A 144,179-nucleotide genomic window follows, 5' to 3' on the forward strand; every position below is an offset into this window, starting at 1 on the left:
GGTCGTCCATTGAGCATGCTCAGAAGAAGAAAAGCAGGACTTAGTCTCAGGAGCGCCTGCTCGCCGCTGATCAGTTCTGGTTACAATGACTGAGTCTGGAAGGGCAGCAGTAACCAAACACACAGTATCTGCCTGAGCCAGGCACTGGGACCGATGTCTCTGCTGCACAGGCTCCACTGCGGCTGGAGGAGAATGGGAGACCACAGCGGAGGTGGTATGAGATTCCCCTTGTGCAGTGGTGGGAACTCGACACCTAACATTACTCCCCCTCCTAGGGGCCCCCTTGGACCTCGCTATGTTCGAAGACAGCAATGAGCTGCAGAGCTCAAATGTGCTCAGCAGGCTCCCAGGGCCTGTCCTCTGGGCCATAACCCTTCCAATCCATCAGATAGAATTTAATGCCACATACCACCTTACATCCCATGATAGCGTTCACCTCGTAAACGTCTGTGGATGAATCCGATGTCCCGGCAGATGACTCGGGAAACCGGGACATGTAAACGGGCTTTAGGAGGGACACATGAAAGGTGTCGGTGATACCTAGGAGTGGCTGAAGAGCCAGATTGTAGACACAGGGTTAACCTGTTCCAGGACCTTGAAGGGGCCTAAGTGGAAAGGCGCAAACTTAGTGGACTCAACTAACAGCCTGATATTATGGGCGGAGAGCCACACTAAATCGCCAGGAGCAAAGGTTGGAGTGGGGTGCCAATGTACATCGGCCGAGACCCTCATTCTCTCCTTGGAGGCCCGGATTGCATCCTGTGTGTAGTCACAAATGTCATGTGCCTCCACAGCCCAATCTGCCACCCTGGAGTCGGCTGAAGACATGGGCATGGGCACAGGAACCCGCAAGATGCTGGCCGTAGTTAAGGAGGAATGGCGTCTGCCCAGTGGAGTTGGCTATGGTGTTGTTTAGCGCAAACTCCGCCCACGGTAGCAAGGTTGCCCAGTCATCCTGCAAGGCTGAAACAAATTGTCGCAGGTATGTGACCAAGGTCTGGTTGGCCCTCTCTACCAACCCATTCGTCTCGGGATGGTATGCTGAAGAGAGATTCATCTCGATGCTGAGTGGATGACAAAGCTCTCTCCAGAACTGAGATGCAAGCTGGGGACTATGGTCACTGACAATTTTGCCTGGCATACCGTGTAGGCAGAAAACATGCTTAATAAACAACGCCGCCAAGGCCCTTAGAAGGTAGCACCAAGTGCACCATTTTGGATTAATGGTCGGTGACTACCCAAATAATGGTGCAGCTACGGGACTTGGGTAAGCCCACCATGAAGTCCATCCCGACCATTTCCCAGGGCCTGTCTGCCATGGGCAGGGGATAAATTAACCCAGAAGGTCGCTGTCGAGGAGACTTATTCTTGGCGCTGGAGACACACGCCTGAATATAGTCTCTGATGTCATGGGCCATATGCAGCCACCAGTACGTCCTCGCCAGAAGCTCAGATGTCCTCTTGGTCCCAAAATGTCCACCCACCCTGCACGAGTGAGCCAAAGAGAGAACCTACGGTGGCAAATTAGTTGGCACAAAAGTCTTGCCCGGGGGCCACAGACTCTAGTGAAAATGGGGCCACGGTCCTCAGGCTCTCCGAATGGACAATTAGCCGAGGCTCCTCCTCTACTGATTACACTACGGAGTGGGAGAGAACGACGGCACAGATGTTCTTCTCCCCGGAAAGATAATGGAGGGTGAAGTGGAAACGGGAGAAGAGCAAGGACCATCTAGCCGCTGGGCAGTCTGCAAATAAACCAAATGTTTGTGGTCGATATATACTTGGAAGGGAAAACGAGCCCCCTCCAAAAGGTGTCTCCACACCGAGAAGGCCAGCTTCAAAGCTAGCAACTTCCTGTCCCCGATGGAGTAATTCCTCTCCTCTGGTGTGAAGTTCTTGGAGAAAAAGAAGCAAGGATGATTCCGACCTTGAGCATCCTTTTGAAAGAGGATTGCTCCAGCACCAACGGATGAAGCAACCACCTCCATAATAAATGGCTTATCTACATCGGGGCGATGTAGGATGGGAGCGCTAGCGAAGTGTGACTTAATCAAGAGAAAGGCCTTGGAGACCTCGCCTGACCACAATTTGGGATTTGCTCCCTTCTTGGTGAAGGCTACCAAGGGAGCTACCAGAGTTAAGAAGTGAGGAATTAACTGGCAATAATAGTTAATGAACCCCATAAAGTGCTGCACCGCTTTAAGAGAATGGGGTTCCTGCCAGTCCATCACAGCCTGTAGTTTGGCAGGATCCATAGCCAATCCCTGGGCAGAGATGATATAGCCCGGGAAAGATACGAACTCCTGCTCAAACACACACTTCTTCAACTTGGCATAGAGGGAGTTTGCCCATAAGAGGTCGAAGACTTCGCAAACATCTCTCCGATGGGAGTCAATATCTGGAGAGTAGATGAGAATATCATCCAGATAGACTACGACCAAGGTGGTGAGCATATCCCGGAAGATGTCGTTCACAAAGTCTTGGAAAATGGCTGGGGCATTACAGAGCCCAAAGGGCATCACCAGGTATTCATAGTGCCCATCCCTGGTGTTAAAAGCCGTCTTCCATTCGTCCCCCTCACGGATGCGAAACACGTTGTAAGCTCCCCGCAGATCTAGTTTAGTAAATACCCTTGCTCCCTGTAGCCTATCGAAGAGCTCAGATATCAGGGGCAGAGGGTACTTATTCTTAACGGTGATGGTGTTAAGACCCCTGCAGTCTATGCATAGATGTAGTTCTCCATTCTTCTTCTGCACAAAGAAGAACCCCGCCCCTGCAAGTGACACTGACTTCCTAATGAACCCCCTTGCCAAATTCTCCTGAATGTATTGAGTCATTCCCTCCATCTCTGGGAGAGACAGGGGGTAGACCCGACCCCGGGAAAGCTCTGCCCCAGGCAAGAGATCAATAGATCAGTCATAGGGGCTGTGAGGTGGAAGGGTCTCCGCAGTCCTCTTGGAGAACACGTCCCAATAGTGCTTGGGGAGAGAGTAAAGATCTGTTGGTGTGATAGAAATATATATATCATGTAGATCTCACTTGCATGTATACTGCTCTATAATCATATATACTCATATACTCACAGCTAATATATACATTATAATCAATGGCTTCAAATGGCTGATATAAACTGATATAAGCCAGACAGATTGTATGAGGTTTTCCATATCAAAAGCGGAACAACGCCAGATGTATTAAGTGCTGATCAGATGTCTCAACTTTGTCCTAGATGCAGAGCTACATTTTAGTTGCTTAATCAGCATCCATATGTGCATTAATCATAATATTCCATATATGTTTAGATAACCAATGACAGAGGAGCTAGACAAAATGGTAATTAATAGTGTTGAGCATTCCGATACCGCAAGTATCGGGTATCGGCCGATACTTGCGGTATCGGAATTCCGATACCGGGATTCGGATACTTGCCGCATATTGGATACCGGAATCGGAAGTTCCCAGATTCAAACTGCACAAATTCAGCCAATGAGAATGATTCCAAGTGTGGGCACATCCTGTTCAGCATGGAGGGCATGAAACTACTGGCATGGCTGTGATTGGCTGCTAAAATGATGTCATGATGCAGTTTAAAAGTCGCTGGCGCCATTTTGCGCTCACTCTGCTGTGAATTCAGTTAGTGATAGGACGCTGTTTGCTGACTGAGGGCCAGTTTAGAGATAGCGATTTGCTTCTTTGTGCTTTTCAAAGGCTAATTTAGCAAACGATGTGTTCACCTACTATTCACCTTGCTTTTGCCTTGTAGCGCTGTTTTCACAGCGATCTGCAAGGTCTGTGTGTGTGTGTGAGTGCAGCCCACTCTCTAGTTTGAGTGCAGCCATAGGCCATCCATAGCTGGTTGTATTCAGTTCAGGGAGGGTGGTTCATTGCCTCATACTGTTTTTTTTTTTTTTTTTTTTCAAGTAGTGTAGTCTGCTGCTCATTTTTTTAAAAAATTCCTATTAGTGTCTTTCCACCCGTCTCCAGCTAACTTGTGGAAAAACACTACATAGGATAACGTAGAGGAGGGTTTTTGGGCCTTGCAGCGCCGTTTACGGCTGTCTGCACGGTCTCCGTGTGACTGCAGCTCTCTCTGTTGTCAGTTCAGTCCCCAAAAAATAAATAAATAATAAAGTTCACCAAACACACCAGTGACACCACTTAACATTTGTGTAGGCCACATTAGCTCATATTAAAGTCTAGTCCACACTTTAGAAAATTAGTGTTTCTTATACCTGTTAGGAGTTGTTCAGGAATAAGCACACAAAGCCTTTAGTACTTTTCTGCTTATCTTTATCAGTCAACCAAGATGAAGAAGGCAGTGAGTAAGGCACGTGGGCGTGGGCGCGGAGCAGGGAGAGGACGTGGGGATTCTGTGCCTGCTGCGGGCACCGGTGACTCATCAGCACCCACTTTCACCAGGGAACAGTCCTTCATGCGCAGCTTTGTCGCAGAGCGCCGTACACCGCTGCTGCGTGAAGAACAAATTGAAGCCGTTGTCGGATGGATGGCAGCTAATGCATCAACTTCAATTAGTGCCACATCCTCTCAGACACAGAGCACTGGAGAGCAGCCATCTGTCTCTTCACCACCTGCCAAATTGCCCAGGACAGGAGCCGTCTCTACTTCTGTTCTCTGAATCTCTTGGCTTGGAAACAGGGGGCCAGCCAAGCAGCATTGGAGAAATGGAAGAAGAGGCAGGGTGCAGTGATGCCCAACAGCTTTTTCTCTCTTCCTCTGAAGAGGCGGGTGGGCCAGTGCTGCCGGTCACCACATCGCAGGCCGCATCCGCTGATGATGACACTCAGGTGCCACTTTCTGGTGCGTGCTCTGCTGCTGAGACTACCCAGGAGGAGCAGTTGGGGGCAGAGGGTAGTGTAGATGATGAGGTCCTTGACCCATCTTGGCGTGAGGGACAGGAAGGTGGTGGGAGCAGCTCTGAGGAAGAGATTCCCCGTACGGCCCAAAGAGGGAGAGGGAGGGGGAAGACTGCAGATCCTGCAGCCTCCGCTTTGGCACCCGTTAGGAGCATGTCTCTTCCAAAAGCCAAAAAGGGCGCTCCCAAGACTTGCAGTGCCTGGTCCTTTTTTGACACAGTTGCAGATGACATTTGCTATGTCAAATGCAAGGTGTGTCATCACAAAGTAAAAAGAGGTCGAAATGTCAGCAACCTCAATACCTCCAACATGTGGAAACATGTGCGCAACAGGCACGCGGCGGAGTTACAAAAACACACTGAAGAGCTAGGCCAAACAACAGCGGCAGCTACCACCTCTTCAGCTCGTGTTGCCTCTTCCTCCAGCTCACACGCAGCTGGTTCGGCTTCCTCCCAGGATCGCCATGGAAGAACCTCTGGTCCTGTTGTCCAGAGACCCGCTGTAATTCCACCCGCAGCACCACGTTCCCAGTCATCCACACACTCCCAGCCCAGTGTACAGCCATCGGTAGTACAGGCATGGGAGAAAAGGCGGCCTTTCTCGTCAAACCACCCATGAGCACAGGCTCTGACTGCAGGCATTGCCAAACTTCTGTCACTGGAAATGCTGTCATTCAGGCTGGTGGAGACTGACAGCTTCCGTGACTTGATGTCATTGGCAGTCCCACAGTACAATGTGCCCAGCCGCTTTTACTTCAGCAGGCAAGCCGTCTCTGCCATGCACAAGCATGTGGAGGGACACATAAAACACGCGCTACTGAATGCCGTCAGTAGCAAGGTCCACCTCACCACCGATGCATGGACCAGTCAACATGGACAGGGGCGATACCTTTCCATCACTGCCCATTGGGTTAATGTTGTTGAGCCGGGTACAGATCGTGCGAGTGGCGCAGGACGTGTCCTGCCCACTCCAAGGATTGCAGGAATCCATTCTCTACGCATTGACTCCTCCACTTACACCAGTTCCTCAGAATCATCGCTGCAGGAGCCGTCACAGTCCACCTCCACATGGACCCGTGATGAACGTTTACCTGTTACGACCGACATGAGCACAGCCGTGGCCAAACGTCAACAGGCCGTCTTGAAATTAATTTCTTTGGGGAATCGAAGCCACACAGCGCAGGAGCTCTGGAATGCCATCAAGCAGGAGAGCGATGTGTGGTTTGTGCCAGCGAATCTCCAGCCAGGCATGGTAGTGTGTGATAATGGCCGAAATCTGGTGGCAGCTCTGGGCCTCGGCAACCTCACTCACATCCCATGTCTGGCACATGTGCTCAATTTGGTCGTGCAGAGTTTTTTGAGGGACTATCCGGATCTTGATGCACTGCTGCACAAGGTCCGCCTAGAGTGTGCTCACTTGCGGCGTTCCAGCACGGCAAAAGCGCACATTGCGGCTCTGCAGCGCTGACACCACCTGCCGGAACATCGCATCATATGTGACCTACCTACCAGGTGGAATTCCACGTTACATATGTTGGAGTGGTTGTGTGAGCAGCAGCAAGCTGTAATGGAGTACCAGCTGCATCAGGCGCAAAGAAGTCGCACTCTGCGCCGTTCAGACTTCACAATCACAGAGTGGGCCACTATGAATGACGTCTGTCAGGTTTTGCGTCCCTTCGATTATTCCACGCGGATGGCGAGTGCAGATGATGCACTAGTCAGCATGACTGTCCCCCTTATCTGCCTGCTTGAAAAATCACTGCAAGCGCTAAGGGATGATGTTGTGGAAGAGGTGGAGGATGAGGATTCAACATTTCCATCATCTTCTGGACAGTCAGCGCCACGTGGTTCCTCACAAACGCGTAGGCAGGGGACAGTTTGTGAGGAGGATGAGGAGGAGTCAATGGAGGAGGAAGACATCCGTCCAGAGGAGGGAGTTACACAATTGTCCAGTACTCAGTGTGTACAGCGAGGGTGGGGTGATGATGAGCGGGCAGAGATCACGCCTCCAGCAGGGGACAGCATTTCTTGGGCAGTTGGCAGTCTGCAGCACATGGTGGATTACATGCTGCAGTGCCTGAGAAACGACCGCCGCATCGCCCACATTCTCAACATGTCTAAATATTGGGTGTTCACCCTCCTCGATCCTCGCTACCGGGACAACGTAGAAAGCCTCATCACACCGTTGAACCGGGAGCTAAAAATGCGGGAGTACCAAGACACACTGGTGAATTCCATCATCTTCTCCATTCCAACTGAGAGAAGTGCTGCTAGTGCATTACAAAGCAGCTCAGTGCGTCCAGGCAGTGGTGGAGGCTCTGCACAAAGAGGGAGCAGAAGCAGTGCCTCTGCCCAAGGCAAGAGCAGTATGGCCCAACTGTGGCACAGTTTTCTGTGCCCGCCACAAAAGTCAACACCATCACAGACGGCTCCAGTCAGCAGGAGGCAACGGTTCCGTCAGATGGTGACAGACTACATGTCTTGCCCTCTTGCTGTACTCCCAGACGGCTCTTCACCTTTCAAGTTTTGGGTCTCAAAGCTGGATACATGGCCAGAGCTAAGCCAGTATGCATTGGAGGTGCTGGCTTGCCCTGCGGCTAGTGTATTATCGGAACGCGTCTTTAGTGCTGCAGGTGGTGTACTAACTGAACGTCGCATGCGACTATCCTCCGATAACGTTGACCGGCTTACTTTCCTGAAAATGAACAAGGCCTGGATCTTGCCGGAATTTGCCACTCCTCTTCCTGATTAAATAATTAGGTGACTGTCTACGTTATCCAGGTCTCCTGTTGTGTTCATCTTTCTACCACCTGAACTAAAATTCCTGGGCTCCAACACCACCAGTTGAGGCTCAGAAGTGCCGTCTGCACAGTCAAAACATACGACCCATGTTATTGGGTTTCAGTAACGTCAGCTGATCCCCAGCTGTGTAGCCGGCAATGTGTCCTGCGACCGCCACGCTGACACAACAACTGAAATGTAAGGGAACCTGTCCCCCGCCCCAAGGCGTTTGTTACTGAAGGAGCCACCTTGTGCAGCAGTAATGCTGCACAAGGAAAAGGTAGCTATTTTTGTTTAGCTCCTTGCACACGCAGAACTTAACACTTATAAAATGTGTCCACTGATACCGTAAAACCGTCCCGGAGGTGGGACTTTCCTTCGTAATGTGACGCAGCACAGCCGTCATTCTTACCCCCCGGCGCGGTGCGCCGGCTGCTCAGCGTTGTTTGATTCCGTCCCAGAGCCTGCGCTGTTATGTTATCCCTTGGCCAGGCACACTTAGCGCTGTCCATCTTCTGACATCATTTGTGTCAGGCTGGCTGCGCCTGTGTGGCCGCGCTGGCCGAGAGCCCGCCTCGCAGTGTCTTCTGATTTAATCCCACTGGGGGCCTGAGATCCATGAACATGCGCAGTGCATATCTGAACCTCCACCTCTCACTCATCTTCCTATGGCTTCTTCAGACTGTGCGGTGTCAGCTGGTCCCTAATAGCATGCCACGGCCGTGACACCGCACAGTCTGAAGAAGCCGTAGGGAGGGGAGTGAGAGGCGATGATATGCACTGCGCATGTCCATGGATCCCAGGCCCGCGGTGGGATTACATTAGACGACACTGCGAGGCGGGCTCTCGGCCAGCACGTCCGCACAGGCGCAGCCAGCCTGACACCAAATGATGCCAGAAGATGGGCAGCGCTAAGTGTGCCTGGCCAAGGGATAACATAACAGCGCAGGCTCCGGGAAGGAATCAAACAACGCTGAGGAGCCGGGGCACGGCGCCAAGGGGGTAGGAATGACGGCTGTGCTGCGTCATATTACGAAGGAAAGTCCCACCTCCGGGACGGTCTCACGGTATCAGGGGACACATTTTATAAGTGTTCAGTTCTGTGTTTGCAAGGAGCATAATGAAAAGAGCCACCTTTTCCTTTTGCATCCTTTGTGCTGCACAAGCTGGCTCTTTCAGCTACAAACGCCTTGGGGGGGGGTTAAAGGTTCCCTTTAGACTTTCTCCAATCAGGCTTCGGCCTACACTGTGTTCCTCTCCTCCTCCTCCTGTCCCTGGGCTCCAACACCGTTAGTTGTTGCCTGGTAGTGCTGTACGCACAGTCAACAGTCGCTCCTCTGTTATTGGGGTTCAGTAACGTCAGCTGTTCCCCTGCTGTGTGTGTGGCAATCCCTCCTATCTCCTCCACCTCCTCCTCCTCCACCTGTCCCTGGGCTCCAACACCGCTAGTTGTTGCCTGGTAGTGCTGTACGCACAGTCAACAGTCGCTCCTCTGTTATTGGGGTTCAGTAACGTCAGCTGTTCCCCAGCTGTGTGTGTGGCAATCCCTCCAATCTCCTCCACCTCCTCCTCCTCCAGGCCCTGGGCTCCAACACCGCTAGTTGCCGTCCAGAAGTGCTGCCCGCACAGTCCCAACAGTCCCTCCTCTGTTATTGGGGTTCAGTAACGTCAGCTGTGCCCCAGCTGTGTGTGTGGCAATCCCTCCTATCTCCTCCACCTCCTCCTCCTCCTCCTGTAACTGGGCTCCAACAATGCTAGTTGTTGCCTGGTAGTGCTGTACGCACAGTCCCAACAGTCCCTCCTCTGTTATTGGGGTTCAGTAACGTCAGCTGTTCCCCTGCTGTGTGTGTGGCAATCCCTACTATCTCCTCCACCTCCTCCTCCTCCTCCTGTCCCTGGGCTCCAACACCGCTAGTTGTTGCCTGGTAGTGCTGTACGCACAGTCCCAACAGTCCCTCCTCTGTTATTGGGGTTCAGTAACGTCAGCTGTTCCCCTGCTGTGTGTGTGGCAATCCCTCCTATCTCCTCCACCTCCTCCTCCTCCTCCTGTCCCTGGGCTCCAACACAGCTAGTTGTTGCCTGGTAGTGCTGTACGCACAGTCCCAACAGTCCCTCCTCTGTTATTGGGGTTCAGTAACGTCAGCTGTTCCCCAGCTGTGTGTGTGGCAATCCCTCCAATCTCCTCCACCTCCTCCTCCTCCAGGCCCTGGGCTCCAACACCGCTAGTTGCCGTCCAGAAGTGCTGCCCGCACAGTCCCAACAGTCCCTCCTCTGTTATTGGGGTTCAGTAACGTCAGCTGTGCCCCAGCTGTGTGTGTGGCAATCCCTCCAATCTCCTCCACCTCCTCCTCCTCCAGGCCCTGGGCTCCAACACCGCTAGTTGCTGTCCAGAAGTGCTGCCCGCACAGTCCCAACAGTCCCTCCTCTGTTATTGGGGTTCAGTAACGTCAGCTGTGCCCCAGCTGTGTGTGTGGCAATCCCTCCTATCTCCTCCACCTCCTCCTCCTCCTCCTGTAACTGGGCTCCAACAACGCTAGTTGTTGCCTGGTAGTGCTGTACGCACAGTCCCAACAGTCCCTCCTCTGTTATTGGGGTTCAGTAACGTCAGCTGTTCCCCTGCTGTGTGTGTGGCAATCCCTCCTATCTCCTCCACCTCCTCCTCCTCCTCCTGTCCCTGGGCTCCAACACCGCTAGTTGTTGCCTGGTAGTGCTGTACGCACAGTCCCAACAGTCCCACCTCTGTTATTGGGGTTCAGTAACGTCAGCTGTTCCCCAGCTGTGTGTGTGGCAATCCCTCCTATCTCCTCCACCTCCTCCTCCTCCTCCTGTCCCTGGGCTCCAACACAGCTAGTTGTTGCCTGGTAGTGCTGTACGCACAGTCCCAACAGTCCCTCCTCTGTTATTGGGGTTCAGTAACGTCAGCTGTTCCCCAGCTGTGTGTGTGGCAATCCCTCCAATCTCCTCCACCTCCTCCTCCTCCAGGCCCTGGGCTCCAACACCGCTAGTTGCCGTCCAGAAGTGCTGCCCGCACAGTCCCAACAGTCCCTCCTCTGTTATTGGGGTTCAGTAACGTCAGCTGTGCCCCAGCTGTGTGTGTGGCAATCCCTCCTATCTCCTCCACCACCTCCTCCTCCTCCTGTCCCTGGGCTCCAACACCGCTAGTTGTTGCCTGGTAGTGCTGTACGCACAGTCCCAACAGTCCCTCCTCTGTTATTGGGGTTCAGTAACGTCAGCTGTTCCCCAGCTGTGTGTGTGGCAATCCCTCCTATCTCCTCCACCACCTCCTCCTCCTCCTCCTGTCCCTGGGCTCCAACACCGCTAGTTGTTGCCTAGTAGTGCTGTATGCACAGTCCCAACTGTCCCTCCTCTGTTATTGGGGTTCAGTAACGTCAGCTGTTCCCCTGCTGTGTGTGTGGCAATCCCTCCTATCTCCTCCACCACCTCCTCCTCCTCCTCCTGTCCCTGGGCTCCAACACAGCTAGTTGTTGCCTGGTAGTGCTGTACGCACAGTCAACAGTCCCTCCTCTGTTATTGGGGTTCAGTAACGTCAGCTGTTCCCCTGCTGTGTGTGTGGCAATCCCTCCAATCTCCTCCACCTCCTCCTCCTCCAGGCCCTGGGCTCCAACACCGCTAGTTGCCGTCCAGAAGTGCTGCCCGCACAGTCCCAACAGTCCCTCCTCTGTTATTGGGGTTCAGTAACGTCAGCTGTGCCCCAGTTGTGTGTGTGGCAATCCCTCCTATCTCCTCCACCTCCTCCTCCTCCTCTTGTCCCTGGGCTCCAACACCGCTAGTTGCTGTCCAGAAGTGCTGTCCGCACAGAGCCAAACACCTCGCCAATGTGTTAGTGGGGTTCAGCACCGCCAGCTGTTCCCCTGCTGTGTATACGGCAACGTGTACTGCGACCGCCACGCAGGCACAACAAGTTAAATTTAAGGGAACCTGTCCCCCCCCCCCAGGCGTTAATGATGCAAAGGGAAAAAGTGCCTCTTTTCGTGGTGCTCCTTGCACATGCTGAACCTAACACTTATGAAGTGTGTCCCCTCCTACCGTGATACCGTCCGGTAGGTGGAACTTTCCTTTGTGATGTGACGCAGCACAGCCGTCATTCTTACCCCCTTGGCGCCGTGCGCCGCCTCCTCAGCGTTGTTTGAATCAGTCCCGGAGCCTGCGCTGTTAGGTTAGCCCTTGGCCATGCACACATTTTGCGCTGCCCGTCTTCTGACATCATTTGGTGTCAGGCTGGCTGCGCCTGTGCGGCCGCGCTGGACGAGATCCCGCCTCGTAGTGTCTTCTGATTTAATCCCACTGGGGGCCTGAGATCCATGGACATGCGCAGTGCATATCTGAACCTCCACCTCTCACTCATCTCCCTCCCTACGGCTTCTTCAGACTGTGCGGTGTCAGCTGATCCCTAATAGCATGCCACGGCCGTGACACCGCACAGTCTGAAGAAGCCGTAGGGAGGGGAGTGAGAGGTGAGGATATGCACTGCGCATGGCCACGGATCCCAGGCCCGCGGTGGGATTACATTAGACGACACTGCGAGGCGGGATCTCGGCCAGCGCAGCCGCACAGGCGCAGCCAGTCTGACACCAAATGATGTCAGAAGACGGGCAGCGCAAAATGTGTGCATGGCCAAGGGCTAACCTAACAGCGCAGGCTCCGGGACTGATTCAAACAACGCTGAGGAGGCGGCGCACGGCGCCAAGGGGGTAAGAATGACGGCTGTGCTGCGTCACATCACAAAGGAAAGTTCCACCAACCGGACGGTATCACGGTAGGAGGGGACACTTTTCATAAGTGTTAGGTTCAGCATGTGCAAGGACCATAATTAAAAGAGCTAAGTTTACCTTTTCCAGCATTAGTGCTGTACACGATGGCTCTTTCAGCTACAAACGCCTGGGGGGGGGTTAAAGTTTCCCTTTCAACTTGCTCCAGTGCAGGCTTCGGCCTACACTCTGCTCCCTCTCCTCCTCCTGCTGACCCTGGGCTCTAACACCACCAGTTGGGGCCCAGATGTGCTAGCTGCACAGAGCCAAACACCAGCCAATGTGTCAGTGGGGTTCAGCACCGCCAGCTGTTCCCCTGCTGTGTAGCCGGCAACGTGTCCTGCAACAGCCACGCAGACACAAGAACTGAAATTGAAGGAAACCTGTCCCCCCTCCTCCAGGCGTTTCTACGTTTTACAGCCACCTTGTACGACAGTAATGCTGCATGTGTGCAAGGTGGCTCAGAAACTTATTCTCCTTGCCCATGTTGAACTGAACACGTCTAAAATGAGTCCTCTGCGACCATTAAAACGTCCCTCAGGTGTGATTTTCCTTTGTATTGACACGCAACAAGCTCCTTGGTAGCGCTGCCCGTCTTCTGGCATCATTGTTTGGCTGCCTGCGCCTCTGCGGCCGCCTTGCCCCACACAACGCCCCTCGGTGTCTTATTTATTTGGAGTGCGAGGGTGTGATTGATGGGCATGAACGGTGCATTTCTTCGCCTGTCCCTCATCTCCTTCCGCCTTCTTCGGACTGTGCGTCTTCATGGCCGTGGCATGCGATAAGGGATCAGCTGACGCCGCATAGTCTGAAGCGGGTGTAAGAACCCAAGCGAGAGGCGAACATATTTACTGCGCCAGGCCATGAATCCCAGCCCCGCAGTGTTTTAACAATGTTAAGACACTGCGGGGCTGGGATTCATGGTCATCGCAAACCGCAACGGCCGACATTACATGATGTCAGAGGATGGGCAGCGCTAACAGCGCAAGGCCAAGGGATTACACGAAAGCGCAGACTCCTGTGCAACAAATAACGATGCTCAGGAGGCCGCGCAAAGCACCAAGGTGGCATTTTTGCCAGCTGTACTGCGTCTCTTTACGAAGGGAACTCACGCCTCAAAATCAGTTTGACTGTGTAAGGGCCTAAATGTTATACGTGTTCCTTTCAGCGTGTGCAAGGAGCAAAATTAAAAGAGCAACCTTTGACTTGTGCAGCATTACTGCTGCATAAGCTGTGGCTATTCTAGTTTGTAACACCTGAGGGAGGGTTAAAGGTTACCTTTGAAATTGGTTCAATTAGGCTTCGGCCTACACTCCGATCCCTCTCCTCCTCCTGCTGATCCTGGGCTCTAACACCGCCAGTTGGTGCCCGGTACTGCTAGCTGCACAGAGCAAAACACCAGTCAATGTGTCAGTGGGGTTCAGCACCGCCAGCTGTTCCCCTGCTGTGTAGCCGGCATCGTGTCCTGCAACAGCCACGCAGACACAAAGCTGCCACCAGTGCAGGCTTCGGCCTACACTCTGCTCCCTCTCCTCCTCCTGCTGACCCTGGGCTCTAACACCGCCAGTTGGAGCCCGGTACTGCTAGCTGCACAGAGAAAAACACCAGCAAATGTGTCAGTGGGGTTCAGCACCGCCAGCTGTTCCCCTGCTGTGCAGCCGGCAACGTGTCCTGCAACAGCCACGCAGACACAAGAACTGAAATTGAAGGGAACCTGTCCCCCCTCCCCCAGGCGTTTGTATGTTTTACAGCCACCTTGTACAGCGGTAATGCTGCATGTGTGCAAGGTGGCTTATAAACTTATTCTCCTTGCACACGCCGAACGTAACACATCTACAATGTGTCCCCTGAGACCATTAAACCGTCCCTGAGGTGTGACTTTCCTTTGCAATGACACGCTGCAACCCCCTTGGTAGCGCTGCCCGTCTTCTGACATCATTGTTTGGCTGGCTGCGCCTCTGCGGCCGCCCTGCCCGACACAACGCCACTCGGTGTCTTATTTATTTTGACTGCGAGGGTGTGATTTACGGGCATGAGCAGTGCATATCTTCGCCTGTTGTCACTCATCTCCATCCGTCTTCTTCAGACTGTGCGGCTTCATGGCCATGGCATGCGATAAGGGATCAGCTGACGCCGCACAGTCTGTAGCAGGTGTAAGGACCCGAGCGAGAGGCGAACATATGTACTGCGCCAGGCCATGAATCCCAGCCCCGCAGTGTGAAACACTGTAAAGGCACTGCGGGGCTGGGATTCATGGTCATCGCGAACCGCACCGGCCGACATTAAATGATGTCAGGAGATGGGCAGCGCTAACAGCGCAAGGCCAAGGGATAACACGACAGCGCAGACTCCTGTACAGCAAATATCAACGCTCAGGAGGCTGCACCCAGCAACAAGGTGGGATTTTTGACATCTGTGCTGCGTCTCATAACGAAGGGAACTCTCGCCTCCAACACAGTTTGACTGTATAAAGGGCTAAATGTTATACGTGTTTCATTCTGCGTGTGCAAGGAGAAAAATTAAAAGAGCAACCTTTGACTTGTGCAGCACTACTGCTGCATAAGGTGTGGCTCTTCTAGTTTGTAACCCCTGAGGGGGGGTTAAAGGTTACCTTTAAAATTGGTTCAATTAGGCTTCGGCCTACACTCTGCTCACCCTGCAGAGCCTGGGCTCTAACACCGCCAGTTGGGGCCCGGTACTGCTAGCTGCACAGACAAAAACACCAGCCAATGAGTCAGTGGGGTTCAGCACCGCCAGCTGTTCCCCTGCTGTGTAGCCGGCATCGAGTCCTGCAACAGCCACGCAGACACAAAGCTGCCACCAGTGCAGGCTTCGGCCTACACTCTGCTCCCTCTCCTCCTCCTGCTGACCCTGGGCTCTAACACCGCCAGTTGGTGCCCGGTACTGCTAGCTGCACAGAGAAAAACACCAGCCAATGTGTCAGTGGGGTTCAGCACCGCCAGCTGTTCCCCTGCTGTGTAGCCGGCATCGTGTCCTGCAAAAGCCACGCAGACACAAGAACTGAAATTGAAGGGATCCTGTCGCCCCACCCCCAGGTGTTTGTATGTTTTACAGCCACCTTGTACAGCGGTAATGCTGCATGTGTGCAAGGTGGCTCATAAACTTATTCTCCTTGCACATGTGGAACTGAACACGTCAAAAATGTGTCCTCTGTGACCATTTAACCGTCCCGGAGGTGTGACTTTCCTTTGTAATGACACGCTGCAACCCCCTTGGTAGCGCTGCCCATCTTCTGGCATCATTGTTTGGCTGGCTGCGCCTCTGCGGCCGCCCTGACCCACACAACGCCCCTTGGTGTCTTATTTATTTTGACTGCGAGGGTGTGATTGATGGGCATGAGCAGTGCATATGTTCGCCTGTCCCTCATCTCCTTCCGCCTTCTTCAGACTGTGCGGGTTCATGGCCGTGGCATGCGATAAGGGATCAGCTGACGCCGCACAGTCTGTAGCAGGTGTAAGGACACGAGCGAGAGGCGAACCTATGTACTGCGCCAGGCCATGAATCCCAGCCCCGCAGTGTTTTAACTATGTAAAGACACTGCGGGGCTGGCATTCATGGGCATCGCGAACCACACCAGCCGACATGAAATGATGTCAGAAGATGGGCAGCGCATGGCCAAGGGATAACGCAACAACGCAGACTCCTGTACAGCAAAATGCGATGCTCAGGAGGCCGTACCACGCACCAAGGTGGTGTTTTTGCCAGCTGTGCTGCGTCTCATTATGAAGGGAACTCCCGCCTCCAAGACAGATTGACTGTATAAGGGCCAAAATGTTGTACGTGTTTCATTCAGCTTGTGCAAGGAACAAAATTAAAAGAGCAACCTTTGACTTGTGCAGCACTACTGCTGCATAAGGCGTGGCTCTTCTACTTTGTAACACCTGAGGGGGGGTTAAAGGTTACCTTTAAAATTGGTTCAATTAGGCTTCGGCTTACACTCTGCTCCCCCTGCAGATCCTGGGCTCTAACACCGCCAGTTGGTGCCCCGAAGTGCTGGCTGCACAGAGCAAAACACCAGCCAATATGTCAGTGGGGTTCAGCACCGCCAGCTGTTCCCCTGCTGTGTAGCCGGCATCGTGTCCTGCAACAGCCACGCAGACACAAAGCTGCCACCAGTGCAGGCTTCGGCCTACACTCTGCTCCCTTTCCTCCTCCTGCTGACCCTGGGCTCTAACACCGCCAGTTGGTGCCCGGTACTGCTAGCTGCACAGAGAAAAACACCAGCCAATGTGTCAGTGGGGTTCAGCACCGCCAGCTGTTCCCCTGCTGTGCAGCCGGCAACGTGTCCTGCAACAGCCACGCAGACACAAGAACTGAAATTGAAGGGAACCTGTCCCCCCTCCCCCAGGCGTTTGTATGTTTTACAGCCACCTTGTAAAACGGTAATGCTGCATGTGTGCAAGGTGGCTCATAAACTTATTCTCCTTGCACACGTGGAACAGAACATGTCTACAATGTGTCCCCTGAGACCATTAAAACGTCCCTGAGGTGTTACTTTACTTTGTAATGACACGCACCAACCCCCTTGGTAGCACAGCCCTTATTCTGACATCATTGTTTGGCTGGCTGCGCCTCTGCGGCCGCCCTGCCCGACACAACGCCCCTCGGTGTCTTATTTATTTTGACTGCGAGGGTGTGATTGATGGGCATGAGCAGTGCATATCTTCGCCAGGCTGTCACTCATCTCCTTCCGCCTTCTTCAGACGGTGCGGCTTCATGGCCGCGGCATGCGATAAGGGATCAGCTGACGCCGCACAGTCTGTAGCAGGTGTAAGGACACGAGCGAGAGGCGAACATATGTACTGCGCCAGGCCATGAATCCCAGCCCCGCAGTGTGAAACACTGTAAAGACACTGCGGGGCTGGGATTCATGGGCATCGCGAACAGCACCACCCGACATGAAATGATGTCAGAAGACGGGCAGCGCATGGCCAAGGGATAACGCAACAACACAGACTCCTGTACAGCAAAATGCGATGCTCAGGAGGCCGCGCCAAGCACCAAGGTGGGATTTTTGACATCTGTGCTGCATCTCATTACGAAGGGAACTCTCGCCTCCAACACAGTTTGACTGTATAAAGGGCTAAATGTTATACGTGTTTCATTCAGCGTGTGCAAGGAGAAAAATTAAAAGAGCAACCTTTGACTTGTGCAGCACTACTGCTGCATAAGGTGTGGCTCTTCTAGTTTGTAACCCCTGAGGGGGGGTTAAAGGTTACCTTTAAAATTGGTTCAATTAGGCTTCGGCCTACACTCTGCTCACCCTGCAGAGCCTGGGCTCTAACACCGCCAGTTGGGGCCCGGTACTGCTAGCTGCACAGAGAAAAACACCAGCCAATGTGTCAGTGGGGTTCAGCACCGCCAGCTGTTCCCCTGCTGTGTAGCCGGCAACGTGTCCTGCAACAGCCACGCAGACACAAAGCTGCCGCCAGTGCAGGCTTCGGCCTACACTCTGCTCCCTCTCCTCCTCCTGCTGACCCTGGGCTCTAACACCGCCAGTTGGGGCCCGCTACTGCTAGCTGCACAGAGATAAACACCAGCCAATGTGTCAGTGGGGTTCAGCACCGCCAGCTGTTCCCCTGCTGTGTAGCCGGCAACGTGTCCTGCAACAGCCACGCAGACACAACAGACCTACAAATGCCTCCAGTGCAGGCTTCGGCCTACACTCTTCTCCCCCTGCTGACCCTTTGCTCCAACACCGCTAGTTGGGGCTCTAGGAAGACAAGCTTGAATAGGTCCCCATCCTGGTTCCAGCACCATCAGCTGGTTCCGGGCAGAGCCTTTGGCTTAGGTGCCTCCCTCTGGGTATCCGAGTTCCACCAACGTCAGGTGGTCCTTGGTAGTGCTTTCAGGCACGGGTACCTCCTGCTTAGTAACCGGGTTCCAGTAACGTCAGCTGGTCCTCGGTAGTTCCATTGGCTCTTGGACCTTCGGCTACCCATCCGGGTTCCAGTATCGTCAGCTAGTTCTCGGCAGTGTCTTTTGCTCTTGTACCTTCTGCTCCCCATCCTGGTTCCAGTACCATCAGCTGGTTCCGGGCAGAGCCTTTGGCTTAGGTGCCTCCCTCTGGGTATCTGAGTTCCACCAACGTCAGGTGGTCCTTGGTAGTGCTTTCAGGCACGGGTACCTCCTGCTTAGTAACCGGGTTCCAGTAACGTCAGCTGGTCCTCGGTAGTTCCATTGGCTCTTGGACCTTCGGCTACCCATCCGGGTTCCAGTACCGTCAGCTGGTTCTCGGCAGTGTCTTTTGCTCTTGTACCTTCTGCTCCCCATCCTGGTTCCAGTACCGTCAGCTGGTTCCGGGCAGAGCCTTTGGCTTAGGTGCCTCCCTCTGGGTATCCCAGTTCCACCAATGTCAGGTGGTCCTTGGTAGTGCTTTCAGGCACGGGTACCTCCTGCTTAGTAACCGGGTTCCAGTAACGTCAGCTGGTCCTCGGTAGTTCCATTGGCTCTTGGACCTTCGGGTAGCCATCCGAGTTCCAGTTCCATCAGCTGTTTCTCGGCATTTTCTCAGCCTTCTTGTACCTTCTGCTACATTTCCAAGTTCAAGACCCTAAAGACGACGACCCTGAAGACCACCCCTAAGATGACGACGACACCAGAGACGACGACCATTGAGATGACGACGACCCTGGAGGCGATGACCCTGAAGACCACCCCGATGACGACGACCCCCGAGACGACGACCCTGGAGACGACGACGACATGGGAGACCGAGAAGCAGAAGAACAAGAGGCTGCAGAACAAAGAGCAGAAGAACATTAAGCATAAGACTAAATATCAGAGCAAAAGATATTATCTAAATTATAAGCAGAAGAAGACTAAGCAGTGTATGGGGGTGAGTCCGTTCCTCCTCGTGGTGCCCCTGGATAAAGCCTGATGCTGCAGGCCAAACTGAACGCGGACAAATGTAACTCTTTTGTGACAGGCAGAACGGAAGGTGTAATCTTCAAACTTTTATAGATAACAACTACGGGAATGCCTGTCACAAATAAGAATATGATGAAGAAGTTGAATATGAAAAAGATAATAGTTAAATAAAAAGAATATGAACAATGTAAAAAAAAAAAATATAGGTAGCAGAAGAAGAAGATGAATAAGGTGAAGATAGTTGATGTCAAAGAAGCTGATGATGAGGATAATGAAGAAGAAAGTGTGGGAGAAGTAAAAAAGAAGGTGAAGGACGTGGAAGTAGTGAAACATCAATATCTGAAAAAAAAAAAAATAACATAGTCAAAATCTTTCTAACGCCGAACTTCATAAAAAAAAACAAAAAAACCTGCTATTCTATTTGTTTGGGCTAAACCTCTGTGCCTTTAATGTCTCCGCCACCTCCCCCAATACATCCTACATTATTCTTAGTTGTTTTCCTTCATGTAGAATGAACCTACAAGGAAAGAAAGGGTTTATTTTAATTCCGATATTTTCGTCCCATTGACTTGCATTGGGATCGGGTAGCGGTATCGGATTAGATCCGATACTTTGACGGTATCGGCCGATACTTTCCGAAACCGATACTTTCCGATATCGGAAGGTATCGCTCAACACTAGTAATTAACTATCCACCCCTAACAACCCCTAACCACTCCTTTCTATATGCAATTATAAAACTATGTATGTACAATAAAATATCAGTATTGATGGTATGCTTTTCTGACACAATGGTGTGCAGTCTCATTCCTTGAGCGCTCAAAATACTCAGTCTTATTGGGAATGGCCACAGCACACACAGGGATAGATTTATCCAATCCAAATTTCCATATCAAATGGTGCTCAGCGAGGCATGGATGAAACACACGGGACCCTGCTGACCGGAGAGACGGAGGTGTTGGTCACGTCCTTGGTTCACGGGACGGAGACTGCACAGCTCCATAAGTAAGGTAAGAAAATGTTATCATCTTACCTGAAAGTCCCCTGTGCCCAGTCCGGGTCTATACCTCTTGCCGGTCAGGTGTGGTCACTAGGGTTGAGCGACTTTCATTTTTTTAAGATCGAGTAGGGTTTTGGGAAACCCGATTTTGTCCAGAGTCGAGTCGAGTGCAGTCGGCCGATTATCGCTAAAAGTCGGGGATCGACCGAAACACGAAACCCAATGCAAGTCAATGGGGAAGCATAGTCGGCAGTGAGTGGAGGCCAGGAAAACACCTACAGTGCCCATTTTAATGCCAAAAACATCCATTCTTGTTTCTGAAGCTTGCCAATCTTAATTAACTGTATAATAATAGTTGGGCATAGGGAATTGGGGGAAAGTTGTGGGGGGAGTAGGGCTGGCTCAAGTTTTTCGTGGGCCCAGGAAATGCGGACTACGTCACGGCGGTGTTGCAGGGAAAGGTAAGTATTTAAAAGTTGCAAGTGCTGTGATCCTGAGCAAGCAGGGGGGGGGGCCCACTCGTTCGCATTGCCCCTCAAAGTACGGCGGTGTGTTTGCATGGCGGGGGCGCCTCCCACCAGCAGCGACACTTTTGCGTACTCTGAGGGGCCCTGTGCCAGTGACGTCGCCAACGAGTATGCCCCCCCACCTGATGAAGGAACCTGCACTTTCATCTGCACCTTCCTCTTTGTCCCTGTGTAAGGTGGTATAACATGCGGGAAGGGGAACCTTACTTTCAGCAGGGACAGATTCTGGCTGTGTAGAGTACAAGGGGAATGTAGTGGTCTAGGTCAATGTACCAGCAGACTCATTTAGCAGTGGCTGGGCAATGGGCAGGATGAGGAGGAAACAGATATAGGGCCAAAGAATAAAGTAGGCTACATGCAGTTCAAAATTGGTAACAGGACTAAACAGGCGGCATTGCTTTGTTCAGTGGAGTAGCAAACCCAAGAGCAGCAGACACTGTTTCAAGGGCCTAACCACACTAGTAGGCCAAATGCAGTTTAATATCTGATAGTATAGGGCGAAAGCCAGAATGTGGAAGCTCAGCTTTGTTCAGTTGAGGACAACACCAGGGAGGGGCAGACACCTTTAGTAGGCCGGAAAAGCCTATTGCATTTTTTAAAATGGTAATTTGGAGCAGAAGGTTGAAGCTCAGCTTTATTTAGTTGAGGGCAACACCAGGCAGGGGCACACAGACAGACACCTTTAGTAGGCCGGAAAAGCCTATTGCATTTTTCAAAATGGTAATTTGGAGCAGAAGGTTGAAGCTCAGCTTTATTTAGTTGAGGGCAACACCAGGGAGGGGCAGAAGCCGTTAGTAGGCCCTAACCACCCTTTTTTTTTTTAAAACCACTTAATGAGAGCCGGAAGGTTGAAGCTCAGCTTTATTTAGTTGAGGACAACACCAGGGAGGGGCAGAAGCCGTTAGTAGGCCCTAACCACCATTTTTTTTTTTAAAACCACTTAATGAGAGCCGGAAGGTTGAAGCTCAGCTTTATTTAGTTGAGGACAACACCAGGGAGGGGCAGAAGCCGTTAGTAGGCCCTAACCACCATTTTTTTTTTTAAAACCACTTAATGAGAGCCGGAAGGTTGAAGCTCAGCTTTATTTAGTTGAGGACAACACCAGGGAGGGGCACACAGACAGACACCTTTAGTAGGCCGGAAAAGCCTATTGCATTTTTCAAAATGGTAATTTGGAGCAGAAGGTTGAAGCTCAGCTTTATTTAGTTGAGGGCAACACCAGGGAGGGGCAGAAGCCGTTAGTAGGCCCTAACCACCATTTTTTTTTTTAAAACCACTTAATGAGAGCCGGAAGGTTGAAGCTCAGCTTTATTTAGTTGAGGACAACACCAGGGAGGGGCAGAAGCCGTTAGTAGGCCCTAACCACCATTTTTTTTTTTAAAACCACATAATGAGAGCCGGAAGGTTGAAGCTCAGCTTTATTTAGTTGAGGACAACACCAGGGAGGGGCAGAAGCCGTTAGTAGGCCCTAACCACCATTTTTTTTTTTTTAAAACCACTTAATGAGAGCCGGAAGGTTGAAGCTCAGCTTTATTTAGTTGAGGACAACACCAGGGAGGGGCAGAAGCCGTTAGTAGGCCCTAACCACCATTTTTTTTTTAAAACCACATAATGAGAGCCGGAAGGTTGAAGCTCAGCTTTATTTAGTTGAGGACAACACCAGGGAGGGGCACACAGACAGACACCTTTAGTAGGCCGGAAAAGCCTATTGCATTTTTCAAAATGGTAATTTGGAGCAGAAGGTTGAAGCTCAGCTTTATTTAGTTGAGGGCAACACCAGGGAGGGGCAGAAGCCGTTAGTAGGCCCTAACCACCATTTTTTTTTTTTAAAACCACTTAATGAGAGCCGGAAGGTTGAAGCTCAGCTTTATTTAGTTGAGGACAACACCAGGCAGGGGCACACAGACAGACACCTTTAGTAGGCCGGAAAAGCCTATTGCATTTTTCAAAATGGTAATTTGGAGCAGAAGGTTGAAGCTCAGCTTTATTTAGTTGAGGGCAACACCAGGGAGGGGCAGAAGCCGTTAGTAGGCCCTAACCAAAGTTGAAGGCCAAATGCAGTTTAATTTCTGATACTATAGGCCGAAAGCCAGAAGGTGGAAGTTCCGATTTAGACAGTGGAGGACAATTTGAATTAGGGACTGCAGACAGACTTAGTAGGCTGTCCCCTGTGGACCATGCATCCACCACATTAACCCATTGCGCCGTAATGGACACGTAATCTTCCGTGGCCATGCCTACAGGTCCATGCGTCTGTTGTCAGGTGCACCTTTGTACTCACAGATTGCCAGAGTGCATGGACAATGCGGTCTTCTACATGCTGGTGGAGGGTTGGGATGGCTTTTCTCGCAAAAGAAGTGTCGACTGGTTAGCTTGTAGCGTGGTACAGCGTAGTCCATCATGGCCTTATTAATAGTAAATAAAATATATAACTAGGCTCTATGAACTTTTAAATAGGTTCCAGGGGTACACGGGCAGCATTGGTGTGGTCAGTGGAGGAGTATTGCAAGTAGGGGCTGCAGACAGGCTATCAAAGGCCTAAAATAACAAACAGTAGGCAGTCATGGCAGTTTTACATCGGTTACATGGATACACAGGCAGGCACTCCAGGCAGCATTGTGGTCAGTGGAGGAGTATTGCAAGTAGGGGCCGCAGACAGGCTATCAAAGGCCTAAAATAACAAACAATAGGCTCATGGCAGTTTTACAGCGGTTACATGGATACACGGGCAGGCAACTTGGTGGTGGTGAGTGGAGGAGTATTTAAAGTAGGGACCGCAGACAGGCTATCAAAGGCCTAAAATAACAAACAATAGGCTTATGGCAGTTTTACAGCGGTTACATGGATACACGGGCAGGCAGCTTGGTGGTGGTGAGTGGAGGAGTATTTAAAGTAGGGACCGCAGACAGGCTATCAAAGGCCTAAAATAACAAACAATAGGCTTATGGCAGTTTTACAGCGGTTACATGGATACACGGGCAGGCAGCTTGGTGGTGGTGAGTGGAGGAGTATTTAAAGTAGGGACCGCAGACAGGCTTCAAAGGCCTAACATAAGAAAATGGGCTGGCTGTAGGCACTTTATAATTGGTTCCAGGGGTACACGGGCAGCAGTGGTCTGGTCAGTGGAGGAGTATTTAAAGTAGGGACTGCAGACAGGCTATCAAAGGCCTAAAATAACAAACAATAGGCTCATGGCAGCTTTACAGCGGTTACATGGATACACAGGCAGCTTGGTGGTGAGTGGAGGAGTATTTAAAGTAGGGACCGCAGACAGGCTATCAAAGGCCTAAAATAACAAACAATAGGCTCATGGCAGCTTTACAGCGGTTACATGGATACACAGGCAGCTTGGTGGTGAGTGGAGGAGTATTTAAAGTAGGGACCGCAGACAGGCTATCAAAGGCCTAAAATAACAAACAATAGGCTTATGGCAGTTTTACAGCGGTTACATGGATACACGGGCAGGCAGCTTGGTGGTGGTGAGTGGAGGAGTATTTAAAGTAGGGACCGCAGACAGGCTATCAAAGGCCTAAAATAACAAACAATAGGCTTATGGCAGTTTTACAGCGGTTACATGGATACACGGGCAGGCAGCTTGGTGGTGGTGAGTGGAGGAGTATTTAAAGTAGGGACCGCAGACAGGCTTCAAAGGCCTAACATAAGAAAATGGGCTGGCTGTAGGCACTTTATAATTGGTTCCAGGGGTACACGGGCAGCAGTGGTCTGGTCAGTGGAGGAGTATTTAAAGTAGGGACTGCAGACAGGCTATCAAAGGCCTAAAATAACAAACAATAGGCTCATGGCAGCTTTACAGCGGTTACATGGATACACAGGCAGCTTGGTGGTGAGTGGAGGAGTATTTAAAGTAGGGACCGCAGACAGGCTATCAAAGGCCTAAAATAACAAACAATAGGCTCATGGCAGCTTTACAGCGGTTACATGGATACACAGGCAGCTTGGTGGTGAGTGGAGGAGTATTTAAAGTAGGGACCGCAGACAGGCTATCAAAGGCCTAAAATAACAAACAATAGGCTTATGGCAGTTTTACAGCGGTTACATGGATACACGGGCAGGCAGCTTGGTGGTCAGTGGAGGAGTATTTAAAGTAGGGACCGCAGACAGGCTATCAAAGGCCTAACATAACAAACAATAGGCTTATGGCAGTTTTACAGCGGTTACATGGATACACGGGCAGGCAGCTTGGTGGTGGTGAGTGGAGGAGTATTTAAAGTAGGGACCGCAGACAGGCTATCAAAGGCCTAAAATAACAAACAATAGGCTTATGGCAGTTTTACAGCGGTTACATGGATACACGGGCAGGCAGCTTGGTGGTGGTGAGTGGAGGAGTATTTAAAGTAGGGACCGCAGACAGGCTATCAAAGGCCTAAAATAACAAACAATAGGCTTATGGCAGTTTTACAGCGGTTACATGGATACACGGGCAGGCAGCTTGGTGGTGGTGAGTGGAGGAGTATTTAAAGTAGGGACCGCAGACAGGCTTCAAAGGCCTAACATAAGAAAATGGGCTGGCTGTAGGCACTTTATAATTGGTTCCAGGGGTACACGGGCAGCAGTGGTCTGGTCAGTGGAGGAGTATTTAAAGTAGGGACCGCAGACAGGCTATCAAAGGCCTAAAATAACAAACAATAGGCTCATGGCAGCTTTACAGCGGTTACATGGATACACAGGCAGCTTGGTGGTGAGTGGAGGAGTATTTAAAGTAGGGACCGCAGACAGGCTATCAAAGGCCTAAAATAACAAACAATAGGCTCATGGCAGCTTTACAGCGGTTACATGGATACACAGGCAGCTTGGTGGTGAGTGGAGGAGTATTTAAAGTAGGGACCGCAGACAGGCTATCAAAGGCCTAAAATAACAAACAATAGGCTCATGGCAGCTTTACAGCGGTTACATGGATACACAGGCAGCTTGGTGGTGAGTGGAGGAGTATTTAAAGTAGGGACCGCAGACAGGCTATCAAAGGCCTAAAATAACAAACAATAGGCTTATGGCAGTTTTACAGCGGTTACATGGATACACGGGCAGGCAGCTTGGTGGTGGTGAGTGGAGGAGTATTTAAAGTAGGGACCGCAGACAGGCTTCAAAGGCCTAACATAAGAAAATGGGCTGGCTGTAGGCACTTTATAATTGGTTCCAGGGGTACACGGGCAGCAGTGGTCTGGTCAGTGGAGGAGTATTTAAAGTAGGGACCGCAGACAGGCTATCAAAGGCCTAAAATAACAAACAATAGGCTCATGGCAGCTTTACAGCGGTTACATGGATACACAGGCAGCTTGGTGGTGAGTGGAGGAGTATTTAAAGTAGGGACCGCAGACAGGCTATCAAAGGCCTAAAATAACAAACAATAGGCTCATGGCAGCTTTACAGCGGTTACATGGATACACAGGCAGCTTGGTGGTGAGTGGAGGAGTATTTAAAGTAGGGACCGCAGACAGGCTATCAAAGGCCTAAAATAACAAACAATAGGCTCATGGCAGCTTTACAGCGGTTACATGGATACACAGGCAGCTTGGTGGTGAGTGGAGGAGTATTTAAAGTAGGGACCGCAGACAGGCTATCAAAGGCCTAAAATAACAAACAATAGGCTCATGGCAGCTTTACAGCGGTTACATGGATACACAGGCAGCTTGGTGGTGAGTGGAGGAGTAGTGCAAGGAGTGTCTGTCCCAGTACTCCCAAAATATAAATAGATGTTAATGTCTCGCAAAACAACCAAAACAAAAAAAAAGGTGGCATACTTAGGTACAGGGGTGGGCTCATCTACTGAGTTTCTGACATAGTAATTTGGCAGTAACTATTTAATGGTGTCAATATAGGACACAGACACAGACTACTTTAAGTTGCATCATAGATGTCTACAAATTTGTATTGTCAGTGCCAGACATTGAATGATGTCAGCGAATAGACTAAAGATTGGTGGAGCTGTGCGACATAATTTTGCACGTGGTAGAGCACATTTTGAGCTGGGGTAGGGGGAACTCTCTTGAGGCCGGCGGGACCGCCCCAGGGCCCCTCATGTTACAACGGTGTGTCTGACGTTGGGTGCGCACCACCACCGCCAGAGACACTACATTGTACTATGAGGGACCCAGTAGCAATGCCGTCAACCAAAAGCGAGCACACCCACCTCTTCAGACAAACAGCAGTCTCACGGGTGCTTGCGCCAATTCGCGATACCACGGCCCCGTGTGGGGAGTTTTGCCATTTAGGGAGGTGTAAACATGTCGTATGCTGTACAATCAGCTGCAGCAAATTAGACATTAGAAAAGTAATTCACAGGCAAGAGCTTTTCATAGGAAAGCTAGGTGTCGGCCGGGCAAGGTGGGGCAAAAGATTTCGAAATCCAGTTGTGGTTCATTTTAATGAATGTTAGATCGTCAACATTTTGGGTAGCCAGACGAGTCCTTTTTTCGGTTAATATTGAACCTGCAGCACTGAATACTCTTTCTGATAGGACACTTGCTGCCGGGCAAGCAAGCTCCTGCAATGCATATTCTGCCAATTCTGGCCAGGTGTCTAAATTGGAGGCCCAGTAATCAAATGGGAATGACGGTTGAGGGAGAACATCGATAAGGGATGAAAAATAGTTAGTAACCATACTGGACAAATGTTGTCTCCTGTCACTTTCAATTGATGCAGAAGTACCTGTCCTGTCTGCGGTCATAGCAAAATCACTCCACAACCTGGTCAGAAAACCCCTCTGTCCAACGCCACTTCTGATGTGTGCACCCCTAACACTCCTAGTCTGCTGCCCCCTGGAGCTCGTGTGAGAACGATCACGTGCGCTGTGTGCTGGGAATGCCTGAAGCAAACGGTCAACAAGAGTTGATTGTTTGGTTGCTAATATTAGTTCCAAGTTCTCATGTGGCATAATATTTTGCAATTTGCCTTTATAGCGTGGATCAAGGAGGCAGGCCAACCAGTAATCGTCATCGTTCATCATTTTCGTAATGCGTGTGTCCCTTTTTAGGATACGTAAGGCATAATCCGCCATGTGGGCCAAAGTTCCAGTTGTCAAATCTCCGGTTGTGATTGGTTGAGGGGCAGTTGCAGGCAAATCTACGTCACTTGTGTCCCTCAAAAAACCAGAACCCGGCCGTGACACGCAACCAATTTCCTGTGCCCCCGGGAAAGGTTCGGCATTAAAAATATACTCATCCCCATCATCCTCCTCGTCCTCCACCTCCTCTTCGCCCGCTACCTCGTCCTGTACACTGCCCTGACCAGACAATGGCTGACTGTCATCAAGGCTTTCCTCTTCCTCTGGTGCAGACGCCTGCTCCTTTATGTGCGTCAAACTTTGCATCAGCAGACGCATTAGGGGGATGCTCATGCTTATTACGGCGTTGTCTGCACTAACCAGCCGTGTGCATTCCTCAAAACACTGAAGGACTTGACACATGTCTTGTATCTTAGACCACTGCACACCTGACAACTCCATGTCTGCCATCCTACTGCCTGCCCGTGTATCCTCCCACAAATAAATAACAGCACGCCTCTGTTCGCACAGTCTCTGAAGCATGTGCAGTGTTGAGTTCCACCTTGTTGCAACGTCTATGATTAGGCGATGCTGGGGAAGGTTCAAAGACCGCTGATAGGTCTGCATACGGCTGGCGTGTACAGGCGAACGTCGGATATGTGAGCAAAGTGCACGCACTTTGAGGAGCAGGTCGGAGAACCCAGGATAAGTTTTCAATAAGCACTGCACCACCAGGTTTAAGGTGTGAGCCAGGCAAGGAATGTGTTTCAGTTGGGAAAGGGAGATGGCAGCCATGAAATTCCTTCCGTTATCACTCACTACCTTGCCTGCCTCAAGATCTACTGTGCCCAGCCACGACTGCGTTTCTTGTTGCAAGAACTCGGACAGAACTTCCGCGGTGTGTCTGTTGTCGCCCAAGCACTTCATAGCCAATACAGCCTGCTGACGCTTGGCAGTAGCTGGCCCATAATGGGACAACTGGTGTGCAACAGTGTCATCTGCCGATGGAGTGGTTGGCAGACTGCGTTCTGTGGAAGAGCTGTAGCTTCTGCAGGAGGACGAGGAGGAGGAGGAGGAGGGGGTGCGAACGCCTACAGCCAACTGTTTCCTAGACCGTGGGCTAGGCACAACTGTCCCTAAATTGATGTCGCCTGTGGACCCTGCATCCACCACATTCACCCAGTGTGCCGTGATGGACACATAACGTCCCTGGCCATGCCTACTGGTCCATGCATCTGTAGTCAGGTGCACCTTTGTACTCACAGATTGCCTGAGTGCATGGACGATGCGCTGTTTAACATGCTGGTGCAGGGCTGGGATGGCTTTTCTGGAAAAAAAGTGTCGACTGGGTAGCTCGTATCGTGGTTCAGCGTACTCCATCAGGGCTTTGAAAGCTTCGCTTTCAACTAACCGGTAGGGCATCATCTCTAACGAGATTAGTCTAGCTATGTGGGCGTTAAAACCCTGTGTACGCGGATGCGAGGATAAGTACTTCCTTTTTCTAACCAGAGTCTCATGTAGGGTGAGCTGGACTGGAGAGCTGGAGATCGTGGAACTTTCGGGTGTGCCGGTGTACATGGCAGACTGAGAGACGGTTGGAGACGGTATTGTTTCCGCCGGTGCCCTAGATGCAATATTTCCTCCTACAAAACTGGTGATTCCCTGACCCTGACTGCTTTTGGCTGGCAAAGAAACCTGCACAGATACTGCCGGTGGTGCGGAAAATGGTGGCCTTACAGTGACGGAAGGGATGTTGCGTTGCTGACTAGCTTCATTGGCCGAGGGTGCTACAACCTTGAGGGACGTTTGGTAGTTAGTCCAGGCTTGAAAATGCATGGTGGTTAAGCGTCTATGCATGCAACTAGTATTTAGACTTTTCAGATTCTGACCTCTGCTTAAGCTAGTTGAACATTTTTGACAGATGACTTTGCGCTGATCAGTTGGATGTTGTTTAAAAAAATGCCAGACTGCACTCTTCCTAGACTCGGATCCCTTTTCAGGGATTGCAGACTGAGCTTTAACCGGATGGCAACGCTGTGCTCCAACAGGTTTTGGCTTTGACACGCGTTTTGGGCCAGATACGGGCCCGGCAGATGGAACCTGTTGCGATGTTGATGCCTGCTGCGGCCCCTCCTCCACCTCCGCTTCTGAACTACTGCCGCCTGCACCCTGTTCCCCCAATGGCTGCCAATCGGGGTCAATAACTGGGTCATCTATTACCTCCTCTTCGAGCTCGTGTGCAACTTCGTCTGTGTCACTGTGTCGGTCGGTGGTATAGCGTTCGTGGCGGGGCAACATAGTCTCATCAGGGTCTGATTGTGGATCTGTACCCTGAGAGGGCAATGTGGTGGTCTGAGTCAAAGGAGCAGCATAGTACTCTGGCTGTGGCTGTGCATCAGTGCACTCCATGTCAGAATATACTTGTAATGGGCATGGCCTGTTAAATGTTTCACTTTCTAAGCCAGGGACGGTATGTGTAAAGAGCTCCATGGAGTGACCCGTTGTGTCGCCTGCTGCATCCTTCTCTCTTGTTGTAGTTTTTGCTGAGGAGGACAAGGAAGCGACTTGTCCCTGACTGTGAACATCCACAAGCGACGCGCTGCTTTTACATTTACCAGTTTCGGAAGAGGAGGCAAAAGAGCTAGAGGCTGAGTCTGCAATGTAAGCCAAAACTTGCTGTTGCTGCTCCGCCTTTAAAAGCGGTTTTCCTACTCCCAGAAAAGAGAGCGTTCGAGGCCTTGTGTAGCCTGACGACGAAACTGGCTCCACAGCTCCAGACTTAGGTGGAATATTTTTATCCCCACGACCACCTGATGCTCCACTACCACTACCATCATTACCAGCTGACAATGAACGCCCACGACGACCTCTTGCACCAGACTTCCTCATTGTTTTAAAATCTTAACCAAAGTAACTTTATTTGTTGCTGTCAAACAACTTACACGGTGAGCTATAACTTCAGTATGATTTCAATATCCCTTAACAGGTTGGTGAGACCACAAGGAAAATCAGGCACAATGTTACACACTCTGTTTTCTGTGGCACAAAATCACAGAGATGACACACACGCAGGACTGTCACTCAAGCACTAATGTCAATATTAATCTCCCACCTAATTTATGTTTTTTTTTTTTTCAGGGAGACTTTAGAAACCAAATAATATTAAAAAAAAAAAAAAAAAAAAAAAAAAAGGCTTTCTATGGCCCACAATTAGAGAGAGAGAGGTGGCACACCCAGGAGTCAAGACTGGCACACAAGCTGAAAGGGCAATATTACTCTCCCACTGTTTTTTTATGTATTTTTTGTTTTTTAAGGGAGACTTTAGAAACCCAATAATATTTAAAAATAAAAATAAATAGGCTTTCTATGGCCCACTGAATGAGAGGGAGAGAGGTGGCACACCCAGGAGTCAAGACTGGCACACAAGCTGAAAGGGCAATATTACTCTCCCACTGTTTTTTTAGGTTTTTTTTTTTTTTAAGGGAGACTTTAGAAACCCAATAATATTTAAAAAAATAAATAAATAGGCTTTCTATGGCCCACTGAATGAGAGGGAGAGAGGTGGCACACCCAGGAGTCAAGACTGGCACACAAGCTGAAAGGGCAATATTACTCTCCCACTGTTTTTTTAGGTTTTTTTTTTTTTTTCAGGGAGACTTTAGAAACCAAATAATATTAAAAAAAAAAAAAAAAAAAAATAGGCTTGCTATAGCCCACTGAATGAGAGATAGCACACACAGCAGTGGCACACAAGCCCTGACTGAGGCCAATATTTTTCTCCCACTGATTGATGTAGTGTTTTTGTGTTGAGGTAGAATTTAGAACACAAATCACGGAAAAAATAAATAGGCTTTCTATGGCCCACTGAATGAAAGGGAGAGAGGTGGCACACCCAGGAGTCAAGACTGGCACACAAGCTGAAAGGGCAATATTACTCTCCCACTGTTTTTTTATGTATTTTTTGTTTTTTCAGGGAGACTTTAGAAACCCAATAATATTTAAAAAAAAAAATAAATAGGCTTTCTATGGCCCACTGAATGAGAGGGAGAGAGGTGGCACACCCAGGAGTCAAGACTGGCACACAAGCTGAAAGGGCAATATTACTCTCCCACTGTTTTTTTAGGTTTTTTTTTTTTTTTCAGGGAGACTTTAGAAACCAAATAATATTAAAAAAAAAAATAAAAAAATAGGCTTGCTATAGCCCACTGAATGAGAGATAGCACACACAGCAGTGGCACACAAGCCCTGACTGAGGCCAATATTTTTCTCCCACTGATTGATGTAGTGTTTTTGTGTTGAGGTAGAATTTAGAACACAAATCACGGAAAAAATAAATAGGCTTTCTATGGCCCACTGAATGAAAGGGAGAGAGGTGGCACACCCAGGAGTCAAGACTGGCACACAAGCTGAAAGGGCAATATTACTCTCCCACTGTTTTTTTATGTATTTTTTGTTTTTTCAGGGAGACTTTAGAAACCCAATAATATTTAAAAAAAAAAATAAATAGGCTTTCTATGGCCCACTGAATGAGAGGGAGAGAGGTGGCACACCCAGGAGTCAAGACTGGCACACAAGCTGAAAGGGCAATATTACTCTCCCACTGTTTTTTTAGGTTTTTTTTTTTTTTCAGGGAGACTTTAGAAACCAAATAATATTAAAAAAAAAAATAAAAAAATAGGCTTGCTATAGCCCACTGAATGAGAGATAGCACACACAGCAGTGGCACACAAGCCCTGACTGAGGCCAATATTTTTCTCCCACTGATTGATGTAGTGTTTTTGTGTTGAGGTAGAATTTAGAACACAAATCACGGAAAAAATAAATAGGCTTTCTATGGCCCACTGAATGAAAGGGAGAGAGGTGGCACACCCAGGAGTCAAGACTGGCACACAAGCTGAAAGGGCAATATTACTCTCCCACTGTTTTTTTATGTATTTTTTGTTTTTTCAGGGAGACTTTAGAAACCCAATAATATTTAAAAAAATAAATAAATAGGCTTTCTATGGCCCACTGAATGAGAGGGAGAGAGGTGGCACACCCAGGAGTCAAGACTGGCACACAAGCTGAAAGGGCAATATTACTCTCCCACTGTTTTTTTAGGTTTTTTTTTTTTTTTCAGGGAGACTTTAGAAACCAAATAATATTAAAAAAAAAAATAAAAAAATAGGCTTGCTATAGCCCACTGAATGAGAGATAGCACACACAGCAGTGGCACACAAGCCCTGACTGAGGCCAATATTTTTCTCCCACTGATTGATGTAGTGTTTTTGTGTTGAGGTAGAATTTAGAACACAAATCACGGAAAAAATAAATAGGCTTTCTATGGCCCACTGAATGAAAGGGAGAGAGGTGGCACACCCAGGAGTCAAGACTGGCACACAAGCTGAAAGGGCAATATTACTCTCCCACTGTTTTTTTATGTATTTTTTGTTTTTTCAGGGAGACTTTAGAAACCCAATAATATTTTAAAAAAAAATAAATAGGCTTTCTATGGCCCACTGAATGAGAGGGAGAGAGGTGGCACACCCAGGAGTCAAGACTGGCACACAAGCTGAAAGGGCAATATTACTCTCCCACTGTTTTTTTAGTTTTTTTTTTTTTTTTCAGGGAGACTTTAGAAACCAAATAATATTAAAAAAAAAAAAAAAAAAAATAGGCTTGCTATAGCCCACTGAATGAGAGATAGCACACACAGCAGTGGCACACAAGCCCTGACTGAGGCCAATATTTTTCTCCCACTGATTGATGTAGTGTTTTTGTGTTGAGGTAGAATTTAGAACACAAATCACGGAAAAAATAAATAGGCTTTCTATGGCCCACTGAATGAAAGGGAGAGAGGTGGCACACCCAGGAGTCAAGACTGGCACACAAGCTGAAAGGGCAATATTACTCTCCCACTGTTTTTTTATGTATTTTTTGTTTTTTCAGGGAGACTTTAGAAACCCAATAATATTTAAAAAAATAAATAAATAGGCTTTCTATGGCCCACTGAATGAGAGGGAGAGAGGTGGCACACCCAGGAGTCAAGACTGGCACACAAGCTGAAAGGGCAATATTACTCTCCCACTGTTTTTTTAGGTTTTTTTTTTTTTTCAGGGAGACTTTAGAAACCAAATAATATAAAAAAAAAAAAAAAAAAAAAAAAAATAGGCTTGCTATAGCCCACTGAATGAGAGATAGCACACACAGCAGTGGCACACAAGCCCTGACTGAGGCCAATATTTTTCTCCCACTGATTGATGTAGTGTTTTTGTGTTGAGGTAGATTTTAGAACACAAATCACGGAAAAAATAAATAGGCTTTCTATGGCCCACTGAATGAAAGGGAGAGAGGTGGCACACCCAGGAGTCAAGACTGGCACACAAGCTGAAAGGGCAATATTACTCTCCCACTGTTTTTTTATGTATTTTTTGTTTTTTCAGGGAGACTTTAGAAACCCAATAATATTTAAAAAAATAAATAAATAGGCTTTCTATGGCCCACTGAATGAGAGGGAGAGAGGTGGCACACCCAGGAGTCAAGACTGGCACACAAGCTGAAAGGGCAATATTACTCTCCCACTGTTTTTTTAGGTTTTTTTTTTTTTTTCAGGGAGACTTTAGAAACCAAATAATATTAAAAAAAAAAATAAAAAAATAGGCTTGCTATAGCCCACTGAATGAGAGATAGCACACACAGCAGTGGCACACAAGCCCTGACTGAGGCCAATATTTTTCTCCCACTGATTGATGTAGTGTTTTTGTGTTGAGGTAGAATTTAGAACACAAATCACGGAAAAAATAAATAGGCTTTCTATGGCCCACTGAATGAAAGGGAGAGAGGTGGCACACCCAGGAGTCAAGACTGGCACACAAGCTGAAAGGGCAATATTACTCTCCCACTGTTTTTTTATGTATTTTTTGTTTTTTCAGGGAGACTTTAGAAACCCAATAATATTTTTAAAAAAAATAAATAGGCTTTCTATGGCCCACTGAATGAGAGGGAGAGAGGTGGCACACCCAGGAGTCAAGACTGGCACACAAGCTGAAAGGGCAATATTACTCTCCCACTGTTTTTTTAGGTTTTTTTTTTTTTTTCAGGGAGACTTTAGAAACCAAATAATATTAAAAAAAAAATAAAAAAATAGGCTTGCTATAGCCCACTGAATGAGAGATAGCACACACAGCAGTGGCACACAAGCCCTGACTGAGGCCAATATTTTTCTCCCACTGATTGATGTAGTGTTTTTGTGTTGAGGTAGAATTTAGAACACAAATCACGGAAAAAATAAATAGGCTTTCTATGGCCCACTGAATGAAAGGGAGAGAGGTGGCACACCCAGGAGTCAAGACTGGCACACAAGCTGAAAGGGCAATATTACTCTCCCACTGTTTTTTTATGTATTTTTTGTTTTTTTCAGGGAGACTTTAGAAACCCAATAATATTTAAAAAAAAAATAAATAGGCTTTCTATGGCCCACTGAATGAGAGGGAGAGAGGTGGCACACCCAGGAGTCAAGACTGGCACACAAGCTGAAAGGGCAATATTACTCTCCCACTGTTTTTTTAGGTTTTTTTTTTTTTTTTCAGGGAGACTTTAGAAACCAAATAATATTAAAAAAAAAAAAAAAAAAAATAGGCTTGCTATAGCCCACTGAATGAGAGATAGCACACACAGCAGTGGCACACAAGCCCTGACTGAGGCCAATATTTTTCTCCCACTGATTGATGTAGTGTTTTTGTGTTGAGGTAGAATTTAGAACACAAATCACGGAAAAAATAAATAGGCTTTCTATGGCCCACTGAATGAAAGGGAGAGAGGTGGCACACCCAGGAGTCAAGACTGGCACACAAGCTGAAAGGGCAATATTACTCTCCCACTGTTTTTTTATGTATTTTTTGTTTTTTCAGGGAGACTTTAGAAACCCAATAATATTTAAAAAAATAAATAAATAGGCTTTCTATGGCCCACTGAATGAGAGGGAGAGAGGTGGCACACCCAGGAGTCAAGACTGGCACACAAGCTGAAAGGGCAATATTACTCTCCCACTGTTTTTTTAGGTTTTTTTTTTTTTTCAGGGAGACTTTAGAAACCAAATAATATAAAAAAAAAAAAAAAAAAAATAGGCTTGCTATAGCCCACTGAATGAGAGATAGCACACACAGCAGTGGCACACAAGCCCTGACTGAGGCCAATATTTTTCTCCCACTGATTGATGTAGTGTTTTTGTGTTGAGGTAGATTTTAGAACACAAATCACGGAAAAAATAAATAGGCTTTCTATGGCCCACTCAGTGAGAGATGGCACACACAGGGATGGCACTGTAGCAGAAATGCCAATCTTAACCCCTTCACCCCCAAGGGTGGTTTGCACGTTAATGACCGGGCCAATTTTTACAATTCTGACCACTGTCCCTTTATGAGGCTATAACTCTGGAACGCTTTGACGGATCTTGGCGATTCTGACATTGTTTTCTCGTGACATATTGTACTTCATGTTAGTGGTAAAATTTATTCGATATAACTTGCATTTATTTGTGAAAAAAACGAATATTTGGCGAAAATTTTGAAAATTTCGCAATTTTCCAACTTTGAATTTTTATGCCCTTAAATCACAGACATATGTCACGCAAATACTTAATAAGTAACATTTCCCACATGTCTACTTTACATCAGTACAATTTTGGAACCAAAATTTTTTTTTGTGACGGAGTTATAAGGGTTAAAAGTTAACCAGCAATTTCTCATTTTTACAACACCATTTTTTTTTAGGGACCACATCTCATTTGAAGTCATTTTGAGGGGTCTATATGATAGAAAATACTCAAGTGTGACACCATTCTAAAAACTGCACCCCTCAAGGTGCTCAAAACCACATTCAAGAAGTTTATTAACCCTTCAGGTGTTTCACAGGAATTTTTTGAATGTTTAAATAAAAATGAGCATTTAACTTTTTTTCACACACAATTTATTTCAGCTCCAATTTGTTTTATTTTACCAAGGGTAACAGAAGAAAATGGACCCCCAAAGTTGTTGTACAATTTGTCCTGAGTACGCTGATACCCCATATGTGAGGGTAAACCACTGTTTGGGCGTATGGCAGAGCTCGGAAGGAAAGGAGCGCCATTTGACTTTTCAATGCAAAATTGACTGGAATTGAGATGGGACGCCATGTTGCGTTTGGAGAGCCCCTGATGTGCCTAAACACTGAAACCCCCTACAAGTGACACCATTTTGGAAAGTAGACCCCCTAAGGAACTTATCTTGATGTGTGGTGAGCACTTTGACCCACCAAGTGCTTCACAGAAGTTTATAATGCAGAGCCGTAAAAATAAAAAATCATATTTTTTCACAAAAATGATCTTTTTGCCCCCAATTTTTTATTTTCCCAAGGGTAAGAGAAGAAATTGGACCCCAAAAAATGTTGTGCAATTTGTCCTGAGTACGATGATACCCCATATGTGGGTGTAAACCATTGTTTGGGCGCATGGCAGAGCTTGGAAGGGAAGGAGCGCCATTTGACTTTTCAATGCAAAATTGACTGGAATTGAGATGGGACGCCATGTTGCGTTTGGAGAGCCCCTGATGTGCCTAAACATTGAAACTCCCTACAAGTGACACCATTTTGGAAAGTAGACCCCCTAAGGAACTTATCTAGATGTGTGGTGAGCACTTTGACCCACCAAGTGCTTCACAGAAGTTTATAATGCAGAGCCGTAAAAATAAAAAATCATATTTTTTCACAAAAATGATCTTTTTGCCCCCAATTTTTTATTTTCCCAAGGGTAAGAGAAGAAATTGGACCCCAAAAAATGTTGTGCAATTTGTCCTGAGTACGCTGATACCCCATATGTGGGTGTAAACCATTGTTTGGGCGCATGGCAGAGCTTGGAAGGGAAGGAGCGCCATTTGACTTTTCAATGCAAAATTGACTGGAATTGAGATGGGACGCCATGTTGCGTTTGGAGAGCCCCTGATGTGCCTAAACACTGAAACCCCCTACAAGTGACACCATTTTGGAAAGTAGACCCCCTAAGGAACTTATCTTGATGTGTGGTGAGCACTTTGACCCACCAAGTGCTTCACAGAAGTTTATAATGCAGAGCCGTAAAAATAAAAAATCATATTTTTTCACAAAAATGATCTTTTCGCCCCCAATTTTTTATTTTCCCAAGGGTAAGAGAAGAAATTGGACCCCAAAAAATGTTGTGCAATTTGTCCTGAGTACGCTGATACCCCATATGTGGGTGTAAACCATTGTTTGGGCGCATGGCAGAGCTTGGAAGGGAAGGAGCGCCATTTGACTTTTCAATGCAAAATTGACTGGAATTGAGATGGGACGCCATGTTGCGTTTGGAGAGCCCCTGATGTGCCTAAACATTGAAACTCCCTACAAGTGACACCATTTTGGAAAGTAGACCCCCTAAGGAACTTATCTAGATGTGTGGTGAGCACTTTGACCCACCAAGTGCTTCACAGAAGTTTATAATGCAGAGCCGTAAAAATAAAAAATCATATTTTTTCACAAAAATGATCTTTTTGCCCCCAATTTTTTATTTTCCCAAGGGTAAGAGAAGAAATTGGACCCCAAAAAATGTTGTGCAATTTGTCCTGAGTACGCTGATACCCCATATGTGGGTGTAAACCATTGTTTGGGCGCATGGCAGAGCTTGGAAGGGAAGGAGCGCCATTTGACTTTTCAATGCAAAATTGACTGGAATTGAGATGGGACGCCATGTTGCGTTTGGAGAGCCCCTGATGTGCCTAAACACTGAAACCCCCTACAAGTGACACCATTTTGGAAAGTAGACCCCCTAAGGAACTTATCTTGATGTGTGGTGAGCACTTTGACCCACCAAGTGCTTCACAGAAGTTTATAATGCAGAGCCGTAAAAATAAAAAATCATATTTTTTCACAAAAATGATCTTTTCGCCCCCAATTTTTTATTTTCCCAAGGGTAAGAGAAGAAATTGGACCCCAAAAAATGTTGTGCAATTTGTCCTGAGTACGCTGATACCCCATATGTGGGTGTAAACCATTGTTTGGGCGCATGGCAGAGCTTGGAAGGGAAGGAGCGCCATTTGACTTTTCAATGCAAAATTGACTGGAATTGAGATGGGACGCCATGTTGCGTTTGGAGAGCCCCTGATGTGCCTAAACATTGAAACTCCCTACAAGTGACACCATTTTGGAAAGTAGACCCCCTAAGGAACTTATCTAGATGTGTTTTGAGAGCTTTGAACCCCCAAGTGTTTCACTACAGATTATAACGCAGAGCCGTGAAAATAATTTTTATTTTTTTTCTCAAAAATGATTTTTTAGCACCCAGCTTTGTATTTTTACAAGGGTAACAGAATAAATTGGACCCCAAAATTTGTTTTCCAATTTGTCCTGAGTACGCTGATACCCCATATGTGGGGGGGAACCACTGTTTGGGCGCATGACAGAGCTCGGAAGGGAAGGAGCGCCATTTGGAATGCAGACTTAAATGGATTGGTCAGCAGCCGTCACGTTGCATTTGCAGAGCCCCTGATGTACCCAAACAGTACAAACCCCCCACAAGTGACCCCATATTGGAAACTAGACCTCCCAAAGAACTTATCTAGATGTGTTTTGAGAACTTTGAACCCCCAAGTGTTTCACTAAAGTTTATAGCGCAAAGCCGTGAAAATAAAAATTCTTTTTTTTTTTCACAAAAATGATTTTTTAGCCCCCAGTTTTGTATTTTCACAAGGGTAACAGGATAAATTAGACCCCAAAAGTTGTTGTCCAATTTGTCCTGAGTACGCTGATACCCCATATGTGGGGGGGAACCACTGTTTGGGTGCATGACAGAGCTCGGAAGGGAAGGAGCGCCATTTGGAATGCAGCCTTAAATGGATTGGTCTGCAGGCGTCACGTTGCATTTGCAGAGCCCCTGATGTACCCAAACAGTACAAACCCCCCACAAGTGACCCCATATTGGAAACTAGACCTCCCAAGGAACTTATCTAGATGTGTTGTGAGAACTTTGAACCCCCAAGTGTTTCACTACAGTTTATAACGCAGAGCCGTGAAAATAAAACATCTTTTTTTTCCCACAAAAATGATTTTTAGCCCCCCAAATTTTTATTTTCCTAAGGATAACAAGAGAACTTGGACCCCAGAAGTTGTTGTTCAATTTGTCCCGAGTACGCTGATAACACATATGTTGGGGTAAACCCCTTTTTGGGCGCACGGGAGAGCTCGGAAGGGAAGGAGCACTGTTTTACTTTTTCAACGCAGAATTGGCTGGAATTGAGATTGGACGCCATGTCGCGCTTGTAGAGCCCCTGATGTGCCTGGACAGTGGAAACTCCCCAATTCTACCTGAAACCCTAACCCAAACACACCCCTAACCCTAATCCCAACGGTAACCCTAACCACACCCCTAGCCCTGACACACCCATAATTCTAATCCCAACCCTAATCCAAACGTAAATGTAATCCAAACCCTAACCCTAACTTTAGCCCCAACCCTAACTTTAGCCCCAACCCTAACTTTACCTCCAACCCTAGCCCTAACCCTAACCCTACCCCTAACCCTAACCCTAAACGTGACTGAAATACGTGGCACTGAAATACGTGGCACTGAAATACGTGGCACTGAAATACGTGGCACTGAAATACGTGGCACTGAAATACGTGATACGTGGCACTTAAATACGTGGCACTGAAACACGTGGCACTGAAATACGTGATACGTGGCACTGAAATACGTGGCACTGAAATACGTGGCACTGAAATACGTGGCACTGAAATACGTGGCACTGAAATACGTGGCACTGAAATACGTGGCACTGAAATATGTGATACGTGGCACTGAAATACGTGGCACTGAAATACGTGGCACTGAAATACGTGGCACTGAAATACGTGGCACTGAAATACGTGGCACTGAAATACGTGGCACTGAAATACGTGGCACTGAAATACGTGATACGTGGCACTGAAATACGTGGCACTGAAATACGTGGCACTGAAATACGTGATACGTGGCACTTAAATACGTGGCACTGAAACACGTGGCACTGAAATACGTGATACGTGGCACTGAAATACGTGGCACTGAAATACGTGGCACTGAAATACGTGGCACTGAAATACGTGGCACTGAAATACGTGATACGTGGCACTGAAATACGTGGCACTGAAATACGTGATACGTGGCACTGAAATACGTGGCACTGAAATACGTGATACGTGGCACTGAAATACGTGGCACTGAAATACGTGGCACTGAAATACGTGGCACTGAAATACGTGGCACTGAAATACGTGGTACTAAAATATGTGGCACTGAAATACGTGATACGTGGCACTGAAATACGTGATACGTGGCACTGAAATATGTGATACGTGGCACTGAAATACGTGGCACTGAAACACGTGGCACTGAAATACGTGGCACTGAAATACGTGGCACTGAAATATGTGGCACTATGACTGTCAGAAAATGTTCATTAAACGGTTAGGGGTGAGGTTAGGGGTAGAGTTAGGGTTAGGGTTTGGATCCCTTTATCACCTTGATGGTGGTGGGTGGCTTTTCAGTGTGTTTAAATGCATGCGTTTTTAAAGCAAACAAACGCATGTGCTTAAAAACGCAAGAAAATACTGCAGGTTGTATTTCTGAAAATGAACGCATGCAGAAAAAAAACGCATGCGTTTGAAAACGCGACCAAACGCGTACAAAAAAACCGCATGCGTTTTCAATGTTAAATATAGGGAAAAAACGCATGCGTTTTTTTGTGCAAAAAACGCTGCAGACAAAAACGCAAGTGTGAAACCAGCGACGCTTTTTATAGCAAAAAAGTTTTTGCGTCTCCACATTTTGAGACCTATAATTTTTCCACATTTTGCTCCACAGAGTCATGTGAGGTCTTGTTTTTTGCGGGACGAGTTGACGTTTTTATTGGTAACATTTTCGGACACGTGACCGTTTTTGATCGCTTTTTATTCCGATTTTTGTGAGGCAGAATGACCAAAAACCAGCTATTCATGAATTTCTTTTGGGGGAGGCGTTTATACCGTTCCGCGTTTGGTTAAATTGATAAAGCAGTTTTATTCTTCGGGTCAGTACGATTACAGCGATATCTCATTTATATCATTTTTTTATGTTTTGGCGCTTTTATACGATAAAAACTAAAATATAGAAAAAATAATTATTTTCGTATCGCTTTATTCTCAGGACTATAACTTTTTTATTTTTTTGCTAATAATGTTGTATGGCGGCTTGTTTTTTGCGGGACAAGATGACGTTTTCAGCGGTACCATGGATATTTATATCAGTCTTTTTGATCGCGTGTTATTCCACTTTTTGTTCGGCGGTATGGTAATAAAGCGTTGTTTTTTGCCTCGTTTTTTTTTTTTTTTTCTTACGGTGTTTACTGAAGGGGTTAACTAGTGGGGCAGTTTTATAGGTTGGGTCGTTACGGACGCGGCGATACTAAATATGTGTACTTTTATAGTTTTGTTTTTTTTATTTAGATAAAGAAATGTATTTATGGGAATAATATATTTTTTTTTATTATTATTTATTTAGGATTTTTTTTTTTTTTTTTTTTACACATGTGGAAAATTTTTTTTTTAACTTTTTTACTTTGTCCCAGGGGGGGACATCACAGATCATTGATCTGGCAGTGTGCACAGCACTCTGCCAGATCGACGATCTGCTGTGCAGGGCTGCAGGCTTACCAAGTGTCTGCTCTGAGCAGACACTCGGTAAGCCACCTCCTTCCCTGCAGGACCCGGATGCCGCGGCCATCTTGGATCCGGGACCTGCAGCCAGGAAGGAGGTAGGAGACCCTCGCAGCAACGCGATCACATCGCGTTGCTCCGGGGGTCTCAGGGAAGCCCGCAGGGAGCCCCCTCCCTGCGCGATGCTTCCCTATACCGCCGGTACACTGCGATCATGTTTGATCGCGGTGTGCCGGGGGTTAATGTGCCGGGGGCGGTCCGTGACCGCTCCTGGCACATAGTGCCGGATGTCAGCTGCGATATGCAGCTGACACCCGGCCGCGATCGGCCGCGCTCCCCCCGTGAGCGCCGCTGATCGGTGATGACGTACTATCCCGTCGGCGGTCATACGGGCCCACCCCACCTCGACGGGATAGTACGTCAAATGTCGGGAAGGGGTTAATCTCCCACAAAAAAAAAAAAAAAAAAAAAAAAACTGTCCTACAATTACTATCTCCCTGCAGTAATGTAAGCCAGGTATGGCAGGCAGCAATAGGAGTGGACTGATGCACAAATTAAATAAAAAGTGTGGACAAACAAAAAAGATAGCTGTGCAGAAAGGAAGGAACAAGAGGATATGTGCTTTGAAAAAAGCAGTTGGTTTCCACAGTGGCGTACACACAGCAATACAGCTATCACGGAGCCTTCTAGGGCAGCCCAATGAGCTACAGCGCTGAGGGGAAAAAAAAAAAAAAATAGCTTCCACAGTCCCTGCACACCGAAGGTGGTGTTGGACAGTGGAAATCGCTGCAGCACAAGCGGTTTGGTGGTTAGTGGACCCTGCCTAACGCTCTCCCTGCTTCTGACGAAGCGGCAGCAACCTGTCCCTAAGCTCAGATCAGCAGCAGTAAGATGGCGGTCGGCGGGAACGCCCCTTTATAGCCCCTGTGACGCCGCAGACAGCAAGCCAATCACTGCAATGCCCTTCTCTAAGATGGTGGGGACCAGGATCTATGTCATCACGCTGCCCACACTCTGCGTTCACCTTCATTGGCTGAGAAATGGCGCTTTTCGCGTCATTGAAACGCGACTTTGGCGCGAAAGTCGCGTACCGCATGGCCGACAAGCACAGGGGTCGGATCGGGTTTCATGAGACGCCGACTTAGCCAAAAGTCGGCGACTTTTGAAAATGATCGACCCGTTTCGCTCAACCCTAGTGGTCACCAGCGCATTCCCAGGTAGTGTAAAAAGTCCAAAGCCTGTATCCAACAATCCCTGGGATATAATTCAAGGTGTCTGCTGTGTGACGTGTATGTGTTCTGTGTTTGTGTAAGATCTGGGTGAAGAAAGGAACAGTGACTGTTTTGTGGTGACTGGGTAACCGACCGCAGGAGGTTAACTCGCTCGATAAGTTATTGCAGGATTCCCGTGCATAGGAGGGACAGGTAGAGTCCCGGGGCAGGTAGTCCCAGGCTCCAGGCACTGGTAGTGATAACTTAGAGGGCTACTGCAGATTTCTGTAGTGCCGGAGATCCAGTTAGGATGAACGGACCCGGGTGGTAGATTTCCCACTTGTTGTGCTTCTCACTCAGGCGGTCCGGGCACAGGTGTGCCCAGTGCGATTGGCAGTAGTCTGTTCCCAGTGCAACCTGCACGTGTCACAGAATAATTAAAGGGGCATCTCCCGGACGTCTATCTGTATCTGTTTCTGTTTGGTTCGATTCATGTATCGCTGCTTTAAAAGCATACAATTGTAAAAGAAAGTTTTTGTTTTTTTTTTTCTCTCTCCTGAACTTCCTCTTTTCCACGCTGCAAGCAGAGATATATGCTGCGACATACGTGTTTTCAGATACGTGATTTTAGTGACATTGGATAAAATAGCATAAGAAAAGGGGAAGTGTGTGTCTCTGATTGCGTTGAGCGCAAAGAGTTTTGAAAAAACTTTTGTTTTCTATTTTGGTTTTTGCCATGGGGTATAAGGTGGCCCAGCAACAGGAGGGTCTTTTAGTTCCTGATGAGAAAACAGCCCCCCAGATACTGGCAGAACACGAAGGTGTTAAGTATGTGAAGAATTTTGGAAGGTATAAAGTATGTGAAATTCATAAGAATGGCAGACTTCAAGCTGCGGAATGGCATGACGTAGAAAGGAAAATAAGGGAAGTTAGCTGATGTTAGATTGCTGAATGCTAATACATGGTATGAATTGGCAGCAGAGCTTACATTGTTTAGGTGGTACAGAAAGATATGTGAGCAAACCAGGAAGTGATTTTTTGTGTGTATAAGACGGGAGATATTGGATCTGCGCAGTCTGCTCTCAGCATGGTATAGGGAGGTTTTTTTTGCACAGCTTGTGGTGCGCCCCATCTCTCCCTACAGTGAGAAGGCATCATTGCTCCTCTCTATTGTTCTTGTTCTTCTCTATCCTACTTTTTCTCTGTCACTCTTTCTCTCCTCATTCTTCTCTCTCACTCTCCTTTCCTCTCCTCTTTCTCCACACTTTTCTCTTCTCTCTCTCCCTCTCTCTATCTCTCTCCTCCACACCTTCCATCTTCTCCTCCCTCTTCTCCTCACTCTCTCTCTCCTCCTTCTCCACTCCCCCACCACACCTATCTCCTCCTTCTCTTCCTTCTCCACACCCATCTCTCCTCCCTCTTCTCCTCACTCTCTCTCTCCACCTCCTTCTGCACACCCTGATTCTCCCCGTTTCTCTTTGCCACACCTTTCTATCTCTCTCTATCTCCTCATTCTCCTTCTCCACACCTCTTTCCTCCTTCTTCAATCAATCCCTCCTTCTTCTTGTTCCTCTTTCTTCCTCTTCATTGCCGGCTGGGCCAATGCCCAATTCAAACAATGTCCCTGGCACAATCCAGCCATTGCCAGTTGTGATATTGGGGAAAGAAGGTGAAAATCCCCCTACACACAATGCAGTGAGCAGCCCCCAGACATAGCAGACAGCTCAGCCCTGGGTGCAGAGGGGGGAGTACTGACATCATCATCTACATCTGCTGATAATATACAATTTCAGCACCAGTCAGAGATGCCTACATTCACACCAACATAGAATTATAAGCCTAATCCATCACAGCTTCAGCAAGGGGGAGACATCCTCACACAAAAAAAGGGCAACTTCTAAGTCCAATATCAGCCAGTGTATGACCCCAGTACATGCAATCACAACTATTCCTCTGATGAAGATGAAGAGGGAACATCAAACATGCTGCCCAGTACTAGGAAAAGAAACCCACAGGCACCAAGAATGCAGGGGCAGATAGAGGCCTAATTCCTAGAATTAGGAATTTAGGACCTGAGAATGACGTCGCGGCTTGTGATTGGTCGCGTGGCGGTCACATGAGCGGCACGCGACCAATCAGAAGCCGTGACGTCATGGAAGGCCCTAAACGCGCTCATTTTAAGCAAAGAAGGCTGCCGGTTAACAGCGGTACGGTGCAGGGGCCTCCGGAGAGGTGAGTATATCAATATTTTTTATTTTAATTCTTTATTTTACACATTAATATGGATCCCAGGGCCTGAAGGAGAGTTTCCTCTCCTTCAGACCCTGGGAACCATCAGGATACCTTCCGATACTTGGTGTCCCATTGACTTGTATTGGTATCGGGTATCGGTATCGGCGATATCCGATACTTTTCGGGTATCGGCCGATACTCTCCGATACCGATACTTTCAAGTATCGGACGGTATCGCTCAACACTAGTCAAGGACCTTCCACTCAACCTGCTGGGAGCGAACCTACTGCAGAAGCTGAAGGCAACCAAAGTGATCCAGGAAGATGGGACAGTGACACTTTCTTCATCCCTGACCCAAGAAGAGTCATGCTGGCGGCCCTACAAGAACATTAAACAACCGATGAGGCCTACCCAAGGAGGTACTGGATGTAGTACCAGAAAGTCTATGGTCTAAGGGACCCCAGGACGTGAGTAAACCTCAAGTTGCCCCAGTACGGGTGTCACTCAAGCCAGGTACCCCGTACCCTCGTAAGGCCCAGGCCAGGCCTAGGGTCAAGCTGCCTCTTACCAACTGAAGGTCTACTTGGAAATAGGAATCATTGTTCCTTGCACATCGCCTTGCAATACCCCGCTTTTCCTGGTCAAGAAAAAAAATGTAAAAGGAGAGCCAGCCAAGTTCAGAATGGTACATGACCTGAGAGCTGTGAATGACGTCACGGTGTTTGAAACTCCAATTGTGCCGAATCCGCACACTCTGCTCTCAAATGTGCCTGGCACAGCAAAAGTGTTCACAGTGACCGACCTGGCTAATGTTTTCTCCAGTGTTCCCCTTCATCCGGAAGACCAGTTCCTGTTTGACTTAATGCACCAGGGGGGACACCACACATGGACAGTGATGCCACAGTGGGCCCAGAACAGCCTTCCACAGTTCACCAAAGCAATGTCCACAGTCCTCACCAACTGGGTCACAGAACATGCAGAAGTAAACCTGCTACAATACATGGACAATCTACTCCTTTGTGCAATTGACTTTGACACGTGTAAAGCCCATTCCTTGTATCTCCTACTCTACCTGGCGGAGCAGCATTGCAAAGTCTCAAAGAACAAAGTCCAGTGGTGTCTGAAGCAAGTTACATTCCAGAGACACTGTATTGCTCACCAGGCGAAACGCCTGACAGATGACCAGAAGACCACAGTGGAGAAGATGTGTTGTGAATTAGACTTTTTTGGCTCCCTCTTGTGGTCACTAGTGATATGACTCTGGGATTGTCTTTCCTCAGTTTGGCACCCACCTGGGTCGTTAGTCCAGGGGTGTTGCTATATTAACTTCCTGGTTTCTCAGTCCAGTGCCTGGCATCGTTGTAATCAGTTCCTTTCTGTTTGCTCCTGTCTGCTGGTCTTGGATCTTGCACAATTAAGCTAAGTCCTGCTTCCTTGTTTTTTGGTTATTTGCTTTGCTCTTATTTTTTGTCCAGCTTGTACTAAATGTGATTCCTGATTTTGCTGGAAGCTCTAGGGGGCTGGTGTTCTCCCCCCGGGCCGTTAGACAGTTCGGGGGTTCTTGAATATCCAGCGTGGAAATTTTGATAGGGTTTTTGCTGACCATATAAGTCATCTTACTATATTCTGCTATTAGTCAGTGGGCCTCTCTTTGCTAAATATCTAGTTCATTCTTACGTTTGTCTTTTCTCCTTACCTCACCGTTATTATTTGTTGGGGGCTTGTATCCAACTTTTGGGGTCTTTTCTCTGGAGGCAAGAAAGGTCTATCTTTTCCCTTCTAGGGTTAGTTAGTTCTCCGGCTGGCGCGAGACGTCTAGAACCAACGTAGGCACGTTCCCCGGCTGCTGCTATTTGTGGTGCTAGGATTAGATATATGGTCAGCCCAGTTACCACTGCCCTATGAGCTGGTTTTTTGTGTTTGCAGACTTGGTATGTACTTTTGAGACCCTCTGCCATTGGGGTCATAACAGTATGCCAGGCCAAGGTTGAATGTTTAATGCATTGCAGAAGTGGGATTACAAGAAAGGAAAGTCTGAGTTTTGTTTTTTTTCTTTCCTCTCTTTTTTCCTCCCCTTTACCTCTGAGTGGCTTGTGCTTGCTGCAGACATGAATGTCCAGACTTTGATTACAAGTGTGGATCAGCTTGCTGCTCGTGTGCAGGGCATACAAGATTTTGTTACCAGTAGTCCAATGTCTGAACCTAAAATACCTATTCCTGAACTGTTCTCTGGAGACCGATTTAAGTTTAGGAATTTCAGGAATAATTGTAAATTGTTTCTATCTCTGAGACCCCGTTCATCTGGAGACTCAGCTCAGCAAGTAAAAATTGTTATCTCTTTCTTACGGGGCGACCCTCAGGATTGGGCCTTCTCGCTAGCGCCAGGAGATCCGGCATTGGCTAATATTGATGCGTTTTTTCTGGCGCTCGGATTGCTTTACGAGGAACCCAATCTTGAAATTCAGGCAGAAAAAGCCTTGCTGGCTATTTCTCAGGGTCAGGATGAAGCTGAAGTGTATTGCCAAAAATTTCGGAAATGGTCCGTGCTTACTCAGTGGAATGAGTGTGCTCTGGCCGCAAATTTCAGAAATGGCCTTTCTGAAGCCGTTAAGAATGTGATGGTGGGTTTCTCCATTCCTACAGGTCTGAATGATTCCATGGCGCTGGCTATTCAAATTGACCGGCGTTTGCGGGAGCGCAAAGCTGCGAATCCTCTGGTGGTGTTGTCTGAACAAACACCTGATTTAATGCAATGTGGTAGAATTCAGACTAGAAATGAACGGAAAAATCATAGACGTCAGAATGGGTTGTGTTTTTACTGTGGTGATTCTACACGTTATATCAGCATGCTCTAAACGCCTAACTAGGGTTGTTAGTCCTGTCGCCATTGGTAATTTGCAACCTAAATTTATTTTGTCTGTGACTTTAATTTGCTCATTGTCCTCCTACCCTGTTATGGCGTTTGTGGATTCAGGTGCTGCCCTGAGTCTTATGGATCTGTCGTTTGCCAAGCGCTGTGGTTTTGTTCTTGAGCCGTTGGTAAATCCTATCCCTCTTAGAGGTATTGATGCTACGCCATTGGCGGAAAATAAACCACAGTTTTGGACACAGGTAACCATGTGCATGACTCCTGAACATCGGGAGGTGATTCGTTTTCTTGAGTACAATACTAAGAAGAAAAAAATGCAATAGCACTCACCAATGAGGTGCGATAACGGTCCTTTATTGAAGAGATGGGTACACAAACGACATCTTCACGGCCGTGAAGATGTCGTTTGTGTACCCGTCTCTTCAATAAAGGACCGTTATCGCACCTCATTGGTGAGTGCTATTGCATTTTTTTCTTCTTAGTATTGTACTCTCGTGGACTTTTTTTCATTGCAAGCACCTCCAATGCAACGAGGCAAAAGACTTTTATGAATACAACATACATATCAACCGTTCTTTCTAATATGAGCGGCAGTGCGGATTTATTTTTTCTTTGATTTTTGATTCGTTTTCTTGTTCTGCATAAAATGCATGATTTGGTCATTTTGGGTCTGCCATGGTTACAGACCCATAATCCAGTCTTGGATTGGAAGGCAATGTCTGTGTCAAGTTGGGGCTGTCAGGGAATTCATGGTGATTCCCCGCCGGTGTCTATTGCTTCCTCTACTCCTTCGGAAGTTCCTGAGTATTTGTCTGATTACCAGGATGTATTCAGCGAGTCCAGGTCCAGTGCTCTTCCTCCTCATAGGGACTGTGACTGCGCTATAGATTTGATTCCAGGTAGTAAATTTCCTAAGGGAAGATTATTTAATCTGTCTGTACCTGAGCATACCGCAATGCGTTCGTATATCAAGGAATCTCTGGAGAAGGGGCATATCCGTCCATCCTCTTCCCCTCTTGGTGCGGGATTCTTTTTTGTGGCCAAGAAGGACGGATCTTTGAGACCTTGTATTGACTATCGGCTTCTGAATAAAATCACTGTTAAATTTCAGTATCCTTTGCCTTTGTTGTTGGACTTGTTTGCCCGGATTAAAGGTGCCAAGTGGTTCACCAAGATAGATCTTCGTGGTGCGTACAACCTTGTGCGCATTAAGCAAGGAGATGAATGGAAAACTGCATTTAATACGCCCGAAGGTCATTTTGAGTACTTGGTGATGCCTTTCGGGCTCTCAAATGCTCCTTCAGTGTTTCAGTCCTTTATGCATGATATTTTCCGGAAGTATCTGGATAAATTTATGATTGTTTATCTGGATGATATTCTGGTTTTTTCTGATGATTGGGACTCGCATGTAGAGCAGGTCAGGATGGTGTTTCAGGTTTTGCGTGAGAATGCTTTGTTTGTTAAGGGCTCAAAGTGTCTCTTTGGAGTACAGAAGGTTCCCTTTTTGGGTTTTATTTTTTCCCCTTCTGCGGTGGAGATGGACCCAGTCAAGGTCCGAGCTATTCATGATTGGACTCAACCCACGTCAGTTAAGAGTCTTCAGAAGTTCTTTAGTTTTGCTAACTTCTACCGTCGTTTTATCGCTAATTTTTCTAGCGTTGTTAAACCTTTGACGGATATGACCAAGAAAGGTTCTGATGTTGCTAACTGGGCTCCTGCAGCCGTGGAAGCCTTTCAAGAGTTGAAGCGCCGGTTTACTTCGGCGCCTGTTTTGTGCCAGCCTGATGTCTCACTTCCCTTTCAGGTTGAAGTGGATGCTTCTGAGATTGGGGCAGGGGCCGTTTTGTCGCAGAGAGGCCATGGTTGCTCTGTAATGAGACCATGTGCTTTTTTCTCTAGGAAGTTTTCGCCTGCTGAGCGGAATTATGATGTTGGCAATCGGGAGTTGTTAGCCATGAAGTGGGCATTTGAGGAGTGGCGTCATTGGCTCGAGGGTGCTAAGCATCGTGTGGTGGTCTTGACTGATCACAAAAATCTGATGTATCTCGAGTCTGCTAAACGCCTGAATCCTAGACAGGCCCGCTGGTCATTGTTTTTCTCCCGTTTTGACTTTGTGGTCTCGTATTTACCAGGTTCAAAGAATGTGAAGGCTGATGCTCTTTCAAGGAGCTTTGTGCCTGACTCTCCTGGAGTCGCAGAACCAGTTGGTATTCTCAAAGAGGGAGTTATCCTGTCAGCCATTTCTCCAGATTTGCGACGTGTGTTGCAGAGATTTCAGGCTGGTAGACCTGACTCTTGTCCACCTGACAGACTGTTTGTTCCTGATAAGTGGACCAGCAGAGTCATTTCCGAGGTTCATTCCTCGGTGTTGGCAGGGCATCCGGGAATTTTTGGCACCAGAGATCTGGTGGTTAGGTCCTTTTGGTGGCCTTCCTTGTCACGGGATGTGCGGTCATTTGTGCAGTCCTGTGGGACTTGTGCTCGAGCTAAGCCTTGCTGTTCTCGTGCCAGCGGGTTGCTCTTGCCCTTGCCTGTCCCGAAGAGGCCTTGGACACACATTTCCATGGATTTCATTTCAGATCTTCCGGTGTCTCAGGGCATGTCTGTCATCTGGGTGGTATGTGATCGCTTTTCCAAGATGGTCCATTTGGTATCTTTGCCTAAGCTGCCTTCCTCTTCCGATCTGGTTCCTTTGTTCTTTCAGAATGTGGTTCGTTTACACGACATTCCTGAGAATATTGTGTCTGACAGAGGATCCCAGTTTGTTTCCAGGTTCTGGCGATCCTTTTGTGCTAAGATGGGCATTGATTTGTCATTTTCGTCTGCCTTTCATCCTCAGACTAATGGACAAACGGAGCGAACTAATCAGACTCTGGAGGCTTATTTGAGGTGTTTTGTTTCTGCAGATCAGGATGATTGGGTGACCTTCTTGCCGTTGGCTGAGTTTGCCCTTAATAATCGGGCTAGTTCCGCTACTTTGGTTTCGCCATTTTTTTGCAACTCTGGTTTCCATCCTCGTTTTTCCTCGGGACATGTGGAGCCTTCTGACTGTCCTGGGGTAGATTCCGTGGTGGATAGGTTGCAGTGGATCTGGAATCATGTGGTGGACAACTTGAAGTTGTCACAGGAGAAGGCTCAGTGTTTTGCCAACCGCCGCCGCGGTGTGGGTCCCCGACTTCGTGTTGGGGATTTGGTATGGCTGTCTTCTCGATTTGTTCCTATGAAGGTCTCCTCTCCTAAATATAAGCCTCGCTTCATCGGTCCTTACAAGATATTGGAAATCCTTAATCCTGTGTCCTTTCGCTTGGATCTTCCGGTGTCGTTTGCCATTCACAACGTGTTCCATAGGTCTTTGTTGCGGCGGTACGTTGTACCTGTGGTTCCTTCTGTTGAGCCTCCTGCTCCGGTGTTGGTTGAGGGCGAGTTGGAGTACGTGGTGGAGAAGATCTTGGATTCTCGTCTCTCCAGGCGGAGGCTTCAGTATCTGGTCAAGTGGAAGGGCTATGGTCAGGAGGATAATTCCTGGGTGGTTGCCTCTGATGTGCATGCGGCCGATTTAGTTTGTGCCTTTCACGCTGCTCATCCTGATCGCCCTGGTGGTCTTGGTGAGGGTTCGGTGACCCCTCCTTAAAGGGGGGGTACTGTTGTGAATTAGACTTTTTTGGCTCCCTCTTGTGGTCACTAGTGATATGACTCTGGGATTGTCTTTCCTCAGTTTGGCACCCACCTGGGTCGTTAGTCCAGGGGTGTTGCTATATAAACTTCCTGGTTTCTCAGTCCAGTGCCTGGCATCGTTGTAATCAGTTCCTTTCTGTTTGCTCCTGTCTGCTGGTCTTGGATCTTGCAAAATTAAGCTAAGTCCTGCTTCCTTGTTTTTTGGTTATTTGCTTTGCTCTTATTTTTTGTCCAGCTTGTACTAAATGTGATTCCTGATTTTGCTGGAAGCTCTAGGGGGCTGGTGTTCTCCCCCCGGGCCGTTAGACGGTTCGGGGTTTCTTGAATATCCAGCGTGGAAATTTTGATAGGGTTTTTGCTGACCATATAAGTCATCTTACTATATTCTGCTATTAGTCAGTGGGCCTCTCTTTGCTAAATATCTAGTTCATTCTTACGTTTGTCTTTTCTCCTTACCTCACCGTTATTATTTGTTGGGGGCTTGTATCCAACTTTTGGGGTCTTTTCTCTGGAGGCAAGAAAGGTCTATCTTTTCCCTTCTAGGGTTAGTTAGTTCTCCGGCTGGCGCGAGACGTCTAGAACCAACGTAGGCACGTTCCCCGGCTGCTGCTATTTGTGGTGCTAGGATTAGATATATAGTCAGCCCAGTTACCACTGCCCTATGAGCTGGTTTTTTGTGTTTGCAGACTTGGTATGTACTTTTGAGACCCTCTGCCATTGGGGTCATAACAAAGATGGTTCCTCCAACAACTCCAAAGGTGCTACAGGCCTTCTTTGGTCTAGTTTCGTATTGCAGAGCCTGGATCCCTGATGCCTGAGTCCTAATGCAGCCTCGGTGTGATTACGTCAGTGTGACCCCGTTCCTCCTGACAGATGAAGCTTTCAGCTCCTTCAAGAAGTTAAAAGGCTCTGTAGTCTCAGCGCCAGCACTAGGCCTACCTGACTACGAGAAGTCATTCCGTCTCTACTTGATGAGAAAAGAAGGCCTTGCTACTGGAGTCCTGACGCAGCTTCAGGGGGGAAAGCAGAGACTTTTGGACTACTTTTCAGCTCGCCTGGATCCAGTTACAAGGGGAGCCTCTTCCTCCCGCATGAGAGCAGCAGTTGCAGCACACGCCCTCCTGGACAAGACTGCTGACATCATTCTTAGATATCCATTGAAAATCCTGGCTCCGCATGACATCTCAGCAATCTTCAACCCATCCACTCTACTCCCACTCCCAAGGGGGGATACAGATATGGACCCTCAGATAAAAATTCTGATCAAAATCTGCATGATACCTTTCGGACAGGAAACAGCAGTACCCAAGGTGGCAGAAGAGCCACTGACCAACCCAGAGTTGGTCAGTGGCTCCAGATGGCTCCAGATTTGCAGATGATGAAGGAAGATTCCACACGGGATGTGCAGTGACCAGCAATCAAGAGATCCTGTGGTCCAGAAGTCTGCTGCCTAGTCTGTCAGCCCAGGAAGCAGAACTGATAGCGCTGACGAAGGCCTACCAGATGGCAGAAGACAAGACTGCGAAAATGTATACCGATTCGAGGTACTCGCATGGCATAGCATGACTTTGGGCCCATCTGGGCTGCAAGGGACTTCATCACAGCAAGCGGAACAACCGTGAAGCATCATGGAGCCATTAAGAACCTGCTGAACGCACTTCAACTTCCAAAAGTGGTGGCCGTACTAAAAGTCAAAGCGCATGGAAAACTAAACACAGTAGAGGCACGAGGCAACAACATGGTGGATATGGCAGCCAATGAAGCAGTCAAAGGAAGACAATATGGAAAAGTGGAAGAGGTCGTAGAGCCGGACGGCTACTACAGGACGGCTGAAGACAGGAAACCTGACAAGATAACATCCTGGGATCTGCTCAAAAAAGCTGCAAGAGCAAGCCCCAAAGGACAAGAAGGAATGCTGGATGCAGAAGTGAGCAACACATGAAGAAGGAAGGGTATACTCAATGGACTACAAACCCTGTTTACCCCGAAGCATGTACCCTATGGTGGTCCAGTGGGCACATGGGCCCACACACAGATTAAAGACACAGATGAATGATCCGATTGGTGCTTACTGGTTCGCTCTAGGGATCCCCACCCTAACAGCCAAGTTCACTAGCAGCTGTTTGACCTGCGCCAAATGCAACCCTGGAAGAATGGAGAAAGTTCCCACCCATCATCTTGCCAGACCACTGTACCCCTTTCAGAGGATCCAGATAGACCACATCCAAATGCCGCCAAGTGGAGGATTCGAATATGCCCTTGTGGTCATGGACGTGTTCTCAGGATGGCAAGAAGCTTTCCCAGTGAGTGAGGAACCAGTCAGCAGAGACTACTGCAAAGAAGCTACTCTCACAGACGAGATATGCATCTATGGGGTCCCATAAGTGATAGAGAGTGACCAGGGACCCGCATTCACAGCAAATCTCACACGGGAGATCTGGTCAGCAGTAGAGTCAGACTTAGGCCTAGACACTCCCAATCACACTACTTAGTGTAAGGCATACTTCCAGAGGCCCAGAAAAGCTGTCACCATATGAAATTTTGTTTGGGTCTAGTCCCAGGTTAGGAGTATCCTTTACCTCAGCAGCTGACTATGTAATATGATACTTTGTCTGCTTATGTAATTGAACTCACCAAGAAACTTGCTAACATCCATTCTCAAGTTTTTTTCTTCATTGCCAGATCCAGATTCAGTGTCCGGTACACACTCCTTGAAGCCAGGAGACTGGGTGTTGGTGAAAAAGTTTGTAAGGAGAACACCACTCGATCCCAGATTTGATGGTCCTGTTCAAGTGCTGCTGATGACACCAACCTCTGTGAAACTGGAGGGAAGACCCACTCGGATCCACTCATCGCATTGCAAGAAAGCTCCCCTACTCTGGTGACACCAGATGACACCCAAGCCAGAATGATGTTGTGGATGCCCTGCCTGACCGAATAGATGACCTACCTGATAAAGAATACACTACACATGCTATTGACTAAGAGACTGATAGCAACGAACACCCGTTAGGGACAGATCTCCTGACCGCCCATTTGCGAAAAGTCTGTACGGAGTGGGGCTCAGGCATTAGGTTTGTGTCAGTTCACCGGCAGCACAAAAGAGTTGCAGCGCTTTGGGACAGGAGGCTAGGAATAGGGCAAGTGATATCTAAGGGGGCTTGTGATAGAAATATATATATATATATATATATATATATATATATATATATATATATATATATATATCATGTAGATCTCACTTGCATGTATACTGCTCTATAATCATATATACTCATATACCCACAGCTAATATATACATTATAATCAATGGCTTAAATGGCTGACATAAACTGATATAAGCCAGACAGATTGTATGGGGTTTTCCATCTCAAAAGCGGAACAACGCCAGATGTATTAAGTGCTGATCAGATGTCTCAACTTTGTCCTAGATGCAGAGGTACATTTTAGTTGCTTAATCAGCATCCATATGTGCATTAATCATAATATTCCATATATGTTTAGATAACCAATGACTGAGGAGCTAGACAATATGGTAATTAACTAATCACCCCTAACAACCCCTAACCACTCCTTTCTATATGCAATTATAAAACTATGTATGTACAATAAAGTATCAGTATTGATGGAATGCTTTTCTGACACAATGGAGTGCAGTCTCATTCCTTCCTCAAAATACTCAGTCTTATTGGGAACGGCCACAGCACACACAGGGATAGATTTATCCAATCCAAATTTCCATATCATTGGTACCTCTATAGTGGCAACCTTAAAGCACTCCCTCAGACATTTGTCCTCACAAGATTCACTCCATCCCCAAATTCTCCCAGAGGACCACTCTATATGAGGGGAGAGGTAACGTAACCAGGGTATCCCTAGCAGGATCTCAACTATTCCCTCGGGAATGACAAGAAGGGAAATAATCTCCTGATGGGTTGGAGACATAAATAATGTAAATGGGATGGTCTGGTGTTTTATTTGCGAGGGCAGTGTTGACCCATTCACCAGTCGTACAGTCACCGGCTTGGCGAGCATCACTAGGGGTATTGCATGGTGTTAGGCGAAGGCAGAGGATGTAAAATTCTCCTCCGCCCCGGAATCCACACAAAGCTCAACTGTAAGAGTGGATTGGCCTAAGGTGATTGTCCCTTTGAAGGACAGTTTGGAGGAAAACGCTGCTGTGTCCAGTGAACCTCCTCCTACGGTTACTAGACGTGGTCATTTCCCGACCGCTGGGGACATTTCTTGGCATAATGTCCTGACTGCTGGCAGACATTACAGACCATGGGTATTCGAGCGGCCCAGGACTTAGGTCCCGCTCGAGAAACCTCCATGGCCTCATAGGGCTCGGACACCTGAACCGGAGATTCCAGAAGCCTGGCAAAGGTAGGAGCCAACCGAAACCTCTGCCTACGCTGGGTTCGCTCCAACCTTCATTCATTAAAATGAAGGTCGATGCAGATGGATAAAGTTATAAGCTCTTCCAGTGTGGCCAGAATCTCCCTGGTTGCCAAGGTGTCCTTCACATGGTTAGCCAGTCCTTTCCAGAACACAGGAATAAGGACTTTATCCGGCCACTTCAGCTCAGATGCCAAAGTACGGAAGTGGATGTTGAAATGACTGACCATGGACGAGCACTGTGTCAATGCCAGCAGTTGGAGCGCCATGTCATGGGTGACACGATGTCCCATAAAGACCTGTTTCAGAGAGTCCAGGAAGTGAGGAGCACTATGCTCCACATGATCGTCACTCTCTCACAGCGGCATTGCCCACTCCAATGCCCTGCCCAACAGAAGGGATATAATGAATCCCACTTTAGCCCATTCCGTGGGAAAACGTGCAGCCAGGATCTCTAGATGTATGGCACACTGGCTCATGAATCCCCGACACAGCTTACAGTTACCAGCAAGCTTATCTGGAAATGGGAGATGGGATAATGTCGGATCAGGGGTGGCAGTGGACAAACTGGCTGCAGCTACGCTAGCAGCCTGAACAGCGATTGCAGTAACATCCTCGGCCAAGGTTGTGCACTCAAGAGCCGCCAACCTACCCTCCAGCTGCTGGATGTACCATTGTAGACGCTGATTGTCCGCCATTACTAGCCAGACTCTGGTGCTAGTATAATGTTAGGGCTGGCGGAATGCACCGAATAAATATAAAGATAGTAAAAGGTGCGTTCGCCATACAGCCATGCAAACCTTTTATAGCTGAAGCTCTCCAGGACCTTCCTAGTGGTCCAATAGGAGCTGCCACAGGACCTAAGCATGTGCCCCCCGACCTCCAATGAGAGGTCATCTCTTGGGCATGCTCAGAAGAAGAAAAGCAGGACTTAGTCCTAGGAGCACCTACTCACCGCTGATCAGTTCTGGTTACAATGACTGAGCCTGGAAGGGTAGCAGTAACCAATCGCACAGTATCTGCCTTAGTCAGGTTCTGGGACCAACGTCTCTGCTGAGCAGGCTGCAGGAGAATGGGAGACCGCAGTGGAGGTGGTTTGAGATTCCCCCTGCGCAGCGGTGGGAATTTGACACCTAACAATATGCATTATCTGGTCTTCAGGACTGTGTTGCTTCTCTTTCCCACTCTTTAATTGAGTATTCAGACACATTTATAGCCGTTTTTGCTATTTTTTAATATCTTTAGAAAACCTCTTAAATATAAATATATTTTTTCATCCGTCCAAACTATGTGTGTTGTCATTCACATGAGAAAAAATGAGTCACAAAGAATATAAAAAGCTTCTATCGCAAGTCTACACAAAACTAACCTGATTATATTGGTGATCCTGATCTGAATACACAGGTTTTGTTTCTTGTCAGTTACCATGAAGATATATAGATCTGTAACATATTTATCTTTTCATTTGATATATTCACTTAATAACATAACAGTAAGTCCCATGTTAAACAGGAGTTGTGTTGCTGAAAACAATGCAAAGAATAATACTATATGTAAGAAAAAAGGTAATAGGATAGGCAGGCACTTCCTAGTGAAATACCGCCGGCTAGGTTACGTTTTTATACTAATGATTGCTCCTATGAAACCTTCATGATAGTGACAACATATAAATGTTATTAAAAGAACTACAATTAATTTGCTATATAATTATTAGTGATGAGTGAACGTGCTTGAATATGGTGTTATCGGAGCATGCTCAGGTGCTATCCAAGTGGCATCGGCATGCTCGAATAATATGTTCTTGTCCCCACGGCTGCATGTCTCGTGGCTGTTAGACAGCGGCAACACATCCTACCCCAAACATGCTCAATGATGTTCATGTCTGGTGACTGGTCTGGCCAGCACCTTGATTTTTTTTTGCCTGGAGGAACTCTGTAGAGCTGGATGTATGAGATGGAGCACCATCCTGCTGCAGAATTTGTCACCTTTTATGATTTGGAATATAAGAGGTAGCTAATACTTCTTGATATTTAAGACTATTGATATTGCCTTCCACTTTGCAAATGTTTTGCACACCCCCATACTGAATGTAACCCCAGACTATGACCTTTCCACCACCAAATGTAACTGTTTTCTGGGTGTATTTTGGATCCATACAGGCTCCAGTAGGTCTCCTGCAGTATTTGCGGCGACTGTGGTATAATTCTACTGAAGATTCATCAGAGAAATCCACCTTCTGCCACTTTTCCAGCGTACATCTGTTTAGCAGGCTGTGGGACTTTGCAAATGCCACACATTTTTTTATTTGCCTTTTGTTTAATGCTGGCTTCTGGGCACTTATTCGAACACGGAGGCCATTTCGAGACAGAATCCTACAAACTGTTCTAGTTGACACAGGGACTTGAGGTGACCAGGCCTGTTGGAGCTCTGCTGAAGTGGAAGAGGGGCTTGCTTTGGATTTTCTAACCAACAAATGTTCCTCCTGAGCAGTTGTCTTGCGGGGTTTGCTGGACCTGGGCTTGTCAAACACATCTCCAGTCTCTTCAAATCTTTTTAAAATTCTTTGTACTTGACGCTGAGACACATTAAAGGTGCTAGCCACCTCTGCAGTGGATCTGGTCTTCAGCCTCTTGATAATTCAGGCTTTGGTCCCATGGTGGATTTTTGGCATGTTGTCAGAGCTCAAGTTGCAGTTCAAGTTAAGGTCTGGGGTGCTGGGTTTCTTTTTATACACACACTAATTAACCGACCATTTACTGAACACAGGTGAGGATGAAAACAAGGATTGGGTGCATTATATGACCAGGCGACAAAACCTTTGTCTTTCCAAAATCTGACCACTCTGTGTCCATTAACTGATCAATATTTCTGTATTGATGCCAATTTATTTTCTTAACCTAAGCCACATTTCGGAGGGTTTCATCTTTCAAAAAATAATTTATACAAACAATGGATGAATTTAAACTCATGTTATAAGCTTTTATTTACATAACATGGATAAGCGACATAACTTCTGTCAGGGAGTGTATGTCATTACAGGCTTCTGAATTCTCACAGCATGCACACAGCATGCTACCAGGACTCTCTGGTGCCAGTGGCAAGAGTGGGCAGTGATGTGACTCCAAGTATGTGATTTGTATACATGCAGCCATGGGCCGACTATATACAGTATGTGTCACCTCACTCAAATCACTTGTATTGAGCAATGTCACAAACATCTAGTCACAATGTGGCCAGAAGTATGCAAAATGGTACACTTGCGGTCACGAAACGGCCTACTATCACTGCCGGCATTGGAAAATCCTGACAGTGTGCGGTGTGCATGCTGTGAGTTTTTAGAAGTCTTCAGTCACATAGATTGACTGTAGACTTTTATTCCAAAACTAAACAACCTTACTAAGCTGCAATTCTGGTGTATATAGTATAACTGCATGTCATACAATATGGCAATCCCAGTGCTGGCTAGATACACAATATATGTGTATATATTGGGATTGCCCCATGGTGAAACATGCTTTAACACGTAGCTTCAGTAAAATAAGATTAATGTCCCATTACTCTTCCACCAGCAATAACAGATCAATAGCGCTGCTTGGTCATCAACTAAATATTAACGCAAACTCTAGCAATGAATATGCCAAGCACATTAATTTGTACCTTCTTTATTAACGCCGTATCCTGACCAGTAGCTGTCCATCAGGGTTACCATATGATCTATGTTCACTTATTAACACGATCATAAAAGAATTCCTCTAATGAATGGCATCAATCCCCTTATGCATGCATAATTCATATTAATTGATAGACTTGTCTCTATGGATATCTTTCAAAAGAAAAATGAACCTATTAGTATAAGTTTTAGCCATATCAAGGCTGACAAAGCATGGTCCATTGTAGGCTTATCTCGCGCTCTCTTAATTGTCATAAGCATTCTAAATTGATTATTCGTGCATTAGCATGAGACATTTCATTTATCAATGTATTGCTGTAGAGGAAATTTGTCTAATGGGGTTGGAGTCTGCATTAAATACTTGTTGATGGTTCATTTTTTCATAGTGGCTAGAGGGGTTAGATTTAACTCGCAATCATTGAATAAGAAGAGAACAAACCATATATGTAAATGTAGTGTTCAATACAAGTGTATCTAAATGAAATACATTTATCACTAACGCATAGAATGATGTGAGATTCATTTATACTCAGCTCTGTCAAAAATATACCAATATCAACGTTCATTAAAAATATAAAACATATATATATGATTCATGTGATAATAGGGATAATGCTCAAATCCTTGCTCGAGGCTCTTCACCTGATTCTTTTATTTAATCACTGTGATTAAGAGTGCATAGCTTTGATCTTATTCAGAAGCCATGGATTATGATTTGTGGCCATTTGGGATTAGTTTATTGAAGATGACAAAAATTAATTTCTTTCATTTGCTTTAGACATGCCTAGAATTTTGAGATTTAGAAAGTAAAAATTTGTTCTCACAAAAAAAATCAGTTGGATTAAAAAGGAATTAGAACCATTTTTTACATCATAATTAGAGATCATTGGATTGATTTACTGTGAATTTAATTTGAGTCGCTGTTCCTGAAATTTGTAGGTCTGTTCACAAATTGAAACAGATTCTTTTCAGTCAAAAGAGCTAGCTGTCAGTTAAAGCTGGCTGTCAGTCAGTACTGGGAGCATAGTTATAGTGGTTGATCACTATGCACTGAGTGGGGACTGAAGCCACGCTGGCCCACCCTTATGACTAAAAGCCCAAGTTGCCAGCAGGGATACAGCTCATTTCCTCCTGGCAGCGGGGCTCTCAGTGTGGGTGCAGCTTCAGAACACTATTAAAACACTATTACCCAACAGATTAACACCATACCTGCAGTTTAATAGCATTTTTTTACATGTAAGGTTCCTTTTAACCCCTTCATGACCCAGCCTATTTTGACCTTAATAGTGAAGTATATCGTGGCACTGCTGTGTCGGTGCTCAAGATAGGTTTCCCACACCAGTAAGTATATCATAAATAAATACCTTGGCACTCAACTGATGATAGGTGGTGACATAGAGAAATGAATATTTATTACTTGAATAGTAGTCCAGTTTAAACGTTTCGGTCAAACATTAGACCTTCTTCAGTAAACTGCGTTACAAATGCACAATACAATAATAATAAGTATATAAAGACAATAACAGAATCAAAAAACATCAATAATAATGGAGCAAATAAAAATAAAAATTAAAAATAAAGTAAATCTCACAATAATTATGTGATATGTGATGGGTTGGAGGGTAGGAAAGGTAGGGTAGGGGTAAGATAACATTCTTTACATACCCGACTGCTTATATGACGGCAGGTGTAGACTATCATTAAGTGTAGACTGGGTCCTATGATGGAATTTCATGCGGACCTAAAAGGTGAAACAAATTCCCTAAGATGTCGGAGAGGGGAGCTATGTCATAAGGTATATGAATAGTAGACGTGGTAGATAGTGACAGTATACTAACCGGTCAAAGAATAACGTATACATCTAGTGTTCTGAAATTATAGTGGAACTCAAAGCTGTAATCTATCATATAGATTTTTTTTTTTTTGCTCATGTCTAATGTATTTGTCTATATTTGCCCCGTATTTCACATGTACAGCGCCATGGAATAAATGGTGCTATAAAAATGAATAATAATAATAATAATAATAATAATAATAATAATATAGACCTATAGAGGGAGAATGTGTAAAAAAACAATAAAGAAAATAAATTTGGTCTAACCTATATAGAGAATGTAAAGTTTCTCACCTAATGTATATTGCTCGAACAAAAGCAAAAAATTTAGTATATGCACTGAAATTTCAGGAACAGGATAATGCCCAACGAAATGGCTGTAATTATACGGAGATAACAAATTGAGTATAACATATTGTCATAGTCACCATGGAAGCAAATGGCTCTACATTAAAGATATGGTTCTCACCAAAGAATGAGGTGAATCATATGCACCCAGGTAGGGAACGCTGGTGCAGTGATGTGTGATCTAAGAACAACGCATAAACAAATAATGTAATCCTGTATAAAAAATACCAGACAAATAGATAAACCTCAGGGTGAGAAACGTGTGGCTCACCTATTGTTTAAGGCTCTATAGGAGTTCTCATGGAATGGGCACGCTTGTAAAGTCTGCTCCTAAAGTATAGTATTGGTATTAGCTTCAATCATGTGAATTACAATGTCCATGTAGGGAATGAAGTAAAGCTTACCGGTATAGAAGCACATTAAAGGAAAGTGTTGCATTTACCATATCTATATAGAAAAAATATAAGCAGGATGCAGTTAGGTAGGGAACATAAGGATAGGAGAGTCCAAGGGTAGGGAGGGAGCAGAAAGTGACTTGCGTGACGGTTGTCAGTAAAGGCGACGCTGCAGAAAAAGACAGGTATATTAGCATTTATCGTAAAGAAATAGTAAAGTCTATACGAACATATATTGTAAAGTCATGAGATAGCAAAATGACAATAACAATAATATCACAGTAACTGGATGAACCCTGGTTCTAAGTGAAAGCAAGGGGATCATAATCCCTATTTAAGCCCTTTGGGTCTGTAATTCATGAATCCAATATGCCTCCCTCTTTTTTAGGAGGTGGATTCTATTGCCTCCCCGTCTAGGTACCGGAATGTGTTCTAAGACCTGGAACCTTAGTTGTGAAATACTATGGCCCTTGGAGATGAAGTGGTTTGGGAGTGGCAATAGCATATTTTGACAGCGTATGGTCGATTTGTGTTTGGAGATGCGAGATTTGATCGACTGAGTTGTCTCTCCGATAGATAAAAGACCACATGGACATTTTATGGCATAGATCACAAAGGATGTGTCGCAGGTAGAATAGCATTTCATCTTATACCTCTTACCAGAATGTGGATGTTAGAGGTAATCTCCCCGAATGACATTATTGCACTGGTTACAGTGCAGGCACGGGAATGTGCCATTTTTTGGTCTATTGAGAAAAAGTTGTGTAATGGCCTTTTTTACCCCAAAGTCCGCTTTGACTAACGAGTCTCGGATGTTAGAAGGACGCTTGTAGCATGGTAGGAAGTGATCCTGGAATTCGGGAATACCCAGATGTGCCGTGCGTAGTATGTTCCAATGGCGTCTGATGGTATGGTGTAGAATGTGTACATACGTGTGGTACACATGTACAAAAGGGACTCTTTTATTGGCCAAAGGACGCACCGCTGTGGAAGGGTTAATAGCCTCAGTCAGTAGATTGGGGGGTTAACCTCGTTCTCTAAATTTGGAATACATTTCATCTGTCCTGGTTTTAAGGTCAGGTTCAGTGACTATTCTCTGTATCCTTTTGAATTGGGACCGGGGAATAGATTTTTTTGTGGCAATGGGGTGTAGGCTTTGAAAATGCAAGAGACTATTCCTGCCGAGCCGGTTACTATGACCACAATTCCGGCTTACAACACACAGGAACAACAGCAGCGATCATATGACCATTCCCCTAAGCCGGTTACCATAACTACAGCTCCGGCCTATTACAAACAGGAAGTAGTGTCAGCTTTAATGACGCACTTCCGGTCACGGCTAATCACCAAACTACACTCCCCACAATCCTCAGCAAACATGTGACCGCTCGTGCTACTGGGCTCACACTGCAGCAGAACGGACCCTGGCATATAGGAAGTGCATGTCATAACTTATGACGCACTTCCGTCCTCGGCTGCTGACATGATCCCGCCCTGCCACTATATAAACATGTCCCATAGCTCCCACATCACTCAACCAGTGGCGGACACCGCGTTGATGTACACCATCTGCCCCTTCTATACCGGTAAGCTTTACTTCATTCCCTACATGGACATTGTAATTCACATGATTGAAGCTAATACCACTCACCCTGAGGTTTATCTATTTGTCCGGTATTTTTTATACAGGATTACATTATTTGTTTATGCATTGTTCTTAGATCACACATCACTGCACCAGTGTTCCCTACCTGGGTGCATATGATTCAGCTCATTCTTTGGTGAGAACCATATCTTTAATGTAGAGCCATTTGCTTCCATGGTGACTATGACAATATGTTATACTCAATTTGTTATCTCCGTATAATTACAGCCATTTCGTTGGGCATTACCCTGTTCCTGAAATTTCAGTGCATATACTAAATTTTTTGCTTTCGTTCGAGCAATATACATTAGGTGAGAAACTTTACATTCTCTATATAGGTTAGACCAAATTTCTTTTCTTTATTGGTTTTTTACACATTCTCCCTCTATAGGTTTATATGATAGATTACAGCTTTGAGTTCCACTATAATTTCAGAACACTAGATGTATACGTTATTCTTTGACCGGTTAGTATACTGTCACTATCTACCACGTCTACTATTCATATACCTTATGACATAGCTCCCCTCTCCGACATCTTAGGGAATTTGTTTCACCTTTTAGGTCCGCATGAAATTCCATCATAGGACCCAGTTTACACTTAATGAAAGTCTACACCTGCCATCATATAAGCAGTCGGGTATGTAAAGAATGTTATCTTACCCCTACCCTACCTTTCCTACCCTCCAACCCATCACATATCACGTAATTATTGTGAGATTTACTTTATTTTTTATTTTTATTTTTCTTTGCTCCATTATTATTGATGTTTTTTGATTCTGTTATTGTCTTTATATACTTATTATTATTGTATTGTGCATTTGTAACGCAGTTTACTGAAGAAGGTCCAATGTTTGACCGAAACGTTTAAACTGGACTGCTATTCAAGTAATAAATATTCATTTCTCTATATCACCACCTATCATCAGTTGAGTGCCAAGTTATTTATTTATTATATTTTGACCTTAATGACCTGGCCGTTTTTTGCAATTCTGACCAGTGTCCCTTTATGAGGTAATAACTCAGGAACGCTTCAATGGATCCTAGCGATTCTGAGATTGTTTTTTCGTGACATATTGGGCTTCATGTTAGTGGTAAATTTAGGTCAATAAATTCTGAGTTTATTTGTGAAAAAAACGGAAATTTGGCGAAAATTTTGAAAATTTCACAATTTTCACATTTTTAATTTTTATTCTGTTAAACCAGAGAGTTATGTGACACAAAATAGTTAATAAATAACATTTCCCACATGTCTACTTTACATCAGCACAATTTTGGAAACAAAATTTTTTTTTGCTACGAAGTTATAAGGGTTAAAATTTGACTAGTGATTTCTCATTTTTACAACAAAATTTACAAAACCATTTTTTTTAGGGACCACCTCACATTTGAAGTCAGTTTGAGGGTTCTATATGGCTGAAAATACCCAAAAGTGACACCATTCTAAAAACTGCACCCCTCAAGAAGTTTATTAACCCTTCAGGTGTTTCACAGCAGCAGAATCAACATGGAAGAAAATATGAACATTTAACTTTTTAGTCACAAAAATGATTTTTAGCAACAATTTTTTTATTTTACCAAGGGTAAAAGGAGAAACTGGACCACAAACGTTGTTGTCCAATTTGTCCTGAGTACGCTGATACCTCATATGTGGGGGTAAACCACTGTTTGGGCGCACGGCAGGGCTCAGAATGGAAGGAGCGCCATTTGACTTTTTGAATAAAAAATTGGCTCCAATCTTTAGCGGACACCATGCCGCGTTTGGAGAGCCCCCGTGTGACTAAACATTGGAGCTCCTCCACAAGTGACCCCATTTTGGAAACGAGACCCCCCAAGGAACTTATCTAGAAGCATAGTGGAGCACTTTAAACCCTCAGGTGCTTCACAAATTGATCCGTAAAAATGAAAAAGTACTTTTTTTTCACAAAAAAATTATTTTAGCCTCAATTTTTTCATTTTCACATTGGCAAAAGGATAAAATGGATCCTAAAATTTGTTGGGAAATTTCTCCTGAGTACACTGATACCTCACATGTGGAGGTAAACCACTGTTTAGGCACATGGTAAGGCTCAGAAGGGAAGGAGCGCCATTTGACTTTTTGAATGAAAAATTATCTCCATCGTTAGCGGACACCATGTCGCGTTTGGAAAGCCCCTGTGTGCCTAAAAATTGGAGCTCCCCCACAAGTGAGCCCATTTTTGAAACTATACCCCCCAAGGAACTTATCTAGTTGCATAGTGAGCACTTTAAACCCTCAGGTGCTTCACAAATTGATCCGTAAAAATGAAAAAGTAATTTTTTTCCACACAAAATTTATTTTAGCCTCAATTTTTTAATTTTCACATGGGCAACAGGATAAAATGGATCCTAAAATTAGTTGGGCAATTTCTCCTGAGTATGCCCATACCTCATATGTGGGGGTAAACCACTGTTTGGGTGCACGGCAAGGCTCGGAAGGGAAGGCGCGCCATTTGACTTTTTGAATGGAAAATTAGCTCCAATCGTTAGCGGACACCATGTCGTGTTTGGAGAGCCCCTGTGTGCCTAAACATTGGAGCTCCCCTGGAAGTGACCCCATTTTGGAAACTAGACCCCCCAAGGAACTTATCTAGATGCATAGTGAGCACTTTAAACCCCCAGGTGCTTCACAGAAGTTTATACCGCAGAGCCGTGAAAATAAAAAATAATTTTTCTTTCCTCAAAAATGGTTTTAAGCCCTGAATTTTTTATTTTCCCAAGGGTAACAGGAGAAATTGGACACCAAATGTTGTTGTCCAGTTTATCCTGAGTACGATGATACCTGATATGTTGGGGTAAACCACTGTTTGGGCGCACAGCAGGGCTCGGAAGGGAAGGCACACCATTTGGCTTTTTGAATGGAAAATTAGCTCCAATCATTAGCGGACACCATGTCACGTTTGGAGAGCCCCTGTGTGCCTAAACATTGGAGCTCCCCAACAAGTGACCCCATTTTGGAAACTAGACCTCCCAAGGAACTAATCTAGATGTGTGGTGAGAACTTTGAACCCCCAAGTGCTTCACAGAAGTTTATAACGCAGAGCAATGAAAATAAAAAATAATTTTTCTTTTCTCAAAAATGATTTTTTAGCCCACAATTTTATTATTTTCCCAAGGGTAACAGGAGAAATTAGACCCCAAAAGTTCTTGTCCAGTTTCTCCTGAGTACGCTGATACCCCACATGTGGGGCAATACCACTGTTTTGGCACATGCCGGGGCTCGGAAGGGAAGTAGTGACGTTTTGGAATGCAGACTTTGATGGAATGGTCTGCGGACATAATGTTACGTTTGCAGAGCCCCTGATGTGCCTAAACAGTAGAAATCCCCCACAAGTGACCCCATTTTGGAAACTAGACCCCCCAAGGAACTTATCTAGATGTGTAGTGAGCACTTAGAACCCCCAAATGCTTCAAAGAAGTTTACAACGCAGAGCCGTGAAAATAAAAAATAATTTTTCATTCCTCAAAAATTATGTTTTAGCAAGCAATTTTTTATTTTCACAAGAGTAACAGGAGAAATTGGACCTCAATAGTTGTTGCCCAGTTTGTCCTGAGTACACTGATACCCCATATGTGGGGGTAAACCACTGTTTGGGCACAAGTCGGGGCTTGGAAGGGAGGTAGTGACGTTTTGAAATGCAGGCTTTGATGGAGTGGTCTGCGGGCGTCACATTCCATTTGCAGAGCCCATGATGTGCCTAAACAGTAGAAACCCCCCACAAGTGACCCCATTTTGGAAACTAGACCCCCCAAGGAACTTATCTAGATGTGTAGTGAGCACTTAGAACCCCCAAGTGCTTCATAGAAGTTTACAACGCAGAGCCGTGAAAATAAAAAATAATTTTTCATTCCTCAAAAATTATGTTTTAGCAAGCAATTTTTTATTTTTGCAAGAGTAACAGGAGAAATTGGACCCCAATATTTGTTGTCCCGTTTGTCCTGAGTACGCTGGTACCTCATATGTGGGGCTAAACCACTGTTTGGGCACACATCGGGGCTCGGAAGGGAAGCAGTGACGTTTTGAAATGCAGATTTTGATGGAATGGTCTGAGGGTGTCACGTTGCATTTGCAGAGCCCCTGATGTGCCTAAACAGTAGAAACCCCCAACAGGTGACCCCATTTTGGAAACTAGACCCCCAAGGAACTTATCTAGATGTGTGGTGAGCACTTTGAACCCCCAAGTGCTTCACAGAAGTTTATAACGCAGAGCCATGAAAATAAAAAATAATTTTTCATTCCTTTAAAATTATGTTTTAGCAAGCAATTTTTTATTTTCGCAAGGGTAACAGGAGAAATTGGACCCCAATAATCGTTGCCCAGTTTATCCTGAGTATGCTGGTACCCCATATGTGGGGATAAACCACTGTTTAGGCGCACGTCGGGGCTCGGAAGGGAGGGAGCACAATTTGACTTTTTGAATGCAAGATTGGCTGGAATCAATGGTGGCGCCATGTTGCGTTTGGAGACCCCTGATGTGCCTAATCAGTGGAAACCCCTTAATTCTAACTCAAACACTAACCCCAACACACCCCTAACCCTAATCCCAACTCTAGCCATAACCCTAATCACAACCCTAACCCTAACCCCAACCCTAACCACAACTTTAACCCCAACACACCCCTAACCCTAACCATAACCCTAACCACAAGCCTATTCTTAACCCTATTTCCAACCCTAGCCTTAATTCCAACCCTAACTCTAATTCCAACCCTAAGGCTATGTGCCCACGTTGCGGATTCGTGTGAGATTTTTCCGCACCATTTTTGAAAAATCCGCAGGTAAAAGGCACTGCATTTTACCTGCAGATTTACCGCGGATTACCAGTGTTTTTTATGCGGATTTCACCTGCGGATTCCTATTGAGGAACAGGTGTAAAACGCTGCGAAATCCGCACAAAGAATTGACATGCTGCGGAAAATACAACACAGCATTTCCGTGCGGTATTTTCCGCACCATGGGCACAGCGGATTTGGTTTTCCATAGGTTTACATGGTACTGTAAACCTGATGGAACACTGCTACGAATCCGCAGCGGCCAATCCGCTGCGGATCCGCAGCCAAATCCGCACCGTGTGCACATAGCCTAATTCTAATGCTAACCCTAGTTCTAACCCTACCCCTAACCCTACCCCTAACCCTACCCCTAACCCTACCCCTAACCCTACCAATAACCCTACCCCTAACCCTAACCCTACCCCTAACCCTAACCCTAGTGGAAAAAAATATTTTCTATATTTTATTATTGTCCCTACCTGTGGGGGTGATAAAGGGGGGGGGTTAATTTACAATTTTTTTTATTTTGATCACTGTGATAGGTTTTATCACAGTGTTCAAAATGTACATGGAACGAATCTGCCGGCCGGCAGATTCGGCGGGCGCACTGCGCATGCGCCCGCCATTTTGGAAGATGGCAGCGCCCAGGGAGAAGATGGACAGACTCCGGGAGGATCCGTAAGTATGAGGGGGTGGTGGGGGGGGTGGATCGGAGCACAGAGGGGGTGGATCGGAGCACGGGGGGAGCGGACAGGAGGACGGGGGAGCGGACAGGCGGACGGAGGGGAGTACGGGACAGAACTCATAGGTGAAATATTGCAAATTGCTCTGATTGGCTGTTCCACTTTCAACAGCCAATCAGAGCGATTGTAGCCACTTGGGGCAAAGCCACCCCCCTGGGGTAATGTACAACTCTCCCTGTCCCTGCAGATCGGGTGAAATTGGAGTTAACCCTTTCACCCGATCTGCAGGGACGCGATCATTCCATGACGCCACATAGGCGTTATGGGTCGGATTGGCACCGACTTTCATGACGCCTACGTGGCGTCATGGGTCGGGAAGGGGTTAATACTGTACAGTCTTAAAAGAAAACAATGGAAGTAATAATCAAACACCCATATTGCTGTTGTCATAACTGCCTGTTGACTGCTATCCTAATGACTCCAATATGACCACATATATTTTCTATGTTATCATTTGCATTATTTTTTCACAACGTTTCATGTTTTTCTCTAATACGAAGAAAATTTCTTACTACGTAAAACTCACTTAAAGGATTACAATTCTGGTATAGATTTCTTTTTTTCCGGGACATAAAATGCATTTTCGCTTAAACATTAGCTGAGATTTAATGTGAGATGCTGCAGCAAAGAGGGACATTTGCTACAGATAAAAATTGAGTTTACTCCTTTTGCTGAAAGACTAATTGATCAGTGACTGAATCCTAACCTAAATGTGCTCTCATTTATCATGGATCAAATTGCTTTGGAATCAATATCTGGATTGCACTTCTGCCACTGGCATTTTCAGATCTCCCTGCTTCCCAATACCTATTTCAGCAGTTTAATTGTGCTTTACAAGGAAACAACATGTGCTAGATGGTTTATGTTCAGGGGTTCGAAATCTTATTATTTGACATGAAGTCTTTATGATGGAGTGTAGATTTTCTAATGACTTGACAGATTTCAATGATTTTCTGACGTTATGTCAGTATGGATCATTTTTAACATCTTGAGTTAAAGTACACTGCTCAAAAAAAAGGGAACACTAAAATACCACATCCTAGATATCACTGAATTATATATTCCAGTTGCAAATCTTTATTCATTACATAGTAGAATGCGTTGAGAACAATAAAACATAAAAATGATCAATTTAAGTCAAAATTAATATTCAATGGAGGTCTGGATTTGGAATGACACTCCAAATGAAAGTGGAAAATCATATTGCAGGCTGATCCAACTTTAATGAAATGGATGCTCATTAGTGTGTGTGACCTCCACATACAATGCCTGGGCATGTGGCATATGTTCTTCTGAGGGATATTCTCAAAGACTAAAGGATTAAAGCATCAGTCAACTCCTGGGCAGTCTGTGGTGCAACATGGCGTTGGTTGATGGACCAAGACATGATGTCCCAGATTTGCTCCATTGAATTCAGGTCTGGGGAATGGACAGGCCAGTCAATGCCTTCATCATGCAGGAACTGCTGACACACTCCAGCCACATGAGGCCTAGCACTGTCATGCATCAGAAGGAACCCAGGTGTTGTGAATTCCGTTCTTGGGCTCCCTCCGGTGGTTGTAAATGGCACTTTTGTGAGTTCTGCCCTTGGGCTCCCTCCGGTGGTTTTGAGTGGAACTGCTGCTCCTTGGGTTTAGCTTTGCAGCTGCTTCCACTGATCGTCTCTCCTGGCTCTGCTATTTAGCCTGGCTCTAGCCTGCAGCCAGTGCCAGCTGTCAATGTTTCTTGGTTGGATTCAGATCTCTCCTTGGATTTCTCTGATAGCCTGTCCATTTCAGCAAAGATAAGTCATTGCTTTTCTTTTGGTTGTCCACTTGCTGTGGACTTAATCGTTCAGCTCATGTTGTGTTTTTTCTTGCCCAGCTTGTCTGTATGATATAGTCAGCTTAGCTGGAAGCTCTGGGGAAGCAGATTTGCCCCTCCACACCGTGAGTCGGTGTGGAGATTTTTTTGTAAACTCTGTGTGGATTTTTAGCTTTTAATACTGACCGCACAGTATCCTTTTCTATCCTGTCTATTTAGTTAGAATTGGCCTCCTTTGCTAAAGCTTGTTTTCATTTTGTGTATGTCATTTCCCTCTCCACTCACAGTCAATATTTGTGGGGGGCTATCTTTCCTTTGGGGTTTTCTCTGAGGCAAGATAGCTTTCTGTTTCCACCTTTAGGGGTAGTTAGTTCTCAGGCTGTGACGAGGTGTCTAGGGAGTGACAGGAACATCCCACGGCTACTTCTAGTGTTGGTGTTAGGATTAGGAACTGCGGTCAGTACAGATACCACCTCCTCAGAGCTCGTCCCATGTTGCTCCTTAACCACCAGGTCATAACAGTACAGCTGGCCAGCAATGTGTTGAATGCATCTCAAAAGAGGGGAAAAAAAAGTTCTGAGCCATTTTTTTTTTTCTTTGCAGCCTGTTTTGTCTTTTTTTCCCCCCTTACCTCTGGGTGGCTCAGTGGTTAGGTGCTAGCATGGATATTCAGGGATTGACGTCTCGTGTCGATCATCTTGCTGCTAGAGTACAGGGTATTTCGGATTATATCATTCAGACTCCTGTTTTAGAGCCTAGAATTCCTACTCCTGATTTGTTTTTTGGGGATAGATCCAAATTTTTGAACTTTAAAAATAACTGCAGATTGTTTTTTGCTTTGAGACCCCATTCCTCTGGTGACCCCATTCAGCAGGTGAAGATTGGCATTTCTCTGCTGCATGGAGACCCTCAGGACTGGGCATTCTCCCTTGAGTCAGGGGATCCTGCATTACTCAATGTAGATGCATTTTTTCAAGCGCTCGGATTGCTGTATGATGAACCTAATTCTGTGGATCAGGCAGAAAAAACCTTGCTGGCTCTGTGTCAGGGTCAGGAAGCGGCAGAAGTATACTGCCAGAAATTTGGCCATTCAGATTGATCGGCGCCTGCACGAGCGCAAGGTGGTGCACCATATGGCAGTGTCCTCTGAGCAGAGTCCTGAGCCTATGCAATGTGATAGGATTTTGACTAGAGCAGAACAGCAGGAATTCAGACGTCAGAATAGGCTTTGTTTTTACTGTGGTGATTCTGCTCATGCTATTTCTGATTGCCCTAAGCATACTAAGAGGGTCGCTAGGTCTGTTACCATTAGTACTGTACAGCCTAAATTTCTCTTGTCTGTTACCCTGATTTGCTCATTATCATCCTTTTCTGTTATGGCATTTGTGGATTCAGGCGCTGCCCTGAACTTAATGGACTTCGCCAGACGCTGTGGTTTTTCCTTGCAGCCTTTGCAGAGCCCTATTCCCTTGAGGGGGATTGATGCTACACCATTGGCCAGGAATAAACCTCAGTACTGGACACAGTTGACCATGTACATGGCTCCAGCACATCAGGAAGATTCTTGTTTTCTGGTGTTGCATAATTTGCATGATGTTGTTGTGCTAAGTTTTCCATGGTTACAGGTGCATAATCCAGTGCTGGATTGGAAATCTATGTCTGTGACTAGTTGGGGTTGTCAAGGGATACATAGTGATGTTCCTTTAATGTCAATTTCCTCTTCCCCCTCTTCTGAAGTTCCTGAGTTTTTGTCGGATTTCCAGGATGTATTTGATGAGCCCAAGTCCAGCTCCCTTCCTCCTCATAGGGACAGCGATTGTGCTATTAACTTGATTCCTGGCTGTAAGTTCCCTAAGGGCCGACTTTTCAATCTGTCTGTGCCAGAGCATGCAGCCATGCGTAGTTATGTAAAGCAGTCTTTGGAGAAGGGGCATATTCACCCGTCTTCGTCACCGTTGGGAGCTGGATTCTTCTCTGTTGCCAAGAAGGATGGCTCCTTGAGACCCTGTATAGATTATCGCCTTCTCAATAAGATCACGGTCAAATTCCAATACCCTTTACCTTTGCTTTCTGATTCGTTTGCTCGGATTAAGGGGGCTAGTTGGTTTACTAAGATTGACCTTCGAGGGGCGTATAATCTTGTTCGTATTAAACAGGGTGACGAATGGAAAACAGCATTTAATACGCCCGAAGGCCATTTTGAATACCTTGTGATGCCATTCGGGCTCTCTAATGCTCCATCTGTGTTTCAGTCCTTTATGCATATGCATAAATATCTTCCGGAATTATCTTGATAAATTCATGATTGTATATTTGGATGATATTTTGTTTTTTTCCGATGATTGGGAGTCTCATGTGAAACAGGTCAGGATGGTATTTCAGATCCTTCGTGCTAATGCTTTGTTTGTGAAGGGGTCTAAGTGCCTTTTTGGAGTTCAGAAGGTTTCTTTTTTGGGTTTCATTTTTTCTCCCTCGGCTATAGAAATGGATCCTGTTAAGGTCCAGGCCATTCATGATTGGATTCAACCCACATCTGTGAAGAGCCTTCAGAAATTTTTGGGCTTTGCTAATTTTTACCGCCGTTTCATTGCTAACTTTTCCAGTGTGGTTAAGCCCCTGACCGATTTGACGAAGAAAGGCGCTGATGTGATGAATTGGTCCTCTGTGGCTGTTGAGGCCTTTCAGGAGCTTAAACGTCGTTTTTAGTGTTGAGCGATACCGTCCGATACTTGAAAGTATCGGTATCGGAAAGTATCGGCCGATACCGGCAAAGTATCGGATCTGATCCGATACCGATACCCGATACCAATACAAGTGAATGGGACTCAAGTATTGGAAGGTATCCCTGATGGTTCCCAGGGTCTGGAGGAGAGGAAAATCCATATTAATGTGTAAAATAAAGAATTAAAATAAAAAATATTGATATACTCACCTCTCCGACGCAGCCTGGACCTTACCGCTGTGAACCGGCAGCCTTCTTTGCTTAAAATGAGCGCGTTTATGGCCTTCCATGACGTCACGGCTTCTGATTGGTCACGTGCCGCTCATGTGACCGCCACGCGACCAATCACAAGCCGTGACGTAATTCTATAGGAATTTAGGACCTGAGAATTACGTCACGGCTTGTGATTGGTCGCGTGGCGGTCACATGAGCGGCACGCGACCAATCAGAAACCGTGATGTCATGGAAGGCCATAAACGCGCTCATTTTAAGCAAAGAAGGCTGCCGGTTACCAGCGGTGATGTCCAGGGGCCTCCGGACAGGTGAGTATATCAATATTTTTTATTTTAATTCTTTATTTTACACATTAATGTAGTTTCGATACCGATTCCCGATACCACAAAAGTATCGGATCTCGGTATCGGAATTCCGATACAGCAAGTATCGTCCGATACCCGATACTTGCGGTATCGGAATGCTCAACACTAGTCGTTTTACTTCTGCCCCTGTATTGCGTCAGCCGGATGTTTCTCTTCCTTTTCAGGTTGAGGTTGATGCTTCTGAGATTGGGGCAGGGGCTGTTTTGTCTCAGAGAAGTTCTGATGGTTCTTTGATGAAACCGTGTGCCTTCTTCTCCAGAAAGTTTTCGCCTGCTGAGCGTAATTATGATGTCGGCAATCAGGAGTTGTTGGCTATGAAGTGGGCATTTGAGGAGTGGCGACATTGGCTTGAGGGAGCCAAGCATCGCGTTGTGGTCTTGACCGATCATAAGAATCTGATTTACCTCGAGTCTGCCAAGCAGTTGAACCCTAGACAAGCTCGATGGTCCCTGTTTTTCTCCCGTTTTGATTTTGTGGTCTCGTATCTTCCGGGATCTAAGAATGTGAAGGCTGATGCCCTCTCTAAGAGTTTTTTGCCTGATTCTCCGGGAGTCCTTGAGCCGGTTGGTATTCTCAAGGAGGGGGTGATTCTTTCTGCCATCTCCCCTGATTTACGGGAGTTTCAGGCTGATAAACCTGACCGCTGTCCAGTGGGGAAACTGTTTGTTCCTGATAGATGGACTAGTAAGGTAATTTCTGAGGTTCATTGTTCGGTGTTGGCTGGTCATCCTGGGATTTTTGTTACCAGAGATTTGGTTGCCAGGTCCTTTTGGTGGCCTTCCTTGTCGCGGGATGTGCGTTCTTTTGTGCAGTCCTGTGGGACTTGTGCCCGGGCCAAGCCTTGCTGTTCCCGCGCTAGTGGGTTGCTTTTGCCTTTGCCGGTCCCTGAGAGGCCCTGGACGCATATTTCCATGGATTTTATTTCGGATCTTCCTGTTTCCCAGAAGATGTCTGTTATCTGGGTGGTTTGTGACCGGTTTTCTAAGATGGTCCATTTGGTACCTTTGCCTAAGTTGCCTTCCTTCTCTGATTTGGTTCCATTGTTTTTTCAGCATCTGGTTCATTTGCATGGCATTCCGGAGAATATTGTGTCTGACAGAGGTTCCCAGTTTGTTTCTAGGTTTTGGCGGTCCTTTTGTGCTAGAATGGGCATTGATTTGTCTTTTTCTTCAGCATTTCATCCTCAGACAAATGGCCAAACTGAGCGAACCAATCAGACCTTGGAAACCTATTTGAGATGCTTTGTGTCTGCTGATCAGGATGATTTGGTGATCTTCTTGCCGTTGGCCGAGTTTGCCCTTAATAATCGGGCTAGTTCGGCTACCTTGGTTTCGCCTTTTTTTGTAATTTTGGTTTTCATCCTCGTTTTTCTTCAGGGCAGGTTGAGCCTTCTGACTGTCCTGGTGTGGATTCTGTGGTGGACAGGTTACAGCAGATTTGGACTCATGTGGTGGACAATTTGACGTTGTCTCAGGAAAAGGCTCAACGTTTTGCTAACCGTCGTCGGTGTGTTGGTCCCCGGCTTCGTGTTGGGGATTTAGTCTGGTTATCTTCTCGTCATGTTCCTATGAAGGTTTCTTCCCCTAAGTTCAAGCCTCGCTTTATTGGTCCTTATAAGATTTCTGAAATTATCAATCCGGTATCTTTTCGTTTGGCCCTTCCAGCTTCTTTTTCCATCCATAATGTTTTTCATAGATCTTTGTTGCGGAGATATGTGGTGCCCGTGGTTCCCTCTGTTGATCCTCCTGCTCCGGTGTTGGTTGAGGGGGAGTTGGAATATGTGGTGGAGAAGATATTGGATTCTCGTTTTTCGAGGCGGAAGCTTCAGTATCTGGTCAAGTGGAAGGGTTACGGCCAGGAGGATAATTCTTGGGTTGTTGCCTCCGATGTCCATGCTGCCGACTTGGTTCGTGCTTTTCACTTGGCTCGTCCTGATCGGCCTGGGGGCTCTGGTGAGGGTTCGGTGACCCCTCCTCAAGGGGGGGTACTGTTGTGAATTCCGATCTTGGGCTCCCTCCGGTGGTTGTAAATGGCACTTTTGTGAGTTCTGCCCTTGGGCTCCCTCCGGTGGTTTTGAGTGGAACTGCTGCTCCTTGGGTTTAGCTTTGCAGCTGCTTCCACTGATCGTCTCTCCTGGCTCTGCTATTTAGCCTGGCTCTAGTCTGCAGCCAGTGCTAGCTGTCAATGTTTCTTGGTTGGATTCAGATCTCTCCTTGGATTTCTCTGATAGCCTGTCCATTTCAGCAAAGATAAGTCATTGCTTTTCTTTTGGTTGTCCACTTGCTGTGGACTTAATCATTCAGCTCATGTTGTGTTTTTTCTTGTCCAGCTTGTCTGTATGATATATTCAGCTTAGCTGGAAGCTCTGGGGAAGCAGATTTGCCCCTCCACACCGTGAGTCGGTGTGGAGATTTTTTGTAAACTCTGTGTGGATTTTTAGCTTTTAATACTGACCGCACAGTATCCTTTTCTATCCTGTCTATTTAGTTAGAATTGGCCTCCTTTGCTAAAGCTTGTTTTCATTTTGTGTATGTCATTTCCCTCTCCACTCACAGTCAATATTTGTGGGGGGCTATCTTTCCTTTGGGGTTTTCTCTGAGGCAAGATAGCTTTCTGTTTCCACCTTTAGGGGTAGTTAGTTCTCAGGCTGTGTAGAGGTGTCTAGGGAGTGACAGGAACATCCCACGGCTACTTCTAGTGTTGGTGTTAGGATTAGGAACTGTGGTCAGTACAGATACCACCTCCTCAGAGCTCGTCCCATGTTGCTCCTTAACCACCAGGTCATAACACCCAGGGCCTACTTCATCTGCATATGGTCTCACAATGGGTCTCAAGATCTCATTCTGGTACCTAATGGCAGTCAGGGTACATCTGGCTAGCATATGGAGGGCTGTGTGACCCTCCAAAGAAATGCCTCACCACACCATTACTGACCGGCTGCCAAAAGGTCATTCTGGAGGATGTTGCAGGCAGTAGAACGCTCTCCAGAGCCTCTCCAGACTCTGTCACGTCTGTCACATGTGCTCAGTGTGAACATTTTCTCATCCATGAAGAGCACAGGGGGCCAATGTTGAGTTTGCCAATCTTGATGTTCTCTGGCAAATGCGAATAGCTTGCATGGTGTTGGGCTATAAACCCAACACCCACTTGTGGATGCAGGCCTCTCATACCACCCTAATGGAGTCTGTTTCTGACAGTTTGAGCAGATACATGGATGTTAGTGGCCTGCTGGAGGTAATTTTGCAGCAGAGCTCTGGCACTGCTCCTCCTGTTCCTCCTTCCATAAAGGAGGAATTAGCGGTCCTGCTGCTGGGTTGTTGCCCTCCTACGGCCCCTCCACGTCTCCTGGTGTACTAACCTATCTTCTGGTATCTGCTCTATGCTCTGGACAGTGTGCTGACAGGCACATCTGCCCTTCTTGCCACAGCTCGCATTTCTGTTCCATCCTAGATGAGCTGCATTAACTGAGCAACTTCTGTGGGTTGAAGACACCGCCTCATGCTACTGTACAGTACCTTTAGGGGTGAGAGCAATGACAAAATGTAAAAGGGACCAAAGCAAAAGCCAAAAAAGAATGAGAACGGGGAAATGGCCTGTGGTTACCCAATGCAAAACCACTTTTTGTAAGGGTTGTCTTGCTAATTGCCTATAACTTTTACCTGCTGTCTGTTTCATATGCACAGCAGCAGGCAAAGCTAATTCACAATCAGTGTTGCTTCATAACTGGACAGCTTGACAGGTTGATTTCACATAAGTGACTTGGAGTTACATTGTGTTGATTAAGTGTTCCCTTTATTTTTTTGAGCAGTGTATATGTAAACATCTATTCATTCAGGTATTTGTGTGGTAAAAAAAGGCAGTAATTATTTTCTGGGCAAGGATGAAAAAAATCACATATCAAGTTTGATGAAAAGACCTGAGTAGTCTCGAAAGCTTGCCATTTATTACCATCTTTTCAGTTGGTTTAAAAAGTGTAAACCCCTGAGGACGCTCAAAGTTTAATATTTTTCTATCAATTGGCTAACACAGCACAAAGATATATTTTTTCCCATATAAAGTTTACATATTTAGCATTTAAAAATATTTATAAGGTTGTTTAACTGCAAAAATAATATGGAAAAATTAAAAATATACAATCTACTCATAATCTATCATTATCAAATATCCACCAATGTTCAATCGCCAGCACTGGTCTAGGGTCTCATGTATGAAGAATCCTGGCAAGCTAGTTAATTTCATGAGCTAATTCAGAGATCATTCAGAGCCCAGTCTATAAATTAGCGATGGTAGAGAAAGGGTTTGGCATTGTCATTAAATTGAGCTGTCAGCCAGCCCCCATCATTCATAAACTGGTCATGTGTTAACATTTAATGCTCTCTTCTGTATCGAGCAAGTCAGAAGTTGATCTCATCAAACTTGTTTGTGGACAGTAGGATAAAATAACTTTGAGTATAAGTTAAAGTAAAATCTCCCCTCATGTATTAAAGAGATTCCTTGTATGAACATACAACTTCAATGGATTGTCCACTACTCGGGCAACCTCTTTTGAATCCTTATTTTGCCTTCAGTAAAATAACATTTACACTCAACACTTGTGCTGGTGCCGTTCCAGCAGTCTTAGTACTGGCTCTTCCTGGTCTCACTTGTCGTTATTATGTCATGCAATTCCTGCAGCCAATCAGCACTGGATTCACTTTCCCAGCTCTCTCTCTTCCTCCAGACACATGTGGTTCGTTCAAAGGTGGGAAAACTGAAGTGGCCACTGATTGCCTGCAGGGATCGCGTGATATACCAATGTCATAAAATCACTGGTAGAGCCACTGCTAACACCTCTGGAATGATGTAGGCACCAGAGGCAAGTATAACTGTTATTATTTTATTGGAAGCAAACATAGGGTCTCAGAAGGGATTGCTCGAGTAGTAGACAGCCCCTATAATATAGGTAGTGAATATAAAATGTAACTTGTATTATGAGTATGATTACTGGCTTTGTCCACTATTTTTATATTCATTACCTATACTTGGGTTAGGTCATGAATATACGTTAGATGGGGTCTGACATTCTTCATGTTTCCTCCCCAAATAGTTTGAAATTATCATGGGAGTAGGAACTAGAGGTAACAAGAAAATATATAGCTCTAGTGCATCCCTTTGGAATATAGCTAAGTAATGGGACTTGCCACGGTGTAAAATAAACTGTCCATGAATAATGCCTACCTTGAAAAGTGCAAAAATTTAGTTTGACTATAGTGGAGACACTTGGTCTGTAAAAACTTCCTTACGACATTTCAGTGGTCATTTGCTAAGCAAATATAATATCTAGAGTTGAGCAACTTTTACTTTTTTCGGATCGAGTCGGGTTTCGCAAAACCCGACTTTGTCAAAAGTCGGGTGGGGTGAAATCGGCCGATTATTGCGTAAAGTTGGGGGCCGACTGAAACACGAAACCCAATGCAAGTCAATGGGGAATCAAAGTCGACAGTGAGTGGAAGACAGGAAAACACCTACAGTGCCCATTTTAATGCCAAAAACATCAATTCTTATTACTGAAGCTTGTCAATCTTAATTTACTTTATAATAATAGTTAGGCATTGAAAACTGGGGGTCATTTGGCTAAAGTTGTGGGGGGGTAGGGCTGGCTCAAGATTTTCGTGGGCCCAGGAAATGCGGAATACGTCACGGCGGTGGAGCAGGGAGAGGTAAGTATTTCAACTTTGTAAGTGCTGTGATCCTGACCAAGAAGAGGGGGCCCACTCGTTGGCATTGGCACTGGCACAGGGTCCCTCACAGTACGGCGGTGTGTTTGATGGCTGGTGGCGCCTCCCACCGGCAGAGACACTTTTGCGTACTATGAGGGGCCCTGTGCCAGTGACGTCACCAACGAGTATGCCCCCCCCACCTGATGAAGGAACCTGCACTTTCATTTGCACCTTCCTCTTTGTCCCCGTGTAAGATGGTATAGTATGCGGGAAGGGGAACCTGACTTTCAGCAGGGTCAGATTCTGGCTGTGTAGAGTGCAAGGGGAATGTAGCGGTCTGGGTCAATGTACCAGCAGACTCATCTAGCAGTGGCTGGGCAATGGGCAGGATGAGGAGGAAATACAATTAGTAGGCCCAAATAATAACGTGGGCTAAATGCAGTTCAAAATTGGTAACAGGACTAAACAGGCGGCATTGCTTTGTTCAGCGGAGGACAACTGTAAGGACTGGCAGACACAGTTAGTAGGCCCAAATAATTAAGTAGGCTAAATGCAGTTCAAAATTGGTAACAAGAATAAACTGGCAGCATTGCTTTGTTCAGTGGAGGACAACTGTAATGAGGGGCAGACACAGTTAGTAGGCCCAAATAATTAAGTAGGCTAAATGCAGTTCAAAATTGACAACAAGAATAAACTGGCAGCATTGCTTTGTTCAGTGGAGGACAACTGTAATGAGGGGCAGACACAGTTAGTAGGCCCAAATAATTAAGTAGGCTAAATGCAGTTCAAAATTGGTAACCGGACTAAACAGGCAGCATTGCTTTGTTGAGTGGAGGACAACTGTAATGAGTGGCTGACACAGTTAGTAGGCCCAAATAATAATGTGGGCTAAATGCAGTTCAAAATTGGTAACAGGGCTAAACAGGTGGCATTGCTTTGTTCAGTGGAGGACAACTGTAATGAGAGGCAGACACAGTTAGAAGGCCCAAATAATTAAGTAGGCTAAATGCAGTTCAAAATTGGTAACAGGACTAAACTGGCGCCATTGCTTTGTTCAGCGGAGGACAATTGTAAGGAGTGGCAGACACAATTAGTAGGCTCAAATAATAAAGTGGGCTAAATGCAGTTCAAAATTGGTAACAGGACTAAACAGGCGGCATTGCTTTGTTCAGTGGAGGACAACTGTAATGAGGGGCAGGCACAGTTAGTAGGCCCAATTAATAAAGTGGGCTAAATGTCTGCCAAAAAATTGTTCATAATTAAACAGGTGGCATAGTTAAGTACAGAGGTGGGCTCCTCTGCTGATTAGAAGACAGTGGTAGTAGGCGCAAAGTATTAACTGGTCTAAATGGAGGCCAGGGCCCCTGTATATTTTAACTATCATCTATCATTTCAACAAATTTGTATTGGCAGTGCCATTGAAGGATTTAACAGCCCAGACTACACAGTTGTGGAGCAGGGAGAGGAAAGTATTCCAAGTAGTAGAGCACTGTTCGAGCTGGGGGGGAACACTCTTTCATGGGCGGCGGTACTGGCACAGGGCCCCTCATATTATGACGGTATGTCTGACGTTGGTTGTGCACCACCACCATCAGAGACACTTCATTGTACTATAAGGGACCCTGTGCCAGTGCCGTCGCCCAGGAGTGGGCACACCCACCTGTCCAGGCAAACGTCACTCGCACGGGTGCTTGCGCCAGGTGGTGACCACGGCCCTGTGGGGGGAGTCAGCCCATTTAGGGAGGTATAAAAATGACCTATGGTGGACCTTCAGCAGCTGCAAATAGAGGAATTGGAGCAGTCAGTAAGAGGAGGCCAAAAGCAAGACATTTTTCAGGCAAACTGCGTGTCAGCAGGTGAAGGTGGGGCCAAATAATTTGAAATCCATGATTGGTTCATTTTAATGAAGGTTAGATCATCAACATTTTGGGTAGCCAGACGTGTCCTTTTTTCGGTCAGTTTTGAACCAGCAGCAGTGAAGACTCTTTCTGATAGCACACTAGCAGCAGGGCAAGCGAGCTCCTGTAATGCATACTCTGCCAATTCAGGCCAGGTGTCTATTTTAGATGCCCAGTTATCAAAGGGGAATGACCTGTGAGGGAGAACATCGATAAGGGAGGAAAACTAGTTCGTAACCATACTGGAGAAATGCTGTCTCCTGTCACTTTGAATCGATGCAGCAGTATCTGTCGTGTCAGCGGTCATTGCGAAATCACTCCACAACCTGGTCATAAAACCCCTCTGTCCAATGCCACTTTGGATTTGTGCACCTCTAACACCTCAGCCATGTTGCCCCCTACAGCTCGTGTGAGAACCATCACCGCCGCTGTGTGCTGGGAATGCCTGAGCCAAACGGTCTACATGAGTTGCTTGTTTGGTAGCCAATATTTGCTCAAGGTTCTCATGTGGCATGATATTTTGTAATTTTCCTTTATATCGTGGATCCAGGAGGCAGGCCAACCAGTAATCGTCATCGGTCATCATTTTGATAATGCGGGGGTCACTTTTTAGGATACGCAAGGCATACTCAGCCATGTGGGCCAATGTTCCAGGTGTCAATTCACTGCTTGTGCTGGGTTGAGGAGCACTTGCTTGCAAATCAACATCAGTTGTGTCCCACAAAAACCCTGTACCTGACCTTGCAACACCACCAGTTTCTATTGCCCCCTGAGAAGCATCCTCCTCCCATAAATATTCATCCCCATCATCCTCCTCCTCCTCTTCATCTGCCACCTCGTCCAGGAGAGTTCCCTGAGCAGACAATGGCTGACTGTCATCAAGGCTTCCCTCCTCCTTGGCTGCAGACGCCTGTTTCTTAATGTACGTTAAACTTTGCATCAGCAGATGCATTAGTGGGATGCTCATGCTTATGATGGCGTCGTCTGCACTTACCAGCCGTGTGCATTCCTCAAAACACTGAAGGACTTGCCAGAGGTCTTGTAGCTTCGACGACTGCACACCAGACAACTCCATGTCTGCCATCCAAGTGCCTGCCCATGTATGTGTATCATCCCACAAATTAATAACAGCACGCCTCTGTTCGCACAGCCTCTGAACCATGTGCAGTGTGGAGTTCCACCTTGTTGCAATGTCGATAATTAGGCGCTGCTGGGGAAGATTCAGTGATCACTGATGGTTCTGCATACAGCTGGAGTGTACGGGTGACCGGCGGATGTGCGAGCAAAGTCTTCGCACCTTCAGGAGCAGGGCTGGTAACTCCGGATACTTTTTGAGGAAGGACTGCACCACCAGGTTTAAGGTGTGAGCCAGGCAAGGTATGTGTTTCAGTTCTGAAAGGGCTATGGCAGCCATAAAATTCCTTCCGTTATCACTGACTACCTTGTCTGCCTTAAGATGTACACTGCCCAGCCATGACTGCGTTTGTTGCTGCAAGTACTTGGCCTGTACTTCCGCGGTGTGTCTGTTGTCACCCAAACACTTCATTTGTAACACAGCCTGCTGACGCTTACCACTAGCTGTTCGATAATGGGACACCTCATGTGCAACACTGGCAGCTGCGGATGGAGTGGTCATGCTACTGCGCTCTGTGGACGAGCTTTCACTTCTGTAGGAGGAGGAGGAGGAGAAGTGTTGTGAACTCTGTTTTCAGGCTCCCTCTTGTGGTCACAGGTGGTATTGTGTGACTTTTGTTTTGGGCTCCCCCTGGTGGCTTTGTTTTTTATCCTGCGGGTCTGTGGCTGATCAGCTGCCTCATTATTCACTTGGGAGTTTCCTATTTAGCTCTGTTTCACTTCCACTTGTTGCCGACTGCCAATGTACTCAGTGCTATTCTGATTACTCCTGATTATCTTCGGTTTCAGTCTCTTCAGGAGAAGCTAAGTTCTGTTTAATTATTTTTTGCTCATCAGTCTGCAATATGATTTCTGTGTATGATGAGTTTAGTCCAGCTTGCTAATATGTGATTTCTTCTGCTGGTTTGCTCTGGGGTACAGAGTTGCTTCCCCCGCACCGTTAGTTGGTGCGGGGGCTCGAGCGATCTCTGCGTGGATATTTTGAATAGGGTTTTTAATTGACCGCACAGTTCCCTTTCTATTTTCTGCTTTCTAGTGTTAGCGGGCCTCATTTGCTAAATCTAATTTCATCTCTGCGTTTGTGCTTTCCCCTTAACTCACCGTTAATATTTGTGGGGGGCTATTCTATATCTTTGGGGTCATTTCACTGAGGCAAGTGAGGACTTTCGTTCCCTCTAGGAATAGTCAGTTTCTCAGGCTGTGAAGAGACGTCTAGGATTTTCAGGTAACGTTCCACGGCTGCCTATAGTTGTTTGTGGATTTGATCAGGTTGCGGTCAATTCAGTTACCACTTCCCCAGAGTTTGTAGTCGATTTAGTTACTTAGCTAGTCCTACTTGCGATCCTTGCCACGAGGATCATAACAGAGAAGGGGTGGCGAACGCCTACAGCCAACTGTTTCCTAGACCGTGGGCTAGGCAGAACTGTCCCACTATGGCTGTCCCCTGTGGACTCTGCATCCACCACATTAACCCAGTGCGCCGTGATGGACACGTAACGTCCCTGGCCATACCTACTGGTCTATGCATCTGTTGTGAGATGCACGTTTCCACTGACTGATTGCCTCAGTGCATGGACAATGTGGTCTTTGACATGCTGGTGGAGGGCTGGGATGGCTTTTCTCGCAAAGAAGTGCCGACTGGGTAGGTCATAGCATGGTACTGCGTAGGCCATCCGGTCTTTGAAAGCTTTGCTTTCAACCAACCGTTAGGGCATCATCTCTAACGAGATTAGTCTAGCAATGTGGGCGTTCAAACCCTGTGTACGCGGATGAGAGGATGAGTACTTTATTTTTCTAACGAGAGTTTCTTGTAGGGTGAGCTGGACTGGAGAGCTGCACATGGTGGAACTAGCGGTGGTGGTGGACATGGCAGATTGAGAGAGGGTTGGTGATGGTATTCTTGATGTTGGCCTACATACAGTGTTTCCTACCAATAACCTTGTGATTACCTGACTGCTTTGGCCTTGCGACGATACCTCCACATTTGCTGATGGTGTTGTCGTAACCAGTTTGTTTACAGTAAGGGAAGCAATGTAGCGTTGCTGACTACCTTCATTCTAAACAGGTGCACCAACGGTACGTGACGTTTGGTAGTTAGTCCAGGCTTGCAAGTGCATGCTGGTTAAATGTCTACACATGCACGTTGTACTTAAATTTTAAAGATTCTTCCCTCTGCTAAAGGTCTTTGAGCACTTCTTACAGATAAACTTTTGACTGATCATTCGGATCTTGGTTAAAAAATTGCCACACTGCACTCTTCCTACTATCGAATACCTTTTCAGGCATTGCACGCTGTGCTACTTTCACCGGATGGCCACGCTGTCCTAAAACTGTTTTTGCTTTTGACACACGTTTTTGGCCTGATACAGGCCTGCCAGATGACAGCTGTTGTGATGTAGATGGCTGCTGCGGATCATCCACCTCCTCTTCTGAGCTACTGGCAGTGGCACCCTCTTACACCAATGGCTGCCAATCTCGGTCAACAACTGGGTCATCTATCACCTCCTCTTCCTTGTCATGCGCACCTTCCTCTGTGTCACCGTGTAAGTTGCTATAGCGTTCGGGACGGGGCACCATAGTCTCATCAGGGTCAGATTCTGGCTGAGTACACTGCAAGGGCAATGTAGTGATCTGAGTCAATGGAACAGCATAATAATCTAGCTGTGGTTGTGCATCAGTGCACTCCATGTCCGATTCATCTTGTAATGGGCAGTTAACAATTTCTCTTTCTAACCCAGGCACGGTTTGTGTAAAGAGCTCCATGGAGTAACCTGTAGTGTCGCCTGACGCATCCTTCACTTTTGGTTTGGTTGAGGACACAAGGAAACGTCTTGTTCCTGACCGGGAGCAACCACTGATGACTCACTGCTTTTATATTTTGAACTTTCTGAACAGGAGGAGAAAGAGCTAGAGGCTGAGTCAGCAAGGAAAGCCAAAACTTTTTCCTGCTGCTCCGGCTTTAAAAGTGGTTTTCCTACTTCAAGATAAGGGAGCCTTCGAGGCCTTGTGTAGCCAGACGATGATGCTGGCTCAACATCTCCAGCCTTAGGTGCTATTTTGCTTTTCCCACTACCACCAGATGCTCCACCACCACCACCATCAGTACCAGCTGAGAACGACCGTCCACGGCCTCTTCCACCAGACTTCCTCATTTTAGGGAAAATCTAACCAAAATAACAACCGTTATATGGTACTGTAAAACAAGGTGGAAGATGTATATAAACTTGTTGAGAATTTAAATCTCCCTTTTTTGGGGGGAGACTGCACCAAAACTCAGGCCCAGTGTATAACACAACGCAATGTAAGTGGCAGAACGTGGCTGGCTGATATACGACAAACTAACAGAACTGACGTATATCCACTTTGTGACAATTTGAATCTCCCTTTTTTGTGGGGGAGACTGCACCAAAACTCAGGCCCAGTGTATAACACAACACAATGTAAGTGGCAGAATGTGGCTGGCTGATATACGACAAACTAAAAGAACTGACGTATATCCACTTTGTGACAATTTGAATCTCCCTTTTTTTGGGGGGGAGCCTGCACGAAAACTCAGGCCAAGTGTATAACACAACACAATATAAGTGGCCGAACGTGGCTGGCTGATATACGACAAACTAACAGAACTGACTTATATCCACTTTGTGACAATTTGAATCTCCCTTTTTTGGGGGGGAGACTGCACCAAAACTCAGGCCCAGTGTATAACACAACACAATGTAAGTGGCAGAACATGGCTGGCTGATATACTACAAACTAACAGAACTGACGTATATCCACTTTGTGACAATTTGAAACACCCTTTTTTTGGGGGGAGACTGCACCAAAACTCAGGCAGCCCAGTGTATAACACAACACAATGTTAGTGGCAGAAAGTGGCTGGAAGATATATGAAAAAAATACAGGACTGTAGTACAATTTCAATCTCCCTACAATGATCTCAGGACAAGTATGGCAGCAATACAAAGAACTGCTGCACACAAAAGTGTGGACAAATAAACAAGATAACTGTGCAGAAAGGAGCAACAGGATTTTTGCTTTTAACCCTAGTACGCAAAACGTTAAAAATATACATATTAACGTATTGGGGGCCTTTTAGGCCCCCATGCACATAATGTAGAAAAACACACTTAAATAACCTTCACAAGTTTATTTGAAAATTGCTCAATAAAATATGAATAGTGGACAAAATTGTAATTATAATTTTTCACAGAAAACACCCAAAAAATTTTTTTTCCCAAATTTCACACAAAGACATGAAAACACACAAAAACGCATAGAAATCTATAGCAAACTAGCTGCAGCTACATTTTTATTCTAACTTTCTTTTCTATTATATTAGTCTTCCAAACAATTCTGATATGTTATTTTTGTCAGAAGAGTGTTCTTTTGCAAACAGTTTCCTTACAAGTGGAACAATATCGCTCAGTTTTCCTTTCTATGTTTTTTGGACACATGAAACAATGCTTTCGTTTTCTTTCTCCTGGCTCTGGAATAATCTGAAACTGTACGCCACACCGTTTCATTGCTTCTTTAGTTTGCTTTGGCAAGCATTTCAAGTCGCTTCACTCTATCATGTGAGGCATTACAAGTTCATGACAAAGGTCCTTCAAGAATATGCGTCTCCTGTCCTTCCTCTGTGCATGAAATTCCGGATGAGTTTCTGTATAAATAATGAATGAATTTAGGGCTGCTACATCAAGCATATTTGAAAATAGTACTACAGGCCATCGTTTTGTTTGCCTGTTACACAAATATTCTCCCACCATCTCATCCATTTTGTCTACACCTCCTTTTGTTTTATTGTAATGCAGGATGATTTCTGGTTTTAATTTTCTGTCATTGCTGTCAATACTGCAATTGTGATGCATGGTACTGAGTAAAATCACTGATTTCTCCTTCTTCGCCTTGTAAGATACCAAAGTCGCTTTGTTATTGAATCTAAAGACACTCTCATAAAGTGCTCGTCTGTTTTGCTTTATAGTACCAACAAGTGTAATAGCTTTTGCAAGCAGAAAATTGCCTAGTTCAACATTGGTGAAATAATTGTACTTGGTAATGTTTCTACCTGAATTGAATATTGGAACAGCAAGAGTTTTGACTAGGGTTGAGCGACTTTCATTTTTTTAAGATCGAGTAGGGTTTTGGGAAACCCGATTTTGTCCAGAGTCGAGTCGAGTGCAGTCGGCCGATTATCGCTAAAAGTCGGGGATCGACCGAAACACGAAACCCAATGCAAGTCAATGGGGAAGCATAGTCGGCAGTGAGTGGAGGCCAGGAAAACACCTACAGTGCCCATTTTAATGCCAAAAACATCCATTCTTGTTTCTGAAGCTTGCCAATCTTAATTAACTGTATAATAATAGTTGGGCATAGGGAATTGGGGGAAAGTTGTGGGGGGAGTAGGGCTGGCTCAAGTTTTTCGTGGGCCCAGGAAATGCGTTGCAGGGAAAGGTAAGTATTTAAAAGTTGCAAGTGCTGTGATCCTGAGCAAGCAGGGGGGGGGGCCCACTCGTTCGCATTGCCACTGGCACAGGGCCCCTCAAAGTACGGCGGTGTGTTTGCATGGCGGGGGCGCCTCCCACCAGCAGCGACACTTTTGCGTACTCTGAGGGGCCCTGTGCCAGTGACGTCGCCAACGAGTATGCCCCCCCACCTGATGAAGGAACCTGCACTTTCATCTGCACCTTCCACTTTGTCCCTGTGTAAGGTGGTATAACATGCGGGAAGGGGAACCTTACTTTCAGCAGGGACAGATTCTGGCTGTGTAGAGTACAAGGGGAATGTAGTGGTCTAGGTCAATGTACCAGCAGACTCATTTAGCAGTGGCTGGGCAATGGGCAGGATGAGGAGGAAACAGATATAGGGCCAAAGAATAAAGTAGGCTACATGCAGTTCAAAATTGGTAACAGGACTAAACAGGCGGCATTGCTTTGTTCAGTGGAGTAGCAAACCCAAGAGCAGCAGACACTGTTTCAAGGGCCTAACCACACTAGTAGGCCAAATGCAGTTTAATATCTGATAGTATAGGGCGAAAGCCAGAATGTGGAAGCTCAGCTTTGTTCAGTTGAGGACAACACCAGGGAGGGGCAGACACCTTTAGTAGGCCGGAAAAGCCTATTGCATTTTTTAAAATGGTAATTTGGAGCAGAAGGTTGAAGCTCAGCTTTATTTAGTTGAGGGCAACACCAGGGAGGGGCAGAAGCCGTTAGTAGGCCCTAACCACCATTTTTTTTTTTAAAACCACTTAATGAGAGCCGGAAGGTTGAAGCTCAGCTTTATTTAGTTGAGGACAACACCAGGCAGGGGCACACAGACAGACACCTTTAGTAGGCCGGAAAAGCCTATTGCATTTTTCAAAATGGTAATTTGGAGCAGAAGGTTGAAGCTCAGCTTTATTTAGTTGAGGGCAACACCAGGCAGGGGCACACAGACAGACACCTTTAGTAGGCCGGAAAAGCCTATTGCATTTTTCAAAATGGTAATTTGGAGCAGAAGGTTGAAGCTCAGCTTTATTTAGTTGAGGACAACACCAGGCAGGGGCACACAGACAGACACCTTTAGTAGGCCGGAAAAGCCTATTGCATTTTTCAAAATGGTAATTTGGAGCAGAAGGTTGAAGCTCAGCTTTATTTAGTTGAGGGCAACACCAGGGAGGGGCAGAAGCCGTTAGTAGGCCCTAACCACCATTTTTTTTTTTTAAAACCACTTAATGAGAGCCGGAAGGTTGAAGCTCAGCTTTATTTAGTTGAGGACAACACCAGGCAGGGGCACACAGACAGACACCTTTAGTAGGCCGGAAAAGCCTATTGCATTTTTCAAAATGGTAATTTGGAGCAGAAGGTTGAAGCTCAGCTTTATTTAGTTGAGGGCAACACCAGGGAGGGGCAGAAGCCGTTAGTAGGCCCTAACCACCATTTTTTTTTTTTAAAACCACTTAATGAGAGCCGGAAGGTTGAAGCTCAGCTTTATTTAGTTGAGGACAACACCAGGGAGGGGCAGAAGCCGTTAGTAGGCCCTAACCACCATTTTTTTTTTTAAAACCACTTAATGAGAGCCGGAAGGTTGAAGCTCAGCTTTATTTAGTTGAGGACAACACCAGGGAGGGGCAGAAGCCGTTAGTAGGCCCTAACCACCATTTTTTTTTTTAAAACCACTTAATGAGAGCCGGAAGGTTGAAGCTCAGCTTTATTTAGTTGAGGACAACACCAGGCAGGGGCACACAGACAGACACCTTTAGTAGGCCGGAAAAGCCTATTGCATTTTTCAAAATGGTAATTTGGAGCAGAAGGTTGAAGCTCAGCTTTATTTAGTTGAGGGCAACACCAGGCAGGGGCACACAGACAGACACCTTTAGTAGGCCGGAAAAGCCTATTGCATTTTTCAAAATGGTAATTTGGAGCAGAAGGTTGAAGCTCAGCTTTATTTAGTTGAGGGCAACACCAGGGAGGGGCAGAAGCCGTTAGTAGGCCCTAACCACCATTTTTTTTTTTAAAACCACTTAATGAGAGCCGGAAGGTTGAAGCTCAGCTTTATTTAGTTGAGGACAACACCAGGGAGGGGCAGAAGCCGTTAGTAGGCCCTAACCACCATTTTTTTTTTTAAAACCACTTAATGAGAGCCGGAAGGTTGAAGCTCAGCTTTATTTAGTTGAGGACAACACCAGGCAGGGGCACACAGACAGACACCTTTAGTAGGCCGGAAAAGCCTATTGCATTTTTCAAAATGGTAATTTGGAGCAGAAGGTTGAAGCTCAGCTTTATTTAGTTGAGGGCAACACCAGGGAGGGGCAGAAGCCGTTAGTAGGCCCTAACCAAAGTTGAAGGCCAAATGCAGTTTAATTTCTGATACTATAGGCCGAAAGCCAGAAGGTGGAAGCTCCGATTTAGACAGTGGAGGACAATTTGAATTAGGGACTGCAGACAGACTTAGTAGGCTGTCCCCTGTGGACCATGCATCCACCACATTAACCCATTGCGCCGTAATGGACACGTAATCTTCCGTGGCCATGCCTACAGGTCCATGCGTCTGTTGTCAGGTGCACCTTTGTACTCACAGATTGCCAGAGTGCATGGACAATGCGGTCTTCTACATGCTGGTGGAGGGTTGGGATGGCTTTTCTCGCAAAAGAAGTGTCGACTGGTTAGCTTGTAGCGTGGTACAGCGTAGTCCATCATGGCCTTATTAATAGTAAATAAAATATATAACTAGGCTCTATGAACTTTTAAATAGGTTCCAGGGGTACACGGGCAGCATTGGTGTGGTCAGTGGAGGAGTATTGCAAGTAGGGGCTATCAAAGGCCTAAAATAACAAACAATAGGCTCATGGCAGTTTTACAGCGGTTACATGGATACACGGGCAGGCAGCTTGGTGGTGGTGAGTGGAGGAGTATTTAAAGTAGGGACCGCAGACAGGCTATCAAAGGCCTAAAATAACAAACAATAGGCTTATGGCAGTTTTACAGCGGTTACATGGATACACGGGCAGGCAGCTTGGTGGTCAGTGGAGGAGTATTTAAAGTAGGGACCGCAGACAGGCTATCAAAGGCCTAACATAACAAACAATAGGCTCATGGCAGTTTTACATCGGTTACATGGATACACGGGCAGGCAACTTGGTGGTGGTGAGTGGAGGAGTATTTAAAGTAGGGACCGCAGACAGGCTATCAAAGGCCTAACATAAGAAAATGGGCTGGCTGTAGGCACTTTATAATTGGTTCCAGGGGTACACGGGCAGCAGTGGTCTGGTCAGTGGAGGACTAGTGGAAGGAGGGACCGCAGACAGGCTTCAAAGGCCTAAAATAACAAACAATAGGCTCATGGCAGTTTTACAGCGGTTACATGGATACACGGGCAGGCAGCTTGGTGGTGAGTGGAGGAGTATTTAAAGTAGGGACCGCAGACAGGCTATCAAAGGCCTAACATAAGAAAATGGGCTGGCTGTAGGCACTTTATAATTGGTTCCAGGGGTACACGGGCAGCAGTGGTCTGGTCAGTGGAGGACTAGTGGAAGGAGGGACCGCAGACAGGCTTCAAAGGCCTAAAATAACAAACAATAGGCTCATGGCAGTTTTACAGCGGTTACATGGATACACGGGCAGGCAGCTTGGTGGTGAGTGGAGGAGTATTTAAAGTAGGGACCGCAGACAGGCTATCAAAGGCCTAACATAACAAACAATAGGCTCATGGCAGTTTTACAGCGGTTACATGGATACACGGGCAGGCAAGTTGGTGGTGGTGAGTGGAGGAGTATTTAAAGTAGGGACCGCAGACAGGCTATCAAAGGCCTAAAATAACAAACAATAGGCTCATGGCAGTTTTACAGCGGTTACATGGATACACGGGCAGGCAGCTTGGTGGTGGTGAGTGGAGGAGTATTTAAAGTAGGGACCGCAGACAGGCTATCAAAGGCCTAAAATAACAAACAATAGGCTTATGGCAGTTTTACAGCGGTTACATGGATACACGGGCAGGCAGCTTGGTGGTGAGTGGAGGAGTATTTAAAGTAGGGACCGCAGACAGGCTATCAAAGGCCTAAAATAACAAACAATAGGCTTATGGCAGTTTTACAGCGGTTACATGGATACACGGGCAGGCAGCTTGGTGGTCAGTGGAGGAGTATTTAAAGTAGGGACCGCAGACAGGCTATCAAAGGCCTAAAATAACAAACAATAGGCTCATGGCAGCTTTACAGCGGTTACATGGATACACAGGCAGCTTGGTGGTAAGTGGAGGAGTAGTGCAAGGAGTGTCTGTCCCAGTACTCCCAAAATATAAATAGATGTTAATGTCTCGCAAAACAACCACAACAAAAAAAAAGGTGGCATACTTAGGTACAGGGGTGGGCTCATCTACTGAGTTTCTGACATAGTAATTTGGCAGTAACTATTTAATGGTGCCAATATAGGACACAGACACAGACTACTTTAAGTTGCATCATAGATGTCTACAAATTTGTATTGTCAGTGCCAGACATTGAATGATGTCAGCGAATAGACTAAAGATTGGTGGAGCTGTGCGACATAATTTTGGACGTGGTAGAGCACATTTTGAGCTGGGGTAGGGGGGAACTCTCTTGAGGCCGGCGGGACCGCCCCAGGGCCCCTCATGTTACAACGGTGTGTCTGACGTTGGGTGCGCACCACCACCGCCAGAGACACTACATTGTACTATGAGGGACCCAGTAGCAATGCCGTCAACCAAAAGCGAGCACACCCACCTCTTCAGACAAACAGCAGTCTCACGGGTGCTTGCGCCAAGTCGCGATACCACGGCCCCGTGTGGGGAGTTTTGCCATTTAGGGAGGTGTAAACATGTCGTATGCTGTACAATCAGCTGCAGCAAATTAGACATTAGAAAAGTAATTCACAGGCAAGAGCTTTTCATAGGAAAGCTAGGTGTCGGCCGGGCAAGGTGGGGCAAAAGATTTCGAAATCCAGTTGTGGTTCATTTTAATGAATGTTAGATCGTCAACATTTTGGGTAGCCAGACGAGTCCTTTTTTCGGTTAATATTGAACCTGCAGCACTGAATACTCTTTCTGATAGGACACTTGCTGCCGGGCAAGCAAGCTCCTGCAATGCATATTCTGCCAATTCTGGCCAGGTGTCTAATTTGGAGGCCCAGTAATCAAATGGGAATGACGGTTGAGGGAGAACATCGATAAGGGATGAAAAATAGTTAGTAACCATACTGGACAAATGTTGTCTCCTGTCACTTTCAATTGATGCAGCAGTACCTGTCCTGTCTGCGGTCATAGCAAAATCACTCCACAACCTGGTCAGAAAACCCCTCTGTCCAACGCCACTTCTGATGTGTGCACCCCTAACACTCCTAGTCTGCTGCCCCCTGGAGCTCGTGTGAGAACGATCACGTGCGCTGTGTGCTGGGAATGCCTGAAGCAAACGGTCAACAAGAGTTGATTGTTTGGTTGCTAATATTAGTTCCAAGTTCTCATGTGGCATAATATTTTGCAATTTGCCTTTATAGCGTGGATCAAGGAGGCAGGCCAACCAGTAATCGTCATCGTTCATCATTTTCGTAATGCGTGTGTCCCTTTTTAGGATACGTAAGGCATAATCCGCCATGTGGGCCAAAGTTCCAGTTGTCAAATCTCCGGTTGTGATTGGTTGAGGGGCAGTTGCAGGCAAATCTACGTCACTTGTGTCCCTCAAAAAACCAGAACCCGGCCGTGACACGCAACCAATTTCCTGTGCCCCCGGGAAAGGTTCGGCATTAAAAATATACTCATCCCCATCATCCTCCTCGTCCTCCACCTCCTCTTCGCCCGCTACCTCGTCCTGTACACTGCCCTGACCAGACAATGGCTGACTGTCATCAAGGCTTTCCTCTTCCTCTGGTGCAGACGCCTGCTCCTTTATGTGCGTCAAACTTTGCATCAGCAGACGCATTAGGGGGATGCTCATGCTTATTACGGCGTTGTCTGCACTAACCAGCCGTGTGCATTCCTCAAAACACTGAAGGACTTGACACATGTCTTGTATCTTAGACCACTGCACACCTGACAACTCCATGTCTGCCATCCTACTGCCTGCCCGTGTATCCTCCCACAAATAAATAACAGCACGCCTCTGTTCGCACAGTCTCTGAAGCATGTGCAGTGTTGAGTTCCACCTTGTTGCAACGTCTATGATTAGGCGATGCTGGGGAAGGTTCAAAGACCGCTGATAGGTCTGCATACGGCTGGCGTGTACAGGCGAACGTCGGATATGTGAGCAAAGTGCACGCACTTTGAGGAGCAGGTCGGAGAACCCAGGATAAGTTTTCAATAAGCACTGCACCACCAGGTTTAAGGTGTGAGCCAGGCAAGGAATGTGTTTCAGTTGGGAAAGGGAGATGGCAGCCATGAAATTCCTTCCGTTATCACTCACTACCTTGCCTGCCTCAAGATCTACTGTGCCCAGCCACGACTGTGTTTCTTGTTGCAAGAACTCGGACAGAACTTCCGCGGTGTGTCTGTTGTCGCCCAAGCACTTCATAGCCAATACAGCCTGCTGACGCTTGGCAGTAGCTGGCCCATAATGGGACAACTGGTGTGCAACAGTGTCATCTGCCGATGGAGTGGTTGGCAGACTGCGTTCTGTGGAAGAGCTGTAGCTTCTGCAGGAGGACGAGGAGGAGGAGGAGGAGGGGGTGCGAACGCCTACAGCCAACTGTTTCCTAGACCGTGGGCTAGGCACAACTGTCCCTAAATTGATGTCGCCTGTGGACCCTGCATCCACCACATTCACCCAGTGTGCCGTGATGGACACATAACGTCCCTGGCCATGCCTACTGGTCCATGCATCTGTAGTCAGGTGCACCTTTGTACTCACAGATTGCCTGAGTGCATGGACGATGCGCTGTTTAACATGCTGGTGCAGGGCTGGGATGGCTTTTCTGGAAAAAAAGTGTCGACTGGGTAGCTCGTATCGTGGTTCAGCGTACTCCATCAGGGCTTTGAAAGCTTTGCTTTCAACTAACCGGTAGGGCATCATCTCTAACGAGATTAGTCTAGCTATGTGGGCGTTAAAACCCTGTGTACGCGGATGCGAGGATAAGTACTTCCTTTTTCTAACCAGAGTCTCATGTAGGGTGAGCTGGACTGGAGAGCTGGAGATCGTGGAACTTTCGGGTGTGCCGGTGTACATGGCAGACTGAGAGACGGTTGGAGACGGTATTGTTTCCGCCGGTGCCCTAGATGCAATATTTCCTCCTACAAAACTGGTGATTCCCTGACCCTGACTGCTTTTGGCTGGCAAAGAAACCTGCACAGATACTGCCGGTGGTGCGGAAAATGGTGGCCTTACAGTGACGGAAGGGATGTTGCGTTGCTGACTAGCTTCATTGGCCGAGGGTGCTACAACCTTGAGGGACGTTTGGTAGTTAGTCCAGGCTTGAAAATGCATGGTGGTTAAGTGTCTATGCATGCAACTAGTATTTAGACTTTTCAGATTCTGACCTCTGCTTAAGCTAGTTGAACATTTTTGACAGATGACTTTGCGCTGATCAGTTGGATGTTGTTTAAAAAAATGCCAGACTGCACTCTTCCTAGACTCGGATCCCTTTTCAGGGATTGCAGACTGAGCTTTAACCGGATGGCAACGCTGTGCTCCAACAGGTTTTGGCTTTGACACGCGTTTTGGGCCAGATACGGGCCCGGCAGATGGAACCTGTTGCGATGTTGATGCCTTCTGCGGCCCCTCCTCCACCTCCGCTTCTGAACTACTGCCGCCTGCACCCTGTTCCCCCAATGGCTGCCAATCGGGGTCAATAACTGGGTCATCTATTACCTCCTCTTCGAGCTTGTGTGCAACTTCGTCTGTGTCACTGTGTCGGTCGGTGGTATAGCGTTCGTGGCGGGGCAACATAGTCTCATCAGGGTCTGATTGTGGATCTGTACCCTGAGAGGGCAATGTGGTGGTCTGAGTCAAAGGAGCAGCATAGTACTCTGGCTGTGGCTGTGCATCAGTGCACTCCATGTCAGAATATACTTGTAATGGGCATGGCCTGTTAAATGTTTCACTTTCTAAGCCAGGGACGGTATGTGTAAAGAGCTCCATGGAGTGACCCGTTGTGTCGCCTGCTGCATCCTTCTCTCTTGTTGTAGTTTTTGCTGAGGAGGACAAGGAAGCGACTTGTCCCTGACCGTGAACATCCACAAGCGACGCGCTGCTTTTACATTTACCAGTTTCGGAAGAGGAGGCAAAAGAGCTAGAGGCTGAGTCTGCAATGTAAGCCAAAACTTGCTGTTGCTGCTCCGCCTTTAAAAGCGGTTTTCCTACTCCCAGAAAAGAGAGCGTTCGAGGCCTTGTGTAGCCTGACGACGAAACTGGCTCCACAGCTCCAGACTTAGGTGGAATATTTTTATCCCCACGACCACCTGATGCTCCACTACCACTACCATCATTACCAGCTGACAATGAACGCCCACGACGACCTCTTGCACCAGACTTCCTCATTGTTTTAAAATCTTAACCAAAGTAACTTTATTTGTTGCTGTCAAACAACTTACACGGTGAGCTATAACTTCAGTATGATTTCAATATCCCTTAACAGGTTGGTGAGACCACAAGGAAAATCAGGCACAATGTTACACACTCTGTTTTCTGTGGCACAAAATCACAGAGATGACACACACGCAGGACTGTCACTCAAGCACTAATGTCAATATTAATCTCCCACCTAATTTATGTATTTTTTTTTTCAGGGAGACTTTAGAAACCAAATAATAAGAAAAAAAATAAATAAATAAATAGGCTTTCTATAGCCCACTGAATGAGAGATAGCACACACAGCAGTGGCACACAAGCCCTGACTGAGGCCAATATTTTTCTCCCACTGATTGATGTAGTGTTTTTGTGTTGAGGTAGATTTTAGAACACAAATCAAGGAAAAAAAAAAAAAAAGCTTTCTATGGCCCACTGAATGAGAGAGGTGGCACACCCAGGAGTCAAGACTGGCACACAAGCTGAAAGGGCAATATTACTCTCCCACTGTTTTTTGTATGTTTTTTTTTTTTTTTTCAGGGAGACTTTAGAAACCAAATAATATTAAAAAAAACAAAAAAAAAATAGCCTTTCTATGGCCCACTGAATGAGAGAGAGAGGTGGCACACCCAGGAGTCAAGACTGGCACACAAGCTGAAAGGGCAATATTACTCTCCCACTGTTTTTTGTATGTTTTTTTTTTTTTTTCAGGGAGACTTTAGAAACCAAATAATATTAAAAAAACCAAAAAAAAAATAGCCTTTCTATGGCCCACTGAATGAGAGGGAGAGAGGTGGCACACCCAGGAGTCAAGACTGGCACACAAGCTGAAAGGGCAATATTACTCTCCCACTGTTTTTTTAGGTTTTTTTTTTTTTTCAGGGAGACTTTAGAAACCAAATAATATTAAAAAAACCAAAAAAAAAATAGCCTTTCTATGGCCCACTGAATGAGAGAGAGAGGTGGCACACCCAGGAGTCAAGACTGGCACACAAGCTGAAAGGGCAATATTACTCTCCCACTGTTTTTTTATGTATTTTTTGTTTTTTAAGGGAGACTTTAGAAACCCAATAATATTTAAAAAAAAAAATAAATAGGCTTTCTATGGCCCACTGAATGAGAGGGAGAGAGGTGGCACACCCAGGAGTCAAGACTGGCACACAAGCTGAAAGGGCAATATTACTCTCCCACTGTTTTTTTAGTTTTTTTTTTTTTTTCAGGGAGACTTTAGAAACCAAATAATATTAAAAAAAAAAAAAAAAAATAGGCTTGCTATAGCCCACTGAATGAGAGATAGCACACACAGCAGTGGCACACAAGCCCTGACTGAGGCCAATATTTTTTTCTCACTGATTGATGTAGTGTTTTTGTGTTGAGGTAGAATTTAGAACACAAATCACGGAAAAAATAAATAGGCTTTCTATGGCCCACTGAATGAAAGGGAGAGAGGTGGCACACCCAGGAGTCAAGACTGGCACACAAGCTGAAAGGGCAATATTACTCTCCCACTGTTTTTTTAATGTATTTTTTGTTTTTTAAGGGAGACTTTAGAAACCCAATAATATTTTAAAAAAAAAATAAATAGGCTTTCTATGGCCCACTGAATGAGAGGGAGAGAGGTGGCACACCCAGGAGTCAAGACTGGCACACAAGCTGAAAGGGCAATATTACTCTCCCACTGTTTTTTTAGGTTTTTTTTTTTTTTCAGGGAGACTTTAGAAACCAAATAATATTAAAAAAAAAAAAAAAAAATAGGCTTGCTATAGCCCACTGAATGAGAGATATAGCACACACAGCAGTGGCACACAAGCCCTGACTGAGGCCAATATTTTTCTCCCACTGATTGATGTAGTGTTTTTGTGTTGAGGTAGATTTTAGAACACAAATCACGGAAAAAATAAATAGGCTTTCTATGGCCCACTCAGTGAGAGATGGCACACACAGGGATGGCACTGTAGCAGAAATGCCAATCTTAATCTCCCACAAAAAAAAACAAAAAAAAAAAAAAAACTGTCCTACAATTACTATCTCCCTGCAGTAATGTAAGCCAGGTATGGCAGGCAGCAATAGGAGTGGACTGATGCACAAATTAAATAAAAAGTGTGGACAAACAAAAAAGATAGCTGTGCAGAAAGGAAGGAACAAGAGGATATGTGCTTTGAAAAAAGCAGTTGGTTTCCACAGTGGCGTACACACAGCAATACAGCTATCACGGAGCCTTCTAGGGCAGCCCAATGAGCTACAGCGCTGAGGGAAAAAAAAAAAAAAATAGCTTCCACAGTCCCTGCACACCGAAGGTGGTGTTGGACAGTGGAAATCGCTGCAGCACAAGCGGTTTGGTGGTTAGTGGACCCTGCCTAACGCTCTCCCTGCTTCTGACGAAGCGGCAGCAACCTGTCCCTAAGCTCAGATCAGCAGCAGTAAGATGGCGGTCGGCGGGAATGCCCCTTTATAGCCCCTGTGACGCCGCAGACAGCAAGCCAATCACTGCAATGCCCTTCTCTAAGATGGTGGGGACCAGGATCTATGTCATCACGCTGCCCACACTCTGCGTTCACCTTCATTGGCTGAGAAATGGCGCTTTTCGCGTCATTGAAACGCGACTTTGGCGCGAAAGTCGCGTACCGCATGGCCGACAAGCACAGGGGTCGGATCGGGTTTCATGAGACGCCGACTTAGCCAAAAGTCGGCGACTTTTGAAAATGATCGACCCGTTTCGCTCAACCCTAGTTTTGACTATTTCAGACCCCAGATCCTTCTGTACTGGTGCACCAACCTCTTTGCCACAGTAGATTACGCCATTTATGCCATAATAATTTGCAGAATCACACATCCAGAAGATTTTTATTCCGTACTTGGCTGGCTTGCTGGGCATGTATTGTATGAACTTGCAGCGTCCTCTGAACGGTACAAGTTGCTCAACTACAGTAACATTAGTACTAGGATTGTAAAGTTTTGTGCAATTTTTTATAAATATGTTCCAGATAGAACTGATAGGGGCTAATTTGTCTGTTTCAAACCTCACTGCATGAGTTCGCTTATCATCAAAGCAAATGATTCTTCTAATTTCCTCATATCTGCCCACTGACATTGTCGCCTTATAGTGTGGATCAGAAAGTGGGTCCAGAAATAATTCTCGTATTGGGACATCATATGATTTTTGACTCCCTGCCAGCAGTAAAAGTCCAATATATGCATAAAGTTCCTCTTTTGAGATATTTTTCCAGGACTTATTTTTTGCAGAAGCGATACGTCTTCCTTCTAGGTTTGAACATAATAGGACCTCTTCTGCAATATTGTCAGAAAAATAAGTACAGAATACATCTTTAGGGGTAAAGTAACTGGGACTTCCCAGAGCTCCTTGAGCCTGTCTTACAATTGTCTCGGGAAGCCTAGGTGGGCAAGAGCTAATAACCCGGGCCCCTGCAATTTCCCTCAGACTAGGGAAATCCTGACTGACCCTCTACCTAGAGTTTACACTGATGGTGTGCATGTCTAGGCATCGACCCTCACCCTGTCTCCTGTTTCAACCCTAGGCTGAAACAACCACCCACCACCCAGTGAAGAGTCCACACTCCAATACCCATAGTTAGCACAGACAAGGATAACGGAAAATATACACCACGCCACAGTCACTCAGGAATACACTATAAATGCACAGGGCAAAATAAATACAAATATAGGAAGGAGTAAATAAGACAAAGGAAAATACACAACCAGATACGATACTCCAACTCCTAGCTCACCACTCCAGACCGAGATAACCAAGCACTAGACAGAAGCTATAATCGGCGACGACCAATGTTCAGAAGAACTATTTAAAGGCAGTGGGCGTGGCCCAGCTTCCAATCCGAGCACCAGCTAAATTAACCCCGGACCAGCTAGATAAAATCTAGCCAATGCCACTGAGCACATAGTGGACAAAAGCGGAATTACCGCTGTCTGTCGAATGCCCTGGTATGAAAAGCGTCCGACATGACAGTACCCTGCCTTCTACGAGGGACCCCAGGGCCCTCACGGCTTATAGGACCCGGCTTGTCTGGATGACGGCGGTGAAACATACTGACCAGCCGGTCCGCATGAACGTCCGAGGCTGGTACCCAGGACCTTTCCTCAGGCCCATAACCACGCCAGTGTACCAAGTACTGTAAAGTGCGGCGCACTACACGAGAGTCAACCACCTTGGAGACTTCGAATTCCAAATTACCATCCACAAAGACTGGAGAAGGCATAGGTGTCACATCCACAAGACCCACCGTCTTTTTTAGCAACGATCTGTGGAACACGTTGTGTATCTTATATACCGTAGGAAGCTCCAATCGGTACGCTACAGGGTTAATGACGGCGGCGACCTTAAATGGACCAATAAACCTTGGACCCAATTTAAGGGATGGTATTTTGAGTCTTATGTTTTTTGTGGATAACCACACCCAGTCATCCACACTCAGGTCCGGACCTGGCACACGCCTACTGTCAGCCACACGTTTGTACCTAGCACCCTGTTGTGAATTCTGCTCTTGGACTCCCTCCGGTGGTTGTTGGTGATAGTGCAGTTGTCTATGGGTTGTAATCCAGGGCAGGTGTTTCTTCTGATTACAGCTCTATTAGGTATTTAGGTGTGCTGGATTCATTAGTTAGTGCCAGTTGTCCATTGTTCTTGGAGGGTTTACATCCTTGTCTGGTTCCTTCTGCTCTGCTGCCAATTCAGCCAAGATAAGTGTCTGGTTTATTTTCCTGCAGCACACATGCAGTGTGCTTTTCAGTTCAGAACAATTCATTGTTTTGTCTTGCCCAGCTTAGACTTGTTTGGATTTTTTCAGTCATGCTGGATTCTCTGGAGATGCAGATATACATTCTATGCCTTTAGTTAGATGTGGAATTTTTGTATTTTCTGCTGTGGATATTTTCAGAGTTTTAATACTGACCGCTTAGTACTCTGTCCTATCCTTTACTATTTAGCTAGAAGTGTCTCTTTTGCTAAATCCTGTTTTCAGCCTGTGTGTGTCTTTACTCTTATATTCACCGTCAATATTTGTGGGGGGCTGCCTATCCTTTGGGGTTTCTGCTCTGAGGCAAGATAGAATTCCCTTTTCCATCTATAGGGCTATTTAGTCCTCCGGCTGTGTCGAGGTGTCTAGGACATGTTAGGTACACCCCACGGCTACTTCTAGTTGCGGTGTCAGTTTAGGGTTGCGGTCTGTACAGGTACCACCTTCTCCAGAGAAGGTCTCATGCGGCTCCAAGGCCACCGGATCATAACAGCACCCACACTCAACAGGCGCTGTTTAACTCTCCTCCAGACTGATGACAATTGTGCTCCTAACTGGTCTTCCTCCAGAACGCCGGAAGAGCCCCTCTGACTCAAAGTACAAAATTGAGGATGTAGCCCGTAAACACAAAAAAACGGAGACTCCCCAGACGACTCCTGGTGGTGATTATTGATGGCAAATTCAGCCAAAGGAAGTAACGTCGACCACTCCTCCTGGTTATCAGAGTCAAAGCAGCATAAGTACTGTTCCAAATTTTGGTTCATACGCTCAGTCTGACCATTTGACTGAGGATGAAACGCCGAAGAATGAGACAATTTGATCCCCAGCCGTGAGCAAAATGCTTTCCAAAATTTTGCCACAAACTGAGTACCCCTATCAGACACGATGTCAGACGGAACCCCATGAAGTCTGACCACCTCCTGCACAAATACCTGAGCCAGAGTCTTAGCGTTAGGCAACGAAGGCAAAGACACAAAGTGCGACATTTTTGAAAACCAATCAACAATCACCAAGATGACCGTGTTCCAAGCTGAGGAGGGCAAATCAGTGATGAAATCCATGGAGATTTCCGTCCATGGCATACTAGGTACCTCAAGAGGAAGTAGTGTGCCAACAGGACGGGAGCGGGGCGTCTTAGCCCTAGCGCACGTGGTACAAGCTGACACGTATGAGACCACGTCCTGTCGGATCTTGGGCCACCAAAACCGACGTGACACCAACTCCAAAGTACCTCTAACCCCTGGGTGGCCAGCCAGGACAGCATCATGATGCTCCACCAAAACCTTTAAGCAGAGATGAAGCGGTACAAAAGATTTTTTGATGGGAAGCTCAGATGGTACCTCCTCCTGAGCCTCAGCAATCTCAGCCTCAACCTTGGTAGTGAGAGCCGAAACCACAACACCCTTTTGGAGGATGGGTACTGGATCCTCCCGAGGTTCTACCCCCGGAAAACACCTGGACAGAGCATCCGCCTTAGTGTTTTTAGACCCCGGTCTGTAAGTGACAACAAAATTGAACCGCGTGAAAAACAATGCCCAGCGAGCCTGCCTGGGGGACAGACGCTTGGCTGACTCCAAATACAGCAGATTCTTATGATCAGTAATAACAGTAACCTGATGAACCGACCCCTCCAAGAAGTGTCGCCATTCCACAAAGGCCAACTTGCTTGCCAACAACTCCCTGTTGCCGATATCGTAGTTACGTTCAGCGGACGACAGTTTCTTGGAAAAATAGGCGCATGGACGCAAATCACTCAAAGATGAGCCTTGTGATAGTACCGCCCCCACACCAACCTCAGACGCATCGACTTCCACAACAAAAGGTTTTGATACGTCTGGCTGCACAAGAATGGGGGCTGAAACAAAACTGTTCTTAAGAAATTCAAATGCGTGCACAGCAGCCTCAGGCCAAATGGAGAAATTGGTACCCTTTTTAGTCATGTCAGTTAGCGGTTTAGCAATGATGGAAAAATCCTTGATAAATTTCCTATAGTAGTTAGAAAACCCAAGGAACCGCTGAAGTGCTTTCAGGTTATTAGGCTGTTCCCAATGCAGCACCGCTTGCACCTTAGCAGCGTCCATTTTAAAACCAGAAGCGGACACAATATAACCCAAGAAAGGCAACTGTTGAACAGAAAAATCACATTTCTCAATTTTAGCATACAGCTTATTCTCTCTGAGAAGCTGTAACACCTGCCTGACATGATCTAAATGAGCATCACGGTCGCAAGAATATATGAGAATGTCATCTAGGTACACGATAACGAATTTCCCCAAAACATGCAAAAACACATCATTAATGAAATGTTGGAACACTGCAGGTGCGTTAGTCAACCCAAATGGCATCACCAAATTTTCAAAATGACCCTCAGGTGTATTAAAAGCCGTCTTCCACTCATCACCTTGATGGACTCTTATGAGGTTGTACGCCCCCCTGAGGTCAAGCTTGGTAAACCACTTAGCACCTGCCACCTGGTTGAACAAATCTGGTATCAGTGGCATAGGGTATGGATCACGAACCGTAATCTGGTTCAACTCCCTGAAATCCAAAAATGGGCGTAATCTGCCATCTTTCTTCTTCACGAAGAAGAACCCTGCTGCCACAGGCGAGGATGAAGGCCTGATGTGCCCTTTGCTCAAACTTTCAGCAATGTAATCCATTAACGCTTGTCTCTCCAGACCGGAGATGTTAAACATCCTTGCTTTAAGCAATTTGGCCCCTGGTTTAAACCTGATAGTACAGTCATAGGGACAATGTGGCGGCAACTCTGAACAACCCGTCTCAGAGAACACATCCACAAAATCCAGAAGTGACTCCGGAACACTTGAAGTCACAGCAGACACACATGTGGCCAGGCAATTCTCCTGGCAGAACTCGCTCCACTGAATTATGTCCTGAGTTTTCCAGTCAATTACTGGGTTGTGCACAGACAACCATGGAAAACCCAAAACCACCTGAGCAGGAAGATTCCTGAGCAACTTACATGTAACCTGCTCGGAATGTAGAACCCCAATGTGGAGTTTCACCTCAGCCACAAATTCAGTAATCTCCCCCTGTGAGAGAGGAGCAGCATTGATGGTGACCACGCGGATAGGATGAGGCAGTTTTTCAATCCTAAAACCTGCTGTGCGCGCAAACTCCTCATCAATGAGATTTGCGGCTGAACCACTATCCACAAAAACAGTAATTGGCAGCTCACTGCCAGCGATAATAACCTTAGCAGGGAGCATGCATTGAGAAACTACCATGGAGGATACCCATAAGCTCAGATTGGTCTCCTCCACACCCTCTGAGCTTAGAAGTTTTCCGCCGTTGCATTTTTCTTAGACAGCAGAGGACAGATGTTAATAAAATGACCAGTTTTACCGCAGTAAAAACAGGCTCCCTGCTTCCTGAGCTCAGGGGCTCGACGCTTCACATGTGACACCCCTGCGATTTGCATAGGCTCCGTGGGCTCACCTGTAGCAACCTCACGTGAACCTAATCCCTCTCCCATAGGCGGTGTCTCATGCTCCCCCTGACGCAAACGGCGATAAATGCAGACAACCAGACTCATAGCGGAAGCAGGAGTCTCGTACATCATAAGGGCTTTTTTAACCCTTCCAGAAAACCCATGAATAAACTGACTCTGCAGCGCTGGATCATTGCACTGTGTATCGATCGCCCAGCGACGAAATTCAGAGCAGTAATCCTCTGCAACTCGCTCCCCCTGGCGAATAGTGCGTATCTTAGATTCTGCTAGAGCCATTCTGTCAGGCTCATCGTAAATGTTTCCAAGAAAGGAAAAAAACTCTCCACAGAGTCAAATGCAGCAGAATCAGATGGCAAAGAAAATGCCCATGCCTGGGGATCCCCGCTTAACAATGACAACACCAGGCCCACACGCTGATCCTCATTACCCGAGGAGATCGGGCGCATACGGAAATATAGTTTGCAAGCTTCACGAAAAGAAACAAATTTAATGCGTTCCCCAGCAAATTTTTCAGGCAAAGCAAACTTAGGCTCAGCAACTCTACCTGTCGCTCCAGCTTGCACATTAGATACTGCTAGTCCCTGTTGCTGCACTGCCCCCCTCAACTCAGTGACCTATAGGGACAGCGCCTCCAACTGGCGGGTTATGGCAGTCATGGGATCCATGACAAAACAAAAAAAAAGGAAACCCCCTTTTTTTTTTTTTTAAGGCCGATTATAATGTCACGGGAAGCCTAGGTGGGCAAGAGCTAATAACCCGGGCCCCTGCAATTTCCCTCAGACTAGGGAAATCCTGACTGACCCTCTACCTAGAGTTTACACTGATGGTGTGCATGTCTAGGCCTCGACCCTCACCCTGTCTCCTGTTTCAACCCTAGGCTGAAACCACCGCCCACCACCCAGTGAAGAGTCCATACTCCAATACCCACAGTTAGCACAGACAAGGATAACGGAAAATATACACCACGCCGCAGTCACTCAGGAATACACTATAAATGCGCAGGGCAAAATAAATACAAATGTAGGAAGGAGTAAATAAGATAAAGGGAAATACACCACCAGATACGATACTCCAACTCCTAGCTCACCACTCCAGACCGAGATAACCAAGCACTAGACAGAAGCTATAATCGGCAACGCCCAATGTTCAGAAGAACTGTTTAAAGGCAGTGGGCGTGGCCCAGCTTCCAATCCGAGCACCAGCTAAATTAACCCCGGACCAGCTAGATAAAATCTAGCCGACGCCACTGAGCACATAGTGGACAAAAGCGGAATTACCGCTGTCTGTCGAACACCCTGGTATGAACAGCGTCCGACATGACAACAATATTGTGTGTTGGAGTACGTCCGACTAATGTAGGATTACTGTCCCAAAAAACATTTGTTTTGGATGTTCTGCTTATCACTTCTTGAGGATCCACTAGATTCACTTCTTCATCATCAGAAGAATCACTGGATGAGGATGTTTGATTAGCTGGTGGCAGATATTCTTCATCAGACAAAGATAGTTCACTTTCATCATCGCTTTGAAACATAATCGCTTCAATTTCTTGGTCAGTCAGACACTTGGAGGAAGAGTGTGCCATTGCTGACTGGATGTTAGCAAACTAAAAGAAAAAACAATGAACACAATAAGGGTTGTCCACTATTTGCTTGTGTGTGACACACTGTAAGTGTAATGTCCCCCCTTCTTCCTCTCACCCTCAGCAGCTCTTACCTTTTATACTTTTAGGTGGTGTACAATTCTCTGGATTTTTGTGGCTCACAAGCTCTAGCCTTTGCAACCTTCTTAGAAGCAGAAACTGAAAATGAATCAGATTTCCTCTCAACAGCTTATCTTATCACAGGTCCTTCAGCAATTAGTTCACAGTGTATACTGTCCTCACACTCTTTACACAGCTCATTACTGTGTTCCGAAGGACCTGAGGTCATGTCATGGCCTTATCACTCCCTCCAAAAATCACATGACATCCTTACATGTTATTATCCACACCCTGGCCCCTCCACCAGCATTACTGAGTACAAATAAAGTAACTTGAGACACAAAAACTACTGAGAACATGATAAAAATAGCGGGGGCCTAAAAGGCCCCCAATTCGTACAGATGTAGTTTTCACCAAACAAGCATTGTTACATCATATTGCCTATGAAAACAATTATATGAACAACTGGATATTATCAACAACGACATACTTGAGGAATACCTGGAGTTTCAAAATTCTAACTAAAGTAATTTTGCAGATAATAGCAAAAATGTAAGCATGGGGGCCTAAAAGGCCCCCAATATGCATTCTAGGGTTAAAAAAGCAGTTGGTTTGACCAGCAGCGTGCAATCAGCAATGCAACTATCAGGGAGCCTTATAAGGCAGCCTAATAAGCTACAGAGCTGATGCACAAAAATATACCCTCCACTGTCCCTGCAAAAAAAAGGTGGTGTTGGACAGTGGAAATCGCTACAGCACAAGCGGTTTGGGGGTTAATCTTCCCTCCCTAACTATATCCCTTCTTCTGATGAAGCTGCAGCAACCTCTCCCTATGCTAAGATTGGCAGAAGTAAGATGGCGGTCGGCGTGCACGCCCCTTTATACCCCCTGTGACACTGCAGAAAGCAAGCCAATCACTGTCATGCCCTTCTCCAAGATGGTGGGGACCGAGACCTATGTCATCACGCTGCCCACACTCTGCGTCCTCTTTCATTGGCTGAAAAATGGTGATGAACGCGTCATATGAAACGCGACTTTGGTGCGAAGAACGCCAACCACATGGCTGATCCCACACTAGGATCGGGTCGGGTTTCATGAAACCCGACTTTGCCGAAAGTCGGCGATTTTTGAATTTGTCCGATCCGTTTCGCTCAACCCTAATAATATCTCTTCATTTAGTACTGGGGATGGATTATCCCTGAAAATACACTAGCCATTACAGGTTACAGTAGGTAACCTAACTCCCCTTAAAGGAACAATCCCTATTTAAATAAAGTATTCCTCCTGGAAAAATAAAAATAAAAATAACTTTATGAAAGAAATCCAGAAAATCACCTTGCTTGTTTTGGCAAGATTTTTTTTGCAAATTATGATGGAAAATAAGTATTTGGTCACCTAAAACATGCAAGATTTCTGGCTCTCACAGACCTGTAACTTCTTCTTTAAGAAGCCCCTCTGTCCTCCACTCATTACCTGTAGTTTTGACACCTGTTTGAACTTGTTATCAGTATAAAATACACCTGTCTACAACCTCAAACAGTCACACTTCAAACTCCACTATGGTGAAGACCAAAGAACTGTCAAAGGACACCAGAAACAAAATTGTGCCTTCAAGGATATATAGATTACCCTCCTCATAATTTAAGTCAAGCTTTCCACTGTGTGCAGAGACTTATGATTGTATAAGTACTACAACCACACTTTCTTAATATTTGAATGAGGCACTAAAGTTGGATGCCTTTAAGGGTGTGTAGATGACTATACTTTTGGCATGCTTTGCACTGTATGCAGAGCTTTTATGATTGTATCAGTACCACAACTACTCTTCTCTTACAATATTTGAATCAAGCACTACATTTGGTGACTTCAAAGCTATATGGATGGCCCTGGTTGTAGTACTGGCAGGCTTTGCACTTTATGCAAATCTTTAATGAGTGTAGAAATACCACAACTACACTTTGTTCACAATATGAATGAGGGAATACAGTTGCTGATTTCAAGGGTGTATGAATGACCTTGTTTGCAACTTTTGGCAGGCTTTTAACTTAGTGCATGTTAGGTGTCGAGTTCCCGCCTCTGCACAGAGGGAATCTCGAACCACCTCCACTGCAGTCTCACATTCTTCTCCAGCCGCAGTGGATTCATTAGAAAGTCAGTGTCACCTGCAGGGGCTGGGTTCTTCTTTGTGCAGAAGAAGAACGGGGACGTACGTCCATGCATAGACTACAGGGGTCTTAACGCCATCACCGTTAAGAATAAATATCCTCTGCCCATGATATCTGAGCTGATAGGCTTCGAGGAGCAAGGATGTTTACTAAACTAAATCTGCGGGGTGCTTACAACCTGATTCGCATCTGTGAGGGGGACGAATGGAAGATGGCTTTTAACACCAGGGATGGGCACTATGAATATCTAGTGATGCCTTTTGGGCTCTGTAATGCCCCAGCCGTTTTCCAAGACTTTGTAAGTGATATCTTCTGGGATATGCTCTCCACCTCGGTCACAGTCTATCTGGATGATATTCTCATCTACTCTCCAGATATTGACTCCCACCGGAGAGATGTTTGCAGAGTCTTCAACCTCTTACGAACTAACTCCTTCTATGCCTAGTTGGAGAAATGTGTGTTTGAGCAGGAGTCCTTACCTTTCCTGGGCTATATCATTTCCACCCAGGGATTGACTCTGGATCCTGCCAAACTGCAGGCTGTGATGGACTGACAAGATCCCCATTCTCTTAAAGTGGTGCAGCGCTTTATGGGGTTCATTAACTATTATCACTAGTTCACCCTCTCATTTCTCAACTTTGGTAGCTCCCTTGGTAGCCCTCACCAAGAAGGGAGCAAATCCCAAATTGTGGTCTTAGGAGGTCTCCAAGGCCTTCACTTCTATTAAATCTAATATTGCTAGTGCTCCCATCCTACATCGCCCCGATGTAGATAAGCCATTTTTAATAGAGGTGGATGCCTCATCCGTTGGTGCTGGAGCAGTCCTCTTCCAAAAGGATGCTCAAGGTCGGAAGCATCCTTGCTTCTTCTTTTCCAAAACCTTCACACCAGTGGAGAGGAATTATTCCATCGGGGACAGGGAGTTGCTAGCAATGAAATTGGCCTTCTCAGAGTGGGGACATCTCTTGGACGGGGCTCGCTTTCCCTTCCAAGTATTCACAGACCACAAGAATTTGGTTTATTTACAAACCACCCAGAGGCTAAATTCTCGCCAGGCCAGATGGTCCTTGTTCTTCTCTCGGTTCCATTTCACCCTCCATTTTCTTTCCGGGGAGAATAACATTCGTGCTGATACTCTCTCTCGCTCCGTTGTATCATCTGAGGAGGAGGAAGAGGAGCCTTGGCTTATTGTCCATTCCAAGAGCCTGAGAACTGTGTCCCCAGTTTCGCTAGAGTCTGTGCCTCTGGGCAAGACTTTTGTACCATCCAGTTTGCATCCAGAGGTTCTCTCTTGGGCTCACTCATCTAGGGTGGTTGGATATTTCGGGACCGAAAGGACATCTGAGCTACTGGCAAGGACATATTTGTGGCCGCATATGGCCCGTGATGTTGCAGACTATGTTCGGGCATGTGTCTCCTGCGACAAGAACAAGTCTCCTCGTCAATGGCCAGCTGGGTTGCTTTAGCCCCTGCCGATGGTGGACAGGCCCTGGGAGATGGTTGGGATGGATTTTGTGGTGGGCTTGCCCAAGTCTCCTAGCTGCACCATTATTTGGGTGATCACCGACCATTTTTGCAAAATGGTGCACTTGGTGCCTCTTCCACGGCTACCTTCTGCACGGGCTCTGGCAGCATTGTTTATCAAACACATATTTCGCCTACATGGTATGCCGGACAAAACTGTCAGTGACTGGGGTACCCAGAATGTGTTTCGATTCTGGAGAGAGCTTTGTCGTCTACTCAGCATTGAGTTGAATCTCTCCTCAGCATATCATCTCGAGATGAATGGGTTGGTAGAGAGGGCCAACCAGACCCTGGTCACTAGGGTTGAGCGACTTTTATTTTTATAGGATCGGGTCGGGTTTCACGAAACCCGACTTTCTCAAATGTCGGGTCGAGTGAAATTGGCCGATCCTATAAAAAAGTCAGGGTCGGGGTCGGCCGAAACACGAAACCCAATGCAGTGCAATGGGATACTATGGTTCCCAGGGTCTGAAGGAGAGGAAACTCTCCTTCAGGCCCTGGGATCCATATTAATGTGTAAAATAAAGAATAAAAATAAAAAATATTGATATACTCACCTCTCCGACGCAGCCCGATGTAACCGGCAGCTTCGGTACCTCAGAATGAGCGCTTGAAAGTCCTTAGATGATGTCGCGGCCTGTGATTGGTCGCGGAGCGGTCACGTGACCGCAACGCGACCAATCACAAGCCGTGACATCTTCTAAGGTATATACTCACCCTCGGATGCACCCTGCTTCTTTCCGGCAGCCTTCCTTCCTAAGAATGAGCGCGTGAAGGACCTTAGATGACGTCGCGGCTTGTCCATGTGAACGCTCACGACCAATCACAAGCCGCAACGTCACCGCAGGTCATTCACGCGCTCATTCTTAGGTAGGAAGGCTGCCGGCTAGTACCAGGGCGCGTCCGAGGGTGAGTATATCAATATTTTTTATTTTGATTCTTTATTTAACACTTAAATATGGATTCTGATACCAATTCCGGATATCGCAAACATATCGGAACTCGGTATCGGAATTCCGATACCAGATTCAGAAGATCGCCGACCTCATGGCCGACCCCACACAGGGGTCGGTGTTGTGGATTCTGTTTTTGGGCTCCCTCTGGTGGTTACAGCTGGTACTGGGTGACTTTGGTGGGTTGCGGTCTCTGGTTTCCACCTGTCCATCAGAGGCTGGGTGTTTCCTATTTAACCTGGCTTTCCTGTCATTCCCTTGCCGGCTATCAATGTATCAGTGTGTCTCTGTTACCTTTGCTACCTGCTCCTAGGCCTTCAAGACAAGCTAAGTCTGGATTTCCCTGTTTCATGTTTGCTTTCATGTTTTTAGTCCAGCTTGCAGATATGTAATTCTCTGTTGCTGGTTGCTCTAGTGGGCTGAAATTACCACTCATGTACCATGAGTTGGCACATGAGTTCAAGTAATTTCAGGATGGTATTTTGAAGGGTTTTAAGCTGACCGCGCAGTTCACCTTTTGTATCCTCTGCTATCTAGCTTAAGCGGGCCTCATTTTGCTGAATCTGTTTTCATAACTACGTTTGTGCCTATCCCTCATTTCACCGTCATTATATGTGGGGGGCTGCTATTTCTGTGGGAATATTTCTCTGGAGGCAAGATAGGTCTGTGATTCTTCTGATAGGGGTAGCTAGATCTCCGGCTGGCGCGAGACGTCTAGAGTCCCCCCAGGAACGTTCCCCGGCTGCTGTTAGTTGAGTGTTGAGGTTCAGGATCGCGGTCAGCTCAGGTTCCATCACCCTAGAGCTCGTCCTGTTTTTGCCCGTGTTATGTGTTTAATTCCCTGCCATTGGGAACATGACAGTATAGCCGGCCCTCAAAGTCTTAATGGTTTGGGCTGAAGCAGGAGAAAAAGAAGTGTTGAAGGGAATTTTTTTTTTTTTCCCTCAGAGTTTTGCTGCCTAGCCCTTAATTGCTGTCTAGCTGCTTCTTATCTCCTCTTAACCCTTGAATGGCTCTGACCTTAGCTGTTTAACATGGATGTCCAGAGTTTGGCTTCCAGCCTGAATAATCTTGCTGCAAAAGTTCAAAACATACAGGACTTTGTTGTTCACACTCCTATGTCTGAACCTAGAATTCCTATTCCAGAGTTTTTTTCTGGAGATAGATCTACCTTCCTGAATTTCAGGAACAATTGCAAATTGTTTCTTTCTTTGAAATCTCGCTCCTCTGGAGACCCTGCTCAGCAGGTCAAGATTGTAATATCTTTCCTGCGGGGCGACCCTCAGAATTGGGCATTTGCATTGGCACCAGGGGATCCTGCACTGCTCAGTGTGGATGCGTTTTTTCTGGCACTGGGATTGCTCTATGAGGAACCTAACCTGGAGATTCAGGCTGAAAAGGCTTTATTAGCCCTCTCTCAGGGGCATGATGAAGCGGAAGTATATTGTCAAAAATTTCGGAAATGGTCGGTGCTTACTCAGTGGAATGAGTGCGCCCTGGCTGCAAACTTCAGAGATGGTCTTTCTGAGGCCATTAAGGATATTATGGTGGGGTTCCCTCGCCTACAGGTCTGAATGAGTCTATGGCTATGGCCATTCAGATTGATCGGCGTTTACGGGAGCGCAAACCTGTGCACCAGTTGGCGGTGTCTTCTGAACAGGCACCTGAGACTATGCAATGTGATAGAATTCAGTCCAGAAGTGAACGGCAAAATTATAGGCAGAAAAATGGATTGTGTTTTTATTGTGGTGATTCAGCTCATGTTATATCAGCATGCTCTAAACGCACAAAAAAGGTTGATAAATCTTTTGCCATTAGTACTCTGCAGTCTAAGTTCATTTTGTCTGTAACTCTGATTTGTTCACTGTCATCCATTTCCGTCGATGCCTATGTGGATTCAGGCGCTGCCCTGAGTCTTATGGATTGGTCATTTGCCAAACGCTGCGGTTTTAGTCTGGAGCCTCTGGAAGTTCCTATTTCTTTGAAGGGAATTGACTCTACACCATTGGCTATGAATAAACCGCAGTACTGGACACAAGTGACCATGCACATGACTCCCGTTCATCAGGAGGTGATTCGCTTCCTTGTACTGTATAATTTACATGATGTACTAGTGCTTGGTCTGCCATGGTTACAAACTCATAATCCAGTCCTGGATTGGAAAACAATGTCTGTGTTAAGCTGGGGATGTCAGGGGGTTCATGATGATGCACCTCTGATTTCAATCGCTTCATCTACTCCTTCTGAGGTCCCTGCGTTTTTGTCTGACTATCGGGATGTTTTTGAGGAGCCTAAGCTCAATTCGCTCCCTCCTCATAGGGATTGTGACTGTGCTATAGAATTAATTCCTGGCAGTAAGTTCCCTAAGGGTCGTTTATTTAATATGTCAGTGCCAGAGCATACTGCTATGCGGAATTATATTAAGGAGTCCTTGGAAAAGGGACATATTCGTCCATCTTCGTCCCCTCTGGGAGCAGGTTTTTTTCTTTCGTGGCAAAAAAAGATGGTTCCCTGAGGCCTTGTATAGATTATCGCCTTCTGAATAAGATTACAGTCAAATATCAGTATCCATTGCCATTATTGACTGATTTGTTTGCTCGCATTAAGGGGGCTAGGTGGTTCACTAAGATAGATCTTCGCGGTGCGTATAATCTTGTGCGGATAAAGCAGGGTGATGAGTGGAAAACCGCATTTAATACGCCTGAGGGCCATTTTGAGTATTTGGTAATGCCTTTTGGACTTACTAATGCTCCTTCAGTCTTTCAGTCCTTTATGCACAATATTTTCCGTGAATATCTGGATAAGTTTATGATTGTGTATTTGGATGATATTTTGGTGTTTTCTGATGACTGGGAGTCTCATGTTCTACAGGTCAGGAAGGTGTTTCAAGTCCTGCGGGCCAATTCTCTGTTTGTGAAGGGCTCAAAATGTCTCTTCGGAGTCCAGAAGATTTCTTTTTTGGGGTACATTTTTTCTCCTTCTACTATTGAGATGGATCCCGTCAAGGTTCAGGCGATTTGTGACTGGACACAACCTACATCTGTTAAGAGTCTTCAGAAGTTCTTGGGTTTTGCTAATTTTTATCGTCGGTTCATTACTAATTTTTCCAGTGTTGTTAAACCTTTGACTGATTTGACTAAAAAGGGTGCTGATGTTGCTAATTGGTCTCCTACGGCTGTGGAGGCCTTTCAGGAACTTAAGCGCCGGATTTCTTCTGCTCCTGTGTTATGTCAACCAGATGTTTCACTTCCTTTTCAGGTGGAGGTTGATGCTTCCAAGATTGGAGCGGGGGCGGTTTTGTCACAGAGAAGTTCCGATGGCTCGGTGATGAAGCCATGTGCGTTCTTTTCTAGAAAATTCTCGCCCGCCGAGCGCAATTATGATGTGGGTAATCGGGAGCTTTTGGCCATGAAGTGGGCATTTGAGGAGTGGCGTCATTGGCTTGAGGGTGCTAGACATCGTGTGGTGGTCTTGACTGATCACAAAAATCTGATTTACCTTGAGTCTGCCAGGCGTCTGAATCCTAGACAGGCTCGTTGGTCGTTGTTTTTTTCTCGTTTCAATTTTGTGGTTTCATACCTGCCAGGTTCAAAGAATGTGAAGGCAGATGCTCTTTCCAGGAGTTTTGTGCCTGACTCTCCTGGAGACTCTGGGCCTACTGGTGTCCTTAGGGATGGGGTAATATTGTCTGCCGTCTCCCCAGACTTGCGACGTGCATTGCAGGAGTTTCAGGCGGATAAACCTGATTGTTGTCCACCAGAAAGACTGTTTGTTCCGGATGATTGGACCAGTAGAGTCATCTCCGAGGTCCATTCTTCTGTGTTGGCTGGTCATCCTGGAATATTTGGAACTAGAGACTTGGTGGCCAGGTCTTTTTGGTGGCCTTCCTTGTCAAGGGATGTGCGCACCTTTGTGCAGTCTTGTGAAGTGTGTGCTCGGGCTAAGCCTTGCTGTTCTCGGGCCAGTGGGTTGTTGTTATCCTTGCCTATCCCGAAGAGGCCTTGGACGCACATTTCCATGGATTTTATTTCAGATCTCCCTGTCTCACAGAAAATGTCCGTTATCTGGGTTGTGTGTGACCGCTTTTCTAAGATGGTTCATTTGGTACCCTTGCCTAAGTTGCCTTCCTCCTCTGAGTTGGTCCCTTTATTTTTTCAGAACGTGGTTCGTTTGCATGGGATTCCGGAGAATATCGTTTCTGACAGGGGATCCCAGTTTGTGTCTAGATTTTGGCGGACGTTTTGTGCTAAGATGGGCATTGATTTGTCTTTCTCGTCTGCATTCCATCCTCAGACGAATGGCCAGATGGAGTGAACTAATCAGACCTTGGAAACTTATTTAAGGTGTTTTGTTTCTGCTGATCAAGATGACTGGGTTGCCTTTTTGCCACTGGCCGAATTTGCCCTTAATAATCGGGCTAGTTCTGCTACTTTGGTTTCTCCTTTCTTTTGTAATTCGGGGTTTCATCCTCGTTTTTCCTCTGGTCAGGTGGAGCCTTCGGATTGTCCTGGAGTGGACGTGGTGGTGGACAGGCTACATCAGATTTGGAATCAGGTGGTGGACAATTTGAAGTTGTCTCAGGAGAAGACTCAGCAGTTTGCTAATCGCCGTCGCCGCGTGGGTCCCCGACTTCTTGTTGGGGACTTGGTGTGGTTGTCTTCTCGTTTTGTCCCTATGAAGGTCTCTTCTCCTAAGTTCAAGCCTCGGTTCATCGGTCCTTATAAGATCTTGGAGATTCTTAACCCTGTATCTTTTCGTTTGGATCTCCCAGCATCGTTTGCTATTCATAATGTGTTCCATCGGTCGTTATTGCGGAGGTATGAGGTGCCCGTTGTTCCTTCGGTTGAGCCTCCTGCTCCGGTGCTGGTGGAGGGAGAATTGGAGTATGTTGTTGAGAAGATCTTGGATTCTCGTGTTTCCAGACGTAAACTCCAGTATTTGGTTAAGTGGAAGGGTTATGGTCAGGAGGATAATTCCTGGGTGGTCGCCTCTGATGTTCATGCGACTGATTTGGCCCGCGCCTTCCATAGAGCTCATCCTGATCGCCCTGGGGGTTCTTGTGAGGGTTCGGTGACCCCTCCTCAAGGGGGGGGTACTGTTGTGGATTCTGTTTTTGGGCTCCCTCTGGTGGTTACAGCTGGTACTGGGTGACTTTGGTGGGTTGCGGTCTCTGGTTTCCACCTGTCCATCAGAGGCTGGGTGTTTCCTATTTAACCTGGCTTTCCTGTCATTCCCTTGCCGGCTATCAATGTATCAGTGTGTCTCTGTTACCTTTGCTACCTGCTCCTAGGCCTTCAAGACAAGCTAAGTCTGGATTTCCCTGTTTCATGTTTGCTTTCATGTTTTTAGTCCAGCTTGCAGATATGTAATTCTCTGCTGCTGGTTGCTCTAGTGGGCTGAAATTACCACTCATGTACCATGAGTTGGCACATGAGTTCAAGTAATTTCAGGATGGTATTTTGAAGGGTTTTAAGCTGACCGCGCAGTTCACCTTTTGTATCCTCTGCTATCTAGCTTAAGCGGGCCTCATTTTGCTGAATCTGTTTTCATAACTACGTTTGTGCCTTCCTCTCATTTCACCATCATTATATGTGGGGGGCTGCTATTTCTGTGGGAATATTTCTCTGGAGGCAAGATAGGTCTGTGATTCTTCTGATAGGGGTAGCTAGATCTCCGGCTGGCGCGAGACGTCTAGAGTCCCCCCAGGAACGTTCCCCGGCTGCTGTTAGTTGAGTGTTGAGGTTCAGGATCGCGGTCAGCTCAGGTTCCATCACCCTAGAGCTCGTCCTGTTTTTGCCCGTGTTATGTGTTTAATTCCCTGCTATTGGGAACATGACAGGTCGGGTCGGGTTTCATGAAACCCGACTTTGCCAAAAGTTGGCGACTTCTGAAAATGGCCAACCCATTTCACTCAACCCTACTGGTCACATATCTGCGACGTTTTGTTTCTGCCACGCAGAATGACTGGGCATCCTTGCTGCCGTGGGCGGAGTTTGCGCTTAACGATGCGGTTAGTGTTTAACTGAAATAAGCCCCTAGAATACCGGCACCTCCGGTGAGGAGTTTGTATGAGTGTATTCAGGGCCTTGGCTGAAATAAGCCACTAGAATGCCGGCACCTCCAGTGAGGAGTTGTTTGTCTGTTTTCTCTGACTGCATGACCACAGTTTGCTCTGGTTGGCAGCTGTGTACCTCTGTGAGGTTAACAGGCCACAGCATCTTGTTCCTAGCGACTCTGTGGACTTAACAGAGTTTGCTTATACTGCCATATAGCGCTGCCATTTGCCAGCAGCAGGTTCCTCTCCTGCACGGTGGACCCCGGGTTGCGAACGCACCTAATAATATATATATATATTTATATATATATATATATATATATATATATATATATATATATATATATATATATATATATACTCTGTGCATTCCACCAACCCTAACAGTGCATAACCTTTATGAGTCTACTAGTACCACTACATGACAATTTGAAAATAATGTGTATGAAGCCCTCCTTTATGTCTAATACTGTGTATATCTGTTTCCCTGTTCCATCCAGTCTTTGTCAGTTCTTGCTTACTTCAAAAATTACACTGACATTTCCTATTTTTTAACAAAAAATTTAATTTAGACTTACAATATTTTATTTTATTTTTTAATTCTTTTTAAATTGTGCCTTAAATACAAGTCATGATACGGGAAATACTTCCATTTTCTCTTTTCAATTTTGAATGTTTTATTGTCGCTCCTTAAAGTGGAGTAAAATCTTGACACAATTGCTCTCAGCTGCAATCTGGGAGTCAGAGATTCTTCCAGGGGTCTTCCCCATGCTTTTCTCCTTCAATTCAGCACATTTTCCATCCATTTAAACATTTTCACTGCACCCCGACCTCCCTGTAGGGCCTGCCGGAAAAATTGACTCCCATTATATTCATTTCTCGAAACGAGAATCTGAGCATAAGTAATTGTTCAGTGCGAGTAACGAGCATCCGATCATTTTAGTGCTCGCTCATCCCTAATTACATTGTTTTTTATGGTAACATAAAACATTGTTTCAATGTGAAACATTTCATATACATACAACATCATTCTATTTTTTATGGAAGCAAAATGAATTCTGCCATAAATACGGTAAATATTTTCAACCCTCATGCACAGTTACTTTACTACATATATTATTGCTGTCTTGTTCTTTGGGACAGAAAATGATAATAATTTGCACATTGAGACAGACAAATGATTCAATTCTTAGTTACAAGAAGCTGTTGACAATGATTACTGATGCTCATTTCTTTTATGCACATTTCGTGGGGCAGGAAATTCCTGGTTCAGCGGCCCTTCATGTTTATTTTAAAGTAAATCAGTCACTTGCATGATAATTATTGTGTCGGAAGGCCAGTTTAATGTGTCTGAAAGCCATTTTTCCCCTAATATAGGACAGTTTAAAACCAGATGAAAAACATTACAAATCAAATTATTCCTGGTTATTTTTGAACAAACATTGAAGTTAATTCATAAGATTTTTGAGGGAAGTGTGCTCCATTTAGTCGAATCTCTTTTAAGTCTTTAATCTGTCGAGTAAACTAAATTTTAAGTAAAGTGGATCAGACCAGTACATATTTAGATTATACTTGTTTTTTTCCTGTGGTATGTAGCCTGTGATTTGCAAAAGAATTTGTTAGGATTGAAATTAAATGATGTAGTAATTTTCCTTTTAAGCTATAAGACTTAGTTAATCTGTTGCTGGAGACATCATATGTTATCAGATGAAAGAGTTCCACTTCAACTACTCAGGGAAGGAAGAAAATGCACCATGACTATTGAAGAAGACATGAAATGGGCTCTAAGTAGCCCCGGTGAAATGTAAAATGTGCTAAGATGACATTAACTAGGACAATTCCAGCAGAATTTAGTAGAAAACAGCAATAACGGTCCTAGGAGCGCTGGAAATGAGACCAAAACAAGGATTTTAGTGTTGAACCACAATGTTTTCAACGGTTAAACCGCATTGTGGTTCAACACTAAAATCCTTGTTTTGGTCTAATTTCCAGTGCTCCTAGGACTGTTATTATTATTTCTACTGCATTTTGTATACTCCTAGAAGTTAACGGCTGGAGCTGCGGTGGACCTTGTGCCTTCAATTTTACCTGTGACCCTCACTCCCTAGTGATCGCTTTCTTTTCCTTTGAATTTCAAATCCAGTAGAATTTGGTGTTTTTGGAAATTAAGCTCCTGGATAAAGTACGTGTGATGATATCAGTTCTGTATCACTGGCATCATCAAGTTGAAAAGGACAGCAAGTGACAATGACAGAAGCTCTGAATGGTTCAAAAAGGATGTTCTTAAGCACCAAAGGAAAGCAGTTAAAACTTATCCTTTATAAGATAAAAATTGGGAATTTGTGCACATATTATTAATCTATCATTATTATATTATTATTATTTATTATTACAGCACCATTTATTCCATGAATATTTACATGTGAAAAGGGTGTACATAATAAAAAACAAGTACAATAATTATGAGCAATATAAGTCAACAATTGGTACAGGAGGAAAGATGACCCTGCCCGCGAGGGATCACAGTCTTCAAGGAATGTGTGAGGATACAGTAAGTGAGGGCAGAGCTGGTCGTACAGCAGTATAATGGAACAAGGGTTACTGCAGGTTGCAAGCTTGTCAGAAGTGGTAGGTCATAAGGTTCCTTTTGAAGATTTCAACAGTAGGCAAGATTTTGATATGTTGGGGTTAAGAATTCCAGAGTGGGGGGGTGCATGAGAGAAATCTTGTATGCGATTGTGGGTAGATGAGGTAAGAGAGGAATAGAGAAGGAGATCTTGTGACAATTGGAAGTTGCGTGCAGATAAGTACCAGTAGACAAGGTCACAGATGTATGGAAGAATCAGGCTACGGATGGCTTTGTATGTCAAGGTTAGGATTTTGAACTGGATGCTCTGGGTACTGGGGAGACAGGGAAGGAATTGGCAAAGTGGAGAGTCTGTGGAATAGCTGGGGACAGGTGGATTAGTCAGGCAGCAGAGTTTAGGATAGAGAGGCTTAGAAGGGAGGCTACAGAGCAGGAGGTTACAGTATTCAAGGTGGGAGATGAGGAAGGTGTGCACTATTTTTTCTCCAGATTCTTGGTTTAACCCCTTAACGTCTAGAGGTATTTTTGGTTTTGCATTTTTATACTTTGCTCCCCTTCTTCCCAGAGCCATAACTTTTTAATTTTTTTTGTCAAAATGGTCATGCAAGAGGTTTTGTTTTGTGGGATGAGTTGTACTTTTGAATGACACCATAGGTTTTAGCAGATTGTGTACTGCAAAATGGGAAAAAAATTCCAAGTGCGGTGAAATTGCAAAAAAAGTGCAATCTGTGTTTTTTTTTAACCATGTTGACTAAATGCAAAAACTGACCTGCCATTACCATTCTACGGGTCAATATGAGTTCATGGACAACAAAAATGTACAGGTTGCATTTTATTTAAGTGGTTAAAAAAATTCCGGATGTCATACGGATTACATACGCAACATTACATGCGCAAAATACGCGACCACACCTTGCCAACTAATTACATACGGACCACGATTTCTGGATTTTTTCTGCGTATTACGGCCGTAAAAAATGGACTGTATTTCCCTACGCTGAGTGTGACGCCGGCCTCAGTCTGTAATGAGCCCAGAGAAAAGTGCTCTTAAAAATACAATGTACAATTGGTGTTGCAGTGCACCTGACACGTCACATCCGGCCACTGGCACTTCATCGCTCTATTTAAATCCGGCGTTATGCTCGCTACGGTAAGGACTAAGGGTGGATACCTCGTCCGATGAAAGCATGCACGCACGCATGCACATACAGCAAACTGGTAAGCTTATATAGGAGGAAGCACTGCAACACCAATTGTACATTGTATTTTTAAGAGCACTTTTCTCTGGGCTAATTACAGACTAAGGAAAAGACCAATTACCTAGCGCCCACCATACAATCTAATCAACACACTGGGTATGTACTCACGGTATATTAGCTACACTTTATTTGTAGCTGGGAATTATAGGAACATAGTTATGATTCTCTATTTTGAATAATACAGGACGTGAAAAGGTCCATGTCTATGTTCTACCCATAGGATATGAGCAGTTGGGTAGGTATTATCCTAATCCTTTTTCCTTTCCTTTTTCCAATCCCTTGCACATGAAATGTATCAATTTTTGAATTATAATACAATTATAGGGTCACTGAATATAGTGACATAATGAAATAAGGATTTGTCTTAATATATGCTTTAGTTGTTTTCTCTGCTAATTCACATATATCTTCTGTAAAAAGCTTTACTTGATTTTTGAATTTGGAATTTACATGTTTTTGCGTACATTTCATGAATTCAATATATCTAATTCCCTCTTGCAGTACACTGAAGAAGGTCAGAGTAACATGACCGAAATGTTTACATTGTAGTACTAAATATTGGATGAATATTAAAATAATTCACCTAGTACCCGCTTGTGTGCCAAGGCTTCATTCAACTAGTTAATGTTTTGGACCCTACTTGAGCACCAGCAAACCAAAGGTTGTGCCACATTATATTCTCTTAACATTGGTGGTCTGTCGTCAGCTACTCTGGTGATGTGGCAGCTCCAGATTGGTCCGTGAGCAAGGTCCTGTCCAACTGGACATGAGTTGAACATATAAAAGGGTCTCATAGGCACATGCAGGCACGCTAATATCATTCTCATTACATGTGTGTATGGGACACTGCATTAGTATGGTCTTTACCAGCATGTGCTCAGGGTCAGCGGTAAGCCATTAGAATTCCGGCACCTCTGGAGAGGAGTTGGTTGAGTGCTTTTGCAGACTATGTGACCACTGTTTGCATCTTACCCCGTGAGCGGTCTTCGTTCCCCTGTGAGGATAACAGGGACCGTATCTAGAGCCATTCCTATTCATTACTGTGTGCGAGTGTCACTGCTCTACTGCAGAGCATCTTTTTCGTTACTCTGTGTGAGTGACACAGCTCTACTGCAGAGCATCTAATCCTTTACTATGTGTGAATGACACAGCTCTATTGCAGAGCATCTATTTCATAGCTGTGTGCGAGTACCACAGCTCTATAGCAAAGCATCTGTTTTTTTTTCTGCTTGCGTGTTCATTTCAGGTGCATTTCACTTAGCGGTATTTAACTCAGTGTGTGCAAGCAATCGCTCGCTGTGTGTTCTGTCATTGTTCACACTAGCTGCAGTTTAACATCTCTGCACGGTGGACCCTGGGTTGCGATTGCACTTCTCTATTAAATTTATTTAGTGCAATCTGCCAACCCTAACAGTATACTAGAACCAGGGTCTGGCTAGCAATGGCTAATGACCAGCGTCTACAGCCGTACATGCAGCAGCTGGAGGGCAGGTTGTCTGCTCTTGAGCGGGCGACTTTAGCAGTGGATGTTACCGCAGTAGCAGCACAATCAGCCAGACAGGATGCCACTAGGGTTTCTGCTGCTACCCCTGCTCCATCTTTTTCGCATTTCCTGGTACCTGATAAGTTCTCGGGGGACAGCAAGGCTTGCAGGGGATTTGTGAACCAGTGCACTATTCAGTTGGAGCTATTGGCCTCACGTTTCTCCTCTGAGTGGGCCAAAGTGGGTTTTGTGGTTTCTTTATTGACGGACAGGGCATTATTAGAGTGGGCCATGACACTGTGGGAGGGTAATGACCAGGTGGTTCAGAGCATCTCTAGCTTAATGTTCACTCTGAAACAGGTCTTTTTGGGACCTCGTGTTACCCATGATGCCGTGCTCCATCTCTTGGAATTAACAAAGGGCTCTTCCGTGGTCAGCCAGTTCGCCATCCAGTTTCAGACTATAGCAACTGAGTTGGAGTGGTTGGATAAGGTCCTAATCCCAATATTTTGGAGGGGCCTTGCTGACCATGTAAAGGATGCCCTGGCCACTAGGGAGATTCCTACTACACTGGAGGACTTAATAACTTTGTCCACTCACATTGATCTTCGGCATGTCAAAAGAAGATTGGAGCAAGCTCAATGTAGACAAAGGATTCGGCTAGCCCCAAATTTTTCCAATCCTTTGGAATCTTTGGCTCAGACTAGCGAGCCTGTGGAGTCCATGGAGGTACCTTGAGCAGAACCCAGATCCTACTTCATTCGTCCACGCCCAACCTGCTATGTAATGTAGGCAAGTGGGTCATTAGTGTCCCAAGCAGCAGGGGTCTAAGGGATAACGTTTCTCCTTGTGGAGAGTGACATACCAGCTCTGGCTTGTCAAGATGAGGAGGCTTAATCGCTGTGCAATGCTCCTCTGGGAAACATATTATGCAAATTGCCTCTTCAGTGAAAAAGAGGACTTAAACTCTATAGCGCCACCTGTTGGAAGTAGCGATCCTACAAGTCACAATCAACCCTTTACCGAGTCGTGCAATATGACTTAGGATAAAAGCCAAATCAGTATCTCAATTTGCAGACATGGTGTTTCGGGCTGTTGGCCCTCGTCAGTGCGAAGCATGAGAACTGATTTGTCTAGGTGAGAGGCTCTGGACTGGGGTCTAAAGGATAATGTTTCTCCTTGTGGAGAGTGACATACCAGCTCTGGCTTGTCAAGGTAAGAAGGCTTAATCGCCGTGCAATGCTCCTCTGGGAAATATAATATGCAAATTGCCTCTTCAGAGAAAAAGAGGACTTAAACTCTATAGCGCCACCTGTTGGAAGTAGCGATCTTACAAGTCACAATCAACCCTTTAACAAGTCGTGCAATATGACTTAGGATAAAAGCCAAATTAGTATCTCAATTCGCAGTCACTCTCCACAAGGAGAAACGCTATCCCTTAGACCCCAGTCCAGAGCCTCTTACCTAGCCAAATCAGTTCTCATGCTTCGCACTGATGAGGGCCAACAGCCCGAAACACCGTGTCTGCAATTTGAGATACTGGTTTGACGTTTATTCTAAGTCATATTGCACGACTTGTTAAAGGGTTGATTGTGACTTGTAGGATCGCTACTTCCGCTATAGAGTTTAAGTCCTCTTTTTCTCTGAAGAGGTAATTTGTATGCCAAGCAGCAGGGAAACTACCATGCCTAATTGCTATCGGAGGAGGCTCTCTAGACACGGCAGAGATGTCCTCCAAATTAACCTTTAAAGTGACTCTGTCCTATGGATCGACCTCTCACACTACGGAGGCTTGCGTGGATTTCAGAGCTGAGATTAATTTTATGTCTTCCACCTTTGCTCAATGGCACGCAATACCCATGACTGTGAAAAAGCGATGATGTGGAAGAAGGAGCATTGGGCTTGGTGTTTGAGGTGTATGTGGAGTAGGTGTTAATGTTTGTGAAAGCATTAGTGAACCAACAAGTCCTATTCAAAGACAACTGACAACTTCTGTTACTGGATATAGTTTTTAGTGTGCTGTATTGTTCTTGTGTATGTTTAGTCTCTAATATCTTTAGTGCATCTTCTGTGCTTGCTGTTGCTGCTGCTTGAGATGTTAACTTATTTGTGGAAATGAGAACAGTCCTGCTTGGGTGTCCATCTGCTGGATTGGATGCATTGGAAGCCCTGTCGGTCCCTATTATAATATTTCTTCTATGGTAAAATTGATGACACTATGTTATTGCCTGCTACTAATTTTTGGAAATGTGAACGATCCTCATTGGGCGTCCATCTGCTGGGTTGGGTGTACTGGAAGACCTATTGGACCCTATTAACATATTCCTACTGTGGTAAAATTGATGCCACCTTGCTAGTGTCTGCCACTAATATTTCGAAATGTGAACATCTCTTGTTGGGTATCCATCTGCTAGGTTGGGTGTAGTGGAAGACCTGTTGGTCCCTAGTATAATATTTATACTGTGGTAAAATTGATGCCACCTTGTTGGTGTCTGCCACAAATTATTTTAAATGTGAGCACTCCTGATTGGGTGTCCTAGAAGACCTGTAGGACCCTATTATAACATCTCTACTGTGGTAAAATTGATGCTACTTTGTTAGTATCTGCCACTAATTTTTGGAAATGTGAAAACTCCTGGTTGAGTGTCCATCTGCTGATTTGGGTGAAGTGGAAGACCTGTTGGTCGGTATAAAACTATTTCTATTGTGGAGAAATTGATGTCATTTTGTTGGTGGCAGCCAATATATTCTTTAAAAGGTTCCTGTTTGGGTCTCAATCATATGTGTTGCTTGTAGCAGTAGGGCTCCAATACCGGCAGTCCTCCACTCTCTTTGAGTCAACTACCCGTGTTACTATCCTTACATTTTTCTGACAATAGTAATTACGAAACTGATATGTGTGCCACCTGAGTGTGGCTGAGCATGAAATTAAATTTTATTTTGTTTTATCACTTAAATAGTGCAAATAATTTAACATTCGCTTTACAGCCATTACTGGCACTGTCACCATTGGGACTCACAATCTAAATTTATTATCTGTATGTCTTTGTAATGTGGGTAGAAAAATAATTACTGGGAATAAACTCTTGCAAACACGTGTAGAACATGCAAACTCTTTGCAGATGCTGTCCTAGGAGGGGTTGGAACACAGGGTTCCAGCGCTGCAAGACTGCTAATGTTTTTGCTTTGACATCTCAAGGTTTCTGTGATTGGAAGGCTATCACTGCAATGCAAACTGTGTGCCTCACTGCTGACTTAGGGAAAACCACTGTCAAGATTGTCTTCCAGCATGTTTTGATACTGCAGCATTATCATCTTCATCTCCTAACTGTTGCACGACCATCACTTCTTTCTTCTCGCCTTTTCATAGCCCTTCTACATTTGTTCTCCCATGGCAACCACCTGTGAGATGACAGACATGAACGTATACATACTTATAGACATTCAAATGTATAAGAAGAAGCGCTCGTCAGCGTGAAATGGCCGTCGTCCATCATCCTCCACTCCCCTCCCTGCTAAGTTTATCCATGCTGCAATAAAGGATTGGATTTTACCTGCCCGGTGAGTGCGTTCCTCTCTTCTTATACATTTGGATATTTATCGTCTGTTTTCCTTGGATACTGCACCACTGGAGCTGCCGTGTGGGACTCTCAGCATTATTTTGATTGTTATGCTAGGTGGTTAGTTTGGCTGCAGCTGTGCGGAGGTGATCTTTTCTCTTTTTTTCTGGATACTTATAGACATTGTTAACGCAAAAGGAATCCTCCTCTGCTTCCTCTTATTCCCTCGGGACCATCACCACTACCACCTCCTCACCCAGACAATTTAGTGTGTGCTCCAGCATGCAGATGACAGTAATAGTGATGCTGATGATGGCATTGTCACCACTAACCAATGTCGTAGCCATTAAGAAACTGGGCAGAAGGGTGCAGAGTTCCTTCATCTGTGTCAACTACACAAGTGTGAATTGCACCACGTCCGTACTGTGTGCCAGGCTATGAAAAATGTCATACTGCACCTGGTCTTGGCACTGTTGCCAGAGGGTCAGCAACATGTGCAGAGTTTAATTCCATGGTGTGGTCATATCATATATCAGTCGGTTAACCGGTAGTCTGAAAGATCTCTATACCAACTTAAGTGGAATGATGGAAGTGAGCACATAAAGCCAGCAGTTTTGCAGCAGCGCATCCATGCTGGGACAGTGGTGGAGGAATTGCTGTACCATCAGATTGAAAATGCGAGCCATTCAAGGCATGTGTGTAAGGTTGGCATGGTGTAGGGCTGCCACCAGGTTTTCATCGTTATTGCACACAGCATTACCTGGCTCTAGGTTGAGTGTAGACAGCCATTGCTCAAATTCCACATGGATAGCTGTCCACATCTGTTGATCTGTATGACTGCGATCTCCAAGGCATATAATGTAAACACTGCCTCATTGCACTGAGCCCAGGCTGCACAGCATGGAGGTGAGGCGGATTCTCTCTGTAGTGTTGTAACATTTGATTCATTAAGGCAGAAGTTGAGGGTGCAGGTGGAGGCCCCAGAGGAGCCGGAAGCACTGGAGGAACTGTTACATAGGGAGGTTTGTTCCGCAAAGCCCTGGGGATTCCAAGACTTGGTGTCTAGTGACACCTTGGTTTCTACTGCTTTATTTCTCCATCCCCTGGTGTGTACTGGTTTAGTTCTCCAACCCAAACTGTTTAGTAGTTTAGTTCTCCAACCCATGTTGTCTATTAGTTTAGATCTCCATATTATGGTGTGTATTTATTTCCTTCTGCAATCATAGCTGTTTAGTAGTTAAGTCATCCATACCCTGTTGTCTATTACTTTAGCTTTCTAGTCTCTGGTGTTAATTTTTGTTTTGCAATCATAGCTGTTTAGCAGTTTAGTTCTCCAACCCCTGTTGTCCAGTAGTTTAGTTATCCATTTTATGGTGTTTAGTGGTTTATTTCTCCATCTCTAAGGGCCCTGCAAGTCTTGGGGATTGCAAGATTTGTGGAGCAGCCCCTTCCCAACTGCCCCCACAACCACCAGAGTCACCCAGTGCCCAGTCATCGAAATGTAACTTACTGTCCATGCTGGCTCGTCCAGGTGTCAGTGTTGAAATGCACCCTGGCAGACATAGAATTTTTTCAGGGAAATGATGATGTTGTCTTCGACTTGCTGCTGTAGTGCAGGCACATCTTTTTTGAGAAGTAATGGTGATTGGACAATTGGTACTGGGGGACTGCGACGGCCATCAGCTTTCTGAAACCATCTTCATCCACAAGGCAGAAAGGCTGCATTTCCATGGCCAACAGATTGGAGTGGCTATGCAATAAATCACAGAGATCACAGGCCGTGAGTCATGCAGCAACAAGCGCTGTGATCTTTGTAGTGAAGAGCTCTCAGCTGGCCCCTATCATCCAGAAAATGACACGATTGGGCAATGATCATCCTAGGAGGCTGCAGGGTGTTCACAATAATTAGTTCTCAGAAAATTAATAGTGAGCGTATGGCTTATCCATCTCCAGATTAGAACACATGGAATATGTGTATATCCCACCGCACGATCACTGCTAACTCCACAATAACCCTACACTCCTTGCTGCCAATCAATCCTGTTTATAACCAAATAAATAAATACAAGCCAATTGGACTCCATTCTTCTTTTGAGGTTCAAACCATCAGGGTATTCCATCCCCTCTCCCTAAGAGTAGCAGTCATATACCGGCCCCCTGCCTCACCCACCAACTTCCTTGCCCACTTTTATGCGTTGCTGCCACACTTCTTGTCCTCAGAATTGACCACCCTAATAATGGGAGACTTCTACAGCCCAACCTCCTAACTGCATTCCGGCTTCTCTAGCCACTTCTTGTGACCTCTCACAACTTTCAAACTCTGAGACACACAAAGACGGTAACACCCTTGATCTGGACTTTGTCCAGCTCAGTTCAATCTCCTACCTTGATAATTCACCTCTTACCCTTTGTCCCCCATGAAATTAGGAGTATAGCCACAACTTAGACATTTAAACACATCTGTTTAGTGTGACCTATCACGTTCCTTAATCAAAGTCCTTTATATATATACATATATATACACTCACCGGCCACTTTATTAGGTACACCATGCTAGTAACGGGTTGGACCCCCTTTTGCCTTCAGAACTGCCTCAATTCTTCGTGGCATAGATTCAACAAGGTGCTGGAAGCATTCCTCAGAGATTTTGGTCCATATTGACATGATGGCATCACACAGTTGCCGCAGATTTGTCGGCTGCACATCCCAAAGATGCTTCATACAAGGCAGGATGGATCCATGCTTTCATGTTGTTTACGCCAAATTCTGACCCTGCCATCCGAATGTCGCAGCAGAAATCGAGACTCATCAGACCAAGCAACGTTTTTCCAATCTTCTACTGTCCAATTTCGATGAGCTTGTACAAATTGTAGCCTCAGTTTCCTGTTCTTAGCTGAAAGGAGTGGTACCCGGTGTGGTCTTCTGCTGCTGTAGCCCATCTGCCTCAAAGTTCGACGCACTTTGCGTTCAGAGATGCTCTTAGGCCTACCTTGGTTGTAACTGGTGGCGATTTGAGTCACTGTTGCCTTTCTATCAGCTCGAACCAGTCTGCCCATTCTCCTCTGACCTCTGGCATCAACAAGGCATTTCCGCCCACAGAACTGCCGCTCACTGGATTTTTTTTCTTTTTCGGACCATTCTCTGTAAACCCTAGAGATGGTTGTGCGTGAAAATCCCAGTAGATCAGCAGTTTCTGAAATACTCAGACCAGCCCTTCTGGCACCAACAACCATGCCACGTTCAAAGGCACTCAAATCACCTTTCTTCCCCATACTGATGCTCGGTTTGAACTGCAGGAGATTGTCTTGACCATGTCTACATGCCTAAATGCACTGAGTTGCCGCCATGTGATTGGCTGATTAGAAATTAAGTGTTAACAAGAAGTTGGACAGGTGTACCTAATAAAGTGGCCGGTGAGTGTATATATATATATATATATATATATATATATATATATATATATATATATATATATATAGCTTATTCTCTACTTCTCTGAACATAATTTGCCATCAAACTCAACCATATCCATAAGGCTCATGTAGCCTTTATCTACCCCCATTTCCTCAAAATGCTTGTACCATCATTGTAAATAAGCAACTGAAATTTGTGTCATCCCCACCTCATTGTAGATTGTAAGCTCTGTAGAGCAGGGTCGTCATTATTTTAGCTTTGTTTGATTATCTTAAACTTGGTAACTTTTGACTGTTTTACATGAACTGCTGACTTGTAAAATTATGGGGAATATGTTTGTGATCTATAAATAAAGGTTATTATTAGTAGTAGTTTGAAGATGGTGAAGTTCAAGCTGTTAGCTTGCCATGTGTAGGAGGAAAGAATCTTTTACGTGAACGCAACTGCATAAATGAGGGCTTGCTGCTGTGCTGATACAGCAAAGACGACAAGCTGCTGGCCTGTGAGAGAGGTGCAGGAGGAGATGTTATAGTGGAATGAAAATGATTGGGTGCGCTTGGTATGTAAGATCAATCAAAAGAAGCAGGCATGTCTAGTTCCATATCATCTGACAGGATATCAGTCACCCCAACTGTAGGAGATAAACAAGTTGAGGTTCTCTGGCAGGAGACCTGTGTGACAACACTTGCCAAGGTGAGAGAATAGGAAGAATGAGAAGATGTGGTTGATAGGGTGCATTTTAGCACTGTGGAATTCCCAGATTAACACATGTTTATCACGCATGTGCCAGTTCATGCATGTAGTACTGAAATTATTTCATTTTTTACTCTACTATGTCACTGTAACAACCTTGCCAGCATCACTGCATGGCCTCCCATTCCCCACCTGCCTTACACTTACTCACTGCTCCAGGCCATGCTGCGAGTTCTGTCTGCTGCCAGCTCCATGTTGTGTACCTCATGTCTCCTGTCTGCTCTTTGCATACTTCCTGGCTGTGTGCATAGGGTGTTGCCGCCGGCACATCCTGGATCTTATGGAGATTGTGTGCACCTTCCAAAGGTGTCCCCAGCCATTTGCCATGAAGCCTCAGGTACTTAAGACATCCCCACCACTAGGGTGGGGTCTGAGCAATGTACTCTGTCAGTCTGTACTTTATTGCTGAGTTGCCAGGTCCTGTCCTGTCTCTGCCTTTTCTGGGGACTGCATACCCAGACCTGTTTCTGTACTCTGTATGTTCTGTGTCTGCCTTCTCTGTGGGCTGCATACCCAGACCTGCTACTGTGCTTTGTATGGTTTGTTTCTGGATACCTGAGGGCTGCATACTCAGGCATGTGTCCTTGTCTAGTATCTGTTCCTGTGTCTGTTCTTGTCTGTACTGTGTCCTATTCTTGTATCCTACCATGTTCCTGTAACTGACCTAGTCTGAACTCAGTGGAATGAGTGTGCCCTGGCTGCAAATTTCAGAGAAGGTCTTTCTGAAGCCATTAAGAATGTCATGGTGGGGTTCCCTACGCCTGCAGGTCTGAATGAGTCAATGACTCTGGCCATTCAGATTGATCGGCGTTTGCGGGAGCGCAAACCTGTGCACCATTTGGCGGTGTCTTCTGAACAGACACCTGAATCTATGCAATGTGACAGAATTCTGACCAGAAGTGAACGGCAAAATTATAGACGGTTGTGCTTTTACTGTGGTGACTCAGCTCATGTTATCTCAGCATGCTCTAAGTGCAAAAAAAAAGGTTGATAAATCTGTCACCATTGGTACTTTACAGCCTAAGTTCATTTTGTCTGTTACCCTGATTTGTTCCCTGTCATCTTACCCGGTTAATGCTTTTGTAGATTCAGGTGCCGCCCTGAGTCTGATGGATTGGTCATTTGCCAGGTGCTGTGGTTTTGATTTGGAGCCTTTAAAATTCCCTATTCCACTAAGGGGAATTGATTCTACACCATTGGCTACGAATAGACCTCAGTACTGGACACAAGTGACCATGTGCATGACTCCTGTTCATCGGGAGGTGATTCGCTTTCTTGTACTGCATAATTTGCATGATGTCGTCGTGTTGGGTCTACCATGGTTGCAGACTCATAATCCAGTCCTGGATTGGAAAGCTATGTCGGTGTCAAGTTGGGGTTGTCAGGGAATTCATGGTGACGCTCCTGTGGTGTCAATTGCTTCGTCCACTCCTTCTGAAGTCCCTACGTTTTTGTCAGACTACCAGGATGTATTTGAGGAGCCCAAACTCAATTCTTTACCTCCTCATAGGGACTGTGATTGTGCTATAAATTTGATTCCTGGTAGTAAGTTTCCTAAGGGACGACTTTTGAATTTATCTGTGCCGGAGCATGCTGCCATGCGGAGTTATATAAAGGAGTCTTTAGAGAAGGGACATATTCGCCCATCCTCATCCCCTCTTGGTGCAGGATTCTTTTTTGTGGCTAAAAAGGATGGTTCCCTGAGACCCTGTATTGATTATCGCCTTTTGAATAAAATCACGGTAAAATTTCAGTATCCTTTGCCATTGTTAACTGATTTGTTTGCTCGCATTAGGGGGTCTAGTTGGTTCACCAAGATAGATCTTCGTGGTGCGTATAACCTTGCGCGTATAAAACAGGGTGATGAATGGAAAACTGCATTTAATACGCCTGAAGGCCATTTTGAGTACTCGGTGATGCCTTTTGGACTTTCTAATGCTCCTTCAGTCTTTCAGTCCTTTATGCATGACATCTTCTGTGAATATCTGGATAAGTTTATGATTGTGTATCTTGATGATATTTTGTTTTTTTCGGATGATTGGGAGTCTCATGTTAGGCAGCTCAGGATGGTCTTTCAGGTCCTACGTGACAATGCTTTATTTGTGAAGGGCTCAAAATGTCTTTTTGGAGTCCAGAAGATTTCTTTTTTGGGTTTCATTTTTTCTCCTTCTACTATTGAGATGGACCCAGTCAAGGTTCAGGCTATTCATGACTGGACGCAGCCTACATCTGTTAAGAGTCTTCAGAAGTTCTTGGGTTTTGCTAATTTTTACCGTCGCTTCATAGCTAATTTTTCTGGCGTTGTTAAGCCTTTGACGGATTTGACCAAGAAGGGTTCTGATGTGACTAATTGGTCTTCTGCGGCTGTGGAGGCCTTTCGGGAGCTGAAGCGTCGGTTTTCTTCGGCTCCGGTCTTATGTCAGCCAGATGTCTCACTTCCCTTCCAGGTGGAGGTTGATGCTTCCGAGATTGGAGCGGGGGCTGTTTTGTCGCAGAGAAGCCCCGATGGCTCTGTGATGAAGCCATGTGCTTTCTTTTCAAGAAAGTTTTCGCCTGCCGAGCGGAATTATGATGTCGGTAATCGGGAGCTGTTGGCTATGAAGTGGGCATTTGAGGAGTGGCGACATTGGCTCGAGGGAGCTAAACATCGTGTGGTGGTCTTGACTGACCACAAGAATTTGATTTATCTCGAGTCGGCCAAGCGGCTGAATCCCAGACAGGCTCGTTGGTCGTTGTTTTTCTCTTGTTTTGATTTCATGGTCTCATACCTGCCGGGTTCAAACAATGTGAAAGCTGATGCTCTTTCTAGGAGTTTTGTGCCTGACTCTCCTGGAGATTCAGAGCCGGTTGGTATCCTTAGAGAAGGGGTGATTTTGTCTGCCATCTCCCCAGATTTGCGACGTGTGCTGCAAGAGTTTCAGGCAGATAGACCTGACCGCTGTCCACCGGAGAGACTGTTTGTCCCGGATAGATGGACCAACAGAGTCATCTCCGAGGTTCATTCTTCGGTGTTGGCGGGCCATCCTGGAATATTTGGTACCTGAGACTTGGTGGCCAGGTCTTTTTGGTGGCCTTCCTTGTCGCGGGATGTGCGTTCCTTTGTGCAGTCTTGTGGAATTTGTGCTCGGGCGAAGCCTTGCTGTTCTCGTGCCAGTGGTTTGCTGTTACCTTTGCCTGTCCCGAAGAGGCCTTGGACGCACATTTCCATGGATTTTATTTCAGATCTCCCTGTCTCTCAGAGAATGTCTGTCATCTGGGTGGTGTGTGATCGTTTTTCTAAGATGGTCCATTTGGTGCCCTTGCCTAAGTTGCCTTCCTCCTCCGAGTTGGTTCCACTGTTTTTTCAAAATGTGGTTCGTTTGCACGGGATTCCTGAGAACATTGTTTCTGACAGAGGATACCAGTTTGTGTCTAGATTTTTGCAGACCTTTTGTGCTAAGTTGGGCATTGAATTGTTTTTTCCGTCGGCCTTCCATCCTCAGACGAATGGCCAAACCGAGCGAACTAATCAGACCTTGGAGACTTATTTAGGATGTTTTGTTTCTGCTGACCAGGACGACTGGGTTACTTTTTTACCGTTGGCCGAGTTTGCCCTTAATAATCGGGCTAGTTCTGCTACTTTGGTTTCTCCTTTTTTTTGTAATTCGGGGTTTCATCCTAGTTTTTCCTCGGGTCAGGTGGAGCCTTCTGACTGTCCTGGAGTGGATGTTGTGGTGGATAGGTTGCATCAGATTTGGAATCATGTGGTGGACAATTTGAAGTTGTCACAAGAGAAGGCTCAGCTCTTTGCCAACCGCCGTCGCTGTGTGGGTCCCCGACTTCGCGTTGGGGACTTGGTGTGGTTGTCTTCTCGCTTCGTTCCTATGAAGGTCTCCTCTCCTAAGTTCAAGCCTCGGTTTATCGGTCCTTATAAGATTCTGGAAGTCCTTGGCCCTGTGTCATTCCGTCTGGACCTCCTGGCATCATTTGCTATTCATAATGTGTTCCATCGCTCGTTGTTGCGGAGGTATGTGGTACCTGTGGTTCCTCCGGTTGAGCCTCCTGCCCCGGTGCTGGTTGAGGGAGAATTGGAATACGTGGTGGAGAAGATCTTGGATTCTCGTGTTTCTAGACGGAGGCTCCAGTATTTGGTCAAGTGGAAGGGCTATGGTCAGGAGGATAATTCTTGGGTTGTCGCCTCTGATGTTCATGCGGCCGATTTGGTTTGTGCCTTCCATGTGGCTCATCCTGATCGCCCTGGGGGTTTTCATGAGGGTTCGGTGACCCATCCTTAAGGGGGGGGTACTGTTGTGAACTCTGTTTTCGGGCTCCCTCTTGTGGTCACTGGTGGTATGGTGTGACTTTTGCTTTGGGCTCCCCCTGGTGGCTTTGTTTGTTATCCTGCTGGTCTCTGGCTATCAGCTGGTTCGTTATCCTCTGGGAGGTTCCTATATAGCTCTGTTTTACTTCCACTTGTGGCCGGCTGTCGATGTTATCAGTGCTACTCAGATTCCTTCTGACTACCTTGCTCCTAGTCCATCCAGGATAAACTAAGTTTTGTTTGCTCATTTTTTGATCAGCAGTGTTTATCATGTTTTCTGTTCCAGCTTGCTAAAATGTAATTCCCTCGCTTGCTGGTTGCTCTAGTAGGCTGAGTTTCTCCCCACACACCGTTCGTTGGTGTGTGGGTTCTTGAAATCTCAGGATGGATATTTTGTAAGGGTTTTTTATTGATCGCATAGACCCCTGCTCTATTTTCTGCTTTCTAGTACTAGTGGGCCTCTTTTGCTGAATCTGATTTCATCGCTATGTATGTGCCTTCTTCTTACTTCACCGTTAATATTTGTTGGGGGCTTCTATATCTTTGGGGATTATTTCTCTGGAGGCAAGCGAGGTCTTTCTTTCTCTTTAGGGGTAGCTAGTTCCTCAGGCTGGCTCGAGACGTCTAAGAATGGCACGTTCACCGGCTACCTCTAGTTGTTTTGGATAGGTTCAGATTTGCGATCAGTCCAGTTACCATCTCCCTAGAGCTCGTCCTTAGTTTAATCACTTGCTGATCTATTTGTGATCCTCTGCCACTAGGGATCATAACAGTATCCCTGATGGTTCCCAGGGTCTGAAGGAGTGGAAACTCTCCTTCAGGCCCTGGGATCCATATTAATGTGTAAAATAAAGAATTAAAATAAAAAATATTGATATACTCACCTCTCCGATGCAGCCTGGACCTTACCGCTGTGAACCGTCAGCCTTCTTTGCTTAAAATGAGCGCGTTTATGGCCTTCCATGACGTCACGGCTTCTGATTGGTCGCGTGCCGCTCATTTGACCGCCACGCGACCAATCACAAGCCGTGACGTAATTCTCAGGTCCTAAATTCCTAGAATTAGTGCAGTTGTCTTGGGGTTGTAATCCGGGCAGCTCTATTAGGTATTTAGATGTGCAGGCTCCATGAGTCAGTGCCAGTTGTCCATTGTACTTGGAGGGATTGCATCTCTCTCTGGCTCCTCATGCCATGCTGCCAATTCAGATAAGATAAGTGTCTGTTTTTTGTCTCTGTGCACACATGCAGTGTGCTTTGCAATTCAGTGCAATTTATTGTGTTTTTTGTCCAGCTTAGACTTTGTTTTGATTTTTCAGTCATGCTGGATTCTCAGGAGATGCAGATATACTTTCTATGTCTTTAGTTAGATGTGGAATATTTGTATTATCTGCTGTGGATATTTTTAGGATTTTAATACTGACCGCTTAGAATTCTGTCCTATCCTTTTCTATTTAGCTAGAAGTGCCTCTTTTGCTAAATCCTTTTTTCTGCCTGCGTGTGTCTTTCCTCTTATACTCACAGTCAATATTTGTGGGGGGCTGCCTATCCTTTGGGGTTCTGCTCTGAGGCAAGATAGATTTCCCATTTCTATCTATAGGGGTATTTAGTTCTCCGGCTGTGTCGAGGTGTCTAGGACGTGTTAGGTACATCCCACGGCTACTTCTAGTTACGGTGTTAGTTTAGGGTTTGCGGTCAGTACAGGTACCACCTACTCCTGAGAAAGTCTTTCATGCGGCTCCAAGGTTACCAGATCAAAACAGTATAACTGGCCAACAATGAGTTAAATGCATCTCAGAAGAAGGGAAGAAAGAGACATTTTTTTTTCTGTAGTCTGCTTTGGCTTTTCTTCCCTCTTTTCCTCTGGGTGACTGAGGAGTCTTGTGCTAGCATGGATGTTCAGGGATTAGTTTCTCGTGTAGACCAGCTTGCTGCTAGGGTACAGGGTATTTCTGATTATATTACTCAGACTCCGCTTTTAGAGCCTAGGATTCCTACTCCTGATTTGTTTTTTGGGGACAGATCCAAATTTTTGAGTTTTAAAAACAACTGTAAACTGTTTTTTGCTCTGAAGCCTCGTTCCTCTGGTGATCCCATTCAGCAGGTTAAAATTGTCATATCCCTGCTGCGTGGCGACCCTCAGGATTGGGCATTTTCCCTGGAATCTGGGAATCCGGCCTTGCTTAATGTAGATGCCTTTTTCCAGGCTCTAGGATTATTATATGATGAGCCAAATTCTGTGGATCAAGCAGAGAAGACCTTGTTGGCCCTGTCTCAGGGTCAAGAAGCGGCAGAATTGTATTGTCAGAAATTTAGAAAATGGTCTGTGCTGACTAAATGGAATGAGGATGCTTTGGCGGCAATTTTCAGAAAGGGTCTTTCTGAATCTGTCAAAGATGTTATTTCCCACGCCTGTTGATCTGAGTGATTCTATGTCTCTGGCCATTCAGATCGATCGGCGCTTGCGGGAGCGCAGAACTGTGCGCGCTGTGGCGTTGTCCTCAGAGCAGATGCCTGAGCCTATGCAGTGTGATAGGATTCTGTCTAGAACGGAACAACAAGGATTCAGACGTCAGAATAGGTTGTGTTTTTATTGTGGCGATGCTTCTCATGTCATTTCAGTCTGCCCAAAGCGTACAAAGAGAATCGCTAGTTCAGTTACCATCGGAACTGTACAACCTAAATTTCTGTTATCTGTGACCTTGATCTGCTCATTGTCGTCATTTTCTGTCATGGCGTTTGTGGATTCAGGTGCCGCTTTGAACTTAATGGACTTTGAATTTGCCAGGCGTTGTGGTTTCCCCTTGCAGTCTTTGCAGAACCCTATTCCTTTAAGGGGCATTGATGCTACACCTTTGGCTAAAAATAAACCCCAGTTTTGGACACAGGTGACCATGTGTATGGCGCCAGCCCATCAGGAAGATTGTCATTTTCTGGTGTTGCATAATTTGCATGATGCTGTTGTGCTGGGTTTTCCATGGTTGCAGATACATAATCCTGTGTTGGATTGGAAGTCTATGTCTGTGACTAGTTGGGGTTGTCAGGGGGTTCATAATGACGTTCCTGTGATGTCAATCTCCTCTTCCTCTTCTTCTGAAGTTCCAGAGTTTTTGTCTGATTTTCAGGATGTATTCGATGAGCCCAAGTCCACTTCCCTTCCACCGCATAGGGACTGTGATTGTGCTATTGACTTGATTCCAGGCTGTAAGTTTCCTAAGGGCCGACTTTTCAACCTGTCTGTGCCGGAACATACCGCCATGCGGAGTTATGTTAAGGAGTCTTTGGAGAAAGGGCATATTCGGCCATCTTCTTCACCGTTGGGAGCGGGATTTTTTGTTGTTGCTAAGAAGGATGGCTCCTTGAGACCCTGTATTGATTATCGCCTCTTGAATAAGATCACTGTCAAGTTTCAATACCCTTTACCTTTGCTTTCCGATTTGTTTGCCAGGATTAAGGTGGCTAGTTGGTTTACTAAAATTGACCTTCGGGGGGCATATAATCTTGTTCGTATTAAGCAGGGTGACGAATGGATAACTGCGTTTAATACGCCCGAAGGCCATTTTTAATATCTTGTGATGCCATTCGGGCTCTCTAATGCTCCATCTGTTTTTCAGTCCTTCATGCATGATATCTTCCGGAATTATCTTGATAAATTCATGATTGTATATTTGGATGACATCTTAATTTTTTCTGATGATTGGGAGTCTCATGTGAAACAGGTCAGGATGGTATTTCAGATCCTTCGTGATAATGCTTTGTTTGTGAAGGGGTCTAAGTGTCTCTTTGGTGTGCAGAAGGTTTCTTTTTTGGGCTTCATTTTTTCTCCCTCATCTATAGAGATGGATCCGGTTAAGGTTCAGGCCATTCATGATTGGATTCAGCCCACATCCGTGAAGAGCCTTCAGAAATTTTTGGGCTTTGCTAATTTTTATCGCCGTTTCATTGCTAACTTCTCCAGTGTGGTTAAGCCCCTGACCGATTTGACGAAGAAGGGCGCTGATGTGACGAATTGGTCCTCTGTGGCTGTCTCTGCCTTTCAGGAGCTTAAACGCTGATTTACTTCTGCCCCGGTGTTGCGTCAGCCAGATGTTTCTCTTCCGTTTCAGGTTGAGGTTGACGCTTCTGAGATTGGGGCAGGGGCCGTTTTGTCTCAGAGGAATTCTGATGGTTCCTTGATGAAACCGTGTGCCTTCTTTTCCCATAAGTTTTCGCCTGCTGAACGCAATTATGATGTCGGCAATCGGGAGTTGTTGGCTATGAAGTGGGCGTTTGAGGAATGGCGACATTGGCTTGAGGGAGCCAAGCACCGTATTATGGTCTTGACCGATCATAAAAATCTGATTTACCTCGAATCTGCCAAACGGTTGAATCCTAGACAGGCTCGATGGTCCCTGTTTTTCTCCCGTTTTGATTTCGTGGTTTCGTATCTTCCGGGTTCTAAGAATGTTAAGGCTAATGCCCTCTCTATGAGTTTTTTGCCTGATTCTCCTGAGGTACTTGAGCCGGTCGGCATTCTGAAGGAAGGGGTGGTCCTTTCTGCCATTTCCCCTGATTTGCGACGGGTTCTGCAGGAATTTCAGGCTGACAAACCTGACCGCTGTCCAGTGGGGAAACTGTTTGTTCCTGATAGATGGACTAGTAGAGTGATTTCTGAGGTTCATTGTTCTGTGTTGGCTGGCCATCCTGGTATTTTTGGTACCAGAGATTTGGTTGGTAGGTCCTTTTGGTGGCCTTCTTTGTCGCGTGATGTGCGTTCTTTTGTGCAGTCCTGTGGGACTTGTGCGCGGGCCAAGCCTTGTTGTTCCCATGCTAGTGGGTTGCTTTTGCCTTTGCCGGTCCCTGAGAGGCCCTGGACGCATATTTCTATGGATTTTATTTCAGATCTTCCCAGAGGATGTCGGTTATCTGGGTGGTTTGTGACCGGTTTTCTAAGATGGTTCATTTGGTGCCTTTGCCTAAATTGCCTTCCTCTTCTGATTTGGTTCAGTTGTTTTTTCAGCATGTGGTTCGTTAGCATGGTGTTCCAGAGAATATTGTGTCTGACAGAGGTTCCCAGTTTGTTTCTAGGTTTTGGCGGGCCTTTTGTGCTAGGCTTGGCATTGATTTGTCTTTTTCTTCCGCATTTCATCCTCAGACAAATGGCCAGACCGAGCGAACTAATCAGACTTTGGAAACTTATTTGAGATGCTTTGTGTCTGCAGATCAGGATGATTGGGTGGCTTTCTTGCCATTGGCCGAGTTTGCCCTTAATAATCGGGCTAGTTCAGCTACCTTGGTTTCGCCCTTCTTTTGTAATTTTGGTTTTCATCCTCGTTTTTCTTCGGGGCAAGTTGAACCTTCTGATTGTCCTGGTGTGGATTCTGTGGTTGACAGGTTGCAGCAGATTTGGGCTCATGTGGTGGACAATTTGGTGTTGTCTCAGGAGGAGGCTCAGCGTTTTGCTAACTGTCGTCGGTGTGTTGGTTCCCGGCTTCGGGTTGGGGATTTGGTCTGGTTGTCTTCCCGTCATGTTCCTATGAAGGTTTCTTCCCCTAAGTTTAAGCCTCAGTTTATTGGTCCTTATAGGATTTCTGAGATTATCAATTCGGTGTCTTTTCGTTTGGCCCTTCCGGCCTCTTTTGCCATCCATAATGTTTTCCATAGATCTTTATTGCGGAAATATGTGGTGCCCATTGTTCCCTCTGTTGATCCTCCTGCTCCTGTGTTGGTTGATGGGGAGTTGGAGTATGTGGTTGAGAAGATTTTGGATTCTCGCTTTTCGAGGCGGAGGCTTCAGTACCTTGTCAAATGGAAGGGTTATGGCCAGGAGGATAATTCTTGGGTTTTTGCCTCTGATGTCCATGCTGTTGATTTGGTCCGTGCCTTTCATCTGGCTCGTCCTTATCGGCCTGGGGGCTCTGGTGAGGGTTCGGTGACCCTTCTTCAAGGGGGGGTACTGTTGTGAATTCTGCTCTTGGGCTCCTTCCGGTGGTTGTTGGTGGTAGTGCAGTTGTCTTGTGGTTGTAATCCGGGCAGGTGTTTCTGCTGATTTCAGCTCTATTAGGTATTTAGGTGTGCAGGCTCCATGAGTCAGTGCCAGTTGTCCATTATACTTGGAGGGATTGCATCTCTCTCTGGCTCCTCATGCCATGATGCCAATTCAGATAAGTGCACTCTACACAGCCAGAATCTGACCCAGCTGAAAGTCAGGTTCCCCTTCCCGCATACTATACCACCTTACACGGGGACAAAGAGGAAGGTGCAGATGAAAGTGCAGGTTCCTTCATCAGGTGGGTGGCATACTCGTTGGCAACGTCAATGGCACAGGGCCCCTCATAGTACGCAAAAGTGTCTCTGCCGGTGGGAGGCGCCACCCGCCGTCAAACACACCGCCGTACTATGAGGGGCCCTGTGCCAGTGCCAATGCCAACGAGTGGGCCCCCACTGCTTGCTCAGGATCACAGCACTTGCAAAGTTGAAATACTTACCTCTCCCTGCTCCACCGCCATGACGTATTCCGCGTTTCCTGTGCCCACAAACAACTTGAGACAGCCCTACTTCCCACAACTTTAGCCAAATGACCCCCAGTTTTCAACGCCTAACTATTATTATAAAGTAAATTAAGATTGACAAGCTTCAGTAATAAAATTGATGCTTTTGGCATTAAAATGGGCACTGTAGGTGTTTTCCTGTCCTCCACTCACTGCCGACTTTGATTCCCCATTGACTTGCATTGGGTTTCATGTTTCAGTTGGCCCCCGACTTTACGTAATAATCGGCCGATTTCACCCGACCGCGAAATCAGACTCGATCCGAAAAAAGTGAAAGTCGCTTAACTCTACACACAATGCAAAGATTGATTCAACTTATCCCATTTTTATCTGGTGTGATTTTCATATTGCGCACACCTGTTACTTGCTGCAGGCGAGTTTGAGCAAGCATCACATACTTGAACCAAAGTTGTTTAAACACAATTTTGGAACTGTGGCAACAATTTTGTCCTGCTCTTTATTGGAGTTGTGTGTGAAATTATATCTATTTTGCCTTTTTCCTCTGCTTTTTTGTGTTGTTCCAATACTCTCAAGAGAAATAAACATATGTATAACAAAACATGTGTAATTGCAGTAATTTTCTGGGAAAAATACTTCATTTTCTGGGGTAACTTCAAGGGTGCCAACACTTTCAGCCATAACTGTATGTAGTGGAAAACTACTGTTTGGGAACACTGCTAAGCTCCAAAAGGAAGGAGTGATGTTTTGAAGAGCAGACTTTTATGGAGTTGATTGCAGCTGCCATGTACAGTTATATGAAAAAGTTTGGGCACCCCTATTAATCTTAAGCTTAATGTTTTATAAAAATAGTTTTTTTTGCAACAGCTATTTCAGTTTCATATATCTAATAACTGTTGGACACAGTAATGTTTCTGCCTTGAAATGAGGTTTATTCTACTAACAGAAAATGTGCAATCTGCATTCAAACAAAATTTGACAGGTGCATAAGTATCGGCACCCTTATCATTTTCTTGTTTTAAATACTCCTACCTACTTTTTACTGACTTACTAAAGCTCTAGGTTTTGTAACCTCATTGAGCTTTGAACTTCATAGCCAGGTGTATACAATCATGAGAAAAGCTACTTAAAGTGGCCACTTGCAAGTTGTTCTCCTGTTTGAATCTCCTCTGAAGAGTGGCATCATGGGCTCCTCAAAACAACTGTCAAATGAACTGAAAACAAAGATTATTCAACATAGTTGTTCAGGGGAAGGATACAAAAAGCTGTCTAAGAGATTTAACCTGTCAATTTCCACTGTGAGGAACATAGTAAGGAAATGGAAGAACACAGGTACAGTTCTTGTTAAGGCCAGAAGTGGCAGGCCAAGAAAAACATCAGAAAGGCAGAGAAGTAGAATGGTGAGATCAGTCAAGGACAATCCTCAGACCATCTCCAGAGAGCTGCAGCATCAACTTGCTGCAGATGGTGTCACTGTGCATCGGTCAACTATACAACGCACTTTGCACAAGG

This window comes from Ranitomeya variabilis, chromosome 2 (assembly GCF_051348905.1).
Source record: "Ranitomeya variabilis isolate aRanVar5 chromosome 2, aRanVar5.hap1, whole genome shotgun sequence".
In the NCBI taxonomy this organism is placed as follows: Eukaryota; Metazoa; Chordata; class Amphibia; order Anura; family Dendrobatidae; genus Ranitomeya; species Ranitomeya variabilis.